We start from the raw sequence: 144,179 nt of genomic DNA, 5'->3' as shown, positions 1-144,179 counted from the left end.
TGCCCTAAGCGTGCAAAGAGAATCGCTAGTTCCGCTACCATCAGTACTGTACAACCTAAATTTCTGTTATCTGTGACCCTGATCTGCTCATTATCGTCATTTTCTGTCATGGCATTTGTGGATTCAGGCACCGCTTTAAATTTAATGGACTTAGAATTTGCCAGACGTTGTGGTTTTCCCTTACAGCCTTTGCAGAGTCCTATCCCTTTGAGGGGCATTGATGCTACACCATTGGCTAAAAATAAACCTCAGCTTTGGACACAGCTAACCATGTGCATGGTGCCAGCCCATCAGGAAGATTGTCGTTTTCTGGTGTTGCATCATTTGCATGATGCTATTGTGCTGGGGTTTCCATGGTTGCAGGTGCATAATCCGGTGTTGGATTGGAAATCTATGTCTGTGACTAGTTGGGGTTGTCAGGGGGTTCATGATGACGTTTCTTTGATGTCAATTTCCTCCTCCCCCTCTTCTGAAATTCCTGAGTTTTTGTAAGATTTCCAGGATGTTTTCGATGAGCCCAAATCCAGTTCCCTTCCACCGCATAGGGACTGTGATTGTGCTATTGACTTGATTCCAGGCTGTAAGTTCCATAAGGGCCGAATTTTTCACCTGTCTGTGCCAGAACATGCCGCCATGCGGAGTTATGTTAAGGAGTCTTTGGAGAAGGGGCATATTCGGCCATCTTCTTCTCCATTGGGAGCAGGGGTTTTTTTGTTGCCAAGAAGGATGGCTCCTTGAGACCCTGTATTGATTATTGCCTCTTGAATAAGATCACGGTCAAATTCCAATACACTTTGCCTTTGCTTTCTGATTTGTTTGCCAGGATTAAGGGGGTTAGTTGGTTTACTAAGATTGACCTTCGAGGGGCATATAATCTTGTTCGTATTAAGCAGGGTGACGAATGGAAAACTGCGTTTAATACGCCCGAGGGCCATTTTGAATATCTTGTGATGCCATTCGGACTCTCTAATGCTCCATCTGTGTTTCAGTCCTTCATGCATGATATACACTCACTGGCCACTTTATTAGGTACACCTGTCCAACTTCTTGTTAACACTTAATTTCTAATCAGCCAATCACATGGCGGCAACTCAGTGCATTTATGCATGTAGACATGGTCAAGACAATCTCCTGCAGTTCAAACCGAGCATCAGTATGGGGAAGAAAGGTGATTTGAGTGCCTTTGAACGTGGCATGGTTGTTGGTGCCAGAAGGGCTGGTCTGAGTATTTCAGAAACTGCTGATCTACTGGGATTTTCACGCACAACCATCTCTAGGGTTTACAGAGAATGGTCCGAAAAAGAAAAAAAATCCAGTGAGCGGCAGTTCTGTGGGCGGAAATGCCTTGTTGATGCCAGAGGTCAGAGGAGAATGGGCAGACTGGTTCGAGCTGATAGAAAGGCAACAGTGACTCAAATCGCCACCCGTTACAACCAAGGTAGGCCTAAGAGCATCTCTGAACGCACAGTGCGTCGAACTTTGAGGCAGATGGGCTACAGCAGCAGAAGACCACACCGGGTACCACTCCTTTCAGCTAAGAACAGGAAACTGAGGCTACAATTTGTACAAGCTCATCGAAATTGGACAGTAGAAGATTGGAAAAACGTTGCTTGGTCTGATGAGTCTCGATTTCTGCTGCGACATTCGGATGGTAGGGTCAGAATTTGGCGTAAACAACATGAAAGCATGGATCCATCCTGCCTTGTATGGAGCATCTTTGGGATGTGCAGCCGACAAATCTGCGGCAACTGTGTGATGCCATCATGTCAATATGGACCAAAATCTCTGAGGAATGCTTCCAGCACCTTGTTGAATCTATGCCACGAAGAATTGAGGCAGTTCTGAAGGCAAAAGGGGTCCAACCCGTTACTAGCATGGTGTACCTAATAAAGTGGACGGTGAGTGTATTTCGGAATTATCTTGATAAATTCATGATTGTATATTTGGATGATATTTTGATTTTTTCAGATGATTGGGAGTCTCATGTGAAGCAGGTCAGAATGGTATTTCAGATCCTTCGTGATAATGCCTTGTTTGTGAAGGGGTCTAAGTGCCTCTTTGGAGTACAGAAGGTTTCTTTTTTGGGCTTCATTTTTTCTCCCTCATCTATAGAAATGGATCCGGTTAAGGTTCAGGCCATTCATGATTGGATCCAGCCCACATCCGTGAAGAGCCTTTAGAAATTTTTGGGCTTTGCTAATTTTTATCGCCGTTTTATTGCCAACTTCTCCAGTGTGGTTAAACCCCTGACCGATTTGACGAAGAAAGGCGCTGATGTGACGAATTGGTCCTCTGCGGCTGTTTCTGCCTTTCAGGAGCTTAAACGCCGATTTACTTCTGCCCCTGTGTTGCGTCAGCCGGATGTTTCTCTTCCTTTTCAGGTTGAGGTTGACGCTTCTGAGATTGGGGCAGGGGCCGTTTTGTCTCAGAGGAATTCTGATGGTTCCTTGATGAAACCGTGTGCCTTCTTTTCTCGAAAGTTTTCGCCTGCGGAACGCAATTATGATGTCGGCAATCGTGAGTTGTTGGCTATGAAGTGGGCATTTGAGGAGTGGCAACATTGGCTTGAGGGGGCCAAGCACCGTATTGTGGTCTTGACCGATCATAAGAATCTGATTTACCTCGAGTCTGCCAAACGGCTGAATCCTAGACAGGCCCGATGGTCCCTGTTTTTCTCTCGTTTTGATTTTGTTGTCTCGTACCTTCCAGGTTCTAAGAATGTTAAGGCTGATGCCCTCTCTAGGAGTTTTTTGCCTGATTCCCCGGGGGTCCTTGAGCCGGTCGGCATTCTGAAGGAGGGGGTGATTCTTTCTGCCATCTCCCCTGATTTACGACGGGTTCTTCAGGAATTTCAGGCTGATAAACCTGACCGTTGTCCAGTGGGGAAACTGTTTGTTCCTGACAGATGGACTAGCAAAGTGATTTCTGAGGTTCATTGTTCTGTGTTGGCTGGCCATCCTGGGATATTTGGTACCAGAGATTTGGTTAGTAGGTCCTTTTGGTGGCCTTCTTTGTCACGGGATGTGCGTTCTTTTGTGCAGTCCTGTGGGACTTGTGCGCGGGCCAAGCCTTGCTGTTCCCGCGCTAGTGGGTTGCTCTTGCCTTTGCTGGTCCCTGAGAGGCCTTGGACGCATATTTCTATGGATTTTATTTCAGATCTTCCTGTTTCCCAGCGGATGTCGGTTATCTGGGTGATTTGTGACCGGTTTTCTAAGATGGTTCATTTGGTACCTTTGTCTAAATTGCCTTCCTCTTCTGATTTGGTTCCGTTGTTTTTTCAGCATGTGGTTCGTTTGCATGGCATTCCGGAGAATATTGTGTCCGATAGAGGTTCCCAGTTTGTTTCCAGGTTTTGGCGGGCCTTTTGTGCTAAGCTGGGCATTGATTTGTCTTTTTCTTCCGCATTTCATCCTCAGACAAATGGCCAAACCGAGCGAACTAACCAGACTTTGGAAACTTATTTGAGATGCTTTGTGTCTGCCGATCAGGATGATTCGGTGGCTTTCTTGCCATTGGCCGAGTTTGCCCTTAATAATCGGGCTAGTTCTGCTACCTTGGTTTCACCCTTCTTTTGTAATTCTGGGTTTCATCCTCGTTTTTCTTCAGGGCAGGTTGAGCCTTCTGATTGTCCTGGGGTGGACGCTGTGGTTGACAGGTTGCAGCAAATTTGGGCTCATGTTGTGGACAATTTGGTGTTGTCTCAGGAGGAGGCTCAGCGTTTTGCTAACCGTCGTCGGCATGTGGGTTCCCGGCTTCGGGTTGGGGATTTGGTCTGGTTGTCTTCCCGTCATGTTCCTATGAAGGTTTCTTCCCCTAAGTTCAAGCCTCGGTTTATTGGTCCTTATAGGATTTCTGAGATTATCAATCCAGTGTCTTTTCGTTTGGCCCTTCCAGCCTCTTTTTCCATCCATAATGTTTTTCATAGATCTTTGTTGCGGAAATATGTGGTGCCCGTTGTTCCCTCTGTTGATCCTCCTGCCCCGGTGTTGATTGATGGGGAGTTGGAGTATGTTTTTGAGAAGATCTTGGATTCTCATTTTTCAAGGCGGAGGCTTCAGTATCTTGTCAAGTGGAAGGGTTATGGCCAGGAGGATAATTCTTGGGTTGTTGCCTCCGATGTTCATGCTGACGATTTGGTTTGTGCCTTCCATTTGGCTCGTCCTGATTGACCTGGGGGCTCTGGTGAGGGTTCGCTGACCCCTCCTCAAGGGGGGGGTACTGTTGTGAATTCTGCTCTTGGGCTCCCTCCGGTGGTTATAAGTGGTAGCGCTGCTGTCTGTCCTTCACAGCAGTCATCAGGTGTTTCCACTTCGGACTGGGCTATTTAGTCTGGTTTCACCCTTTAGTCAGTGCCAGTTGTTCATTGTTTCTGGAGGATTCACATCCCTTCCTGGTCTCTCCTGCTTGCTGTTCATTTCAACAAAGATAAGTTCTGCTTGTTTTTGCAACCCACATGTTGTGGGCCTTATTGTTCAGTGCTTTTCATGTTTTTTCTTGTCCAGCTTAATCTGTGTAAGGATTTATGCAGCCAAGCTGGAATCTCTGAAGAGGCAGATATACCCTCCATGTCTTTAGTTAGATGTGGAGTTTTTGTATTTTCTGTGGTGGATATTTTCTAGTATTTTAATACTGACCGCATAGTTCTCTGTCCTATCCTTCCTATTTTAGCTAGATTGGCCTCCTTTGCTAAATCCTGTTTTCAGTCTGTGTATGTTTTTTCCTCTCCTCTCACAGTCAATATTTGTGGGGGGGGCTGTCTATCCTTTGGGGATTTTCTCTGAGGCAAGATAGTTTTCCCTTTTCTATCTATAGGGTTAATTAGTCCTCCGGCTGTGTCGAGCTGTCTTGGACTGGTAGGTACATCCCACGGCTACTTCTAGTTGCGGTGTTAAGTTCAGGGTCTGCGGTCAGTACAGATACCACCTTCTCCAGAGTACGTCCCATGCCGCTCCTAGGCCACCAGATCATAACAGATAACATATAGCAAACTCCATATGTCTGAGGGATTCGCCTGTTCAGACCACCATGTGTCTTCAGCTCCACCTGGAGCAACGTCTGGAGTCTCTCCTCTCCAAACCACAATGCAGACAAAAAAAACCCAGTGGCTGTACATTTCACATCCCTGCCACACACTTGAGGTGGTGAGTAGGTGTGCCACCCATCTCAGACCTACTCACCTACAAACCAGTCACAACATGGCTGATTGACTCCTTCAGCACATAGCATGAGGAAGAGAAACTTATGGGTTTCTAGATCATGGAAGAAAGCAATCTTCGTGACACATATCTCCCCTCATATACCGTGCCAGTGACCCTGTCACAACACATTTACTCACTATAAAGAGGTTTACCCCATAACATTTTTATAGTTTCGTAAACTCTTATTGTCAATAAATTGACTTTCATGTTATAGCTTCCATCTCGATGACAAGACAGAAAATTATGGACAGCAAAGACTTTTTTTGTGTGTGTAATTGACCTAGGTCATGAGTTTACTTATTGATAGGGAGTGATATTGATCCCTGTACAGCGCTGCAGAATATGTTGCCGCTATATAAGCAACAGAAATAAACAATTGTGTGTCTTATATAATGTAGCTGCCAGTTGTGATGAGAATATCATAGAAAATCAAAACAATTATTAGACATGAGATGATGAATTTGAATTTCAACACCTTTTTAGTACATAGCCTTAAGGCGTATTGGAGTCTTACATAAGAATTTCGTGTTATGCTGCTTTAAAAGGAAATCAAATTGTTAACATCACATTAATATTCACGCAAATATATGGAGATGGAAATGATAAGACACTCATCATTCTGGAGTTATGGCCTCCCCAACCACAGCTGTATACATGGAAAATGCATCATTAATAATCTAGATTTTCCAGTTATGTCAAGTTTTCATAGACAAAGGAAATAAAAGAAATTTTACTGAATCGTTTAGCCCAAAGGCTTCCGATGTTTAAAAATTATGTCATAGCTACAACCTGTAAACCAGGGGTGAGGAACCTCAGGCCTGAGGGCCATTTATGGCCCGTGATGACCTTTCCTCCGGCCCCTGAGCAGATGCCTGTAGACCACAGTGCTTGGGCTGGCAACTGTGTTTAGCTGGCCACCGGCCTTTAAATTTCTTCTTGTTCTGTGATCACACACGCAGCATTCACTACTGAACGATGAAAGGTTATGTCCTGACACCAGTGCCAGCGTCAAGACTCACTTTGTGGGCAGAGCTAATGCACAATTTGTACGGCCCCCGAAGAATATTATAAATGTGCAAATGACCCTTGGCAGATATAAGGTTCAGGACCGAGAAGTAAACTGCTGTTTGCTATTTTTAGCTCTTGGAAGTCTATGGACTAAAACAAAATTCTACGAAAAATCCCTTTAATCAATATATGGTGTCCATTGAATTCATTGTTGCATCTGTCTAGTGAAAGGACTTTATAGGACCTCCACAGAGAAAAAGACCTTCTTTGTAGCTTCTCCGGCTAATTAAAGAATGTCCCAAATGGGGGACCCTTTCTATTAACTGCAACACCCTCCTCTGTGGCCTCCCCGCTAACTCCCTTGCACCACTCCAGTCTGTCCTCAACTCTGCTGCTCGGCTAATCCACCTCTCTCCTCGCTACTCCCCTGCTTCACCCCTCTGCAAATCCCTCCACTGGTCTCAATTCCCCAACAAATCCAGTTCAAACTACCAACACTGATCTACCAAGCCATCCACAACCTGTCTCCTCCCTATATCTCTGAACTAATCTCCCACTATCTTCCCTCACGTAATCTTCGATCCTCCTAAGACCTCCCCCACTCTTCCACACTTATTCGTTCCTCACACAACCGCCTCCAAGATTACTCCCGAATATCCTCCATCCTCTGGAATTCCACGCCTCAACACGTCCGATTATCCACCACCCTCTGATCCTTCAGTCGGAACCTGAAAACTCATCTCTTCAGGAAAGCCTACAGCCTGCAATAACCATTCTGCCGCCTCACCAACCACCCAAGCAGCCTCCTCACCAACCACCCAAGCTGCTGCCTCACCAACCACCCGAGCTGCTGCCCCACCAACCACCCGAGCCGCTTTCATGTCACCAACCACCCGAGCTGTCGCGTCGCCACCGCCAGAGCTGCCGCCTCACCAACCACCCGAGCTGCCGCCTTACCAATCACCTGAGGTGCCGCCCCACCAACCACCCGAGCCGCTGCCACATCACCAACCACCTGAGCTGCTGCGTTGCCACCGCCAGAGCTGCCACCTCACCAACCACCCGAGCTGCCACCTCACCACCACCAGAGCTGCCGCCTCACCACCACCAGTGCTGCAGCTCACCGACCTCCTGTCTCTTCCCCATTATCCCGAAGAATGTAAGTCCGCAAGGACAGGGTCCTCTCCCCTCTGTACCAGTCTGTCATTGTAAATTTGTTTACTGTTAACAATATCTATAACCCTGTATGTAACCCTTTTCACATGTACAGCACCATGGAATTAATGGTGCTATATAAATAATAATAATAATATTAAATAGAATGTTTCATGGAAAATCTGCTAACCCCTTCCCAGCTGGGCATTTTTAAATTTTTCCACTTCCATTATTTCTTCCCACTCTTCCGAGAGGCATAACGTTTTTATTTATCCATCGACATAGGCGTATAAGGGCTTGTTTTCTTTGCGTAACGACCTGTAACTTTTAATGACAACGTTAATTTTGCCATATAATGTACTGGAAAACAGGAAAAAAGATTACAAAACAAAAATAACATACATTAATTTTTTAGGGGGATTTGTTTTTATGGTGTTCATTGTGCTGTAAAACATCATTCTCCAGGTCAGCAAAATTACAGTGATAGCAAACATGTGAAAAAAAGAATCATAAATTTGTGCAAAAAAACCCAAAACAACAGTTTTTAGCATCATTATCTGAGACCCATTTGTATTTTTATATGGCTGGTTGTAATGAGGGATCGTTTTTTGTTTGTGTGGCGAGCTGATGTTTATAGTTTATGGTAGATACAAAGTTTTGATTACTTCTTACTACATTTTTTACAGAGTTGCTGAGACCAAAACCCCACAATTTTGGCATTTAGATTTTGTTTCTCTTTACAGCATTTGCCGATCACATTAATTTTATATTTTGATAGATTAGACTGTTACAGATAATAATAATTTTATTTCTATAGCGCCAACATATTCTGCAGCACTTTACAATTGAGTGGGGTCATGTACAGACAATAAAGACATTGCAGAGTAACACACAGTTCAACAGTTACGGGAGGATTGAGGTTCCTGCTCACGAGCTTACAAACTAAAAGGAAATAGGGGGACACAATAGGTGACAGTACTTGTCATGTATGGTCCCACCATCATTATAATAAATGGGGCTTTTCAAATAATGCTGGAGGAATCAGTCACTAGCCAGTATGTGTCTAAGTACAGTTACTAAGTGCTATTGGGTGCATGAAGGATGTGGGGACAGATTAATAGATTCAAGTAAAATTTAGAAGGAGGGAACAGGGAGAGTTAGATTAGTGAAGTAAGGTGATAGGCTCATCTAAAGAGACGTCTTTTTAAAGCATTGAAAAATGTGGGGGCTAGGCATTAATCAGATCATCCGGGGTAGTGCATTCTAGAAAACTGAGGCAGCACGAAAGAAGCCTTGGAGACTGAATTGGAAGGTTCAGATTATGAAGGATGTTGGTCTTAAATTAGTTGCAGAATGGGCAGCATGGGTAGGGTGATAGACAGAGATGAAAGACGACATGTAGGGTGATGCAGAACTGTGGAGAACTTTGTGAGTGAGATAGATAAGTTTATATTGTATTCTGTAGCAGATCGGCAACCAGTGTAATGACTGGCACAAGGTGGTGGCGTCGGTGAATTGGCTGGACAGAACTGGCTGCCACAATCAGGATAGATTGAAAAAGAGAAAATATGGTAAGAGGGAGATCAACCAGTAGAGAGTTGAAGTAGTCAAGACTAGAAAGAATAAATTCATCAGTAAGAGTTTTTGCAGTTTCAAAGTTGATTCCAAAGATGTTTTTACGATGCAGGTGACATGAGCAAGTGAGTGATTGGATATAGGGAGTAAAGGAAAGTTCTGTGTCAAATATGACCAAAACACAGCGGTGTGTGCTGCTGCTTGGGAGTTTTGGTTGAACCACCCAAGGCAATTGCAATATCTGGTATAGGTAGGTTAGTAGAGGGGGGAAACATAACAAATTAAGTTTTTGAGAGATTCAGCTTCAGACAAAGGGAAGGATGTTAGAGACAGCAGACAGACAATCCCTCGCATTTTGTATTACAGTGGGGGTGATGTTTGGAGAAGACATACAGTAATTAATAGGGTGTCATCACTCAGGTACGGACTGGGACTAAAATTCAGCCCTGGCATTTGAAATCAGACAGGCCCATGCTGTCCTCATTCCCAAGCACCAGATGGGATACATTACTAATATTACCCTCACATAGAAAGGCAAGATTTACTACAAGACCGATATTTCTAATGATACCTCCGTTACAACTCTTAACAGTATGGGTGTCTTGAGAACACAGATACTGTTAACAACGAAGCAGACAAGGTGGCCCACAACCAGACAGGCCCTTCTGGCATTTGCCAGAATTGCCAGATGGCCAGTCCGGCCCTGTCATCACTATATAGATGGTACTGGAAACCAAATCTGCTGATGGTCTGTCCAATAGGGGCAGTGTATAGAGAGAAGTGGAGGGGGCCTAGGACTGAACCTTGAGGAATCCCGACCGTAAGGGGAAGATTAGAGGAAGAAAGGTCAGCAAATGATACAGTGAATGAGCAGTCAAAGAAGTAGGAGGAGAATCAGGAGAGCGCAGTGTTCTTCAGGCCAATAGAGAGGAGCATAGTGAGGAGGAGATGGTGATCCACCATGTCAAACGCTGCAAAGAGATATAGGAGAATCAGCACAGAGCGGTGACCATTAGATTTAGCTGTTAATAGATCGGTAAAGACTGTAGTGAGTGCAGTTTCAGTAGAGTAAAGAGGGGAAATTGGATTGTAAAGGGTAAAGAAGAGATAAGAGATTGCAGACTAGATGAGCATGGACCAAGTGATCCAGGAGTTTAGAAATGAATTGGAGATTAGAGACTAGTCAGCATAGTGGATTATTTAAGAGAAAACATATAAGGATTAGTGATGAGCGAGTATACTTGTTACTCGAGATTTCCAGAGCATGCTTGGGTGGTCTCCGAGTATTTCGGCGTGCTCGGAGATTTAGTTTTTGTCGACGTAGCTGCATGATTTGCGACTGCTAGACAGATTGAATACATGTGGGGGTTGTTTAACAAACGGGCAATCCTCACATGTATTCAAGCTGTCTAGCAGCCGCAAATCATGCAGCTACGTCGACAAAAACTAAATCTCCGAGCACGCCGAAATACTCGGAGACCACGCGAACATGCTCAGGAAATCTCGGGTAACGAGTATACTCGCTCATCACTAATAAGGATTACAGACCTTGACACCTGACAAGCTTACTGATATACTTTATTGTTAACTAAATTCTGCAGTCTGCTATGTACAGTGATACATAAAGGCTGTAGAAGTCACACTTTTAAAGCTGTTTTATGAAATTACAAAAACACTTTTAGCCAAAGTGTAAAAAATACTTATCCCTGAAGAAGACCTTATAAAATAAACTACAAGTTGTTAACTTTGAACCTGTATGACTACGAGCAAGCAGTTACATGATAATATAATCTACCACAACAATCAGTGTGAGAACTGCCAGCAATTGCTCGATTTCTCTGCAGCGCCACCACAGGGGAAGTAAAACATTACACAATGCTCATTAACATTAAACCGTTGAGCTTGATCTTTTGAAACAAGCAGTGATCGATGCAGCTGCTGAGGTTGCTGAACAATGCCCCCACCACACATTAATAGGAGTATTTAAACATGATATTTCTAAGCCAGACGTTCACTTTACCATTTCCAATGATTTTATTACAATGTGAAAAAAGTGATTTATCGATTTTTCTGCAAAAGAACACAAAATACATTCATGTGTCAATGTAATATCATCTGTACTTTACCTATATTGCTGAAAGGGTTGTGCAGCGATGTGCAGTGATGCCTGGAGGATTATTGGACCATGCCAGGAATCAATACACTTCGTACAAAGCTCTTCAGTGCTCATTGACTTTCTATGGATCAGACTGCTAGGATGAGCTGAGAAGTCCGGCTGGGTTTGTCGGACACTTTGTTTTACTTTATTCGTTTGTCACATTTAATATAACTTCAGTCTAGAGCCCCCAGAGTTACTGATACAAGCTGTTGCACCATTGATTATTTCAGTTAATGAACATTCAATCTTTCTCTGAGTATAAGGAATTGTATATACATCCCAAAGGGTACAATTATAAAATGTAAAATGGAAGGAAGAATTGGGTTTACTCAATATAAGAGATATCTACAGAAATGTATAATAGGAGTTGTCTACCTTCTAAATGTGTCATATGGGCTACCATTAAAAGTTATTTTACCAACTCATAAGGGTATGAGAAACCATCCAGGAGGGGCAGAGCAGAAAGCCATATCCAACAAACAAATGGCAGGAGAACATCCTCCCCCATTGTAGAATGTAGTTGGTGCGGCATTAATCATAAACGCACCAAAGCACCACAACCGATGCCATCATAGCAACCACAGGTGAGGAAAAGGGAAGGCAACCCGTATTGAGTCAAGGACCCCTTCCCAATATGGATTGTGGTCCCCTAGATCTTGGCAAGCAGGTCTCTAAAGTTTAGCTTCCCATATCCCCGTCACACAGTGGCATGAAGAATTCAGATGCTGACTTCAATTATATCTAAATTTGATTTATTTGTTTTCTGCTCCTAAAACATATAGGCACATTGACTCATAATCCGATATGTAAACCACCTGGGATAGGAGTAAAGATGCTGCCACAATCATATGCGTGTTCCCATTTTTCCCATTTTCTTTAACCCCCTAACACACAATGACGTGCAGTGTCCGTTATTGGGTGCCTCCACCTTTTCTGGAACATGACAGCTGATCTAATCAGACGATCTAATCTAATACAGACGATCTAATCAGCTGTCATGTGCCCCTAATAGCAGCGGGTGGAAATGCAATCCAACCACGGCTGTTATGTTAAATGCCGCTTTCAATCTGTGACAGTGACATTTAACATGAACGGGCCGGAAACGCGTGGCAAACAACGCCCATCGGTGCCTATGTCAGATGACTGCAGGTCGCTGATGGTTTGGCATGACAATCCAGGGTCTGCAGGAGACCCCTGTGGTTGTCATTGCCGGATTGCTATGAGCTCCGCCCAGCAATCGGCGCTCATAGCAAGTGAGCATTTCTGCTGCATAAAGCAGGCTGAAGCCCAGCTCTTTGTAGCACAAACAATCAGATGATCGCAGCTTCTAGCCTGCCATGGAGACTATTGAAGCTAGTATAAAGTGAATAAAAGATGTTTTTGAGAATATAAAAAAAAAGTTTAAAAAATACAAAAGTTCAAATCACCCCGCAATTCGCCCCATTCAAAATAAAACAATAAAATAAAAAATAGACATATTTGGTATCACCATGTTCAGAATTGTCCGATCTATCAATATATAAAAAGAATTAATCCGATCGGTAAACATAGTAACGAGAAAAAAATCTAAACACCAGAATTACGTTTTTTTGGTCACCACAACATTACATTAAAATGCAATAACGAGCAAACAAAAGATTGTATCTACACCAAAATGGTGTCAATAAAAATGTCAGCTCGGCATGCAAAAAATAAGCCCTCACCCGACCCCTGATCACAAAAAAATTGAGACACTACAGGTCTTGGAAAATGACAACTTTTCTTTTTCTTTTCTTTTGACAAACTTTTTGATTTGATTTTTTTTCACCACTTTAAAACAAAAAAGACCCTATAAGTGTTTTGTATCTACGAACTCATAATGACCTGGAGAATCATAATCACGGGTCAGTTTTAGCATTTAGTGAACGTGGTAAAAAAAATAATTGTGTAATTGCACTCTTTTTGCAATTTCAAAGCACTTTGAATTTTTTCCCATTTTCCCATACACTATAGGGCAAAACCAATAGAGTTATTTAAAAGGACAACTCGTCCCACAAAAAAACAAGCCCTCACGTGGCCATATTGACGGAAAAATAAAAAAATGATGGCTCTGGGAAGAAGGGGAGCGAAAAACGGAGGCGCATAAACGGAAATACCCCTGATTCTTAAAGGGTTAAATCAGAAAGAGGCAACGTATGAAAAGATGTTTCTGATTATATGGTTGCAATGTGAGAAATATCGTTCATTTCTATTGCCTCCATGTATTTTCTTGAATGATAGTAAACTAAACAACAGTACACATTTTGAAGCAGTCATCTAATATATAAAACTGAATGTGTGTATGTGTGTATGTCCGGGATTGGAATCTGCACCGTCGCAGCTACAGCCACAAAATTTTGCACAGTCACACGTCTGGACCCCGAGAGCGTCATAGGCTATGTTATGAAGCAAAATTTTAACCCCGCGTGTTCCAATTCACCAAACAATTTTGCCCCAATCTACATAATGGGGAAAAAGTGAAAGGAAAAGCGTTGGAGGCAAATTGACAGCCAGGAGGACATGACATACAGGTATATACTATATACAGGAGGAGATGACATACAGCTATATATTATATACAGGGGAGATGACATACACGTATATACTATATACAGGAGGAGATGACATACAGCTATATATTATATACAGGGGAGATGACATACACGTATATACTATATACAGGAGGAGATGACATGCAGCTATATATTATATACAGGAGGAGATGACATACAGGTATATACTATATACAGGGGAGATGACTTACAGGTATATCTAATATATAAAGCTGAATGTGTGTGTGTATGTCCGGGATTGGCATCTGTACCATCGCAGCTACAGCCACAAAATTTTGCACAGTCACACGTCTGGACCCCGAGAGCGTCATAGGCTATGTTGTGAGGCAAAATTTTAACCCCACGCGTTCCAATTCACCAAATAATTTTGCCCCTATCTATATAATGGGGAAAAAGTGAAAGGAAAAGTGTTTGAGGCAAATTGACAGCTGCCAGATGTGAACAAGGGGGACTTAAAGAATGAGAGCGATGGCGCCAAAGAGTATATACCGTACAGTTGCTAAGGTGGGGCCATGACATGGGATACTCACCACACACGGGGATATGGACACACACACAAAATGCGCCACACACTACCACGTGCTTGAACACATATCACCCTCAGCACACATTTCACCACACATACACCAACCTCGCCACATAAAAGTCGAATCACAAAAGTCGCTGCTCAAAACTCACCACGCGCAAAACTTGCCACATGCAAAACTAGGCTCACGCAAAACTCGCCACACGTGCAAAACTCACCTCATGGAAAACTCGCCACACGCAAAACTTGCACACGCGGAAAAATTGCCACATGCACAAAAGTTGCAACACATGCAAAAGTTGCCTCACACAAACTTGCACATACTCAAAACGCACCACACATAAAACTCGCCACGCGCAAAACTTGCCATGCGCAAAACTTGCTGCACACAACTTGCTACACTAACCTGTCACATGCAACTCGACACACAAAAAGTTGCTACACACATGTCGCCACACAAACTCATCTCACAAAAGTCGCTACATGCATGTCGCCACACGCAACTCAACACACACAACGTGACACATGAAACTCGCCCTAAAACACACACAAGTCTGGTATTATTCTTCAAAAATAAAAATCTGATTAATAAGCAGACAAACTACAAGAGCAACAACTGTACCATATAGGAAATACAGCAGCTGTCAGTCACATGACCTGTCTATTATGTGTATGTGTGAGCTAATATATACTGCCAGGGGGGGAGGGCTTCCTGTTGGCTGGGGATTTATCAGGCTGCCAATTTAGCTTACAAATACTGAGGTAAAAATACTGAGCAAATAACGTGTGAACGAGGTCTAATACAGGAGGAGATGACACACAGATATATACTATTTACAGGGGAGATGACACACAAGTATATACTGTATACAGGAGGAGATGACACACAGGTATATACTATATACAGGGGAGATGACACACACATATATACTATATACAGGGGAGATGATACACAGGTATATACTATATACAGGAAGAGATGACATACAGGTATATACTATACTAGATTGTGGCCAAATTCTAAAACATCGGGTATTCTAGAATATGCATGTCCCCGTAGTATATGGACAATGATGATTCCAGAATTCGCGGCAGACTGTGCCCGTCGCTGATTGGTCAAGGCAACCTTTATGACATCATCGTCGCCATGGCAACCATTATGACATCTACGCCGATACTGTGCCCGTCGCTGATTGGTCGAGGCCGCCTGGGCCTCGAATAATCAGAGGCGCGGGATTTCCAGGACAGACAGAAAAACCCTTAGACAATTATATATATAGATACAGGAGGAGATGACACACATATATACTATATACAGGGGAGATGACAAACAGGTAAATACTATATACAGGAGGAGATCACACACTAGTATATACTATATACAGGGGAGATGACATACAGGTACATACTATATACAGAGGAGATGGCACACAGGTATATACTATATACAGGGGAGATGACACACATATATACTATATACAGGGGAGATGACACACAGGTATATACTATATACAGGAGGAGATGACACACAGGTATATACTATATACAGGATGAGATGACATACAGGTACATACTATATACAGGAGGAGATGACATACAGGTACATACTATATACAGGGGAGATGACACACAGATATATACTATATACAGGAGGAGATGACACACAGGTATATAATATATACAGGAGGAGATGACACACAAGTATATACTATATACAGGGGAGATGACACACGTATATACTATATACAGGAGGAGATGACACACAGATATATACTATATACAGGAGCAGATGACACACAGGTATATACTATATACAAGAGGAGATGACACACAGGTATATACTATATACAGGAGGAGATGACATACAGGTACATACTATATACAGGAGGAGATGACACACAGGTATATACTATATACTGGAGCAGATAACACACAGGTATATACTATATACAGGAGGAGATGACTTACAGGTATATACTATATACAGGAGGAGATGACACAGGTATATACTATATACAGGAGATGACATACAGGTATATACTATATAACGAGATGACACATAGGTATATAGAGGAGGAGATGACATACAGCAGGTATATACTATATACAGGGGAGATGACATACAGGTATATACTATGTACAGGAGATGACATACAGGTATATACTATATATAGGAGATGACATACAGGTATATAGTATATACAGAAGAGATGACATACAGGTATATACAGATGGAGATGACACATAGGTATATACAATATACAGGAGGAGATGACATACAGCAGGTATATACTATTTACAGGGGAGATGACATACAGGTACATACTATATACAGGAGATGACATACAGGTGTATACTATATATAAGGGAGATGACAAACATGTATATACTGAGGGGAAAATGAGAGGTGTGAGGTGAAAATGAGGGGTGTGAGGTGAAAATGAAAAGGTGTGAGTGCAAAATGTGAGGAGTGAGGGAAAATAGTGGAGTGTTCGGAAAATGACAGATGTGAGGTCGAAATGACAAGTGTTAGGGGGGAATGGGAGGAGTGAGGGGGAATGAGAGGAGTAGGGGAAAATAAGAGGAGTGAGGGGGGAAATGAGAGATGTAAGAGAGAAAATGAGAGATGTGAGGGGGAAAATGAGAGGCGTGATGGGAAAATAAGAGAAGTGAGGTGCTATAACTAACCACAGATATTTACTATGCCCAGGCAACGCCGGGCTCTTCAGCTAGTGATCAATATAATTAATAACTGATCATTTTTTGCTTTAGCAGTTGAAACAATGATTAATTCAGAGGGTTTTCCGTGTAATTTTTGCTTCCACTCAACCTAACTAAATGGAAACACATCATAATATCTTTCCAAAAATGCCCGTTTTCTTGTTCTGCCAAGCATGTTACCCACTACTCTCCTCATTCCACAGTCCACTCATGCATAGTCATGATCAGTCATATAGCCAAGGTACTGTAAATATGCCTCTGCTTTTGCTTGGCTGAGCTGAGCATCATGTTTATGGCAGTATTGGTAGGAATAACCTGCTAGTTATCATCTGTCTATGGCCAGTTTAAGCAATTGCAGGAAACCTTTGTTGTTAATGCTGTGACTACAAACAGGAAATATGACTTTTAAGGTTTACATTGTCATTCCTTCCCTAGATGTCTAATGTGGTTACTACAAAATGCACACAATCCTGTTCTACTATTTGTTTTAAGCAACACATAAATACAATTAGTATATCTAGTCTCACACTGTGATCTTCAACATATAATCTAGTGCAATTAAGATGTTTTACTTATTAACAAATAGACTTGCACAACGGACCCCACAAGCTCTCCCTGATGCAGAATAGATTTATTTTATTTCCTTATACATAAACATTGACAATAAGAGATTGCCATAAAACATTATTATTTTGTTTATCAAGGTAAGTTCCCATGTAGTAAAAACACATCATATTTCACTTGCCAAAAATCCACTGCATATTACAGTACCAGTATAGTGCATGATATTTCAAGAAACGTCATACACATGCAGCAAAATATATCTGCAGCGTAAATTGTCAAAAACGGTGGTAGGTGACAATATCACCCATTGCAAAGGGTGAAATATGCACGTCCCCTGTGCTTTTTTCACAATCATATCCATAATGGTAAATACAGCAGTGAATATCGTTGTGGAATCTCCACTGTGGGAGGTTCATGGTGGAGAAGAAATGTGGGAAATTACCCTAAGGGCTCATACCCATATGTGAGAAAAACAAACGGTCCGATTTCTGGACCGAAAAAACGAACGAGTGCAATGCGATTGCTATCCGATTGCAATGAGATTTTAACATGAGCTTTTACATACAGCAGTTCTCTGTATGTAAATGCTCATGTTAAAATCGCATTGTAATACACAACTGTACACATCCTTTAAAAACCAAACATTGTTCAAAACATATATATACAGTATATATAAATATTACATAGATTAAGAGCCAGCAAATGATCTGCGACGTACAGTATAGAATAGAATAGGTTTTAATAGAATAGATAGAATAGATATATACACATAGAATAAGTGTATATATATATATATATATATATATATATATATATACACACACACAGTATATATAAATACACTGCATATATAATATACTGTATATACACTACCATTCAAGAGTTTAGGGTCACTTAGAAATTTCCTTATTTTTGAAAGAAAAGTGTTATGGCCAGACGAATCCAAGTTTGAGGTGTTTGGATCACACAGAAGAACATTTGTGAGACGCAGAACAACTGAAAAGATGCTGGAAGAGAGCCTGACTGTTATGACCCCAATGGCGAGGGTCTCAGAGATATCAGCAAGTCTGCAAGGTACAAAAATCCAGCTCATAGGGCAGTGGTAACTGGGTTGACCATATATCTACTCCTAACGCCAACCCTAGAAGTAGCCGGGGAACATGCCTACGTTGGTCGCTAGATGTCTCGCGCCAGCCGGAGAGCTAACTACCCCTAAAAGAGGAAAACAAAGACCTCTCTTGCCTCCAAGAGAAAGGACCCCAAAAGTAGGATACAAGCCCCCCACAAATAATAACGGTGAGGTAAGAGGAAATGACAAACACAGAGATGAACTAGGTTTAGCACAGAGAGGCCCACTTACTAATAGCAGAATATAGTAAGATAACTTATATGGTCAACAAAAACCCTATCAACATTCCACGCTGGAGATTCAAGAACCCCCGAACCGTCTAACGGCCCGGGGGGAGAACACCAGCCGCCCTAGAGCTTCCAGCAAGGTCAGGATACAGATAATATACAAGCTGGACAAAAAATGCAAATAATAACGAATTGCAAAAAGCAAAAAAGCAGACTTAGCTTAATCAAGCAGGAACCAGGATCAGTAGACAAGAGCACTACAGATTAGCTCTGATATCAACGTTGCCAGGCATTGAACTGAAGGTCCAGGGAGCTTATATAGCAACACCCCTGACCTAACGACCCAGGTGAGCATAAAAGGAATGACTGACAAACCCAGAGTCAAATCACTAGTAGCCACTAGAGGGAGCCAAAAAGTAAATTCACAACAGTACCCCCCCCTTAGTGAGGGGTCACCGAACCCTCACCAAGACCACCAGGGCAATCAGGATGAGCGGCGTGAAAGGCACGAACTAAATCGGCCGCATGCACATCAGAGGCGACCACCCAGGAATTATCCTCCTGACCATAGCCCTTCCACTTGACCAGGTACTGAAGCCTCCGCCTGGAGAGACGAGAATCTAAGATCTTCTCCACCACATACTCCAACTCGCCCTCAACCAACACCGGAGCAGGAGGCTCAGCAGAAGGAACCACAGGCACAACGTACCGCCGCAACAAGGACCTATGAAATACGTTGTGAATGGCAAACGACACCGGAAGATCCAGGCGAAAGGATACAGGATTAAGGATCTCCAATATCTTGTAAGGACCAATGAATCGAGGCTTAAATTTGGGAGAGGAGACCTTCATAGGAACAAATCGAGAAGACAGCCATACCAAATCCCCAACACGAAGTCGGGGACCCACACCGTGGCGGCGGTTGGCAAAACGCTGAGCCTTCTCCTGTGACAACTTCAAGTTGTCCACCACATGATTCCAGATCCGCTGCAACCTATCCACCACAGAATCCACCCCAGGACAGTCAGAAGGCTCCACATGTCCCGAGGAAAAACGAGGGTGGAAACCAGAGTTGCAGAAAAATGGCGAAACCAAGGTGGCAGAACTAGCCCGATTATTAAGGGCAAATTCAGCCAACGGCAAGAAGGTCACCCAATCATCCTGATCAGAAGAGACAAAACACCTCAAATACGCCTCCAGAGTCTGATTAGTTCGTTCCGTTTGTCCGTTAGTCTGTGGATGAAAAGCGGACGAAAACGACAAATCTATGCCCATCCTACCACAAGGATCGCCAGAACCTGGAAACAAACTGGGATCCTCTGTCCGACACAATATTCTCAGGAATGCCGTGCAAACGAACCACGTTCTGGAAGAACACAGGAACCAGATCAGAAGAGGAAGGCAGTTTGGGCAAAGGAACCAGATGGACCATCTTGGAGAAACGATCACATATCACCCAGATGACAGACATGCCCTGAGACACCGGAAGATCCGAAATGAAATCCATAGAGATGTGTGTCCAAGGTCTCTTCGGGACAGGCAAGGGCAAGAGCAACCCGCTGGCACGAGAACAGCAAGGCTTAGCTCGAGCACAAGTACCACAGGACTGCACAAATGACCGCACATCTCTTGACAAGGAAGGCCACCAAAAGGACCTGGCCACCAGATCTCTGGTGCCAAAAATTCCCGGGTGCCCTGCCAACACTGGGGAATGAACCTCGGAAATGACTCTCCTGGTCCATTTAGCAGGCACAAACAATCTGTCAGGTGGACAAGAGTCAGGACTACCAGCCTGAAATCTCTGCAACACACGTCGCAGATCTGGAGAAATAGCTGACAGGATAACTCCTTCCTTAAGAATACCCACAGGTTCAGCGACTCCAGGAGCATCAGGCACAAAGCTCCTAGACAGAGCATCGGCCTTCACATTCTTAGAACCTGGTAAATACGAAACCACAAAGTCAAAACGGGAGAAAAACAATGACCAGCGGGCCTGTCTAGGATTCAGGCGTTTAGCAGACTCGAGGTACATCAGATTTTTGTGATCAGTCAAGACCACCACACGATGCTTAGCACCATCGAGCCAATGACGCCACTCCTCAAATGCCCACTTCATGGCCAACAACTCCCGATTGCCCACATCATAATTTCGCTCTGCCGGCGAAAACTTCCTAGAGAAAAAGGCACAAGGTCTCATAGTAGAGCAACCAGGGCCTCTCTGCGACAAAACGGCCCCTGCCCCAATCTCCGAAGCATCCACTTCAACCTGAAAGGGAAGTGAGACATCAGGCTGGCACAAAACAGGCGCTGAAGTAAACCGGCGCTTCAACTCCTGGAAAGCCTCCACGGCAGCAGGAGCCCAGTTAGCCACATCAGAGCCTTTCTTGGTCATATCCGTCAACGGTTTAACAACGCTAGAAAAATTAGCGATAAAACGACGGTAGAAGTTAGCAAAACCCAAGAACTTCTGAAGACTCTTAACTGACGAGGGTTGAGTCCAATCATGAATAGCTCGAACCTTGACTGGGTCCATCTCCACAGCAGAAGGGGAAAAAATGAACCCTAAAAAGGGAACCTTCTGTACACCAAAGAGACACTTTGAGCCTTTAACAAACAAAGAATTTTCACGCAAAATCTTGAAAACCATCCTGACCTGTTCCACATGCGAGTCCCAATCATCAGAAAAAACCAGAATATCATCCAGATAAACGATCAAAAATTTATCCAGATACTTCCGGAAAATGTCATGCATAAAGGACTGAAAAACTGAAGGTGCATTAGAGAGCCCAAATGGCATCACCAAGTACTCAAAATGACCTTCGGGCGTATTGAATGCGGTTTTCCATTCATCTCCTTGCTTAATGCGCACAAGGTTGTACGCACCACGAAGGTCTATCTTGGTGAACCACTTGGCACCTTTTAATCCGGGCAAACAAGTCTGACAACAACGGCAAAGGATACTGAAATTTGACAGTGATCTTATTCAAAAGCCGATAGTCAATACAAGGCCTCAAAGATCCGTCCTTTTTAGCCACAAAAAAGAATCCCGCACCAAGAGGGGAAGAAGAAGGACGGATATGCCCCTTCTCCAGAGACTCCTTGATATATGAACGCATCGCGGTATGTTCAGGTACCGACAGATTAAACAGTCTTCCCTTAGGAAACTTACTGCCTGGAATCAAATCTATTGCACAGTCACATTCCCTATGAGGAGGCAATGCACTTGACCTAGACTCGCTGAAGACATCCTGATAATCAGACAAATACGCCGGAACTTCCGAAGGCATAGAAGTAGCAATAGACACGGGCAGGGAATCTCCATGAATTCCATGACAGCCCCAACTTGACACTGACATTGCCTTCCAGTCCAAGACTGGATTATGGGTCTGTAACCATGGCAACCCCAAAACAACCAAATCATGCATCTTATGCAGAACAAGAAAACGTATCACCTCCCGATGTTCTGGAGTCATGCACATGGTAACCTGTGTCCAAAACTGCGGCTTATTTTCTGCCAATGGCGTAGCGTCAATACCCCTAAGAGGGATAGGATTTTCTAATGGCTCAAGAACAAAACCGCAACGCTTGGCAAATGACAGATCCATAAGACTCAGGGCAGCACCTGAATCTACAAACGCCACGACAGGATACGATGACAGTGAGCAAATCAAAGTTACAGATAGAATGAACTTAGGTTGCAAATTACCAATGGCGACAGGACTAACAACCTTAGTAAGACGCTTAGAGCATGCTGAGATAACATGTGCAGAATCACCACAGTAGTAACACAAGCCATTCTGGCGTCTATGAATTTTCCGCTCATTTCTAGTCAGGATTCTATCACATTGCATTAAATCAGGTGCATGTTCAGATAACACCATGAGGGAATTTGCGGTTTCGCGCTCCCGCAACCGCCGGTCAATTTGAATCGCCAGGGCCATGGAATCATTCAGACCTGTGGGAATGGGAAAACCCACCATCACATTCTTAATGGCTTTTTCTGCCTGAATCTCAAGATTGGGTTCCTCATAAAGCAAACCGAGCGCCAGAAAAAACGCATCAATATCAGCCAATGCCGGATCTCCTGGCGCCAGCGAGAAAGCCCAATCCTGAGGGTCGCCCCGTAAAAAAGAAATAACAATTTTCACTTGCTGAGCGGAGTCTCCAGAGGAACAGGGTCTCAGGGACAAAAACAATTTACAATTATTCCTGAAATTTCTAAACTTAAATCGGTCTCCGGAAAACAGTTCAGGAATCGGTATCTTAGGTTCTGACATAGGATTTCTGGTAACATAATCTTGTATGCCCTGCACACGAGCAGCAAGCTGGTCCACACTTGTAATCAAGGTCTGGACATTCATGTCTGCAGCAATCACAAGCCACTCAAAGGTAAAGGGGAAAAGAAAAAAAAAATGAGAGAGAGAAAAAAAAACTCAGAACTTTCTTTCTTATAATCCCACTTCTGCAATGCATTTAACATTTAGTACTGGCCTGGCAAACTGTTATGACCCCAATGGCGAGGGTCTCAGAGATATCAGCAAGTCTGCAAGGTACAAAATTCCAGCTCATAGGGCAGTGGTAACTGGGTTGACCATATATCTACTCCTAACGCCAACCCTAGAAGTAGCCGGGGAACATGCCTACGTTGGTCGCTAGATGTCTCGCGCCAGCCGGAGAGCTAACTACCCCTAAAAGAGGAAAACAAAGACCTCTCTTGCCTCCAAGAGAAAGGACCCCAAAAGTAGGATACAAGCCCCCCACAAATAATAACGGTGAGGTAAGAGGAAATGACAAACACAGAGATGAACTAGGTTTAGCACAGAGAGGCCCACTTACTAATAGCAGAATATAGTAAGATAACTTATATGGTCAACAAAAACCCTATCAACATTCCACGCTGGAGATTCAAGAACCCCCGAACCGTCTAACGGCCCGGGGGGAGAACACCAGCCGCCCTAGAGCTTCCAGCAAGGTCAGGATACAGATAATATACAAGCTGGACAAAAAATGCAAATAATAACGAATTGCAAAAAGCAAAAAAGCAGACTTAGCTTAATCAAGCAGGAACCAGGATCAGTAGACAAGAGCACTACAGATTAGCTCTGATATCAACGTTGCCAGGCATTGAACTGAAGGTCCAGGGAGCTTATATAGCAACACCCCTGACCTAACGACCCAGGTGAGCATAAAAGGAATGACTGACAAACCCAGAGTCAAATCACTAGTAGCCACTAGAGGGAGCCAAAAAGTAAATTCACAACACCTGACACCATCTGTCAAGCATGGTGGAGGTAATGTGATGGTCTGGGGTTGCTTTGGTGCTGGTAAAGTGGGAGATTTGTACAAGGTAAAAGGGATTTTGAATAAGGAAGGCTATCACACATTTTGCAACGCCATGCCATACCCTGTGGACAGCACTTGATTGGAGCCAATTTCATCCTACAACCCAAAGCACGCCTCCAAATTATGCAAGAACTATTTAGGGAAGAAGCAGGCAGCAGGTATTCTATCTGTAATGGAGTGACCAGCGCAGTCACCAGATCTCAGCCCCATTGAGCTGTAGTGGGAGCAGCTTGACCGTATGGTGCAAAAAGTGCCCATCAAGCCAAACCAACTTGTGTGAGGGGCTTCTGGAAGCATGGGGTGAAATTTCTCCAGATTACCTCTGCAAATTAACTGCTAGAACGCCAAAGGTCTGCAATGCTGTAATTGCTGCAAAGGGAACATTCTTTGACGAAAGCAAAGTTTGAAGGAGAAAATTATTTCAAAGAAAAATCTTTTTTTCGAACCTTGTCAATGTCAGGACTAGATTTTCAATTAATTTGGGAACTCATTTGATTAATAAAAGTATGAATTTTCATGGAAAACACAAAATTGTCTGGGTGACCCTAAACTTTTGAAAGGTATTGTGTATATATATATATATATATATATATATATATATATATATATATACTGTATATACTTAACAAAAAAGTGTGACACAACTGAAAATATGTCTTATATTCTAGGTTCTTCAAAGTAGCCACCTTTTGCTTTGATGACTGCTCTGCACACTCTTGGCATTCTCTTGATGAGCTTCAAGAGGTAGTCACCGGGAATGGTTTTCACTTCACAGGTGTGCCCTGTCAGGCTTAATAAGTTGGATTTCTTGCCTTATAAATGGGGTTGGGACCATCAGTTGTGTTGTGCAGAAGTCTGGTGGATACACAGCTGATAGTCCTACTGAATAGACTGTTAGAATTTGTATTATGGCAAGAAAAAAGCAGCTAAGTAAAGAAAAATGAGTGGCCATCATTACTTTAAGAAATGAAAGTCAGTCAGTCCGAAAAAGTGGGAAAACTTTGAAAGTGTCCCCAAGTGCAGTGGCAAAAACCATCAAGCGCTACAAAGAAACTGGCTCACATGATGACCGCCCCAGGAAAGGAAGACCAAGAGTCACCTCTGCTTCTGAGGATAAGTTTATCCAAGTCACCAGCCTCAGAAATCGCAGGTTAACAGCAGCTCAGATTAGTGACCAGGTCAATGCCACACAGAGTTCTAGCAGCAGGCACATCTCTACAACAACTGTTAAGAGCAGACTTTGTGCAGCAGGCCTTCATGGTAAAATCGCTGCTAGGAAACCACTGCTAAGGACAGGCAACAAGCAGAAGAGACTTATTGGGGCTAAAGAACACAAGGAATGGACATTAGACCAGTGGAAATCTGTGCTTTGGTCTGATGAGTCCAAATTTGAGATCTTTGGTTCCAACCACCGTGTCTTTATGTGATGCAGAAAAGATGAACGGATAGACTCTACATGCCTGGTTCCCACCAAGAAGCATGGAGGAGGAGGTGGGATGGTGTGGGGGTGCCAAGAATGTGCAAAACAGTCATCAAAGCAAAAGGTGGCTACTTTGAAGAACCTAGAATATAAGACATATTTTCAGTTGTTTCACACTTTTTTGTTAAGTATATAATTCCACATGTGTTAATTCATAGTTTTGATGCCTTCAGTGTAAATGTACAATTTTCATAGTCATGAAAATACAGAAAGATCTTTAAATGAGAAGGTGTGTCCAAACGTTTGGTCTGTACTGTATATATATGTATTCTATGTGTATATCTCTATTCTATCTATGCTATTATAACCTGTCAGTGTGATTTTACAGTAGCCACATATGAATTGCCAGCTTTTCAAAGGACACCGGTGAGTAAAAAACGGACAGCACTAGCATGGTGTGAGTGCTGTGCTCTTTTTTCTCAAATCCATTGACTTGCATTGGTGAGTCTCGTCCAAGATACGCAGCAAATCGCAGCATACTGCGATTTTTTTCTCAGTCCGATTTCAGATGATAAAAAAAATCGCAGATGAGATGTCACCCATTGAAAAACATTGGTCAGAGTGAAATCCGTTTTTTTAATGAATTGCACTCGTCCGTTTTTCTCGCAAGTGAGTATGAGACCTAAAGGAAAAATCCAGCTTTTAGGAAAATTTTGAAACTACACCCACATGGGTCATAATTCAGCTTTATCATACTCCTACACTGTACAAGCCTGTCTAATTATATTTTTTATGGGCACGCCATGCATTAATAGTAACGATTTTCACACTCTAAAACTGCTGACTTCTCATAATACCGTAAATTCCCTTAATCCAAAGCTTTCAAAAAATTTCCTCCAGCATCAAGCTGGATAGGTTGTGCAAGTCAGCGGCGTAAGTTGAAGCTCATGGGCAGAAATGCAAAATCTTCAACATGACTGTCTGCAACTATCCTGACATGACCAATTTCCTCTTTTTTGTTCTCGTTTTTTCCTCCCCATCTTCCAAAAGTCATAAGTTTTTGTTTTTTTCTGTCCACACACATATGCGGGCTTATTTTTTGTGGGAAGAGTTGTACTTTTGAATGACACCATTCATTTTACCACATAGTGTACTATGTGCGGTGAAAATGTGGTGAAATTGTGAACAAAAAACCCTGCGATTCTTACAGTTTTTTGTAAATTGTTTTTATTGCGTACATTGTATGTTAAAAATCACTTGGTATCATGATTCTCATGATGCCAAACCTGTCAGTTTTTTAAATTATCTTAGTGGTGGAAAGAATAACTGATTTTTATTTTTTTTTAAATGTTTTTGATTGTGTCGGCATTTTACGAGATTCGTAACCTTTTTCATTTTTTGGTCAGTGGAGCTGTATGGGAGCTTATTTTTTTTTTTGCTTTTTTGCTTGTGTTTTACAGCATTTTTTGCAGTATTGCGGCGACCAAATAAAATGCAATTTTGGTGTTTTTAATTTTCTTCTGCTTACGGCGTTTACTGGATTATTTTCTATATTTTGATAAAAAGTGAGAAGAGGAGCAGAGAGATCCTGGAAACTGGGGAAGACGACAATATGTGAATATATTAGTGCACTTACACTACATTACGCAAACATTTACACAGATTTAGCTCATAAAAAAGTATTTGAAGTGCTTCTTTAAAGGAAATCTGTCAATAGGATCAACTCTCCTAAACTGTCTATATGGGCATGTGGGACATAGAAAGTTGAGTAAAATGATACCTTGATATCAGTGATATGATGTCTTATTCCCGAGAAATCCACATTTTTCTTAATATATAAATAAGCTGTTAAGATCTATGGGCCGGACCTAGATCTCCCTGAGAATCTGCCTCCAGAGCTTATTATAAATGAAAGGGGGCGTCACCAGTGTGAGACATGTAATGACTGACATGAGAGATAAACGTAGGCACTACTATTGTGGTGGTGCACAAGTAGGTGCCCAAACCGTATATACTTGTAAAGTAACTTGGCACACACGTGATCAAATGCTAGTGTGGTTTTAATGAAAAGAGAGTACATACAGACGTTTCGGTCATAGACCTTCTTCAATGTACCTCTCACAATTAGAATGTCTGATGAGCGGATTTTTGGGGGATAAACCCCTGGGTTGCTAATAGGTGTTGTAAGCAGTTTCTGCGTGATTAAGGCTCTAGTTGTCTCCTGTGCGGACGCGGTATCCACCGCTTGTCCCAGAGTTACATGTAATGACTGACAGTCTGCTCTGCTCATCTACATGTCTCATACTGAAAATGTATTTACCGTATTTTTTTAACCCAATACAGAAAATTTTAAAAATATATATTCATATAATGTAACAACATAAAAAGACCAGTCACTTGCAGGGGTGGTGCTGGTCTCTGAACGCTGGGTATTCTGACACTGCACTCTGACAGTGCGCTCTCCTGTGTTGCTGGCTCGTTACTATTGAACTGAGCGGACAACACAGAGCAAACTTTATAAGCAGCCTTGCTGAAGCTGACAGCTGAGGGTGCAGCCCCCAGCTGTGAGTTTTGCCTGGCTGGTTATCAAAAATACGGGGGTCCCACTCAGGGTTTTTTTTAATTATTTATTTACAGCGCAGGAGCCGGCTGATGAATACTCCCATCAGCCGCTCCTGCTCTCATGATTTTACCGCCAATCAGAAGCAGTGTTTGCCGCATTATGTTTGGCATGGCAAACACTGTATGTTCGAGCTCCCCATTCAAGTTAATGGAGTTCGGGTCCCCTGCTCAGTGTCTCTGCTCAATGACAAGCTCTATGGTCGCATCATGCAACCATGCAGCCTGCCATCTAGATGTAGCCGAGCCGAGTGTGAGGTCACATCCTGCTGTTCTTGACTTTTCTGCAGCAAGTGCAGCGCCCCAGAGTCCTGGTCGTTGCAGTACTGTGGCTCCGCCACTATGGGGAGCTATGGTACGTCTGATGGCACTGAAGGAGTTCATCTGATCAGGTATCACAGACACCAATACATTTCACAGCCGGGCCTCCGGGGGGAGCTAAGGGTTCTATTCACTAGGCCACTCCCCACCATAGTGGGTAAACTGGGGGTCAGGCAGGAAGTTAGTCAGAAGCTGACTGGGTTGGAGCCAGGCAACACCTTGTGGCAGAGGGTGTTGTGGGGGAAGATACAGTAGGGTCTCTGTCAGGGGTGGGATCCTGACAGAGGCTTGGCAACTTGAACGAACGTAACGGGACCGTGCCTGCTCAGGATAGCGGCGGTGCCCAAGGAAGGATCAGAAGCGAGATAGATTGTGCTGAGTGAGAAACGAGATCAAAGCACTAGGAGAACACCAGTAGGAGTCGTGCTGTAAGACTGAGGCAACATCCTACTGAGGCGCACAACCGGTGGCCGGAACGCCGAGAGAGTATCATAATATCCAGCTTCAAGCAATACTCTAAACAGCGGCAGGACAGTCAGTCTAAGGCGGGCTGTCTAACTTAAATCACCTATGCAGTCTTGGGGGGCAACTTGTGGAGAGGGGCGACTCTAGGGTCCCGGAAGAGCTCCGAGCCTACCCGTCAAACAGGTGCCGTCCCAACCAGAACATCAGGGAGGGACGGAGGATTAGCAGAACATCATCTAATCGAGTTGTGAGGGAACTTAAGAAACAGACACAACAGTTGTGGGGACTTTCTGTAAGCACAGCAGGGAAGGACCACAACACATAGCGCAAGCAGGAAGGCACAGATTTCCACCTGTGAAGAGAACTCTGGAAGTGCCATTGGACCGGCCGGACTTGCGCAGCCTGGTGAACCGTATTCCGGACTGAGGACCCAGAGATCTTCAGTAAAGAGGTAAAGAGACTGCAACCTGGTGTCCTCGTTATTTACCGCGACCTGCACCCCACAACTGCACCGCTACACCACCACTTATTGCACCGGATGTCCCCCACTGACAGACAGGGCCACGGACCGGGTCTAGCCACCGTGACAACCCCAGGACAGAGACCCAGAGGCCCGGCTCCGGGTACCCCTCGGCCCTGCGGCGGTGTGGGGGCGCTCCAACTTGGCGTCACGAACAGGATCTACTTAAGCCTGAAGAATCGGGTCATGTGTGCCTTGGAACTGTGATTTGTTGTGTTTGGACTGTACTTTATTGCAAGAACTGTGCTGCGCCATTTGCCGCCAAAATCCGCCGCCATTACAGCGCTGAGGAGAGCGCAGGAAGAGAAGAGGGGCGTGGAGTGGGCGTAGGCAAGCTGGAGAGCGTGAAAAACAATGGCCGCCCAGTCTAAATATTTCTGCACTGTGAGGACGTGTCCGTCAGCAGCAGAGATCCGCCTCTTAATCCTCAATGGAGGGCGGAGATCGAGAAAACGACACCGCCCACGAAGGAGAGAGCGGGAAAGAGACCAGGAAGCGACCCACGTGGAGGACGCCATGGCCAGCAGCTCTGAACCCGACAGTGGGGTTGAAGTGGAAATCTCCCCCAACTACCCGGATGAGCACAGCAGCCCGTTCTCCGTGGACAGCACCGAACTCCTATGGGTCGAGATGGAGAGCTTACTCGACCAGCTCCTTCAGCTGAACATAAAGGCCCAGGCTCCGCACCAGGCAATGCCGGAAGAAGGTCCTCGGGCGCCTGATCCTGCACCGTCACCGGAGCAGCCGCTGAGACCCTTGCTGACCCCGCCGGAGGAATCCGTTGCGGAAGAAGAATCTACGCTGGCTGGTGAGTCCGCCGACCCCGTCCCGCTGGCCGAGGGTTTACTGGTGGGTCCCGTAGCAGCACCCCCTCCCCCGGGAACCCATCGACTCCAGCGCCTGCTACCGTGGGAGGAAGCCACGGGCATGGAACACCGTATGCGAGCCCCGATCACCCCTACTCCCCTGCTGTGTGAGATCCACGCGGAGCGCACGGTGTGCCGCTGGGTGAACCCCGGGTCCGATCTTATGGGGTTCCCTGGGGTGGAGACCCAGGAGGGAGAGAGGGTGCAGGCCCTAAGCTGGGGAGAATATCAGGCCCAGCTACAGCAACAGTGGAAGGAACAAGACGACAAGTACCAGGCCGGGCTGGAGGCCTGCCATCGGAAAGACTTGGCGGTGAAGGACCGGGCCCGCAAGGACCCCACTGCCCACCAGGCCCTGCGCAGGCAGGGCATCGTTACCACCTTTAAGCTCCGTGGGGGCTGGGGCTTTATCAAGGAACCGGGTCTATATGCGGAGGTGTTTGTGAACCGGAGGGATGTTGAATCGCACCTCAGGGAGGGCCACCCAGGCACTTTGGGGAAAAAGGGGTGGTTTGCCCTGAATGTCTACAAGGAGCCAACCCCTGTGATGCCTCCAATCAGGGTGCCAGTAAAGCTGACCCCTGTAGCAAAGGTGTCCCCTTGTGGTCCGCCAGTGGTCGTGGCCAGAACCACCGAAGATACTCCCACGTGCACTATGGTCAAAACCACGACATGCAGCATTGTCACCTCCACCACCCTCGTAGCCAAGGAGACACCGCTTACGGAGGGTGGTGCCCGTACTGCTGCGGAGCTAAAGACCGTGGGTACACAGACCCCCAGTTGGGACGACAGACCCCTTTATGCAGTACCAGGTGGATCGCAATACCCAAAGGGGTTGCCTCCGCCGGTGCTGCCCCCTGAGTGGTTTAAGTAAGCATGAATGCTTTGACAATGTAAATAGTTCTTCCTTTAACTGTTTGTTTACTGTTTGCTGCTAAACCCGTCCAGGGTTAATTCTTTATGGATCCCTTTGTTGACCCGGGATCCCTGTTGTTGTTTTGTTTATTTTTTCTGAGTTTTTGCACGAGTTTTAAAAACTGCCGCAATCATGAACAGTGCATGATACAAACTTCTTGTATATAGTTTGCACCTTATTAAAGGCGCTCCCTACTGGTTTTACTCCAAAAAGGACTCTTTGTGAAGATACCACACTGGAACCTTTGCTGAGTATGGACTGGTAGCTTAAGAAGATATGCTACCTCATAAAGACTTGGTCCCCTCTTAAAGGGGATGTTCCCTTGTGCGTCTAAAGAATGGTATTGCTTTAATTAATGTCTTGACCGAAAAGAAAGTGATAATAATGTTTACATGAGTAAGTTATATGTATTTAACTGGTTAATTGTGAGAAAATGCTGATGATGTTCCCTGAAAAGAAAAAAAAAATGAAAAATAGCAGAAAGATGCAGTGGGCCCGTAGAGGTAGACATGGTGTCCAGCATGCATGGGAAAGAGAAAGATAATGAGAAGGCTTAATGTTTAATAGAAAATGTTTAATAATGTTGATAGGTAATGAGGATAGAAGGTAAACCCTGAGTCCTCATAGGAGCCATATAGAGATGGCTCAGTGCCCTTCAATTGAAAGTAATGTTATGTTCTATACTGTGTATAGTAGTTGAGAGACAGAAGGCTCGGGCTGAAAGGAGCGGTCCTGTAAGAAAGGAGAGGCAGTAGGTCTGGTGCCGATAGGACAGGCGGTCCTGCAGATTTAAAGTAGGAGAATGAAAAAGTTAAAAACTGCCTTATAATGTGATTATAAGAAGGTCTTTAGTGGATTCCGAGTGTAAGTCCTTAAAGGCAAAGTTAAATTATTGTTCAACAATGTTGCACTAAGTAGAATACCCGGTTGGGTAAGAAGAGTTGTTTATAGCATGTTGCTATGATATTTAACCATGTTTGTAACGTTCAAGTGTCCTTACCTCCCATAAAGGGAAGCCTGTTCAAGTATACTTACTGTTATTGCACTCAACAAAACTGTATGTCTTTTTGCTAACTTGTATTGTTGTTTTCTTCCCAGTCCCGAAGTACTGTGTTTAACCAGGGGGGAGTGCAGCGCCCCAGAGTCCTGGTCGTTGCAGCACTGTGGCTCCGCCACTATGGGGAGCTATGGTACGTCTGATGGCACTGAAGGAGTTCATCTGATCAGGTATCACAGACACCAATACATTTCACAGCCGGGCCTCCGGGGGGAGCTAAGGGTTCTATTCACTAGGCCACTCCCCACCATAGTGGGTAAACTGGGGGTCAGGCAGGAAGTTAGTCAGAAGCTGACTGGGTTGGAACCAGGCAACACCTTGTGGCAGAGGGTGTTGTGGGGGAAGATACAGTAGGGTCTCTGTCAGGGGTGGGATCCTGACAGAGGCTTGGCAACTTGAACGAACGTAACGGGACCATGCCTGCTCAGGATAGCGGCGGTGCCCAAGGAAGGATCAGAAGCGAGATAGATTGTGCTGAGTGAGAAACGAGATCAAAGCACTAGGAGAACACCAGTAGGAGTCGTGCTGTAAGACCGAGGCAACATCCTACTGAGGCGCGTTACCGGTGGCCGGAACGCCGAGGGAGTATCATAATATCCAGCTTCAAGCAATACTCTAAACAGCGGCAGGACAGTCAGTCTAAGGCGGGCTGTCTAACTTAAATCACCTATGCAGTCTTGGGGGGCAACTTGTGGAGAGGGGCGACTCTAGGGTCCCGGAAGAGCTCCGAGCCTACCCGTCAAACGGGTGCCGTCCCAACCAGAACATCAGGGAGGGACAGAGGATTAGCAGAACATCATCTAATCGAGTTGTGAGGGAACTTAAGAAACAGACACAACAGTTGTGGGGACTTTCTGTAAGCACAGCAGGGAAGGACCACAACACCTAGCGCTAGGGGGAAGGCGCAGATTTCCACCTGTGAAGAGAACTCTGGAGGTGCCATTGGACCGGCCGGACTTGCGCAGCCTGGTGAACCGTATTCCGGACTGAGGACCCAGAGATCTTCAGTAAAGAGGTAAAGAGACTGCAACCTGGTGTCCTCGTTATTTACCGCGACCTGCACCCCACAACTGCACCGCTACACCACCACTTATTGCACCGGACGTCCCCCACTGACAGAAAGGGCCACGGACCGGGTCTAGCCACCGTGACAACCCCAGGACAGAGACCCAGAGGCCTGGCTCCGGGTACCCCTCGGCCCTGCGGCGGTGTGGGGGCGCTCCACAAATACACTGCAAAAAAGTCAACCTGCGTTTTCGCAGTGGTTTTTCACCATCCATTCAAGTCAATGGGTGAAAAACGCTGCAAAAACGCTGAAAGAAGAGACATGCTCTATGTAAACAAAACGCAGCAAAATCCCGATGACAAAAAAACAAATGTATGTGCATGAGATTTCTGGACTCTCATAAGCTTTGCTGGTACTGTAAAAAGCAGCTGAAAAATTAGCATAAAAAAGCAGCAAAAACTCCCAGCGTGAACATAGCCTAAGCCCTAAAGCATCAAATATGTAGTGATTAAGGTTAAAATTTCTTTGACCTCCAGACCACCCCTTTAAGAAACATCCCATTGTAGATATGAAAATATTATTGGGCCCAATCAGACATCTTTTTTTTGTGTACGAGTGCTACCCTTGTATTTCATGGACCTATTATACCTCATATCTACAATAGTGAATAGGGCTGATCACGTGTCCGTGACTTCTCACAGACCTAGAGGTCAGCGCAAAATCGTAGAGACATATGTGATAAAAACGGTCAGCACTTTGATGCCATCCGAGTGTGGATCGATTTTCACAGATTGTTTGATTGAAGGAATTGTTTTGGTTTTTTTACGAATACAAGAAAAACTGATGAAAATTGGACTAAACTCTGATAAGATCACATATGGAAGTCCGTCTGTTTTCCTCACGTGTGAAAAAACTGAGGTGTGAATGATGAGTGTTTAAAATCTACCTAAATTGTTGCCAAAGGAGAAGCTGAGGAGGGCGGCCATGCCAAACATGTGCCCTGTTTGCTTGGTAAATGTAAGACGTGGGCAAAGTTTTGAAGTTTTGCCCATGAGAAGAAAAAATAAATAAATCTTTTAATTTATGTATATCAGAAAAACTGATCTAAATGTAATTCCCCCAAAGGCAGCACAGGAGTTTCATCTCTCTGATATGTGAACTTTGTGTGGCCAGCTGTGATAGCTTTTGGATATGCGCACAGTCATATGTGACATAAGGTGTTTGCAGTCTGATTAGCATCTGGGCCTTATCTAGAAACTGCTGTTTCCTTCATGTGGGCACAGCATTTACATGGAGTATGTGAAGGGAGTCGAATTCTGAGCCAGGACATTGAACCCAAACATAATTCCCTGTGAAGGAGGTGACAGGAGCCTCCTACATCTCACGAGGACGCGAAAAACGAACGACAGCAAAAGAAACGAGTGCAGGTTACCATAGAAACAAGGAGGCCATACACACTGCCGGCATTACACAGTACATAGCAATGCGTAAGGCTAGGTTCACATTGCGTTAGGGCAATCCGTTAACTACTGCAAGAAGATGACCAGCAAATACCACACAACCCGCACCGAGGACACTACCAGGTCCTGTCATAGGAAGGGACAGAAAGGGCATGAAATATGAATGTGCAAACTACAGGCTGCTCCTTCCTCCACAATGTCTCTATAGAAGCCCTGTCAGCCATTGCAACATCCCATGTGCGGTGTCAGGCAGCAGCCACACAGCGAGGATGAAGTCATCGACAGGCGGTTTCTTCTCAGAGCTCATTTGCATTAATCCAGGTTGCATGAGGAAAGCTCATATGTAAAACTCTATCCAAACCCTTGGGCTTTTTTTCGCTGTCAAGTTTTCCTCCTCGTCGCCTTTGCAAGAGTTTTAACATTTCTGTTTTCTTTGTACCATAGAGTTGAATCAGAGCTGTAGTTTTTATCGGTACCATTTTGGGCTTCATACGACTTTCTGATTGCTTTTTATTCACTTTCTGGTAGGCGAATAAATAAACAACAAATAAACAGGTTCAGCCATTTTGATTTTTTATTTTTTTTGCTTCACTTCAATATTAACCATATGGGATAAATATTATCATAGTATAATAGTTTGGACAATTACAATTGCAGCAATTAAAATGTAATATTGTTAGATTTAATTTACGTTGTGAACAAAATAGGGCAATATGAAATTTTATATACGGTATATTTTTTAAAACAATATTTTTCATTTTTTTATGGTTTACTTGATCGCTTGTACAATACATTGCAGTAGTGTAATATTGCAGTGTATAATAATCTCCCATGCTATGAGCTTCACAGGTATATAAACATGGCAGATACAGGGACCTTCATAAAGACCCTCGGCTGCCATGACAGTTCCGCTGGCACCCAACAATCATGTTGTTGGATGGGGTGGTGATGGTCGTGGTGGTGGTGAGGTTGATCAGCGTCAGAAAGGACACCTTCCCCCATTTCCAGCCCAAATGTTGCTGTTTTGATTGACAGCAGCATCCAAGTGTATAAACTGCCGCGATCGGAGCTAGCTCAGTTTGCAGCTATTAGGCTCTTTGATACAAACTATACAACACATCCAATGTACATATGTGGGAAATGTACAGTTTGAAATTTGGGTAGAGTGGCCACTTGGCCTGGGTTCACCGGGCCTGATGCCGACCGTATCTGTATGTGTTGGAGCTAGACAATTGATTCACAGGACTACAATTCATTGGCCAGGTCAGTACTCTGTCACTGATGGACGGGAGGCCCGCAGATCTCCTTACAGCATAAGGTACAGATCCTAGTCATTTTTTTAACCGTCTTTATGTAGTGCTTACGGTATATATTCTGCAGCGCTGTACACAGACAGTTATAAAGAACCAGTCACCAGGTTTTCCCAATATAAAGTGGGGCCGGCACCTCTAAGCCCTATGTTTCAGCATTCTATGATGCTGCGTATCTGTCCCCAATCACATATACAAGTCACAAAAAAAGGTCTTTCATTACACTCACAAACGGCGTGGTCTGCTCCGATTGGCGTCACTGGTCTTGATCTGACACCTCCCTTCCTCAAATCGCAATCCTCCTTCCCTGCTTTGTGTGGCTGACATATCCTACGTCATCACAAAGTGTCCCCCATCGCGCTCCTGCTCAGCGCACTTCTCTCTGCCCTACCGAGGGCAGAGCAAAGCACTGTAGGCTTTACCTACGGGTTATCGGCGCTCCTTGGTCTTTTCTTGCGTATGCCCATTACAGTACTTTGCCCTTCCCTTGGCAGCACAGAAAGAAATGGGCATATGCAGAAGCGTAATGCGGATGACATAGGATGCAACATCCACATGAAGCAGGGAAGCAGGATGGCAATCGTAAAAAGAGACTAGGCACCGGATCAGGACCAGAGATGCCCATCATACAGGACCGCACCTTCTGTGACTACAATAAAAGTTGTTTTTTGTGTCCTGCATGGGGAATTGGGTTCCTACATACAGCATACTAGAATGCAGAAAAAGAGGGCTGGCTGTACTTTATATTGGGAAAACCTGTTGACATCTCGTTTCAATTTGCATTAGACTAGGGCAGTGGCTGTATAACTGCTACTATTAGAGTTGGCTCAGATTGCAGCATTTTCGCTCTTAGATGCCGCTGGGCCTATCTACCATATTTGTACACCTGTGAAGGCTGCTTTTTCAAAGGAAATGGATAATTTTACAGTATTGCAGTGTATTGTATAAGCAATCAACTGATGGGGGTTCAAAAATGTAAAACAATAAAAAAGTACCGTAAGAATATTAAAAAAACAGATGACATTCAGATGATAACTTGTATGTTTTTTTTTTCACTTGCACACCCATTTACTTACAATTGGAGAGTCTCATCCTGAATCGGGATCAAACTAGTGCATCAGTCCACGTGTAAATGCGCTCATGTGAGACAACACATTGACTTGCATTGGTCAGTGTGCTTTCTGTATGCTAGCCATTTGCATACTGATGTGCAGAGCCCCAGGGTTCTGGTCGTTGCACTAATGTCATTTTCCTCTAGGGGGAGTGATATTACGTTTGGAGGCAAAGAAGGACAACTGAATCCAGGTATCACAAACATGCAACACATTTCGCACTCCAGGCCACCAGGGGGAGCTCTGCTCCTATTTATTAGGGCACTCCTCACACTTAGGTAAAACTGGGTGCCTGGGGAGGAAGTTAGTCAGTTGCTGGCTGAGCTTCGCTCAGTTAGTTGGTCCCTGACAGGGGTGGAATCCTGTCAGAGATCGAGACAGAAGGACATGGAGCTGTGCCTGCCCTAAGTGCAGCAGCTTCTAGAAAGAGACACTGAAGGAGGACTGTATTGTAGAGAGGGTGAAGAAGTCGTAGCAAATGAGTGGATATCAGAGGAGTTCTGCCCTACACAGGCTGCCTCCTTCTGAGGCACAGGATCCCGGTAGCCGGAACATCGAGGGAGCAATGATTCTTTATGCCTTGCTCCAGAGACTGGCAGGACAGCTAATTTCACGTTACCTGTCCGCCCCTACACCCAGGAGGCAAGATGGCACTCCTTAGAGGCTGGGGCATGATAGAGTCCCTGTAAAACGCCTCAAGCCACCGGTCATACGGGTTTGTCCAATCCATCTGGGGGACAGAGAGAGATACATAACATCTACAACATTTGTGAGGACCTTATGAGAAGCTTAGCAGTAAGGTACTACAACACCACGGCACTAGAGGAAGGCTACTGATTTCTACCTGGACAAGGGGACTCTGGATTTGCCTCCAAACCAGCCGGACTCTGCCTGCCCTGTGGTCTGGTACCCTGGACTGTGGATGCCGAAGCCTTCAGTAAAAGGTAAAGAGACTGCCACCTTGTGTCCTCGTTCTGCGCCTCTCACCATCTACACACTGGGAAGCCCTGGGGACATACTTCACCTGTGGGAAGGTATACCATCTAGCTGCCATAACATCACCCCAACGGACCCCTTAAAGCAGCGTTGGTCATCCTGACTGAATACCACAGGTGGCGTCACAAACACAAACTTTATCCCATTAAAGACCTTTCCCCTTTAACACGAACATCCCAAGGGCCACGGACTGGGTCAGCCACCGTGACATCCCCCTGTGAACCGAAGGACCCGGTACCGAGTACCCTGCTGCCCTTGGGGTCGCTCCAGATGTTCAATACATTCATTTGAATGAGCCATGAGATATCTTAACCAACTCAACTATTAAAAAACATTTCATTTGGCAGAAGGGTCATGTTTTTTTGAGACAGGCAGAATTGAGCCCCAGATAAAGCTCTGTTCATTTGTAGCTTGTAGCATTTTTACACTATTTTTGGAGCATGCATAACATGCCATAGCACTTCAAAAATACCCAAAGGATGCCAAGAGGGGTTACTGTTTTGCACCCACCTGCAAGTGTGCATCACTACACCATTTTTACACTGAATAGTAAAGCAAAGTCTGCTACGCTTACCTACAGAGGAACACATATTGCACAAAATAATTTTTTTACCATGGTAGCCTATGAGCAGCATATGTGACTGTATTTCTTAGCTGAAGTAGAGTGGCTTGCATTTTTCGTGTTTTGCTACCTCACAAACTGGAATTTCACTTCTTTTCTTGAGGGTTTGAATCAGTTCATGTAAAGAACATGTCTACATTACAACTATGAACATTTGGTTTTCTTTTTATTGTGAATCAAGCAACAAATAGGACAAAATAACTGAAAAATTCAGTGTGCTAACTATTCTCCCCACTAAAGTCAGTACTTTGTAGAGCCTTGTTTTGCTGCAATTACAGCTGCAAATCGCTTTTAATAGGTCTCTATAAGACTCAAGGTAAAACTGCTCCACCTCCTTCAAGTTAGATGGTTTCCTTTGTTGGACAACAATCTTCAAGTCTGACCACAGATTCTCAATTGGATTAAGGTCTAGGTTTTTACTAGGCCACTCCAAAACATTTACATATTTCCTCTTAAACCACTCGAGTGTTGCTTTAGTAGTATGCTTTGGATCATTGTCTTGTTGGAAGGTGAACCTCCATCCCAGTTTCAAATCACTGACAAACTGAAATAGGTTTTGCTTAGAAATACTGTATCTATGTATTTTACACCATCCACCTTCCCCTCGAGTCGGACCATTTTACCTGTCCTTGCTGCCGAAAAACATCCCCACAGCACGATGCTGCCACTATCATGTTTCACTGTGGGTATGGTGTAATTGGGAAGATGAGCTGTGTTGATTTGGTGCCAGACAAAGTTTTTACCTTGGTAGCCAAACAGTTTAATTTTGGTCTCATCTCACCACAGCACCTTCCTCCGTACATTTGGGGAGTTTCCCACGTCTTTTGGCAAACTCAGACGAACAGCCTTAGGCTAGGTTCACATTGCGCTAGGGCAGTCCGTCTAACGGACACGTTTTTAAGTTGGCAAAATGCAATGTAACGGACATTGTAATGCTTCCATAGACTTGCATTAGTATGACGCATCTTAACGCATGTAAAATTTGGCATGCGTTTGCAACATTCCGTGTTTTTCTGATGTACCTTCCAACGCGGCCTGCAGCGTTTTCGGGTCCAGTAAAGCTAACGCACGGGTAACAGAAGCGTTAATTCTGCCATTGAAGTCTATTGCAAACGGAGCCAGACGCAAATCAAGCAAAATGTCCAAATGAAACCATGCGTTGGAAAGGCGTTTCCATGTGGTCATATGACAGGAAATAAGATTTCAGCCATTTTGGAGCATATACGCTACAAACACACTCTGAAATGTTGTTCCGCACAAATACTTTCACGGAAAGTGCTGCTCTGATGATGTATCTCATCCTTCACATGTGAGAGCAGAATATCAAAGGTTTCGATGGACATCCGCAGATAACGTTGAAATTTAAAGGGATGATCCCGAAGCTGAACATGCAGGGTGTGAAAGGCACCAGATGTATTCCATAAAAAATTCACTTCATGGATCCAATATCTCCTTTGGGAAATACGCCTTCTCTGCTGAAGTCGCATCTGCATCAAGCAAAATCTAACAAGCTCAGACACAAACATCTTGCTTGCAGCAGAAGTTCACTTAATGCTTTCAAAATGGAGAATGTTTATCCACACACACCCGACGCTGACAAAAGAAAAAAAAAAAAGAGAACAACTTTATTGACAGTACCTGAAGGCAGACAAACCGATGCTTCACGAACGGATATCAAAATGACATAAACCCAGTCAAGTGCCTTAACGCAAGCGTTAACGTGAGGCCAAATTTACACCAAATTTGGCTCATTTCAGTACATGCTTTTAACGGATCCGTTAAACGGATTGTACTAAACACAATGTGAACCTAGCCTTACAATTGTTTTGTATAAGTGAAGGCTTTTCTTCTGCCCACTCTTCCATAAAGGCTACTTTTATGGAGTGTACGGCCTATTGTGGTTGTTTGGACAGATACTCCAGTCTCTGCTTGGGAATGCTGTAGCTCCTTCAGGGTTACTTTTGGTCTCTGAGCTGACTCTCTGACTAATGCCCTCCTTGCCCGGGCTGACAGCTTTTGTGGGAGATCCTCTCTTGGCAGGTTTGTTGTGGTACCATGTTCTATCCATTTGATGATTATGGATTTGATGGTGCTCCAGGTAAACAGCAGAGTTTGGAATATTTTTTTCATAAGCCAACCCTGACTTGTACTTCTCAACAACTTTGTCCCTGACTTTTGTGGAGGTTTCTTTGGTCTTCATGGTGCTGTTTGGTTAGTGGTGTCTCTTGCTTAATGGTGTTGCAACCTCTGTGGCCTTTCAGATAAGCTGTGTATACTCACAGACATGTGACACTTAGGGTACCGTCACACAGTACCATTTTGATCGCTACGACGGTACGATTCGTGACGTTCTAGCGATATCGTTACGATATCGCAGTGTCTGACACGCAGCAGCGATCAGGGATCCTGCTGAGAATCGTACGTCGTAGCAGATCGTATGGAACTTTCTTTCGTCGCTTGATCACCCGCTGACATCGCTGGATCGTTGTGTGTGACAGCGATCCAGCGATGTGTTCGCTTGTAACCAGGGTAAACATCGGGTAACTAAGCGCAGGGCTGCGCTTAGTAACCCGATGTTTACCATGGTTACCAGCGTAAACGTAAAAAAAACAAACAGTACATACTTACATTCCGGTGTCTGTCCCCGGCGTCTCAGCTTCTCTCCACTGTGTGAGCGTCTGCCAGCCGGAAAGCGAGCACAGCGGTGACGTCTGACGTCACCGCTGTGCTTTCCGGCTATGGCGCTGTGGAGAGAAGCAGAACGCCGGGGACAGACACCGGAATGTAAGTATGTACTGTTTGTTTTTTTTACGTTTACACTGGTAACCACGGTAAACATCGGGTTACTAAGCGCGGCCCTGCGCTTAGTTACCCGATGTTTACCCTGGTTACCGGGGACTTCGGCATCGCTCCAGCGCCGTGATTGCAACGTGTGACTGCAGTCTACGACGCTGGAGCGATAATCATACGATCGCTGCGACGTCACGGATCGTGCCGTCGTAGCGATTAAAATGGTACTGTGTGACGGTACCCTTAGATTGTACACAGGTGGACTTCCTGTCACTAAGCATATGACTTATGAAGGTACAGTGGAGGAAATAAGTATTTGATCCCTTGCTGATTTTGTAAGTGTGCCCACTGACAAAGACATGAACAGTCTATAATTTTAACCTCTTCATGACCTTGGGATTTTTCGTTTTTCCGTGTTCGTTTTTCACTTCCCTCCTTCCCAGAGCCATAACTTTTTTATTTTTTCGTCAATTTGGCCATGTGAGGGCTTATTTTTTGCGGGACGAGTTGTACTTTTGAACGACATCATTGGTTTTACCATGTCGTGTACTAGAAAACGGGAAAAAAATTTCAAGTGCGATGAAATTGCAAAAAAAGTGCAATCCCACACTTGTTTTTTGCTTGGCTTTTTTGCTAGGTTCACTAAATGCTAAAACTGACCTGCCATTATGATTCTCCAGGTCACTACGAGTTCATAGACACCTAACATGACTAGGTTATTTTTTACCTAAGTGGTGAAAAAAAATTCCAAACTTTGCTAAAAGAAAAAAATAAATTGCGCCATTTTCCGATACTCGTAGCGTCTCCATTTTTCATGATCTGGGGTCGGTTGAGGGCTTATTTTTTGCGAGCCGAGCTGGCATTTTTAATCACTCTGATTCAGTGCAGATACGTTCTTTTGATCGCCCGTTATTGCGTTTTAATGCAATGTCGCGGCGACCAAAAAAACGTAATTCTGGCATTTCGATTTTTTTCTCGTTACGCCGTTTAGCGATCAGGTTAATGCTTTTTTCTTATTGATATATCGGGCGATTCTGAACGTGGCGATACCAAATATGTGTAGGTTTGATTTTTTTTTTTATTGATTTATTTTGATTGGGGCGAAAGGGGGGTGATTTAAACTTTTATATTTTTTTTATTTTTTTCACTTTTTTTAAACTTTTTTTTTTAACTTTTGCCATGCTTCAATAGGAGGCTAGAAGCAGGCACAGCACGATCGCCTCTGCTACATAGCAGCGATCTGCTGTTCGCTGCTATGTAGCAGAAATGCAGGTGTGCTGTGAGCGCCGACCACAGGGTGGCGCTCACAGCTGCCGGGGATCAGTAACCATAGAGGTCTCAAGGACCTCTATGGTTACAATACTGAAGCATCACCGACCTCCGATCATGTGACGGGGGTCGGCAATGACGTCATTTCCGGCTGCCCAGCCGGATGCGGTAGTTAAATGCCGCTGTCTGTGTTTGACAGCGGCATTTATCTAGTTAATAGCGGCGGGTGAATCACGATTTCACCCGCCGCTATTGCGGGCACATGTCAGCTGTTCAAAACAGCTGACATGTCCCGGCTTTGATGCGGGCTCACCGCGGAGCCCTGCATCAAAGCAGGGGAGCTGACCTCGGACGTACTATCCCGTCCGAGGTCAGTAAGGGGTTAAGGGTAGGTTAATTTTAACATTGAGAGATAGAATATCAAAAATCAAATCTAGAAAATCACAGTGTATAAATTATATAAATTTATTTGCATTTTGCATTGAGAAATAAGTGTTTGATCCCTTACCAACCATTAAGAGTTCTGGCTCCTACAGACCAGTTAGATGCTCCTAATCAACTCGTTACCTGTTTTATGGACAGCTGTCTTACATAATCACCTTTATAAAAGACTCCTGTCCACAGACTCAATTAATCAGTCAGACTCTAACCACTACAACATTTGCAAGACCAATGATCTTTATAAGGATGTCAGAGACAAGATCATAGACCTGCACAAAGCTGGAATGGGCTACAAAACCATAAGTAAGATGCTAGGTGAGAAGGAGACATCTGTTGCTGCAATAGTAAGAAGAAATACAAAATGACTGTCAATCGACATCGATTTGGGGCACCGTGCAAAATCTCACCTCGTGCGGTATCCTTGATCATGAAGAAGGTGAGAGATCAGACTAAAGCTACACGGGGGAACCTGTTAATGATCTCAAGGCAGCTGGGACCACAATCACAAAAAAAACATTGGTAGCACATTACGCTGTAAAGGTTTAACATCCTGCAATGCCCGCAAGGTCCCCCTGTTCAAGAAGGCACATGTATAGGCCCATCTGAAGTTTGCCAGTGAACACCTGGATGATTCTGTGAGTGATTGGGAGAAAGTGCTGTGTTCACATGAGACAAAAATTGAGCTCTTTGGCATTAACTCTTCTCGCCGTGTTCGGAGGAAGAGAAATGCTGCCTTTGACCCAAAGAACACCATCCCCACTGTCAAGCATGCAGGTGGAAACATTATGTTTTGGGGGTGTTTCTCTGCTAAGGGCACAGGACTACTTCACCGCATCAATGGGAGAATGGATGGAACCATGTACCATAAAATCCTGAGTGACAACCTCAAGCCAGTTGAAGCTCCGAGTTGCCAGGCGACAGTCCCAAAATCTTAATGATTTAAAGATGATCTGCAAAGAGGAGTGGACCAAAATTTCTCCTGACATGTGTGCAAACCTCATCATCAACTACAAAAAACATCTGACTGCTGTGTTTGCCAACAAGGTTTTTGCCAAGTATTAAGTCTTGTTTGCTAGAGAGATCAAATACTTGTTTCTCAGTACAAAAAGCAAATAAATTTATATAGTTTACACAATGTGATTTTCTGGATTTTATTTTTGATATTGATCTCTCAATGTTAAAACTAACCTACCCTTAAAATTATAAATTGTTCATGTCTTTGTCAGTGGGTAAACTTACAAAATCAGCAAGGGATCAAATACTTATTTCCCCCACTGTAATTGCTTACACCAAAATTTTTTAGGGGGCTTCATCTCAAAAGGGTTGAATAAATATGGACATGCCAATTTTTAGTTATTTGATCCCACAAATTTTATTTATGCCTATATTTTTCTCACTTCACCAACTTAGATTACTTGGTACTGATGCATCACAGACAACTCAAAGAGTATGGTGGCTCTCTTATAGAGAAACGAGGAACGCTTGTTTAGATATTAATTATATGTAGTTGTATCCTGAGGAAGAAGTGTGTTATGCTTCGAAACACATCGATACTGAAACAGCAAAATTGCAGCTCTTTGTATACTGGATCCTTATCATTTCTCCAGTACCGCGGAATAATCCACAAATTTTTCCTTTCTACTCGGATCTGGTCTGGTGACCTGTGAATCGGCAGCAGCCGATTGCTCATAAAATGTTGTGATACACAACTTAATCAGGTTAGCATATCCTGTTTTAAACTATTCATTTATTGTCAGATAAGACCCTATTTGTGCTTGTTTGCTGCCCAGCTCTCCCACAGAGGAGCATGGTGGGTCTCTTCTAGAGAAACCAAGTCTTAAGTATGGGACACTCGGGACTCGTTCAGTCTACAGCTAACTATTGTGTCTGGGGGCTTAACACTAGGACTACTGGACTCGTGACCCCGCCTAGAACTACTGAAAGGAGTCATTTTGACTCCTTGCTTGTTTTCGTTTATTTTTAGAGTTTCATTTGTGGTTATTTATTAATAATTATATTTTTTGTAATGTATTATTATTGTGAGATCCAACAGTAATGCTTTTGATTGTTTTTTTTCTGCTTTTCTTATTTTTCTACAGAAAATAACAATAATTATAATAGACGTTTTTCAAACATTTTTTTTTATTCAAGTGCACACATATAAACAACAACTGAAGAACAAAAAGCAGAGAAAATGTAGGTGGAGGAGCATAAAAATGAAAATATGGCGCAGAATTCACCTTCTAAACATTTGGTGTTTCGCATTTTAGGCATTGCCTTTGATTTATGGCAGTACATTGCCCACACAAAGACTTACCACAAGTCTTACAATTGCCGACAGATCTATTTTTCTTGCACTTTTCTTTGATCTGGCAAAATTTTGTTTGAACCATCACTTCTGAACATGTAGAAACTTGGGACGTGGAACCCTTTTCCCTATCTGTGACATAAGGACCACTCAACTCTCTCACAAGCGTTTGCAAAAATGCCTTGCGTGACATTTTTTGGTGGGTAATCTCCTTGAATATTATACATGCATTTATACCCGCAAAGTCTAAGGCTACGTTCACATTTGCGTTGTGCGCCGCAGCGTCGGCGCCGCAGCGCACAATGCAAACAAAAACGCGGCAAAACGCACGCTAAAACGCTGCGTTTTGCGCCGCATGCGTCGTTTTTGCCCGCAAGTTGGACGCAAAAAAAATGCAACTTGAAGCGTTTCTTGCGTCCAACGCTTGCGGCCATGCGGCGCAAAATGCAGCACAACGCATGTCCATGCGCCCCCATGTTAAGTATAGGGGCGCATGACGCATGCGGCGCCGCTGCGGCGCCCGACGCTGCGGCGCTGACCGCAAATGTGAACGTAGCCTTAGGCATTTTCAAATGCATGAACAGGCCATCTCCTTGTGGATGTTCGTGTGGTATATTTTCGTGCCATCTGATCCACTACATCTACTCCATATTTTGTTTCATTGTAAAACTTTACCGTTTCTGGAGTTTTTTTAGCGGAATCAGACGCAACAACAACATCTGGATGGACGGAACTCAAAATGACAACATTTTTGTTGGGCTTTCCTTGATATACTGTAAGTGTAAAATTGTCTTCATTTCTAAACACTTTAGTGTTGTACAATTCCTCTTTCATGGATTTTATTTCTTTAGGCACTTCTCGCCTTATCTTATTCAGTGTTCCCACGATGGTTGTTCCTTTGCTTTTTAGCTGTTTAGCTAATTTTACTGAAGTAAAATAATTATCAGTTGTAACATTGCGACCTTTATTCAAAAACGGGTCCAATAACTTCATTACCACATGGTCAGCTAAATGGTCCTCAGCACGGCGTGTGTCATCTTTGCCTAGATAAGGGAAGCCATTTGCCCGATATTTGCTCTCCTTATCAACAGCTAGCCAATATTTGTGGCCATATTTATCTGGTTTGGAAGGCATGTACTGCGTGAATGGACACCTAATTTTGCTTGGGAAAAGTTGCTCATCCACCGTTATGTATGGGCCAGGTTTGTAACACGCAATACAATTTTCAATAAACCTGTCCCACACAGTAGAAAATAGAGCAAACTTGTCCGTTTCCAGTCTCTCCGATCGAGTAGATTTCTCATCAAATCTGAGAAACCTCATAATTTCAACAAAGCGGTCCCTAGACATTGTCGCTTTGCAAAACGGTATTCCCCAGTCATTACACCAAATACTGCTAATCGAGTGACGGTTCGTGCCAGATATTCCACGAGCATAGAATATCGCAATGAATGCATCTAGCTCCTCATCAGATAGAGTAAACTGTAAATTATTGTTCCTGCATGCTTCTGCAAGCGTACAGTTCTTTATATGTGTCAATATATATGAATCAAAAAATAAACACCATGCGCTCAAAGGACTATCGATAATGATATTTCTTCTGGCGTATCCTGTAGGGCCAGGTGCTTCTCGAAGAATATTTTGGCTGTCACGCCTACCAGGCAAGTGTTGTCCAATTTCAACAGGTTTCCATTGAATACCATCCGCTGAAACTAGTATTCCTTCAGATTCGCCTTCTCTGGTGTTTGTTGTTGCATTACCTTCGCCGCCATCGTTATCTGTTGTTCTTTCATTTCTGGGACGTTTTGCTGATTTTTTCTGTCCACGACCAGGAGGATGGTCACGAGGCAACATAACTGCATGAGCCCGATCCCCAGTTGATGTGCTTGGAATATCTGGAAAAAAGTTGATGAATATTTAGAATTTTTGTTTTGTAAGGGTCCGTGCACACTGGCTGGATTAGCGGCGGAATATCCGACCGGATATTCTCACCACAATCCGCCCCGTACCTGCCCGCTCAGGTACAGAGCGGAGTTTCATACCTGAAGCTCCGCTCCAAACCCCGGGCTGGAGCCGCTGTCTGGGACGGAGCCGTGCTCGCGCGTAAGCAAGTGCTGCTCTGTCCCTGACAGCGGCTCCAGCCCGGGGTTCGGAGCGGAGCTTCAGGCATGAGCGGGCAGGTACGGCCTGTATTGCGGCAAGAATATCCAGATGGCTATCCAGCCAGAATTCTGCTAGTGTGCACAGGCCCTAACTCAGTGTGTGGAAGAACAAATAAATACACATAACTACTTACCTTCTGGATTTGTTCCTTCTGAGTCTTCAGATTCACTTGATATGTTCTGAGGAATGAAATCTTCATCACTGTCAGAATCAAATACATGTTCCTGCAATTCGGATTCCGATTCATCCTCCGGTATGGATTGCAAAGTAGCCAGAATATCCTGAGGCTTTATCAAACGTCTTCTCTCCATATTCCTCACAAATTCCATAATTCTATATAGTTCCCTGCTGAAAAATAGAAATGAAATGAAAACTAAAAGAAATAATAACTGTTCTGCCACCTTCAAAAGTAGGTGGGCTGAATCATTTGACAGACAGCTAAACTATTTCATAACAATTCATACCTGTATGAGTCTTCAGAGCTCGTATGTCTGCGTCTGTTCTCTTTGTCTCTTCAGCTGAACTGAAAGTAAAGTTACTATCCAGAATACTGTCTCCTGCTAGGACCTTAGAAAAACACCACCCTTCATTAGCATAAGATAAGAGCCTAGAGTAAACAAGCTATTTTGTTCAGCATTACACAGTAATACAAGCAGGTAAAACACAAGGAAAATGTGAAAAGTTGACATGTAAATTGAACTACATCTATATGAACATCAGGGTAAATAAGACAGAGTGAAAAAATTATGCACAAAACTTTATAGCAACATTTAGTGACAAAAGGACCTCAAAATATAGTAGGGAGTCAAAATGACTCCCTTCAGTAGTTCTTGGTAAATTTTGAAAAAAACGCGCAAATTTCTAGTGTTAAGAGATGTCATGGTACAATCATTGCAAATAAAGAAGCTGCTATATATCCAGGATACTGCTGGAGGTTTGCGGCATGGACCTCTGAAGCCATATTAGTGCAGGCTGTATGGCAGTACAATTAGTAAAATGATATGGGTGGCACAAAAAACTCATATGTGTTCACACAGAGCTTCTGCAGCAAGTAATGCCCACTGTACAGAGTCTTTGCTGGTATTTTACTATATGTTTGCCGGAGGCGATTCATATAAATGCACAGTAAAAGAAATTCATTAAGAAGATGATCAACTTCTAAATAAAACAGCATCCTGTAACTGTATCCCGCTGCTCTATATTTCACCGTGTCCTGGCCTGGATCTCCCACAGTTTAGGATGTCAGCAGAGCAGCAGGTTAAGTTACAAGTGTCATTGTTTAACACAGGTTAATCTATTATCCCAAGAAGAACAGAAGGGTGTAACAAGCGAAACACGGTGCCCATAACCCTGTCCGGTATGATCCCCAGCAGCTGCCAGGAGCAAACAATGCAATTTCTACAGTGAAAACCATAGCAAAATCATTGTGTGACTCACAGCATTTTGGCCATGGTAATGCATGAACGACAGTCACCCCGAAGGGATGTAAATAGCGGGAACTTGTAGGCATATGGCCCAGATACTGGGTGTTATCAGAGTTACAACTAAGCTACAGTGTCTTAAGGTACCGTCACACTAAGCGACGCTGCAGCGATAGCGACAGCAATGCCGATCGCTGCAGCGTCGCTGTGTGGTCGCTGGAGAGCTGTCACACAGACCGCTCTCCAGCGACCAGCGATGCCGAGGTCCCCGGGTAACCAGGGTAAACATCGGGTTGCTAAGCGCAGGGCCGCGCTTAGTAACCCGATGTTTACCCTGGTTACCAGCGTAAAAGTTAAAAAAACAAACAGTACATGCTCACCTGCGCGTCCCCCAGCCTCTGCATCCTGACGCTGACTGAGCTCCGGCCCTAACAGCAGAGTGGTGACGTCACCGCTGTTGCTTTCACTTTCAGTTTAGGGCCGGCGCTTTAGTGTCAGGAAGCAGAGGCTGGGGGACGCGCAGGTGAGTATGTACTGTTTGTTTTTTTAACTTTTACGCTGGTAACCAGGGTAAACATCGGGTTACTAAGCGCGGCCCTGCGCTTAGTAACCCGATGTTTACCCTGGTTACCAGTGTAAAATATCGCTGGTATCGTCGCTTTTGCTGTCAAACACGGCGATACACGGCGACCTAGCGACCAAATAATGTGCAGACCTTCTAGCAGCGACCAGCAATTTCACAGCGGGATCCAGATCGCTGCTGCGTGTCAAATTCAGCGATATCGCCATCCAGGTCGCTGCAACGTCACGGATTGCTGGCGATATCGCCTAGTGTGACGGTACCTTTAGCCTGGGTATGTGGCTAAAGGTGTAAGGCAGAAGAATACATTGTTTGCCTCTTCAGGCTGAGTTCACACGTAGCAGAATTGCCGTGGAAATATCCGCGGCAATTCTGCGCCTCCTGCCGCGGGTATATCGCATGCAGAATTTGCATGCATATACCCGCAGAAAACTAGCGTTTTGCAAGCATAATTAGCTTGCAGAATGCTAGAGTTTTCCAAGCGATCTGTAGCATCGCTTGGAAAACTGTTTGACAGGTTGGTCACACTTGTCAAACATAGTGTTTGACAAGTGTGACCAACTTTTTACTATAGATGCAGCCTATGCAGCATCTATAGTAAAAGATAGAATGTTAAAAATAATAAAAAAAAATTAAAAAAAGGCTATACTCACCTCAGCGGCTTCCGTTCCTAATGCTGTGTGTTCAGGACCTTCCATTGACGTAGCGGTCATGTGACCGCGACGTCATCGCAGGTCCTTCACACACACCTCGGAAGCTGCTGAGAAGGTCGGGCCGCCAGAAGGTGAGTATATCGCCATTTTTTATTTTAATTCTTTTTTTTTTAACCACTTATATGGTGTCCAGTCCGTGGAGGAGAGTCTCCTCTCCTCCACCCTGGGTACCAACCGCACATGATCTGCTTGTTTCCCGCATGGTGTGCACAGCCCCGTGCGGGAAGTAAGCAGATCAATGCACTCCTATGTGTGCAGAATCGCCGCGATTCCACAATTTTAATGAACATGCTGCGTTTTTTTCTGGATTGCGATTCCGCTCAGGAAAAAAATGCAGCATGTGCACAAAAAATGCGGATTGCATTGTTACATAGGATGCTTAATGTTAGCGTTTTTTTCGCGGTTTTATAGCGTTTTTATAGCGAAAAACCGCGAAAAAAACACAAAAAATCTGCTACGTGTGCACACAGCCTCATCCTGTTCTATTGAGCAGTATAAACAAGACTCAAGGATTTTTTAATCTTTGCCCCCAAGTGAAGGATTGTCCTGTCTCCCGTAACCAATGACCTTCCACATCCCATCAGATTTATTGATAGCACATCAAGGCCACTCATCTTGGGGCAACTTCATATATTACAATTTGCAGGTATAAATTTCAGGTCAAAGACTTGTATTTGGGCCTTGATGGAATGCCTGCCAGGGCCATGGGGTACTCGGTACTGGGCCGGTACTTAAAGTGATGTGTCACGGTGGCAGTGTTCCGGTCTGTGGCCTTGGGTGACCAAGTTAAAGAGGATGGTCTTTAAAGAGGTATTTGAATAAAGTTTGTTCGTGACGCCACCTTTGGTATTCGGTCAGGGATGACTGATGCTGCTTAAAGGGGTCCTCTGGGGTGATGTTGTGGCAGCAGGGATGGTATGGCTTCCCACAGGTGAAGCTGGGTCCCCAGGGCTTCCGGTGTATAGATAAAGATGGTAGGTAGTGTAGCAAGAAACGGAGGACACAGGGTTGCAGTCTCTTTACCTTTTTACTGTAGAATTCAGGCAGCCACCGTCCAGGGTACCAGATCACGGGTGCTGGTGTGGTCTGGATGGCTTGGAAGCGAGTTGGGAATCCCCCTAACCAGGTGGGGTTGGAATCCTTCCTTCTAGCGCTGTGTTGTAGTCCCTTGCTGCCTTAGGCCTCACACAAGGTCCTCACATTTTCTCTCTGTCCTCCTTGCAGGTAAGACACTAACCCGCATGACAGGTAGCTCGAGGCTTTTTACAGGGTCTCTATCATGACCCGTGCTCTCTGTGCTACTGTGTCTTCAGGTGTGATGGTGGACATGTGACTTGAAATCCAGCTGTTTGCTGGTTTCTGCTGTAAGACATAATGTACTGCACAACTTCGGTCTTCCGGCTACCAGTATTTGCGCTTCAGCTCTCCTCCAGCTCCTTACTCTTCTTTGCTTCTTTTCCTCCTTCACGCGCTCTACAACTTATTCTGCTTTCCTTTCTCTCTTTCCAGGAGCTGCAGCACCTCACGTGGCTGCACGGCGCCTCACTTTTTCTCTGCTCTGTTCCTCTGACAGACTGCTCCAGACTCCTGTCTGGCACCAACTAACTTACTCCTCCTCCAGACCAGAATATATATCTATATCTAGGGAAGCTCCCCTGAAACCGGATTCAGAGCTCCCCCTTCTGGCCTGGAGTAAGAACATATTGCATGTTTGTGATTACCTGCCAAAAGAGATCCTTCCTCGCTTGACATCACTCTCCCCGTGAGGAAAGCAATGTCACTGTAACAACCAGGAACCTGGGGTGTTACAATGACATGGAGTGCCATTGAGGGTAGAGGCATTATTTACAGATTAGAAAAATTCCGATAATGGTGTACATATGATATACAGCCATGAGAAAAAGTAAGTACACCCTTATTGAATTATATGGTTTTACATACTTTCTGGCAAATACAAATAACGCACAATTACATACTTCCCATCCTAATTCCATAAAAATTAAAAGGGTAAGTAGCAGCCAGGTGCTGATAATCAAATGTCATGATTAATTGGTCATAAGAAACTCTTACCTCTTCTATAAAAGCAGAAGTTTAGGCAGATTGCTGGTCTGAAGCATTTTCAGTTGTTTCACACTTTTTTGTTAAGTATATAATTCCACATGTGTTAATTCATAGTTTTGATGCCTTCAGTGTGAATGTACAATTTTCATAGTCATGAAAATACAGAAAAATGTTTAAATGAGAAGGTGTGTCCTAATTTTTGGTCTGTACTGTACTTCTCTCTGTACTTGCTCCAGTCTTTTTTAAAATGTAGTATCCAGAACTAAACAGTATTCCAGATGAGGTCTTCTCTTAATACATCCCAGAACTGTGTTTGCCTCTTTTGCTGCTGCATCACACTGTTGACTCATGTGCAGTCTGTGATCTGTTAATATATCCAAGTCTTTTTTCGCATGTGCTGTTGCTTAGTCCTATTCCTCCCATTCTGTAGATGTAATTTTTTGTGTTTCTTGCCTTGATGTAGAATCTTGCATTCCTCTCTGTTAATTACCATTCGATTAGTCGCTGCCCATTGTTCAAGGTTATCTAGATCCTTCTGAATCTTAGCTTTATATCGTCTGCAAATTTGATTTGTTTACCTTCAGTTTCCTTATCTAGATCATTTATAAAAATGTTGAACAACACTGGCCCAGGATAGAGCCTTGTGGTGCTTCACTTGAAACACTATTTCAACTGGATGTGCAAGCATTTATTACCACTCTTTGAGTACAACCACTTAGCCAGTTATAAATCCTCCTAACTGTAGCCTTGTCAATCCCATACTTGTTCACTTTTTCCAATAAAGATAGTATGAGATACTTTATCAAATGCTTTGCTGAAGTCAAGATATATTATATCTACAGCATTTTCCTGATACACCCAGTTAGTGATTCCATCATAGAAGGAAATTAGATTAGTCTGGCATGACTTGTTTGCTAGAAACCCATGCTGTCTTTGGTTAATTACTGTATTCTTATCCAAGTACTTACATACATGCTGTTTAATAATTTGTTCAAATATAGAGGTATAGAGGTAAGGCTCACTGGCCTGTAATTTCCTGGCTCCATTTCCTTTCCTTTTTTGGAGATAGGGACAACATTTGCCCTTCTCTAATCTTTTGGGACTTCTCCTGTTCTCCAGGAATTTTCAAAGATTGTAGCTAGTGGTTCTGCAATTTCCTCTGCTAACTCTTTCAGTATCCTAGGATGTAATTCATCTGGGCCAGGATATTTTAATTAATTTAAATTAGCTAAGTGTTCTTTCACCATCTCTCTGTTTATAGAAAGTGCAGATTATTTTATTCCTTGCGTGGCACCATGAAGATCATTTGATGTTACAATTGCTTTCTTAGAAAACACAGATGCAAAATAGGAATTTAAAAGTTCAGCCCACTCAACACCATTTTTGACCACTTCCCACTTTTCATCCTGTAAAAATCCTATAGCATCTTTTACTTTTCTTTTGCTTGACATACCCAAAAACCTTTTTTATTGCTTTTGGTCTCCCTTGAAAGCCTCACTTCATTACTGGCTTTAGCTCTTCTAACGCTTGCCCTGCATTCCCTGCAGACAGCATTATATTTTTCTTTAGATATGCCCCCCCTTTCTATTTGATATTTATTTTTATTTATTTATTTTACTCACTTATATAGTGTCATGAATTCCACAGCGCTTTACAGACATTATCAGCACTGTTCCCATGCTGGCTCATTATCTAAATTCCCAATCAGTATGTCTTTGGAGTGTGGAAAGAAGCTGGAGAAAACCAACGAAAACACAGGGAGCATATATAAACTCCTTGCAGATGTTGTCCTTTGTTGGAGTTGAACCCAGAACCCCAGAGCTGCAAAGCAACAGTGCTAACCACTGAGTCAATGTGCTGCCCAGATTCATTTCTTTTTTCATTTTTAGGAAGTGTTTAAGTTCTTGTTCTTCCATCCTGGTCTCTTTAAATGCTTCCAATTCTTCCTTCTTTTTGGTATTGTTACTGATTGTGCCTTGAGAATTTTGTTTATCAAAATCTCCCATCCTTCTCGGACATTTCTGTCCTTTAGAACATCCAGCCATTGGACCTTTCCTACCCTCTTTCTGAGTCCATTAAAATCTGCCTTTCTGAACTCCAACCTAAAAATCTGAGTCCTCACAGGTCTTCCTCCTCTTGTAATCCAAAACTTGAGGATAGCATGATCATGATAAATTCCCAGCCACTTTTAGGGTATGTGCACATGTCCGGATTTCTTGCAGAAATTTCCTGAAGAAAACCGGAAATTTTCTGCAAGAAATCCACCTTTTTTTTTTTTGCGTTTTTTTTTCTTTTTTTTTCGCGGTTTTTTTAGCATTCTGCAAGCGTAATTAGCTTGCAGAATGCTAAAGTTTTCCAAGTGATCTGTAGCATCGCTTGGAAAACTGACTGACAAGTTGGTCACACTTGTCAAACATACTGTTTGACAAGTGTGACCAACTTTTTACTATAGATGCTGCTTATGCAGCATCTATAGTAAAAGATAGAATGTTTAAAAATAATAAAAAAAATAAAGAAATGCTTATACTCACCTGCAGACAGCTGATCTCAGCGGCGTCCGTTCCTATAGCTGGTGTGTGTGCGCAGAACCTTCCATGATGTCGCGGTCACGTGAGCGGTCACATGACCGGTCTCGCGACCAATCACAGGACCGCGACGTCATCGCAGGTCCTTCACCGCACACCAGCTATAGGAACCGAAGCGGCAGCATGCACCTGAGAGGCGGGAAGACATCGAAGGTGAGTATATCACTATTTTTTATTTGAATTCTTTTTTTTTGACCAATTATATGGTGCCCAGTCCGTGGAGGAGAGTCTCCTCTCCTCCACCCTGGGTACCAACCGCACATAATCTGCTTACTTCCCGCATGGTGTGCACAGCCCCGTGCTGGAAGTAAGCAGATCAATGCACTCCTAGGTGTGCGGAATCCCCGCAATCCGCATTTTTTAATGAACATGTTGCTTTTTTTTCCGCTATGCGATTTTTTTCGCGGAAAAAATCGCAACATTTGCACAAAAAATGCGGAATACCCTCTAAATAATAGGAGGCATATGTAAGCGTTTTTTTCGCGTTTTTATCACGTTTTTATAGCGAAAAAAACGCGAAAAATCCTGAACGTGTGCACATGGCCTTACTTTCTCAACCATTTCCTCCCTGTTGGTAAGAAGATGGCAGAATCTCTTGTTCTATCTTCTACCTTTTGAAAGATAAAGTTATCAGCGAGAGAAGATAAGAATTTTCTGGCCCCATTACCTTCGCTGTGCTGCTGCCCTGCAATCTGTGATCCCCACTATGCTCCCAAATCTCACTCCTGTGTAGACGTACTTCACTCCATACGCCCGAGTCATCGGCAATTTTTGGCCTCGCCTCGTACATACCCATAACAGTATTTTACTCTGTGCTCAGAATAGGCCATGAGTCTCACAGACAGAATATAGGAACTTGTTTTTAAAACTGTTGTGTATATGGCTCAATTAAACTATGTGTCAGTGTGCTGTCCGAGAAAAAACGAACAGGACTAGGATGTGTCACATGGATGCTTGCATGTAGTAGAAAAGTTTTCAAGCTGGACACACAATTTAGGAAACTGACATTTTTTTCCTGAATCATCTTTTGTATAGCTTTTTCACTAATTTCTTGTTTTATCCAACAGTTTTGGCCTAATGTTTTTCTTCTAATGCTTTTCCCATGGTTTTTGTGACATCTTTTTTACTGTCATTTTTCGGACTTTTTTTTCACTCACCTGAATATCGAAGAAACCACTAGCAGGAAAAACTATGGCAAAACGCTTTAAAAGACGTCTGGGCATCTTGTGAGGTTTCCCATTGACTTGTATTGCAATATAAAGTCATTTTTCCATAGAAATCTATATGGGCATTCTTTTGAGCATTTTATGATACATTTTTCAGTCAGTTTCCGCTGCGCAGTCCATCTGAAAAAAGACGTTGTGTGCACGTTTCTTAACTCTGTATAAAATTCCTTAGTCTTCCAGCTCAAGTGTCTTTGAACTGAAGGTATTCATTAAGTGGCTTTCATGTTCATTGTATTAAGACATTACATCCATGATGACACTTCTGTCTTGTACTTGACTATTTCACTGTGATCACTAATTATTACATCTCCATAGAGAAGATGCACATTACTAAGCAATCAATAACTAAGGAATCAATAGCAAATGTCAAAAGGACAGTATTTATCCTATTTAACCTAATTCACAAAAAACACCCAACTGCTGCACGTAGCAGAGGAGATCACTGAAAATACTCTAGTGAACAGGTAAAATAGATGTTCAAAAGCAGAACTCAATGTACAAAAATGGCAATATTGTTTCTTTACATATCACAATTTTTTACTAAAAATAAAAAATTAGAAATTTTGCAATTTTCACACTGGCCACTGGGGTTTTTTAGACTCTTACTTCCTGTTCTTTCAGGAAATGCACATTTATATTAGGAGCAATATACAAACCCCAACCCCATCTATTGTTTTGACACATGTAATGAGTGTGTGAAAAGGTAATTGTGAAGGGATGGGGAGCACAGTCAGCTGTCATTGTAATGGTTCCTTTATGGCCAGTGTAAAAATTGGAATATTACTCATTTTGTTTTTTTAATACAGATCATGATCTAAAAAAAAAATTGGCAAATTTTAAAAAATATGTAATTTTCCTTTTACACATTTCCTTTAATGTGCATTTACAATAACCGATAATTAAAAATGAGCATTCCTAGGTCTCCGATCACTCAATGAATGAGCAAAACAGTTGATCTTTAAGTGACTTGACTTTTAAACCAGCTTGAAAACCATTATTCTTGACAGCACGTCATCCCATGTCACCCCATGCTGGAGACAACAATGATATTGTATGTGCACAGAATGATCATATTAACAATCATTCTGTGAGCATGGAAGTGCGGTCGGCCTATCTAAACAGGCTATTATACCACCACTAATCAGCTTACATGTAGACGATCGGGGTTCGTTTAACACCAACGATCAGCCACTGGAAATGTTCCCTTATACTTAGCTGTTCTGGAGACTATTTTTCTTTTTTTCATTCTTATGGTTAAAAACAGCATTTTGCACGACTGCCTACTCATAGTCCAGACCACCTGCTGAGAACATATGTTGCATAATATTATGTTTGGAAATGTTACAAAAGTTTACAGATTGGAGCCTACCACAGATCACAGGCTTTGGTCATGTCTACAGGAAAGCTGACTCCCATGGGCAACAAAAAGGTGCAGAAGTAGCTGTTGCAACCATGGCTTGGTGCTTCGATGACCCCCTCTACCAAATTAGAAAACTCTAGTATAAATGGTATTTGGTAGGTAGTGACATTGTAACATTGGGAACCAAAAGTTTAATGTTAAGGGAACTTTCCAAGTCTTTAACACTAATAACCTTTCTCCATAGGACTCTCGGTACACCCAAAGATCAGCTGATTGAAGGGGCACCAGACATTGAAAGTGGCATAAGATGTGAATGGTACTGCAAGCTCTCTCCTGTTTCCTGGTATGGGTAAGATCTACACAATGTACACAGCTTTCGATTCACATTTAATCAGCTGATCTGTAGAGGTGCTGGAAGTCGGCACCCACGCAGATCAGCTATTATAGTCCTAAGGATAGATCATTAATATTAAAGCCTCCAAAATCCATTAAAGCACCTGTTAAATAGTCGTACTCTAACAATGAAATCGGCTGACCAGCGCCACTCAATTCCGTATGATGTGTCTCCTACACATACCTGCTGAAGTAGATGATGGTCAAGCTGGCTAACTAAATAAAATTCGGTCAATTAGCCTGAGAGTTTTTGTTTTTGGATTACTCTGGATAATACATTATGGGACGGACTCCAAAATTGCTATTACAGGCCCTATTAATTTTAACCCCATATCTGTAATCATATATCTGAATGCTTTCGCTTAAAAGACATTGAAAGTGGTGGACCACCAGTAGGGATTCAGTAAGAAAAACAACAATGTAATAACTGCACCTGTTTCCGAACCTGTCGCTCAAGCTTTGCTGTAAATCACAGTGCTGCACCTAGAATGGACTGAGATAACACTATATGGCTGACTGATGTCTCATCCAACAGGTTGTGTAGCAGCTGTGGGAAGATGGACAATAATTTATGAAACCATTCATTTAAAATGTCCATTTCACCTAAAAATACTACCCAACAGTGCACCTCCTGATGACAGCTGGTTGTGGGATCCCCAACAGCCAGACCACTCCAGGCATAATTTTTTCTCATCGGGACTGGTTATCTGAGCTGGAGAAGGGCAATCCTCAATATTATGATCTTTATTAGTACAGAGGTGTATGCAAAAACTCCTAGGACCACCACCCACCATGCATCATTTATATAACCAGAGTCTTCTTAAGGTGCAGACAAGGGGTAGTGCTTCTCCTCAGTGAACAGCATCCTGGTAAAATTCTACTTCTGTCCCCACTTATAGCTACTGCCTTGTCCAATGGAGCATACACACTAATAAATATATATGGAAAAAAGCATTAACCAGCATGCAAGAGGGAAGGAAAAAAGATACACTTGCACTTGTTCAACACAGCCCTGTGTCTTTAGGGGACCCTCAGGGTCCATGTCATATGCTGCAGGATTTGAAGGAGGACTAGCAACAGCAGGTGGAATTGGAGGAGGACGTAGACTTGGCGCAGGTAGGGGATGAGGCAGTCAGAATGAAAATGTTGATGACCACATCACTGGCCATGACAACCAGCGTCGCAGTGGAATTGATAGTGAAACAATGGGACCTTTGGTCATGCTGGAGGGAATGGCAAGCTGTATGTTGCAATGCTTGTGGAGGACAGGTATATTGTTAACATGAAGCAAAATGATCACTATTGGATAGCCACTTTTAGACTCTCACTATAAAAGCAAAAGGGGGGATTTTTTTTCAGGGTAGGAAAGGGAATCTGAAATGACTTCCTTCCAGTATAACCTTGATTGCCTGCTTTCACCAAGCAAACTCCTGCTGTCTGCACAATGATCCAGCAGACCCCACTCTTATCCATGCAGGCACAACGGTAAGGATAGCCAGGTTCAGTCGTATCTAGACTGTGTTGTTTCTCAGGCAGATACAATGAGCCCTGATACCATGGATTTCTGGGTCGTCATATTAGACTAGTGGCATAAACTAGCCCAATTTGCTTTGGGAGAACTGTCATGTCCAGCCTTCAGAGTCATGTCAGAGAGGGTTTTCAGTGCGATAGGAGGATTTGTCACATCAAAGCGGACCAGATTATTTGCCACAAGTGGGGACAATTTAACATTTGTCAGATTGATGACAATGATTAAATCAGCCATACCATCTGTCTGCCTACCTCATTGTCTGATGACTGTCGACTACACTTTTCTGCTGTCACCAGCACCAATGGACCAAGCTTAGCTGGGAATCTACTTCTTGTCCATCTTGTTAACTAAACTGTAGTGCTGCTGAGGCTGCCATTGCTGGCCCAAAACCTCCAACATCTCATAGCCTGCCTCATCCTAACCCTCTGCTGTGTGTCACGATTCCTCCAATGTGTCTGGGCACAGTGATTGACAGCTCTGCCGTCCATTTTAGGGCAAGGTGTGCTGAGTTCTGAGCATGGTGATGGACAGCTGAGCCATCCAATTGAATGATGAGACGTGCTGAGCTGTATCTTGACTGACAGTTTAGCCACCCAATCAGGACCAGTGCATACTGGGGCTTCATCCATGTGTGTTCTGTTCTGAGTAATTGCCTGGCTATTTAGCCAGCTCTGTGCCTTCATTGCTGCCAATGGCAGATTTGCGCAAAGGTGTGTGTATGTGCTCTGTACGCCTAGTCTTCTATTTTGATCTTTGTTACTCGACCTTGGATTAGTCTTTGACCTTGCGTTTGCCAAGCCCTTTTGTTGTGATCCACTACCTTCTTGGAATTCTGACCCCAGACTATGACCTAACTACAACTTTGTTTCACCCCTCAGTCTATAATGTCCTGTCCTGGCTGTTGACCTTGGACCTCTTGAATACCCAGCCTTGTGGCTTGTCTGTGAATAATGAATAGCGTCACATTGTGCTGCTCCTGCCACAGCCACTATACAGCTATGCCAGCCACATACCTCCTGACTTCCCACTTTGTGTCATAGTGCTAGACTGTACTGCTGCTGTTGGGGCTGCCAATATCTCCTTGACTGTCCTAACTTTCTACCATGCTGCTTTTGCCACAGCCACTGTACAGTCATGCCAGTCACACATCTGGCTTACCACTATTTTATAGTGCTACAGTACTTCTGATGCTGGGAAATGTACTCATGTTTTTGCATCTTCAAGAAATAGCTCCCAGAATAGGGCTAATGGCTCCTACTCACTTGCGCGAGACTCGGATGAGTCTCGTATGTTAATACCCGGAGCTGCTGCTGGCAATCAGATCGGAGGGTGCGGCCGCATAGGAATACATGCAGCCGCACGCTCCGCTCCAGAGAGCGGGGTGCAGTGCCAGGTATTGCCATGCGAGACTCATCCGAGTCTCGCGCAAGCGAGTAGGAGCCCTTATTGTTGAAAAAGTGCAGTGACCACAAGCGTTCAAAAATACTCCTGTTGTGTTCCAGAGAAAATAGATAATTTTTTAACCTTCTAGTTTAGACGTCATCACTTCTTCACATTCAATACAGTACAGTATACCTGTGCTGTTTATTGGAAATTCTGGGAATAAAACATTTGTTGAACTACATTCTAATTTTTACAGCTATTTAAAGCTTTTCTGACCCTCAGGGTATGTGTCCACGGTCAGTAAACGCTGCTTGTTTGACGCTGCGCAGAGCTGCAGCGTCAAACACGCAGCGTCCAGATGTTCCAGCATAGTGGAGGGGATTTTATGAAATCCCGTGTCCACTATGCGTGGAAACACGCATACGACTTCCCTGCGACTCTGGACATGCTGCGTGTCTTTTCAGATCGCAGCATGTCCGTGCTACCTGCGGCGACGCTGCGTCGCCGCAAGTAATATCACAGGGCGCTATGCGAGGGTGCGATGATCCCGGATGTGTACAGTTAACACATCCGGCATCATCGCGTCCCAGAAAGGGGGCGGGGCTTAGCGCCGAGCGGCTTAGCCGCTCCGGCGATACCGCCGGCCATCCTGACCGTGGACACGTACCCTCATACTCAGGGCCAGCGTCACCACCTGACGCATCCAGGCAAGTTTCCCGGGGCCCTGGACAAACGGCAGGGCCCACTCGCCGTCGAGACACTGACACACCATGGGGCCCGTGAGTCAGCTGGCAGGATTATGTGGTGTCCATAATACTGTATGGAGGATTATGTGGTGCCTATAATACTGTATGGAGGACTATGTGGTGCCTACAATACTGTATGGAGGACCATGTGGTGCCCATAACACTGTATGGAAGACTATGTGGTGCCCATAATACTGTATGGAGGACTATTTGGTGCCCATAACACTGTATTGAGGACTATGTGGTGCCCATAACACTGTATGGAAGACTCTGTGGTGTCCAAAATACTGTATGGAGGACTTTAAGGTGCCCATAATACTGTATGGAGGACTATGTGGTGTCCATAACACTGTATGGAGGACTATAATGTCCGGTCTAATATGATAAGTCTGCAGTCACTCTGTGCGCTGAGAGCATTCGTCAGATTCTGAGCTATTGTAGAATTTACAGTAGATATCACTCATGTAATGTAAGAAGTGAAATCTTTGGCATTGTATTATACCTATATTTCTCTGCCATATCTTTGCATCATAAATCGTGGTATATGATAGATGGGCGCACTGAGACGTTATCGACCGGGGCCCATGGAAACCTGGAGTCATCCTTACTATTACTAAAGAGCAGTAGGTAGTAATTTCACACTATTGTCAGTGTCCTATTAGGGTATGTGCACACTTTGAGCATTTGCAGCAGATTTTTCTGTAGCAAAAAAACTCAACGTTGATGCATTTTTACCTGCGTGTTTTCCTCAGTCATTTGAATGGGTGAAAAATGTTGCAAGAACATTGAAAGAATTGACATACTGCAGACACTTTGATTATTCAAATCTGCAATAAAAAAAATAATCAGCATGTGCCTGAGATTTCAGCAAAAACGTGTCAAAAATGCAGTGTGTGAACAAGCTCATATTGCCCATGAAGGCATAGAGTTGTATTTTGTGTTACAAGTTCCATGTGACTTTACCCCCATAGACTCCAACTCACGATTCTGCGGCTGGTTTTCGGATCGACGCTGTACGACTGTCTGACGACACCAAGCTGGGCGACTGTTCTTGGTGGCACAACTTGCCTGAGAACTTCTGTTGTCATTGATGGCTGGGAAGAAGGGGTTCACAGTCTACTTTGAGGCTAATGTGCCCACGTTCCGGATTTTTAGCTTTTGTGCATCGGTTTTACGCTAAAAAAAACGCTTACATTAAGCATCCCATGATTTTAATGCATTTCTCAATTTTTGTGCCCATGCTGCGTTTTTTTTTCCACAGCAGAAAAACATTGCGGAAAAAATGCAGCATGTTCATTCATTTTGCGGAAAGTCAGTGGTTTTCCCACAATAGATTTGTATTGGGACAATTGTAAAAAAAACCAAAACCAAAAATCAGAGAAAAAAAACGCGCAAAAAACGCAATAAAAATGCTAAAAAACACAAGCGGATTTCCTGCGAAGGGAGTCCGGATTTTATCAGGAAAATTCTGCATACTTTCTGCACGTGGGCACATAGCCTGACGCTTAAAAAAAAACAAACAAGTGACACAGGTGAGGTCCCTGGTAGAAATGTTGCATTGGGGTCCAGCAGCTCCAAATTACACCTCTATATAGAACTATATCAGTGCTCCATCATTGGCGAGGAACAGGCTGGAAACAGCAGACGTTATACATGCCGCATCTTGATGAGCACATGCTAGAGATGATGTCTGGATCTGGCCCTGCATACAGGAGCAGACGGAAGCCAAGCTATCCCAGTAGCTGTGGGGTATTTAACTGTCTCCTATGTAATCTTCTATAATAACCAATTAAAGTGCATGGTGTATGACACAACAGCTAAATGATGAATAATCCTACTGGCATGACAGACATGCCTGGCAGCTCTGGAGCAGCAGCTTTACCCAAGTGATGAGTGAATCACATCACTGACATGTAGAACACATGGGGGATACAGAGGCTGGCCTCCAATCCTAGCTGCCCTCCTTCCTCCCATTCAATACAACACATCAGACTGCTCTGATGGAATGAGTGCAGCTCCCCCCAGCATGACACCACAGCCATAGTCTGCCCAGAGGAGGACCAGGCGTGTGTGGGAAGAGTTGGGAATAAGACACCCCCTTCTTCCAGCTTCTCCTCCCTCTGTCTCCAAGCCTACACCTTCCCCTCCTCCCCAGCTGCACTCCCTGCTGCTGGCTGCACTATTGTACTGCTAGCCTGGCTCTCAGCTCCAGCTGCACATCACTCTGCTGCTCCCTTGGACTTTTCTTGGGCTCATTCAAGCACCGATGGCCACCTTGACTTCTCCATAGCCATAAGGATTACACATCACCTATGGCTACAAATGACATGCCCTGGAGAGACAGACAAGACAGAGGAGCTGCCTCCTACAGTGGAGACCACCAGACAGGCTGCCTGTAGGCACCTTGCATCAATGTAACAGGTAGGCTTCCCCAGACTGCCATGTAGCCCCTACTGATCACTCATATCCAGCTTCTTACTGACTCCTCTAAAACAGAATTTACCTGAAATTTCAGATTTGGATGACCAATTTACTTTGTAACCTAAATTATATAGTACCTGTCTGCACAGAGCTCCACAGTAGGGTGCAGCTTCAATCTGAGGGATTATGTTTACCTTTTCCTTGTAATACATATATGCAATCTGAATTAATTCACTTAATAAAGAGGTCCTGGCAGTGATCTGCTTGCTGTCACCTCCCATGGGGAGGTGTAGATGTGAGCTGGCAATGCACCTGTTACCTGGAGGTGAAATATAGACCCAACCTGCTTGATTGATTTGCTCCATATTTACCCCAAATAAAAGCTTTCTAATAACTGAAACTGCAATTCCCAGCATGTGCTAGAATCTAAATGCATCACCCCAGATATTATCAATCTTTATCTTCCCCAGCCCTCCTGAATTCTATTCCTAATGGTCTGGTTTGCATTGTTACTTTGTATCTCGTTAATGATAATATTGTAAACTATTGTTACATTGTTTGTAAACACTGTTCAGTCTGCAGAGGAGATGATGATACATCCTCCTATGAGACATCTTAGCTTGTTATCTAGACCAGTGAAGTGTAGCCCTCCTGCTGGTTTTGGTGACTTTTTTTTTTGTTTTGTTGCTAAGGGGGCTTTATTTCCTGTTTATCTTGTCCCAGCCCTGAATGTTCACATGGATGATCCCTTGTTAGCACTTGATCATCACTGAGCTGTAAACTCTGCAGGCTTTCACTAACTTCAGATCCATATCCATAGGGGTAGCGGCTTTGCCTCTTGTCCCACCAGCGCTCTACCAACTTGTGACTTTTAGTGTAGCCATCTTTGGGATTTGTATATTTTATGAAGCATTGATTTATGACTTAAAAACGACTTACTGTATTGTAGAAGTAAAAACTCCCTGACCGCACTAGCAGCTAATTCTGGATTAAGTGTATCACCCAGCAACCAGTCAGTAATGAATAACTGGCTTGTAAATAAATCAAGTAGTGTGCCTTTTCACCCTGTCCCCTCCCGTGTCATTATACTTCGGGCTAGTTTGCTCTGGCATGATTTTGGCATTTTTGAGTAACCAAGTAAATATCCGTCTGAGGTCTGAGAGTTTATTTAACATTTTATTAGAGATGGTATTGAAATTCACTGGCCGGTGTAGGCGGCTTGCAAACAGAGGGCTTGTTCATCCTGAAGATGATGGAAGTCTTGGATCCTGAAATCTAAACACCGTTTTTCCAGTTGATGTGTGTCTCTTCAGAGTCCACCCGACCTAAAATTATCCTGACAGTCATAATATTTCCTGATGAAAAGTCAGATGGTATTTCCTTTAGTAATTGCCCTTTTTCACTTGGTTAAGAACCACATACTGTAGCCTTCAGTTGATCGCTATATATATATATATATATATATGTATAGTATGACTGACATAAAAGATTTTCCAGCTTTTGTTTCTCCCTTAAGAATCGCCCCACAATGTAGAACTTGTCACATGGTGCCACTCAACAGTGAGATGAAAGCCCATTTTCTGAGTTCACATTCATTAGGAAGTTGCTGCTCAACTATCTTTCTGCTCTACTGCAACTTTAACTTTCCAAGGTCCCATGGGATGGGGCTTTCTGCAATTAATAGTTCTCTTTCGCATTCCCCTGCCCCCCACACCATCTCCACTTGGGTAGAATTGTGTAAAAAGAGCCTTTTTCTAAATGCTGGCTTTGTTATTTGTTTGTTTTGTTTTTTTTTAGGGCAAGCAGAGGGCTGCAGTTGGCAACCTCCATGCAGACAATAGACGAGGGAAAGCAAGACACAAAAGACGTTCAGCAGATGACACTTTCCATCTCGAGACAAGCTTATGTTCTAACTTCGTGGCTGAGCTCCTTAGATTGAATTTATCCTGATGCTCACATGGTTGAGAGTATGACGTCACCCTCCAAGGGCTGTGGGAACAGTCCAATAGTAACCTCTCAAGGTATAGACAAAAGTGTCTCAAGAACTCTCTCAGATGGCAGCTGTCACAATGGGACATGCAGCAATAAAGGGGACTCCCAGGATGATCAGGGCGCCTTCAAATCCTCAAACTTCTTCAGTAGCCCAAAACAACGACTGAGTCCTAATAATGAAAGGCCCCGTTCCATGGTCGGTGTGGGAAACTCCTCAACCTGGAATGCATTGTCTTCTCTGAGGAAGATGGGATCTTTTAAAAAACTTAAGTCATCCGTTTTGCAAGGAATTCAAGCGAAGGAAAACTCTAACATCATAAGTGAACATAGAAGTGATGTGCAGAAGTGCTTGTCTTCGGAGTGTTTGAGTTCTCAGACCACTTGTCGGTTGCCTATGTCCAAATCTTCTCCTGATCATTGTAATTCAGTGGATGGACTCCAGTCTGATGGATCTGACATGGAGGAGCCAGACAACTCCTTCTTGAGAAGCACTCATAGATCTCGCAGCATTAGACGTGCCTATGGAGCTGGCCGAATCAACTTATTGGACAATGACCAAATGCGAGCAGCTCATAGTCCTCTCAGCATGTCACCTGTTGGAAAGGGCCAAAATGTGTGCGAAATTATAGTGAAGGACCTGGAAAGCAACAAAGTCATCTACAGACGAAGTAAAAGCACAGACAACTTGAACTTTCTCAAAAAAAGCTCATTCAAACGGAAATCTACCTCAAATCTAACAGATGTAAAATCCAACAGCGAAAAGGAGATCCTCCAAAAAAGTGCTCTAAACCCCTATGCGGATGCTGATAATCTTGGAGGGACTCCTGAAAGAAGATCAAAGCGATGGAGAAGTCCAATCAGAGCAAAGGACTTTGACAGAGTATTAAAGATAATGAGCAATGTTACAGATGGACAGTGGAAAAAAGATGGCAGCAAATGCAGCTCTCCAACTTCTGGAGAATGCCACCAAAATAGACCAAACAGTCGTCTACACGATGACTATTCCAGGAGAGTTTCTAGCACTGCTGACTCTGAAAGGAAGAGGTGTATATATAATCCATATTCCCCATCTTTTGACACAAAGATGCTGCATAATTCCTCTAGGACCCATATGAACAATCTTGAAATACATGCGCTGCCTACCAATATAACCATGTCCACTTCCGAAGGCTTTCCAGAGACGTGTAGTCCATCTCCTACTAGCAGTAGCTTGAGTCAGTTGGCCAGTGATGTTTTCTATTCAGACTTTGAGGAACATAAACCGATCCCCCATTCTGCTTCGGATTTAGGAATTCCTGGGACGCCCATGAGACCGACCGCTCCCAAACCGCAGAGCCCCAGCACTTCTATCGTTTGTACTAACCGCAACAGCACTTTATCGTTGAGCTCTATGGAAAGTGATGAAAGGGCTGAATTATGTGCCATAAAAGTAGACCGAAGTCCTCACTCCTTTAAGGATACCATTAAGCTCGCCTATTACGATGATGGTAATGAGGATAGTGGGATCAGCAGCCACTCGCAACTGAGCCTCAATGTGGTCAATGAAGAAAAACATGAGGAGGTAAGGACAAATACTTACAGCAATAACTTCTGTTCACGCCAACAGATGTGACAGTGTCAAATCTAATTCTTGAAAACTTGTGTATAGAGCCTTATTGGAAGTCTACACATCTGCTCCTAGTATTAGGGAAGAGTCGGCCGTATAACTCGGGTGAGGATCGCAACGCAATGCACGGACTGTCTGCCGGCTCTCCCGACCTCAATCTAATGGGCTGTCACACTTGGGTCGCGAGAGCTGCTGGCCAGTCCGAGCATTGCGTTGCCTCCTCGTCTGAGTTCTATGGCCGTCTGACTTTACTAATGCACTTTTGTACTGTTTGAAGACTTTTGCAGCATTTTCCGTTCTGTTCTGTCTAGGGACTAACGGACTGTCTATTCCCCCATACACGGCGGTTAGCTGTCAGCCAATAGATCAGGCGACCGACGGCTACCTCTCCTGACTTCCCGATACAAGAGGGACGTTCCTGTGCTCTCTGAGAGAGCCGCTGACAGACTCTTCTTGTAGTGTCTTGCCTCCCAGAGGACACCTCTGTCTTCGGAAATCCAATGTGCCGAATCCTTCTCTCCTCTGCCATTGTCTGTTGACGTAGGTCCGCAGACCGCATACATATTAGACTGTTTTCTGATCCCACCAATATCGGCGTGTTTGGCTGATGTTAATCTAATGTGTATGGGAACCTTTAGGAAAACATGGCTGCTGTCTACCCAAGACATCACACCTGACCACAGGTTGTGTGTGGTATTACAGCTCAGTCCAATTCATTACAATAGAGCCTGGCTGCAGTACCCGCCACAGGCCATTGACAAGTGTGGTGTTATATAAGGGGGAAAAAACACCAGTGCAGCCCCATTAAACTCCTGACATAATATTAGACACTCCACCCCGAATTTTGTCTGCTCAGACGCTATGTATGGTACGTTGACTTTTTCCGGTATGTTTTGGCCGATGGGTTAACTACATGTTGGGACTTTCCATATAATCTGTACAATTTTTTGTGGTAAATGAGAAGGTTCCATCCTGACTTCTGCAAACATGGACTCTGCTCCATAGCTGATGTAGACCTCAGACTGTGGTGCACAGGTGGCACAAAGATCAGCCACAAGTCTCAAGAGGCGTAATGAGGCTGGAGTCTGGATGAAATGACCCCTAATGTTTTCAGCTCCACCATGTGGAGCCATAGAAACTCTGAGCGTCACATCCCTGTACACACAGTCTGCATTGTGTATGAGGCTTGGAAGGGAGTCTATCAGCACAGAATGACTGTTCAAACCAAGCACAGGCGCTCAGTGCACCCTCAGTGTTACAAATTTAGTGCACCTTCCCACCTGGCTGTTTTGGTTTTTTTTTATCTCCACCCTTCTCTAGCTCTATAAAGCCAGCACTGTCCAATCAAAGAAGAGTAGGAGGGACGGAGATGGAGGGAAAACTTAGTTTGGAAGGTGCACACTGAGGGTGCACCAAGCTCCTGTGCTGGCATCCTTCCTTTAAGACCATTTCAGATGTCCGTATACAGACTATGATTCATGGACTGGCCGAGGATCCCGAGACCCGAACTTGGCAATGGGCTGTCACGTTCGGATCAGTAGACCCGCCGGCTGACCGTACATCACGGTCCGTGCTCTGACATGATACAAGGTCATTAGGATGCATTCATGTGTCTGTGTACGGACCATGATTTCTGGATCGTCTGCGGGTGTCCGGACCCAAACTCAACTACTTCATAGGTGTATGAGACTGGAGTTTGGATCAGGAGACCTGCAGCCAGAAATCCCAGTCCATACATGGACGGTGACACATGGACATATGAATGCATCCTTGGTCATACCATATCGGACGTTCTTAAAGGGAATCTGTCACCTCCGGGATGTTTTTAAGCTTTTATTATGGGCAAACAGGAGATGGAATGGTTAAACTAGTCCTACCTGAATGCCTATATCTGCGGTCTTGTTGTTGAAAATTCATCTTTTATTTCTTTATGCTAATAGGCTCTGAGCAGGGCTGTGGAGTCAGTAAGCCAAACCTCTGACCCAACTCTGACTCCTCAATTTCCATGACTCCAACCCCACCAAAATGGGCTCCTACTGCACTGCCCTGACAGGGTTATGGAGTCGGTAAACCAAACCTCCGACTCCTCAATTTCCAAGACACCGACTCTGACTCCACCAAAATGGATTCTGACTCTGACTCCACAGCCCTGGCTCCTAGGCATGCGGTGCCTGGAAGAAAACTCTTCGTTTGCGAACCATCACCCCCTCTCATTGGCATCACAGCGCCCTGTGACGTCGCACCTGCACTTGTGCAATTATACAGAACCTTTTCCGCCATTCTATGGGCATTGGCTTCATCCTTCCTCTGCGCCGACACCTGTATTGCCATTATTGCATTATCCTCCTATTTGGGGCTGTATAACTATTCACTTGTACTGATTATTGGAAAAATTGTATATGTGCTCTAAAAGTGATGACCTGAGAATGATAATCTTAGGCCACGTTCAGTATTTTACATCAGTATTTATAAGCCAAAACCAGGAGCGGAACAATCAGAGGAAAAGTATAATAGAAACTTCTGCATTTATCACCTATTCCTGGTTTTGGCTTACAAATACCGATGTAAAGTACTGACCAAATGATCAACATGTGAACGTGGTCTTATGGGGTGTAATTCTTTGCCAATATCTCACCGCCTCACAATCAAGATGTTGGATCTTTTATTTGAATCTATAGGATGATCACAAAAACCAGTCTTCTGTTTCTGTGTTGATATCCTCTTCCCTTGACATGAAGAGCCTCTTTGGTCTACAGGGAAGCAATGCAACTTGTTTAGATCCTTATCTAATCTCTTGTCTCCTACACCATTGTGTAGTCAAAGTTCAGATTGTTTCCTGTTCTGTTTGATTTACAGCTTTACTTATTTACAAATAATGAGAACAAGTAACAAGTCTCCTTATTTCAGCAGCTGATGCAGATTTTTGCTTTACTCACGTCATTTAGAATGAATTACCTGGTGCACTGCATTAATGTCACATCTAGTTATTCTATAGCTGTAGCTCCCTCTTGTGGACACAGAGCAGAATTACACTAAACTATAATCAATTAATTTGCTTTTTTTTTTTTTACAGAAAAAGTTTAAACTTTCCTTGTAACTGTTTAACTGAAAACATATGATGAAATCAGTTTAAGACTTAGACCGTGGTCACACTTGCGAGTGCAACGCGAGAAACTCGCATCAATACCCGGCACTGCTGCCGGCACTCAGGACCGGAGTGTGCGGCTGCATGTATTACTATGCAGATGCAGCTGAACGCTCCGGTCCCGAGTGCCGGCGGCAGTGCCGGGTATTGATGCGAGCGGCTAGCGCGAGTTTCTCGCATTGCACTCGCAAGTGTGACCCCGGCCTTACTAACATTTTCAATAGTTACTGAATTAATGTCTTAGTTCTATATCAATGTTAGAGCAGAAGAATAAGTAAAAAAAGAGAAGTGTATAAATTTCATTTCACTCATCATGTGTGTGTATATATAACATATAATCAGTGGCATGTAAAAGTTTGGACACCCCCGGTAAAAAAATTACTGTTATTGTGAAGAGTTAAGCAAGATGAAATGATCTCTAAAAGGCCTAAAGTTAAAGATGACACATTTCCTTTGTATTTTAGACAAAAAAAAATTATATAGCCATTTTTTACATTTAAACAAGTACAAAAAAAGAAAATGGTCAGATGCAAAAGTTTGGGCACCCTTGATTTTTGTGTGCTCTGATAATTTTGACCAAGGTTTCACACCTTAATTAGCCTGTTAGGGTTATGTGTTGTGAAATTGGATTTTGGGCTCCCCCGGTGGCCACTGGTGGAATTGAACTGGTGTGCATCATCCCCTCTGTTCACCTGTTTCCATCAGGATGTGGGAGTCGCTATTTAACCTTGCTCCTCTGTCACTTCCATGCCGGTCAACATTGTAATCAGAAGCCTTTCTGTGCATGTTCCTGCTGCTAGACAACTCCCAGCTAAGTTGGACTTTAGTCCTCGTTTGTTTTTGCATTTTGTTCCAGTTCACAGCTGTAGTTTCGTTTCTGTGTCTGGAAAGCTCTTGTGATCTGAAATTGCCACTCTGATGTTATGAGTTAATACTAGAGTCTTAAAGTAATTTCAGGATGGTATTTTGATAGGGTTTTCAGCTGACCATGAAAGTGCCCTTTCTGTCTTCCTGCTATCTAGTAAGCGGACCTCAATTTTGCTAAACCTATTTTCATACTACGTTTGTCATTTCATCTAAAATCACCGCCAATATATGTGGGGGCCTCTGTCTGCCTATCGGGGAAATTTCTCTAGAGGTGAGCCAGGACTATATTTTCCTCTGCCAGGATTAGTTAGTCCTCCGGCCGGCGCTGGGCGTCTAGGGATAAAAAACGTAGGCAACGCTACCCGGCTACTGTTAGTTGTGCGGCAGGTTTAGTTCATGGTCAGTTTAGTTTCCATCCTTCCAAGAGCTAGTACTTATGTTTGCTGGGCTATGTTCTCTTGCCATTGAGAACCATAACAGTTATGACTAATGATGAGCGAGTATACTCGTTGCTCGGGTGTCCTCCCGAGTATTTTGGTGTGCTTGGAGATTTGGTTTCTGTCGCCTCAGTTGCATGATTTGCGGCTGCTAGACAGGCTGAATACATGTGGGGATTCCCTAACATACAGGCAACCCCCACATGTATTCAGTCTGTCTAGCAATCGCAAATTATGCAGCTACGGTGACAGAAACTAAATCTCCGAGCACGCCAAAATACTCGGAGGAAACCCAAGCATGCTCGGGAAAACCCTAGCAATAAGTATACTCGCTCATCACTAGTTATGACTTGTTCACTGTCATCGTTAGAAAAGGCCAGGTGACGCAAATTTCCCAGCTTTATAAAACCCAGCCTCCTCTGTCCTTGTAACAAAAACGGCAGCCATAGGTTCTTCTATGCAGCTACTCAGCACTCTGAAAATGGTGGACACCCACAAAGCAGGAGAAAGCTATAAGAAGATGGAAAAGTGTTTTCAAGTTGCCTTTTCCCCAGTTCGAAATGTAATTAAGAAATGGCGGTTAACAGGAACAGTAGAGGTCAAGATAAGATCTGGAAAATCAAGCAAAGTTTCAGTGAGAGCTGCTCGTAGGATTGCTAGAGGCAAATCAGAACCCCCTTTTTGACTGCAAAAGACCTTCAGAAAGATTTAGCAGACTTTGGAGTTGTGGAACATTGCTCTACTGTTCAGAGACACCTGCACAAATATGACGTTCATGGAAGAGTCATCAGAAGAAAACCTCTCCTGCGTCCTCACCATAAAATTCAGTATCAGAAGTATGCAAAAGAACAAGCCTTATTCAATTTGGAAACAAGTCCTGTGGACCTTTTGAGGGTAAAATAGAACTCTTTGGCCACAATGATCAAATGTATGTGTGGAGAAAAAAGCGCACAGAATTTCAGGAAAAGAACATCTTGCTAACCATTAAGCATGGCATGGGGTGGATCAATCATGTTTTGGGGCTGTGTTGCAGCCAATGGCAGAAGGAACATTTCATGGGTAGAGGGAAGAATGGATTCAATGAAATTTCAACAAATTCTTGATGCAAACATAACACCGTCTGTAAAAAAAAAAAAAAAAAAAAAAAGGCTGAAGTTGAAATGGAGCATGGCTTCTACAAATGGATAATGCTCCTAAGCACACGTGTAAAACTCTACAATAGGCTACCTCATAAGGTGCAAGCTGAAAGTTTTACAATGACCTCACAGTCCCCTGATCTGAACATCCCTGAAAATCTGCAGCTAGACCTCAACATGGCAGTGCATGCAAGACAACCCAGGAATCTCACAGAACTGGAAGAATTTTCCAAGGAATAATGGATGAGAATCCCTGATACAAGAATTGAAATACTCGTGGCTGGCTAGAAAAAACATTTACAAGCTGTGATACCTGCAAAAGGTCATGTTGCTAGGTACTAACCATGCAGGGTGCCCAACCTTTTGCATTAGCCCATTTTCCTTTTTGTAATTTTTAAAATGTAAAAAATGACACTTTTTGTGTCTAAAACACAAAGTAAGGCCGGGATCACACATATGCGAGATACGGCAGAGTCTCGCAGGTGAAAACCCAGCTCTGGCGCCGGCACTCCGGAGCGGAGCGTGCAGCCGCACTGCAATACATGGAGCTGCACGCTCCGCTCCGGAGTGCCGGCACCAGAGCTGGGTTTTCACCTGTGAGACTCGGCCGTATCTCGCGTATGTGTGATCCCGGCCTTAATGTCATCTTTTTAAATGTAGGCCTTTTAGAGATTATTTAATCACAATAACAATAGTTTTGACCAGGGGTACCCAAACGTTTGCATGCCACTGTGTATGTATATAATATATACAATGCTCAATATAAGTGATTTCCCCCATTTGAAAAGTAAGATTTTAATCAATATCTCATTGAATACAAGAACAATTTCCAAAATTTTGACAAGACTGAGTTTCATAGAACATTTTTTTTTTTTTACCAATAACATGAACGTAAGGTTAGTAATATAACTTTCATTACCAAATCTTCAGATTTACTCAAATTTATTGTTGCAAACATGAGTACATCCCACATCAAAAACTACACCATCTACTATTTTGTATGACCTCCATGAATTTTAAGGACAGCGCCAAGTCATCTTTTTCCATTCTTCAAAACTGACCTTGGTTAGAGGGTGTATGGAGAGTGATGACAACTTGTGTCTTCAGAATTCCCTGTGGGAGTTTCGGTTGGATTCAGATCAGGAGACACTTGGCCACTGAATCACTTTCACCCTGTTCGTCTTCAGAAATGTAACAGTGGCCTTAGATGTGTGTTTTGGATCATTGTCATGTTGGAAAGGTGCATGTCTACGAAGGACTCGGGGTGATGGTAGCATCTTCTCTTTCAATATAGAGCAGTACATCTGTGAATTCATGATACCATCAATGAAATGTAGCTCCCCGACACCAGCAGCGCTCATGCCACCACCATGTTTCACTGTAGGCACCATAAGTGTATCCTATGTGTGCTTTACATATGTTACTCCATTAAGACCCACCCAGTTTATATGTCATATTAGAGCATATTTACCACTTCTTGATGAACCAGAGCAAGGAGCTGTGTCAACCAAAGAGGTCGCATGTGTAAAACCAGCAGGTGTTCTAAGAGAAATATGCTGTTTTCCAGTTTTCCTCAGTCATACATGTTCCCATCTTGCTGGGAGTTTTTATGGCATCTCACAGCAATCACTTGAATAATCAATAGAGTTGCTATCAAAATGATTCTACCATTGCAAATAAGGTTTATTAGTAGTGATGAGTGAATATTCTCGTTACTCGGGATTTCCCGAGCACGCTCGGATGACCGAGTATTTTTTAGTGCTCGGAGGTTTAGTTTTCATCGCCTCAGCTGAATGATTTACAGCTATTAGCCAGCCTGAGTACATGTGGGGGTTGCCTGGTTGTTAGGGAATCCCCACAGGTTATCAAGCAGGCTAGTAGCTGTAAATCATCCAGCTGCGGCAAAAAAAATTAAATCTCCTAGCACTAAAACATACTTGGAGGACACCCGAGCGTGCTCGGGAAATCTCGAGTAACGAGTATATTCGCTCATCACTATTTATTAGCAAAACGTACAAACTTTCTCCTGTTTGCATTATACCAATCTAACAAGATAAATGTAAATGACTCAATGCAACTAATATAACTGGTTTGTCCAAATTCAGCACCATATGCCTTTTATTGACTACTGTAGTCTCAGAATTCTGGATGTTACTGTATAACTTGCTGCAAACATGATGCGTTGACAATGGTCTCACGGTCACTAATATTCTTGGGTTTCCGTGATGCAACCTCTTTTCCTCAAATTCGATCAAACAACCACGCTTCACTGTAGGCATGACCAAGCCACCACTATGCTTTCTTGTAGGGATTACCGAGCTACCGCCATGCTTTGCTGTAGGCAGGGTATTCTCTTCAGTGTTTGCTTCCTTTTCCCCCCTCCAGACATATTGCTGTGCTCCAATTTTGTTTGATCACTCCACAGAACAGAGTCACAAAACTTCAGTTGATTATTTATATGGCTGCCTATTAAAGCAATTCATATGAAGCCTCCCTAAATCTTGCCACATGTCTTTTGCAGCTACTAAAGGTTTGGCGTTTTTTTTTTTTATCACATCCTCAGGAATCTGGTGGCAGCTTCGTCTTTCTGCCACGTCCAGGTAGTGTAGTCAGTGTTCCTGTTACCTTGAACTTGTAAATCTGCTTCCTACTGGAGCTCTAGTGACATTCAATGCATTGTATATATTTTTATCTTTTTTCCTTGTTTGTACAAAGCAATGAGCTCTTAACTTTTTGGATCCCTCTCTAACCAGTCCAGGTATGTGATGTGTTTTATCCCACCAACACCTGATGCAAGAAATAAGGTGTGCAAGAGGCAACGTGTGATTTGCAATATTCCGAGGGGGTTGAATAATCTGGAGATTGCGCTACTCAGAAAAAGTGGCATTTGTGCTGAATTTAGAGAACCCACTTATTGTATCAGTTGTACTGAGCTATATAAAGTGTTCTTATTTGGTTTATTGCAGAAAGTTTGTACATTTTGCTAATAAATTTGCAATGGGGGTAGAATAATTTTGTAATTGTATCTATTTGGGGTAATAGTTGCTTTGTCCAAGTGCTTCTTAATGGAGCTGCCACAGAAACCTTACTGTGCAGGGAATGGAGGATGTGAGCGCTGTACTAAAGAAATGGAGCATGAAAAGTTGATTGCGGGTATTGAGAAAGCTCTGCACTGCTGCTTTCTGTATAATGGGAAGTACATTTCAATTTCCTTTGCTTTGCAGGCTATTTTTGGATTGCTCCAGCTTTTAAAGGATATTTCCATTAAAGGACGCTAGAAAATGCCTTGACTTCTCTTGATTTTTGGTTTGGAGCCTGACTGCTTAGAACCTCCCTCCCCCGATAGAACAGAAATGTTGGTGCTGCCTGTCACCTTTTGTGCAGGGAATAGCAACTATTCCGTTCAAGTGAACGGGGCCATATTGTACTTCCCTACAAAGATGGTACCTGGTATTACTGAAATTTGTTGTGCTGCTACTTCATTGCCCCCACACACTCAGGTATTATGGTGCTGATTGCTGAACATTTTTCTGCACAGAACAGAAAGCTTAAGTTTAGTATTAAAGAATATAATAATATATCATATTATAGAGCACTGCGTTCTTACACTTGCTCATTTTGCCTTTCTACCCAGTTAATTCGCTTGTATGTAGCAGAAATGCTCACTTACTATGAGCGCCGACCACCATTGTTCACTACCACGTTCACTAAATGCTAAAACTGATCTGCAATTATGATTTTCAAGGGCGTTACGAGTTCGTAGATACCAAACATGTTTAAGTTCTTTTTTTATTTAAGTGATGAAAGAAAATCCAAAATTTCTATAAAAAAAAAAAAAAAAAGTTGCCTTTTTCTGAGACGCCTAGTGTTTCCGTTTTTCATAATTTTGGGCTTCATTGAGGGCTTATTTTTTGCGCGCCAAACTGATATTTTTTATTGATGCCATTCTGGTGTAGATACGATCTTTTGATCACCCAATATTGCATATTAATGCATTGTTGCAGCGACCAAAAAACTTAATTCTGGCGTTTTGATTTTTTTTTTTCCTTGTTACACCATTTGTCGATCGGATTATTATTATTTTTTTTTTTTAGATCTTGATTGGGCGTTTCTGAACGCGGGGGATACCAAATTACCAAATATGTGATTTGTTTTTTGTTTGTTTTGTTTTATTTTGAATGGGGCGAATGGTATATGATTTAAACTTTTATATATTTTTTTTTTATTTTTTATAATCATTTTTTTTAACTTTACACTTGCTTCAATAATCTCCGTGAGAGACTACTAGAAGCTGCTGTCATCTGATCGCTTGTCGCCGCAAGAGAAATTTTAATTTAATAGAAATGTATTGAACGTGGTTAATCCGCATGGTTCAGTGATCACATGTGGATTCACCTGCGTTCTGTAGACGGCAGCGAACATTTGCTGCATCCAAAGCGCTGCTACATCCGGATCATGGGCACCCGGCCTGAATGTTTCGGCAGTCCTTCCTCTGCCTCCTGCTTGCTGCCTAAATCCAGCAAATGTGCGGATCCAGCAGTGACGTGGGAATGGAACGTGGAATTTCTGCCTATATGCCACTGTCCTGGCATCAACCTGTGCATGACCGAAGTCTGACAGACCGAGCTTATTTCCTGTGCGAGCTCACAGCAGACGCGTTGCTGTGTTATAGTGCTGAGCCAGCAACATTGCAGAAGTTCTCTGTATAGTACATGCACAAAGTACGTGCCAGTAGTGGACAGTGTTATGTAGGTATATACAGTATTAGATCTGTAGTAATCTGGAAATTTGAAAATGGCATTATCAAAATGGTTAAGAAAACTTCAACATAAAAATCTGATTTTAAAGCAATTGTCATTTTATATTAAATATGTATTTTTCTTATTTTCTGGCAATATTTTTCTTTTTTTTTTTTTTAAACAAGTCACGATCTATTAAAAATGAAGAAAAAAAATCTTGAAACTTTCACACTGGCCACAGGGGAACTTTTAGACACCTGCTTCCTATTGTTTCAGGAAACAACCCATGTACAAAGGCGCAAAGGTGGGATACTGACTCTATCTTTTGTATTGAAGTGACATGTCAAATGAGTGTGCAAAGGTCATTGTGAAAGGAATGGGAATAGGATAAGCTGTGACATCACTTATTGTGATTTGGATCCTGTGTTATCTGTCATTGTATTTCTGCCTTTTATATCTCAAATTGATGTAAACTCTTCTTTAAAAAAAAAAAAAAAGAAACAAAAAAAAGGCAGGAAGTAGGAGTCTAAAAAGAGCCCCAGCGACCAATGTAAAAATTGCAGGAGTACTAATTTTTTTTTTTCTGAAATAAAGATTGTAATTTGAAAAAAAAAAAAAAAAAAGACATTAACCTGATTTTAAACAGGTGATAACTTCTTTTTAAATGGGCCATTTTCTAATTATGCATTCTTGTTAAACAGAATTCGAAAATTTTACATATAGAACCAGTGTATATCAAAAGTTGAAAAGCTTTATACAGTCGCTTGCGAAAGTATTCACCCCCTTGGCATTTTTTTTCGCTACATCACAACCTGGAATTTCACTTTTTTTTTTTTTTTTTTTTGAGTGTTTGCATCAGTTCATGTAAAGAACATGCCAACAATTGTGAACACTTTGGTTTTCTTTTATTGTGAAGCAAATAACAAATGGGATAAAAGAAATAAAAACTTCAGTGTGCATAACTATTCACCTCCCCTAAATTCAATACTTTTTTAGAGCCTCCTTTTGCAGCAATTACAGCTGCAAGTCGGTTTGGACAAGTCTCTATGAGCTTTCCACATCTTGTCGCTGGGATTTTTGTCCATTTCTCAAGGCAAAACTGCTCCAGATCCTTCAAGTTGGATGGTTTCCTCTGGAGAACAGCAATCTTCAAGTCTGACCACAGATTGTCAATTGGATTAAAGGCCCCGTCTCACATAGCGAGATCGCTAGCGAGATCGCTGCTGAGTCACTAGTTTTGTGACGCAACAGCGACCTCAGTAGCGATCTCGCTATGTGTGACACGTACCAGCGATCAGGCCCCTGCTGAGAGATCACTGGTCGTGTCGGAATGGCCTGGACCTTTTTTTGGTCGTTGAGGTCCCGCTGACATCGCTGAATCGGTGTGTGTGACACCGATCTAGCGATGTCTTCACTGGTAACCAGGGTAAACATCGGGTTACTAAGCGCAGGGCCGTGCTTAGTAACCCGATGTTTACACCCTGGTTACCAGCGTAAATGTAAAAAAAAACAAACAGTACATACTCGCCATCTGATGTCCATCAGGTCCCTTGCCGTCTGCTTCCTGCTCTGACTGACTGCCGGCCGGAAAGTGAGAGCAGATCACAGCAGTGACGTCACCGCTGCGCTCTGCTCTCACTGTACGGCGGCTCAGTCAGAGCAGGAAGCAGACGGCAAGGGACACCGAAAGGCGAGTATGTACTGTTTGTTTTTTTTTGGTAACCAGGGTAAACATCGGGTTACTAAGCGCGGCCCTGCGCTTAGTAACCCGATGTTTACCCTGGTTACCCGGGTGCTGCAGGGGGACTTCGGCATCGTTGAAGACAGTTTCAACGATGCCGAAGTCGTTCCCCTGATCGTTGGTCGCTGGAGAGAGCTGTCTGTGTGACAGCTCCCCAGCGACCACACAACGACTTACCAACGATCACGGCCAGGTCGTATCGCTGGTCGTGATCGTTGGTAAATCGCTATGTGAGACGGGGCCTTAAGGTCTGGGCTTTTAGTAGACCACTCCAAAACTTGTGTGTTGCTTTAGTAGTATGTTTTGGGTCATTATCTTGTTGTAAGGTGAACCTCAGTCCCAGTCTCAAATCATTGATAAACTGAAACAGGTTTTCTCAAGAATATCCCTGTATTTTCCACCATCCATCTTCTCCTCAACTTGGACAATTTTCCCTGTCCCTCTTGCCGAAAACATCCCCACAGCATGATGCTGCCACCACCATGTTTCACTGAGGGGATGATGTTCTTGGGGTGATTAGCTGTGTAGATTTGGCACCATGCATAGCGTTTTACCTTGGTGGCCAAAAAAAATGTTGGTCTCCTCTGACCACAGCACCTTCCTCCATACATTTGCGGAGTCTCCCACATGTCCTTTGTCAAACTCCAGAACGAGCTTTACAATTTTTGTGTGTAAGTAAAGTTTTGTTTTCTGCTCACTCTTCCATAAAGTCCACCTCTATGGAGTGTATGACTTATTGTAGTCATATGGACAGATTTTGCAGTCTCTGCTTGGGAACTCTGCAGCTCCTTCAGGGTTACCTTTGGTCTCTGTGCTGCCTCTCTAATTAATGCCCTCCTTGCCCGGGCTGAGGATTTTGGTGTGCGGCCTTCTCTTGGCAGCTTAATAGTGGTAACATGTTCTTTGCTTTTAATGATAATGGATTTCATGGTGCTTCGAGGGTTCATCATAGATTAGGATTTTTTTTTTTAATTACCCAACCTTGACTTGTACTTCTCAACAACTTTGTCCCTGACTTGTTTGGAGATCTCCTTAGTCTCCATGGTGTTTGGTTAATGAGTGGTGCCTCTTGCTTAATGGTGTTGCCGCCTCTGTGGCCTTTCAGAATAGGTAAAGTGTATAATCTGACAGACATGTGGCACATAAATTGCACACAGGTGGACTTCCTCTTACTAAGCATGTGACTTATGAAGGGAATTGCTTACACCAGAAATTTTTCCTCCTCGCAAAAGGGGTGAATGCATATGTGCATGCCAATTTTTACTTATTTGATCCCATACATTTAATTTATACCTATATTTTATGCTGATTGTACATCATACACAAATTGGATTACAAAATTATTTAAGCACAGGCTGTAATGTAAAAAAAAGCCAAGGGGGGGTTGATTACTTTAAGAAGCCACTGTAAGTACATTACGGTACATTGCCTGGTATTACAACCTGTTGTATAATTCAGAGCTGTATTCACAGTTTTGCTAACTTCACAGTTTACACTTTCCAGCATCTTTCGTGTGGCATTTTTATTCTTTGGCGTGTTACTAACCACTGCTGCCTTCGCGGAGCTAACCTGTGTCCGTCAAACAGCTTGTGGAATCTCGTTGAAACCAGTAGATTTGTGAATGTTGCTCTGGACTATTGTGGTCAAGCATAATTTACAAAGTTGCACAATTTTTCTATGTAAATTATAATAATTGTTAAATCATGTTTTTATGGTGAACAGACACTACAACTTATAGTTCCTGTTCTGCTTGTGGAAGTTTCAGCTCTTTGGTACGAATGACCTAGTGAGAAACGTCTGCGCTGGGTAGGAAGGAAGTCTTATTACACATTAAACACTAGTTTCAAAACTTCTGGCAGAACATTCACTCGACACATGTTCTGTGGGAGGAATCTGTTTGGTTTTGTGTCACATCCTTATGCCATCTGCGTGAACGCTCTACCGGGTGCTGCACCACTGGTATACTTCTGGGTGGTGGCCACATATCGGACCCCAGTAATCTGGGTGATGATGGCCCAACATCTAACGCCTGGAAGAAGGAAAATCCCCACACATTTGGTGAGTTGAGATTACAATAATCTACAAAACCTGATCAGTCTAAAAGGGAGACCTTTCCACCAAGTTTCCCTAAGATTTCAGATTTTCTCATATAACCCTTCTTATGTAATCTACTTTTGGGCAAGTTTACCGATATGTTGCTGCACCCAACAACTCTTGTTGCGTGTCGTGTGTTTGAACTATGAAATTGTCCATGTCTCCGATTTAAGGCCTAATTCAGACGTTCATGATTTTTCTTATGTGTAAAGATCTGGATCTAAAACCCTGAACAACAGTCCAAGTTTCATCAATGTTGGGTCATAGTCAGTTTTTAGCATCAGTTTTTCGTCAGTGATTTTCATGTATGAAAAAAATAAACAAATTGCAAACTTATCATCTCCATTACAGCGTTAAGACGGATTGCACACTGATGCCGTGGTTTTTTTTTGTTTGTTTGTTTTTACACACCTCTAGACATGTATGGGTAATTGTGATCCATCCAATCACATCTGTGATTTTTTTTTTTTTTTTGTTGCAATCACAGAACACTTACGGGCTCATGGATATTTGCATAAGGCCTAAAAAATGGTGCAGTTTTGTGCCACCTTTTTAGGGCACTGCTGGCAATAAGTTGATGGAAAATCACTGGACCTGCACGTATAGTCCTACTGCCATGAATAGCAAATGTGAATAGCAAAAAAAATAAATAAAATAAAAAACATAATTTTTATTTTTGCTAAGCAGTAATAGGGAAAGTCTGTTTTATTTCTTTACTGGCATGATCACATAGCACAGCAGGTAAAGCTTGTGTAGGACACAGTGGTTGTAAAGTCTCCCGAGTAACCTACAAGGGGGAATGTTTGTCAGTCATTGGTTCCCTTCAGTCAAAGTACACTCCTCAACAAAAAAAGGCTTGGAGTTACGAAAATCACAGGATGGAAAGATGTTTTTGATAAATACATGATGGAAAAAATGTACCGTAAATAGAATTCCTTGATTTATTCAGTATCGTGTGAGCGCAACGTGCAAAAATCCACTTACAGATAAATCCAAATCTACTCCAAAATTCATACAATTTAGTGTGAATTTGCCGTTGAGGATGTCCCTTTCATTTGTATCAGAAATTGTTTTCAGAAATTTTTACTTTATCTAGTTTTGGTTAATTACCGAATAATATAAGCTCATGCAATAGTCCAGAAAAACTCACCTTGTGGCTCTTAACAACCACACAGAACTCTGCTTTCATTTTTATAGATTCAGCTTAAAGGCAGGGCCGTATTTGCCACTAGGCACTCGAGGGCACGTGCCTAGGGCTGCGACATTGCGGGGGGGCGGCACCTGAGCAAGGTTTTTTGTTTTTTTTTAGTCCCGGGTCACAAACGCGACCGCCCGCCCCGCCCGCCTCCGAGTCCGACCCACCCTCCTTGAAGACGATACTCACCCTGCTCCAGCGATGCCTGGTCTCAGCGTCTGTAGCGCGTCCTGAGTGAGCGGTCACGTGGTACCGCTCATTAAGGTCATGAATATGCGCATATTCATGACCTTGATCAGCGGTACCACATGACCGCTCACTCAGGAAGAAGGCGCTGCGGCGGGACAGAGCCAGAGGGAGGATGTCGGCACAGCCGCGCGATGTGTGGGACAGCTGACAGGTGAGTATGAGGGATGGGGGGATGAAGGAGGAAGGTAAGCCTCCCGAGCCATGCAAGATGGGAGAAAGAGCGGGGGAGGGGGTGGAGAGATGAGCCATTCATACCGGGGAGTATGAGCCATCAGCCATGCATATGGGGGGGGGGGGAATTATGAGCCATGCATACAGGGGAATATGAGCCATCAGCCATGCATACGGGGGGGGGGGGAATTATGAGCCATCAGCCATGCATACAGGGGGGGGGAATTATGAGCCATGCATACAGGGGAATATGAGCCATGAGCCATGCATACAGGGGAATATGAGCCATCAGCCATGCATATAGGGGGGGGAATTATGAGCCATCAGCCATGCATACAGGGAGGGGGAGGGAATTATGAGCCATGCATACAGGGGAATATGAGCCATCAGCCATGCATACAGGGGGGGGGGGGGAATTATGAGCCATCAGCCATGCATACAGGGGGGGGGGAATTATGAGCCATGCATAGAGGGGAATATGAGCCATCAGCCATGCATATGGGGGGGGGGAATTATGAGCCATGCATACAGGGGAATATGAGCCATCAGCCACGCATACAGGGGGAGGGGAATTATGAGCCATCAGCCATGCATACAGGGGGGGGGAATTATGAGCCATGCATACAGGGGAATATGGGCCATCAGCCATACATACAGGGGGGGGAATTATGAGCCATGCATACGGGGGAATATGAGCCATCAGCCATACATATGGGGGGGGGGGAATTATGAGCCATGCATACAGGGGAATATGAGCCATCAGCCATGCATACAGGGGGGGGAATTATGAGCCATCAGCCATGCATACAGGGGGGGGGAATTATGAGCCATCAGCCTTGCATACAGGGGGGGGAATTATGAGCCATGCATACGGTGGAATATGAGCCATCAGCCATACATACAGGGGGGGGGAATTATGAGCCATGCATACGGGGGGGTGGAGAGATGAGCCATGCATACGGGGGGGGGGGTGGAGAGATGAGCCATGCATACAGGGGGGTGGAGAGATGAGCCATGCATACAGGGGGGGTGGAGAGATGAGCCATGCATACAGGGGGGTGGAGAGATGAGCCATGCATACAGGGGGGGTGGAGAGATGAGCCATGCATACAGGGGGGGAGGTGGAATATGAGCCATGCATACAGGGGGGAGGTGGAATATGAGCCATGCATACAGGGGGGAGGTGGAATATGAGCCATGCATACAGGGGGGGTGAATATGAGCCATGCATACAGGGGGGGGGGGGGGGAGTATGATCCATGCATACGGGGGGGAATATGAGCCATGCATACAGGAGGGGGGGTCATTATACAGTATGGAGAACTGTGTGTGGCCATTATACAGTATGGAGAATCATGTGTGGCCGTTATACAGTATTGAGCATCATGTGTGGCCATTATACAGTATTGAGCATCATGTGTGGCCATTATACAGTATGGAGCATCATGTGTGGCCATTATACAGTATGGAGCATCATGTGTGGCCGTTATACAGTATTGAGCATCATGTGTGGCCGTTATACAGTATGGAGCATCATGTGTGGCCATTATACAGTATTGAGCATCATGTGTGGCCGTTATACAGTATGGAGCATCATGTGTGGCCGTTATACAGTATGGAGCATCATGTGTGGCCATTATACAGTATGGAGCACTGTGGCCATATTGTTTCGTTTATAATTATTGTATATAAAACAGTGTGATCAGCAGTGCTAAATGGCTGTGGTTGGGACGTGGATATGGGTGTGACTAGTTGTGAAATGGGTGTGGTCAGAGGTGTGGCCTAAAATTTGCCGCGGCGCGCTACGCACACCGCACACTTTATGCCTCCTTCCCTTCTTCAAAAGTTGGGAGGTATGGTACCGCATTTGCCAGATCATGGCAAGTGCCGCAAATCCCATAGGGAATGAATGAGGCCGAACGCAGTGTTGCTGTAAGTGATCCGTTACGCGGCACATGCAGAAAAACTGCCCAATCTGCTGCAAAAGGCGACTTTCACATCAGCGGTTCTTGCTAAAGTCACTGCCGATAGTGTCATACTCACCAAAGGGGGAGGCAGCACTAAAAGTACCTAGGGCAGCAGAAACCCTAAATACGGCCATGCTTAAAGGGTTTGTCCAGGCTTGGGACAAATATCTGCAGACTTGTAAATCATGACAGCGGACATACCAGTATTCCTAGTGTGAGCAGGCAGTCATGTATCAACATGTATACGATTCACAAATTGGTGGTCGCATGTCAACTAGACTCTCAAAATAGAAGTAAATTGAGATAAGTCAGATGAGTTTAATTGTCACGTGACCGGAAGTATGCAAATCGTATACAAGTGACCACTGACCATGTCAGGGAATACTGGAGCATCATAACACATGGAGTCTGTCATGCGTCTGGATTCGAACCCTTGAACCTGTGCTTAGTTGTTTGCTTCTCTGTTTTCTCCGGGTGTTTAGTTTGTTATCCTTGCTTCAGTCTTTTTACGGTAACAGGTGATTTAATTTACTGATTTGTCTGCCCTATCACCTTTCGGGTGCGGATTTATATACATTCCCCCTGCTACTATTTCCTGCTGGTGATTGTCTCATTTGTATGTCCAGTCATAGTGCTTTAGTTTAACCCCTTTCTGACCTAATATGCAGTCCAGCTGACTGCGCCTGTGCGGCCGCTCTGCCTGTGATTCACAGCCCCACAGTGTCTTCTGATTTATTCATATTGTGTGGGCTGGGATTCACAGGCAGGGCGGCCGCACAGGCGCAGTCAGCTGGACTGCATATGAGGACAGACGGGCAGCGCTCACTGCGCCTGCACCAGGCAGGAGAAAAGAGCGCAGGCGCCGGCACATTGAAAACAGCGGTGAGGAGGCGGCTCCCGGCACCAAGAAGATTTGAGTTTGCTGTGTGGCGTCTGCAGCAGAGGGGAAAGGCCTGCCTCCTTGTCTGAATACAAGGTATTTATAACAAATTACAAAACTGATTATTTCGGCAGTTACAGCACCCAGAACTAAAAGAGCCAGCTTGTCAGAATGCAGCATTAGTGCTGCACAAGATGGCTCTTTTAGTTAAAAACGCCTGGGGGGGTGACAGGTTCCCTTTAAAGACAAAATAAAAAAAAGGCAAACCTGTGATTTGACATTGTCTTTATACAAGTTTTTACTGTAGAAGCCAAGTGAAAGTAAAACTTGGCCAGCTGAGATGGGTAAATTACAGAAGTGGGAAGTGAAGAGCTGGAGGTGTTACCAGTATTATATAGAGAGAGCAGGAAGTCTGTGGGGCATCACGTCACATCACAGGCCAGTGCCTTTGACTGTTATCTTATAATCTGTGGTATTTAGTTTACTCACTTATATAGCGCCATTAATTCCGCAGCGCTTTACAGTTTGCACACATTATCATCGCTGTCCCCACTGGGACTTGCAATCTACGTTCCCTATCACTATGGTCTTTCGAGTGTGGGAGGTAACAGGAGAACCCGGAGGAAACACAGCAAACATGGGGAGAACATACAAACTACTTGCTGATGTTGTCCTGTTATTATAGTGTTATTTCCAAGATAGTATGTAAATGACTGAGCACTGGGGGGTCCGACAACTGGGAACCAAAGCAATCATTAGAACGTGGCTTAGGGAACCCGGCTCTCCACTGTTAAGCTTTTTACGACCGTCCCAAACACAGTGAATGGAATAGAGAATATGTACAGCATGTGCACCGACACTTGATTGATGATCATGCTCTGGAGAGCCTGGTTCCCAGATTACAGAGCCCCATTCTTGGGATGGCTATGAGTCAAAGTTGTCGGATAAGGGATTGGAGCGCCCCCACACCGCCGCAGGGCCGAGGGGATACCCGGAGCCGGGCCTCTAGTTCTCAGTCTCGGGGTTGTCACGGTGGCTAGACCCGGTCCGTGGCCCTGTCCGTCAGTGGGGGACGTCCGGTGTAATAGGTGGTAGTAATGATAGCGGTGGAGCGGTGCAGTTGTGGGGTGTAAGTCGCGGTAAATAACGAGGACACCAGGTTGCAGTCTCTTTACCTCTTTACTGGAGATCTCTGAGTCCTCAGTCCGGAACACGGTTCACCAGGCTACGCAAGTCCGGCCGGTCCAATGGCACCTCCAGAGTTCTCCTCTCAGGTGGAAATCTGTGCCTTCCTTCTAGCGCTATGTGTTGTAGTCCTTCCCTGCTGTGCTTACGGAAAGTAACCCCACAACGGTTGTGTCTGTTTCTTAAGTTCCCTCACAACTCGATTTGATGTTCCTCTGCAATCCACCCCTTCCCTGTATTCAGGTTGGAATGGCACCCGTTTGTCAGGTAGGCCTGTAGTTCTTCCGGGACCCTAGAGTCGCCCCTCTCCCGCAATTGCCCCCCAAGACTTCATAGGTGATATGTGGTAGACAGCCCGCCTGAGACCGACTGTCCTGCCGCTGTTTGGAGTATGGCTTGAAGCTGTATTCTAATCCACTCCCTCGGCGTTCCGGCCACCGGTATTGCGCCTCAGCAGGGTGCTGCCTCTTTCAACAAAACCCCTGCTGGTATTCTCCTTCTGCTTGATCTCGTTTCTCACTCAGCACAATCTGTCTCGCTTCTAGTCCTTTCCTTGAGTCCCGCCGCTTCCAGGAGCCTGCGCGGACCCGTTACGTTCTTTCAATGCCAAGCCTCTGCCAGGATCCCACCCCTGGCAGAGACCCTACAGTCTCTCCCTTCACAACACCCCCTGCCACAGGGTGTTGCTCCGTTCAATCCCGTCAGCGTTCTCCTCTAACTTCCTGCCTGACCCCCAGTTTACCCACTATGGTGGGGAGTGGCCTAATGAATAGCACCCTTAGCTCCCCCCGGAGGCCCAGCTGTGAAACATATTGGTGTCTGTGATACCTGATTGGAGGAACTCCTTCGGTGCCATCGAACGTACCATGGCTCCCCTTAGCGGCGAAGCCACAGTACTGCAACGACCAGAACTCTGGGGCGCTGCAGGATACCTTAGGGTACCGTCTCACATAACGATTTACCAACGATCACGACCAGCGATACGACCTGGCTGTGATCGTTGGTAAGTGGTTGTGTGGTCGCTGGGGAGCTGTCACACAGTCAGCTCTTCAGCGACCAACGATGCCGAAGGCCCCGGGTAACCAGGGTAAACATCGGGTTACTAAGCGCAGGGCCGCGCTTAGTAACCCGATGTTTACCCTGGTTACCAGCGTAAAAGTAAAAAAAAAAAAAACGTACATACTCACATTCCGGTGTCTGTCCCCCGGCGTTCTGCTTCTCTCCACTGTGTCTGTGCCAGCCGGAAAGCACAGCGGTGACGTCACCGCTGTGCTCGCTTTCCGGCCGGCCGGCGCTCACAGTGCAGAGAAGCAGAACGCCGGGGGACAGACACCGGAATGTAAGTATGTACTGTTTGTTTTTTTTTTACTTTTACGCTGGTAACCAGGGTAAACATCGGGTTACTAAGCGCGGCCCTGCGCTTAGTAACCCGATGTTTACCCTGGTTACAAGCGAACGCATCGCTGGATCGCTGTCACACACAACGATCCAGCGATGACAGCGGGAGATCCAGCGACGAAAGAAAGTTCCAAACGATCTGCTACGACGTACGATTCTCAGCAGGGTCCCTGATCGCAGTAGCGTGTCAGACACAGCGATATCGTATGGATATCGCTGGAACGTCACGGATCGTACCGTCGTAGCGACAAAAGTGCCACTGTGAGACGGTACCCTTACTGTCTTGAAAATGACCCCTTTTAAAAACCTTGTGTGCCCAGAACACAAAACAGTGGAGCTCTTGTTCACTGGCTATTTCTGGAAGTGCAGGTATAAAGTGTTCTCGTGTATGGGGCCAAAGAGCAGTATCCGACACAGCTCATATATAGGAACTTTACTGTTTATAAAATTTAAATTATATCTAAATATATATTCCCAGTTATGAAGGTAGAGCGTAACTGCTAAAAACAAGAAAAAATGGTAAGTGATAATATATATCTGGAAATGTAAATATTTATTTAACTTCCCTTGCACAGCCTATAAGTCTCCCAACACTGGCTTAGTGCCATCAACAAGGAGAAAATTACTCCTTAGGCCTCCTATCAGAGGGCTCTCACCCAACCAAACCAGTTCTTTCCTGCATTGCACTGATGAGGTTCCAACACCACAAAAGACACGTGTCTGCAAATGGAGATTCTGTTTTGGCTTTCTATCCTAAGGGTACCGTCACACATTGAAATTTCCATCGCTACGACGTTACGATTCGTGACGTTCTAGCGATATCGTTAAGATATCGCTGTGTCTGACACGCTACTGCGATCAGACACCCTGCTGAGAATCGTACGTCGTAGCAGATCGTTTGGAACTTTCTTTCATCGCTTGATCACCCGCTGACATCGCTGGATCGTTGTGTGTGACAGCGATCCAGCGATGTCTTCGCTTGTAACCAGGGTAAACATCGGGTAACTAAGCGCAGGGCCGCGCTTAGTAACCCGATGTTTACAATGGTTACAAGCGTAAACGTAAAAAAACAAACCGTACATACTCACCCGTCGGTGTCCTTCAGGTCCCTTGCCGTCTGCTTCCTGCTCTGAGTGCCGGCCGGAAAGTGAGAGCAGAGCGCAGCGGTGCTGCGCTCTGCTCTCACTGTACGGCTGCACTCAGAGCAGGAAGCAGACGGCAAGGGACCTGAAGGACACCGACGGGTGAGTATGTACTGTTTGTTTTTTTACGTTTACGCTGGTAACCAGGGTAAACATCGGGTTACTAAGCGCGGCCCTGCGCTTAGTTACCCGATGTTTACCCTGGTTACCCGGGGACTTCGGCATCGCTCCAGCGCCGTGATTGCAACGTGTGACCGCAGTCTACGACGCTGGAGCGATGATCATACGACGCTGCGACGTCACGAATCGTGCCGTCACAGCGATGAAAATTTCAATGTGTGACGTTACCCTAAGTCATTGGCCACGGCCCTTTTAGGGGTCGATATTGACTTTTAAGATTAGTGCCACTTATTGCAAGTACCAGAGTTCCAGTTCTCTTCTTCTACTTAGAAACTATTTGCATGTTTACATTAACAGGACATGTTTCCCTATGCCTGTTCCCTCAACAAGGGAAACTTTACTCCTTAGGGTACTGTCACACAGTGGCACTTTGATCGCTACGACGGTACGATCCGTGACGTTCCAGCGATATCCATACGATATCGCAGTGTCTGACACGCAGCAGCGATCAGGGACCCTGCTGAGAATCGTATGTCGTAGCAGATCGTTTGGAACTTTATTTCGTCGCTGGATCTCCCGCTGTCATCGCTGGATTGTTGTGTGTGACAGCGATCCAGCGATGCGTTCGCTTGTAACCAGGGTAAACATCGGGTTACTAAGCGCAGGGCCGTGCTTAGTAACCCGATGTTTACCCTGGTTACCAGCGTAAAAGTAAAAAAAAAAAAAAACGTACATACTCACATTCCGGTGTCATTCAGGTCCCCGGGCGTCCGCTTCCCGCTCTTACTGACTCCCGGCCGTAAGGCAGTACAGAGCACAGCGGTGACGTCACCGCTGTGATCTGCTTTCACTTTACGGCGGCACTCAGTCAGAGCGGGAAGCAGACGGCAAGGGACCTGAAGGACACCGGAATGTGAGTATGTACGGTTTGTTTGTTTTTTACTTTTACGCTGGTAACCACGGTAAACATCGGGTTACTAAGCGCGGCCCTGCGCTTAGTAACCCGATGTTTACCCTGGTTACCCGGGGCCTTTGGCATCGTTGGTCGCTGGAGAGCGGTCTGTGTGACAGCTCTCCAGCGACCACACAACGACTTTCCAACGATCACGGCCAGGTCGTATCGCTGGTCGTGATCGTTGGAAAGTTGCAGAGTGTGACAGTACCCTTAGACATGACCCTGGTATTGTCGAAGTTCCTGTGGGGATAACCCTTACAATCACACCTATTGACCATACCACCCCTTAATTACTACCCCTTAAAATAAACAGTGACAACAAAATTCTTTGGATAATTATGGCCACAGCAGCCTTTATTAAAACAAACAACAATAAAACATTAAAGTATAAATATCATTCACGCTCTAGGAGGAGTCCTTGAAGCTCCCGAAATCTGGAGATTACCAATATAAAGTGAACATGAAATGTACCAACAATTACTCCCAGCCGTTACCCCACTGGCTCGGGAGCACCATAACCACAAGGGTTGAACTTCCTGGGGATCCGACAACCCTTGCCGAAACTCCCCTCCACATTCCACCAGATCCAAAACATGTTAAATTCCAAAAGGAGGAAGCCATATACCAATGGATCCCCCAAACCAATTTTTTACCAACTTCAAGGACCTCCCCCAACCGCCAAAAGCCACCATGACCCAAAAATTGCCTTGAAACACACCAAGCACATAGTCAAGAACTAAGGGCGGGCGGGCGAGAACAGACTCAACCCCAGAGAAGCGGGCCCACCCCTAACCCTGCCGTATAAATGACCCCACCAACGCCCTCCCACTAATTAATGCTCCGCACCTACTCCAACCCATTGTCATGCCGGCCTCCGCCCACGCCGGGGGAGGGGGGTCGGCTCTACTCCTGAGTTTCCTATATATCTGGAGTCATTTGGGGATTATTATTATTTATCTGGTTCATTTAATAAAGGCAGCTGTGGCCAATGTAATCCATCTTCGTGTATGTCCTCGATATTTTGGGAGGGATCGAGAAGGGATAGTGATTCGCCAATACCCTTCGTCATGCATTGTAATACATTTATGACAGTATTATGACTGGTTAAGCGGTACGTATTACCACGGTGTAATTGTCTGGTATGCGCTAGATAAAACTACAGCAAAAATCTGTTATGTCCATTTGCATTAGTACTGAGTGATAAGTCTCGCCTGTATGTGACCTTGGAAAAATAGGATACTTGCGGAAACGATGCCTTGGTATGACGGCTAGGACCGAAATCAAAAGTTAAATATTATATGCGTATAACTTATACGACATAACAATATAACGCAGCGACTAATGTTTTACTGAAAAATGTGAAATGTCGGTGATTAGTGAGTCCGGTAGACAGTGACCTGCTGTAGTGCTAAGTGCCTATTATTAGGGGCTGCTTCTTCTCCTCTTAGGATCCATTATTCCGTGCTTACAGGAGGTTTTTCTCAATCAGTCACAATTTTCAAATGCCTTAACATGGATTAAATAGAGAGGGACCCTCACTGACCAGTCTGCACAGAAAGTGGCTACAAAGAGTACCTTGCACTCATGAGGACATGATCCTTTGCCACCTTGTTTTTTTGTGTGTGATATCTCCTATTCTGCTTGGTGTACCCTGAGTTGTCCGGTGTGTGTAGAGGTGTTACCTGTCATTGATTGTAATCCTGCCTTTGATGATAAGGAGCCTGCTGAAAACTCTTCCTGAAAGAAAAGGAAGTTGAAGCCTAAAAAAACCTCAGTGGCCAGTGTGAAAATTGCAGAATAACCAACTATACTTTTTTTTTTTTCTTCTTTTAAAGATCATGATATGAAAAAATAAAATTTGCCAACATTAAAAAAAAAAAATAAAGGAAACACAAATCCTTAGCTTAAACAGGCCATTTTGTGATTATATATTCCCTTTAAATTACCTTCATGTGAGCTGATTGGCATTTGTTTAATCACCTTTTTAAATTGGCTAGTCCTTAAAGGGATGATCTGAAACCATTTATTTTAATCCTATCTATATCAAATGTAGTAATCTAATCTTTTTTTCTAATATACTTTCAATTTAAAATTCCCTACAATTCCTTCACTATGCTATCTAACTTCTTTATTTTTCTATTCTATTCTATTACCTACTTCCGGTTTGATCACATTTTGTTTGAGAATCCCCAGTGCATGCTGGGATATTCAAATGAGACATCATCAGGTCACTGCTGCAGCCTCTTAGTCCCTGCTTATACTGAGCATGCGTTGGTTGTGAATTCCAACTTACTCCATAGGATCGTGTCACTGCAATATTCTTTTTAATGTACAATGACAGTGCGCTCCCTCACTCGCTCTCATGATGAGTGACAAGCCGGTATGAGTGCACTGTCAGTGCACATTGGAATGTGAGAACCCGGAGAGCAGAAGCCTACCACAGCCCCTGAAACAGACGTCACTGATGACTTTTTCTTTCAGGGAAGTAGCAGAGGCTCTGACATTGAGGGCGAGCATCTCAGCATTCACTGGGAGTTCTCAAACAAAGCTTCATCAAACCGTCTAAAGGAGCCTCTAGGCTTTTCTCCAGTGCTCACAGTTGAGGAACCGAATAGTATCTCAATGACATTTTTATCCTGTCGGCACAAACCCTTTTTACAATATTTTAAAAACTCTTAAATTACGTGGCATTTTTTTTTACTTTTTCTAACTTTCAATATTTTATATGTGCTATACCTAAAGCCACTGATGCCATAACTTTCACCTACTTATGTAACCTCTACCAGAATCCATAGAACTGCATCTATGCACTTACCTTACAATAAACTTTAGCGGGTGTTTACACCTCCTTGAATGTCGGATTTATGAAACTGACCTTTAAATTTTATTTTAATCGATGTTTTAGAATGGTTTAAAAGAACCAATACACAATCCATTTGATTCTCTGCTAAATTCATTCAGCCTGGGTCCCACACTGATATCTACTTTTTGGTTCTAACCTTTAACCCCTCTTGGGTGCCAGGGTCAGAGTGTGACCTGACTTGCTCTTGTGAAATCGGAACTTACTGTATGTGTGGATTAGCATAGTGGGAAATATTAGTTTTGCAATGGTTAGCAGTTCCTTCAAAAGAAAAAAATAAATTCTTGGAAGACTTGTAGAGCAGAGATTACCCAACAGTCTGTAGCTTCAGTCACATTCAATGATGTTTGGTGATGGTAAAACACATTAGATATAAAAGGAAAAAAAATAATGAAAGGTGTATTCTATAGCAGGAACTTATTACCTAATCCACAGCATACGGGACTCTTATTTCAGTCTAAAATCTATTAAAGGGGAAATTGTAGTTTAAAGGGAATCTGTCATGTTCCCAAATGCTACTAACCTGCAGATATGGGGTTAATATGCAGGTTAATAGCGCTCTAAATCGGTGGTGGCCGCCACACTGAGAGCCCGGCTGCTGGGAGCAAATGGACTTTTATTCCTCCCGACACCCTCCGGCTTTCAGTCATAGGCGTGGCCAGCACGGTTCTAGTTCCCACACAGTGCACAGTCTTTGGCAGCTCTAACCACGTACTGGCTCTGACTGATAGCCGGCTCTGATGCACTGTGTAGCCAGCTGTCAGTGCCAGGGCATGGTTTCAGACTACACTCCCTATACACTGACAGGTGACTGAAGCCACGCCGGCCTACTCCTATGACTGAAAGCCGGAGGCTGCCGAGGGGAGGGATAACATTCTGGGAGGAATAAAATAGCATTCAGTGCAACTAACGCATTGATTTAGAATGCAATTCCCTGCAGATTAACCTTATATCTGCAGGTTAATAGCTTTGTGGACATGACGGGTCCTTTTTAAGTTTTGAGTAAGCCTTGTACATTATACCATCCAGAAAAGTGTTCTAATATGTATTTGTACTCCACCCTACAGTACATTCTCCATATTTACCCCTTCTATGAATTACATAACGTCTGAAATAAAATTCTCCGAGTATGAAATTAATGAGTTAAGAAAAGCTTTGGTAAAGGTGCTGCCCTGTGAGAGGTACAAGGTTCACTTGCAAATATACACAGCAAATAAAAGGCAAACTCTGTGTTGTATGGAACAACTTGGCACTAAGTGATCGGAGGTCGGGATGCCGACAGTTACTTGTCACTTGTTGCATTGCTTCTGTGGACCCCCAGTGTCTGTTACAGATACAAAGGTATTCTCATCCCTTTCTCTGTTTTTAGATGTTTTTTTATGTGATTTTTTTTTTAATCATATTGGCATTTATATTATATTTTAGATATTTGTGTTTGCAGGTGCCATAGTTTGCTAAATAAGATTGCAAAGTGTTATAGTTGTGGAAATATGAGCGATATATAGGCCTACAAAATTGCAGTCCGAGGAGAATTATAGGTGCAGGATTTAATTTGGATGTTTTTATGTAGATCACAGCGATGGCGGAAATGTGCTTCAAGTATTCGGTGATATGAATGAAAAAATCCATTAGAAATCTCTGGATAAACAGTTTATCAAACAAAGGGGAAAAAAATCACTGGACTTAAAGGAGTTATGTAGGATTGGAAAAATATGTCTGCTTTCTTTTAGAAACTGCGCCACCCCTGACCATTGGTTATGTCTGGTATAACAACCTGGCCTCATTGAAATTAATGGAGCTGAGCTGGAATATTACATACAACCCATGGTCTGAGGTGGCGCTGTTGCTGAAAGTAGTCATGTTCTTCTAATCCTGGACAGCCCCATTAACGAAAATGTATAATCGGAAAATGACTTATTGCTTAAATCAGGATTTTATGTGAAATGTATTTTTTTGGTAATGGTTTTTTTTTTTCATATCGTAATCTTTCTAAAAAAAATTTTTTTTACAAATCGTGCAATTTTCACATTCAACACTAGGGTTATTCTAGACTTGTACTTTCTGCACTTTCTGTACATTAGACTGACTTGCACACTATCTTTTTTACTGAAGTGTCTAATCAGAGGTGCAAAGGTCATTGGGAAGGGACATCTTCTATTGTGATTGGTAGATCCTGTGTTATCGGCCTTGTATAGAGGTGTTACCTGTCACTGTAATCCTGCCTCTGATGATAATGAGGCTGCTGAAAAGTGTTTCTGTAAGAATAGGAAGTATGACTCATAAGATCGCTTCAGTGGTCAGTTATATAGATGGTGATGTGAACTATGTCAAAATGCCTTTAAAATACATTTGATACAAAAAAATGAGTTAAACAACAGTTAATTTTCAGATGATGCATTCCCCTTAATTTGTATGATATCATTATTAGCCATTTTAATATTTAATTGTAGTGAAAAGTGGGTAATGACCAATATGGCTTCCTAGCAGTTGCCGTGGGCTTTGTTTTCAAGCTTTCCTAAAGTCCTGAATTAAAAAATGTCTTGTTCCAAAGCAGTAACAGAAGAAAGATAGATGAACATATGTGGGAAAACTGATGACCACACATAATATTGAGCTTTCTTGCATAGAGGTTGTCCATGCTGTTGTTATTGGTCTTCTGGTGAGATGAAGATCAGGTTTTGCTGGTCCCATTCCTTTTTTTTTTGTTAGGTGGAAAGACTCTGTGCAGGATTCCCCTCTCCAGAGGAACAGCGTTGTTGGCAATTTAGAGGTAGGGAATTGGACAAATCAAGAGGAAGATGTGTAAGGTTTCCAGAAAGTGAAGAGTGCTCCTTGTAGAGTTTTTAAGTCTCCTGTGTCCAAGAGAAGCCTCCAGAAAGCAATGCATCACCTAACTTTTCCACTGCACTACCCTTGCATGTAGACTATCTTCAGGGTGTCAGGGCATGGATAGAACGTGACCTATCAGAAAGTCATGTGGGCATGCAAATAAAAATGTTCCTATCTTCTGAAAACCACTATGGAAAGTTGGCAAGCAGGGGGTATTGGGTATGAATGGGGAAACAAATACCAGGCAACTATGCCACTGTTGACAAAATGAAGAACCATGACTGGACCCTTTTTTTGACCATTAAAAGCAAGGAAGTGCACTTAAGTACTAAGTAAATATTCTAACTTAAAGCAACAAGTAGAATATTACAAATAAAATAGATTTATTACAGGAATCCATTCTGTCATGAAAATTTAGTGATCAATACCCCCCTACACGTTAGACCAGTGGTCCCCAACTCCAGTCTTCAAGAGCCACCATCAAGTCATATTTTCAGGAAGTCTTGAAAACCTGATCTGTTGGTGGCTTTTGAGGATTGCAGTTGGGGAACACTGCGTTAGACTATAGTCAGCAGAATCTGCTGATATTGGCAGGATTGGCCGACAGTCTAATGGGTGTGTGGGGGCCTCCCAATAGTCCTCCCAACAGATGTCTTGGGAGAATACGGTCTGGCATATCTGAATTTAAACTGCCGATTCTTTTGTTCTCTGAGATATAAGCCACCGCTAGATGAGTCTGGCAGGAGGTCTCTCATGGAGAACACAGGAGCATTTGGCATAACTGAGCGTTTCTGTGTATGGGGCACAACTGCTGTCGTCCAAATGTTCGGCTGACCACTATCTATTCTCTATGGGGGGCTTTAATGGCATTAGTTCATCTATGGAATCAAGTAGTATATCTGACCGTTGTATATCTTCTCCAGTTGTTCTTTAATGATTATTTTTCGTTGTAATTGGTTAACATCGTTTTTTTACTTTTGTTGTGCTCAATTCTAACAGTCAAAAATGAGCAGCACAGTGTGCACTATTAGGCCTCACATGTACAGACACAAGTCATTGTCATTGTCTTCCTTCTTTTTATTGTAAGTTTTGTTAATTGGGCTAACATTCATCCGGTTACCTCACTTGCATTGTTCACATTTTAAAAAAGGTTACGACAGAAGATTCCTGGACCAAATCAACATCAACATCTCAAGATGAGGAAAAGGCAGAATCTCAAAAAGTTTCAGCTCAGAAATGGGTCACAGGAAAAAGCCGGTGTAGGCCGAGACCTCTTTCGGATTATGGTCAGATGGCCATTCGCAGTTTCTCCATCCCAGAAGATTCGGTTCCTATGGATTGCCAAAATGCAGATGGTGGGAACTGTACATTTTCTTCACAGTCGGTTAGTGAGGAAACAAAAGTTTGCAAACCTGGCATGGAGTTCCAAGGGAATTATAAAAGAAGACCAATTTCTGTAATAGGAGGTGTCAACCTTTATGCGACAAGCGAGGATGAAGAGAATGGAGATATGCTTCAAAAAGTAAGCTTTGGAGCATGACCTCTCTGCAAAATGAAAGACCTTCTGAATCTTCTCTTGAATGGTGTCCTAACATTCCTCTTATCATAATTTCTTTCCTTAAGAATGAAGCATGCATCCTCTTCGACTAACTCCAGTTTCTTGATTTCCTTACTAATTGTATTCAAACATCAATAAAATTGATAGTACGTTGTGTTGTTTGGGGCTGTTGAGATACTGCATGCTACTGAACATTAATCATTTATTACAAGATCTGTGAGCTAATCATTTAATCATATTTAGTTCTGTGCCCTTATCTGACCTGTTTAAAACAAGTATGTTGAAAAGTAATGTTGGTTAAAGAAGCACTCCCAGGAAATTTTTATTCTCTGTCTTAACCTGTCTAGATATGTTTTTGTTTTTTTAGTGAAAAAACAATAAAATACTTACTGGTCATTGTCTTTACCAGGTTCCGGTGCCGTTTCGGTCCTCCTTATGCTTGCTTGACTGAAATTCCGACTTGCCGACTTACACTGGGCTTGGTGTGAAATGGAAGTTGCTTTTACACTGCAAAGTTGGCCACACACGAGATGGCAGTCGAGCAAACCAGTCATTTGACCGGCAGCTATCTCAGCTGACTCTCCGATACACAGGAGCTCTCATTCAGCTGAGTGCTCCTGGGTTCTCTATGAAAAAGCTGCCGATTTTCCCATAAAGTCAGCCGGCACCCCCATAGACATTAGACTGTTGACCGAACCTGTCATTATTGGCAGGATTGGCTGACATTAGTCTAATGTCACAAAGTCCTATGGAGGCTCCATAGTCTTATATTATAAGGCTACATTCACATGTTCAGTATTCAATCAGTATTTTACACCAGTACTTGTAAGTCAAAACGAGAAATGGGTGAAAAATGCAGAAGTAGTGAAGTGTTCTATTATACTTTTCCTCTGATTGTTCCTCTCCTGGTTTTGGCTTACCAATACTGAGGTAAAATACTGATTGTGTGAGCGTGACCTAAAAGAAACATCCGGCTCACACACAAACCCCGGTGTGATCCAGTGAGTCGAAATTTCAGCCACATGAACAAGAAGAGGACCAGAGATGCTATAACCTGGACAAGATGGTAATCGGCAGGTTTATTATTCCACTTACAATACACATGTAGACAGGTTTAGCAAATAAAAAAATTCTTGGGGGTATTTTTTTAACATATTGGTAGTCTTAAGTGGATTATTGAAATAACCTTTTCTCATATTAGATTTTCTAGGGCCATCCATGGTCTTGTGCCGTCCATGGCCTCGTGCCACCACACCCTCCAGGAATTCTATACAGTGACCCCAACCGTAGTGTAATAGTGACAAAACCCATAGATGGCCCACTGGAACCATACCCCCTGATGAAACTTTACGACCATACTTTTCCTACTGTCATGGAGGCAGCTCTTGCTATTTATGTCCTCCAGAGAACACCACCCCAAGAAACACCACTATAGAGTATTTGAGCTGTGAGCAACATGGTCCCCTAAAAGGCTTGTTATCATTATGTTCACATAAAAAAAAAAATCTGTGTTAAAAAAGCCACAAGTATTTCAACTGGAAATTTGTTTCAGGCAAACTTCCATTTTTGGTGGAGGTTTTTTGGCTAAAGAATTTCAGTGGTTTTAAGTGTTTTTTTTTTTTTTTTTTTTTTTCTTTCTGAACCATTTTTGCGGCCTTTTGTTTGAACAGTGCCCAGTTTGGTGTGGATTCCGTCAAAGAAGTGAAGCACATTTTTTTTTTTTTCATCAGGCATTTTTGAAAACCTCTTTAGGAAGCAAAAACTCAAAACAATCATTTTATGAACAGCAAAATCTATTTCCTATAGAAATCAATATTAAGATATTTTCAAGTGATTTTTGAGGATTTTTAGAGCAGATCCACAATTAAAAACTAAACAAAAATCTAAAAAAAATGCCATGTTTACAAGCAGATTTCCAACATATTGGGGAAATTCTTGATATCGAACAGTGTGCACTGTCAGGATTCTCTCGCATCGGGAGTGGGCAGTCAGGTAACTGCAAGTTTTGAATTTCCATACTTCCAACCACATTCCAACTAGACGTGTCTGGCCTTACTCAATTCACTTTTATGGAGGGAGTTCGCACACGTCTAGTCGACACGTGACTGCATGTATGCAAATCGCATGCTTGTGCCAGAATGCTCCCTGCGCCGGCATAGGAGAACCCTGGCACAAGTCTGCAGTCATATAGAGTAACTGCAGACTTGAACCCCAACCCTGGACAACCCCTTTAATGAATCCCGTTGACTTAAAAAGGTTACCAATAAGTTCAGTCATGGTATCCGCCCTTTCACCAGAAAATTACCACTGCCTGCTGCACTTTTTTTTTCTGGCAAATTTGGCAAAATCTGACTCCAAAATGGAAATAAGATCCTGGGCAATGCTAGGGGTGACTGGAATCCCCTTCTGCCCCATGTCCGTGGTAGTAAACATGCACGCTAGATCGACCTGAACATGCATGTTTTCTGGGGTAGTTGGACAGTTAGCAGGTGGATAATGGCACCTAGTAAACATGCAGGCTATAACCACTTGTCACAAATGTGTACAATACATGAGCGCTAAAAAGTAGTAAAGCTTTAAATAAATATCTATATATTTTTTATATATATATTAGTACTGATATTTTTTCCTGTGTAAGCGATGATTGTTGCCTTCTCATGGTAGAATTGATTGCACGGAAAATTTTGAATGTCACTTTTATAGGATGTAAATAAAGTTAAAATGGCGTGAAATTAAAAATGCCGTCCCTCTCGGCCTGGTGTCGCCAATTGGAAAGGTCAGAAAAAAAATTCATGTACAGTATAGTCAATTATCATCGTAGACGGGGAGGGGAAGTAATGTTCCACTTTAGGTTACAGGAACTACAGCTCCCTTGTATAATTCTGCCATTACTGCCTCTAGAAAGAGAACAGGAAAGTGGCAAGAGAAGTTCCCCTCCATATAAAAATCGTCCAATTTTCATCACCAAATAAAAACATGTTTTTCATCTGTATGGCAATCCATTTTTATACATCAGCAGTGAATAAAACTGACAAAACAAAAAAATGTTTCCTATATATAAAAAATATGCGGGGACCAATCCTGATGAAAGAAGTATAATACAGAATTAACGTGAATGTAGTTCCCTGATATGGAGGTATTTTCGATGCACCCTTGGACTTAAGGGGGTTTTCCAGAACTATTTTTTTTTTTTTTACTATTGGTCTAAGAACTACCAGGCAGGTAGTTGCTCACTACCTTCCTGTTCCACCCGGCGCCAGCTCAGAGTGGTCACTAAACACTCCTGCCAGCGATTCTACTGCTCCACATCTACAGAGCAGCTCTTCTTCTTCCAGGCTGCTCTGTCGACAAGGTGTGACTGCTGATTGTCAGTTGGCTCCCCACAGTTAGGCTGCGGGGAGCCGGCTGTCAGTCATCACTGCATTGGCAGTCACACCTCGTCAACAGAGCAGAGCAGAAGGGAAGCAGCTGCTCTGTCAACATGCCGCAGAATCGCCAGTAGGAGTGGTCTGTGACTGCTCTCAGCCGGCAGAGATCGGCGGCGGGTAGAACAGGCAGGTAGTAAGAAACATAAGGCCCATAGAAAAAGAGTCCCGAATAATCCCTTTAATTGCTGATTATGTAACTTTCTATATAGAGATACTTGGATCATTTCAATAAAACAATCCTCTTTCTTGTAACTGCATGCAATCTTTACATAAGAATAACTAATTCTATGTCAGGTTTTTTTAATGATATTTTTGTATGAGTGTTATTATGTATAGATTTGTACATCATCCCCCTAAGAACAATGCCATTCTTCTTTCTTGTCTCACACACTCACAGGACAATTTATTGCATGCAACCCTGTCCTCAGTAGCATGAAGGCAGTACTGGTCACTTTCTCCTACAGGATCGGTACATTCCTTTCCTGCTGTTCCCTTGGTCCCCGCTGATCTTTGTTTTCTCCGATGCAGAAATGATGTACCGTCGCAGCATTGTCGTGTTAGCTTTACTGGCACCGCTGCAGCCAATGATTCGCTACCATTGTCATGTGCTTCAACTAAACAAAAAAGTAAAGTTTCATAGAACATATAGACCCTTGATTCACTTTGTACGCCAGTCTTGATGAAGTGTCCACTTAATGAATTTTGTGCATTTTTCAGCCGCTACATGCCATGGCAAGGAATTTACGCCAGTCAGTAACTAGAGTATACTTCTGTAGTCATTTCCGCCGCACTTTGGGCATAAACGATGATGATTTTTCGTCTCTCTCTCTCATGCCACGCTCCTCGTGACTAAGTTCAAGCCTCTCTTTCAAAGGTGGATGGGCCTGGCCGGGCACGACTGACATAAGAAAATGCTAAAAATCTCAACATTTCTGCACAATTACAAGTTGTGAAAATTTTTGCAATGTTTCGTGTAGTTTTACATCTGAAAACTTCTTGATTGGGGTCAACATTGTGGAGATTTGGTTGAGGTTTACGTATTTTGTTTAATGTTTCTACTAACCATATACATTTTGATCTTTGTCCCATTTGTAGCCGATCCCTCGTCCTCCTGTTCCCTCACACAAAGTGCCTCCATACAAAGCTGTCTCTGCTCGCTTACGGCCCTTTGCCTTCTCACAAAGCACACCCATTGGCCTTGACAGAGTTGGACGTAAGCGGACTGTACGGATTTCTAAAAGTAAGTTTTTACTCTTCATTTTTGTCCTTTTTTTATTTTTAAAGGGGTTTTTGGAAGTTTTGTTTTAATCACACTACATCCGAACATTTTGTATTTTTGTAAATATAGTTTTTTAAATAAGCCCTCCTCTTCCTCCCATTAAAGTTATTCTTTTAATATATTGCAGTCATCATATTATATCGCACTGTGTCCTTACAATTGCTCATTTTACCTTTCTACACTGCTTATTCCTCTCTCGTCTCTGCTCTATGTAGAAACAGGAAGTCTCTTGTCCCGAAATTTATCTTTCCCCTCTTCAACTCATGACCCAGCTGTTCCCCTCCCCTCTTCCCCTGCCAGGGACTTTTGCAGTGACTCATCACTCGTACAGGGAAAATTGACCTCCTGTGTCTACATAGAGCTTAGAAGGATTCAGCAAGTCAGTTATTAATCACGTGATGTCATAGACCTAATGGAAAAGAGAAGAATACGCTGGGTAGAAAGGCAGAATGAGCAATTGTAAGTACACAGTGCTGTATAATATGGTGACTGCAATATATTAAGAGGATAAAAACATTGATGGAGGAGGGCTTCTTTAATCATGTACCGATCCACTGCTCTCACTATAAGTCACATAATGCTTGGTCCCCTCTACACGCAATGTGCCCAATCACATGGACTTACGGTAATTTTCTGTTGCTCAAGCCTTCTCCCAACATATGTGTTGTCATAATTAATGTCACATATATGTGTAGGCGGAAGCTTTTTTACCGCACTAGTGCAGTTCAAAAAATACAAATGTACTGTGAGAAAGTAATGGTAAAATGCCACTAGAATATAAAATTATTACCAAAAATACCAGATTAACTTATTCTAATCATAATTCCTAGCATGAGTTGTTGTCTGAAGCTGAACTGCATAAATATGGAAGTTGTATGTTTAGTCAGCGTTAACACAATTTTTTGGGTTTCTTCAAGAGGTGCCAACAACTACTACCCTCCCACCTTGTGAGATCTACCCACCACATATTGAAATGGCATTGGTAGGACTTCTCCACCCTTGTAAGACACGAGTGCATTCCGTATGTGCCGGCCATGCTGCTAGTATGGGGTCTCGGAAGAGTGAAGTAGTTGTGGGTTTTCCAGAACTCTTTAGCTCCATCTCCTTTGCTATTGTGTAGACAGAACAAATGCAGTTTCTCCCAACAAACTACAGTGCAGGCAATTAAGACGCTGGAGGTTTGGATCAAGTGTCATGTAAAAAAAGGTTAAAGGGCATCTGTCCGTAGGATCAACCATTCTAAGCCGTGAACATTGACATGTAGGTCATAGGAAGCTGGATCAAATGAATCCTTGACAATGTAAACCACTGAATGGTTCCTGAGAAATCTATGTTTTTCAAATATGTAAATGAGCTGAAAAGATCTGTGTCAGAGTAAAGGTACCTTCACACGAAGCGACGCTGCAGCGATAGCGACAACGATGCCGATCGCTGCAGCGTCGCTGTTTGATCGCTGGAGAGCTGTCACACAGACCGCTCTCCAGCGACCAACGACGCCGAGGTCCCCGGGTAACCAGGGTAAACATCGGGTTGCTAAGTGCAGGGCCGCGCTTAGTAACCCGATGTTTATCCTGGTTACCAGCGTAAAAGTAAAAAAAAACAAACAGCACATACTTACGTGCGTCCCCCAGCGTCTGCTTCCTGACACTGACTGAGCTCCGGCCCTAACAGCACAGCGGTGACGTCACCGCTGTGCTTTCACTTTCACTTTTAGGGCCGGGAAGCAGACGCTGGGGGACGCATGTAAGTATGTGCTGTTTGTTTTTTTTACTTTTACGCTGGTAACCAGGGTAAACATCGGGTTACTAAGCGCGGCCCTGCGCTTGGTAACCCGATGTTTACCCTGGTTACCAGTGTAAAACATCGCTGGTATCGTTGCTTTTGCTTTCAAACACAACGATACACGGCGATCGGACGACCAAATAAAGTTCTGGACTTTATTCAGCGACCAGCGACATCACAGCAGGATCCTGATCGCTGCTGCGTGTCAAACGAAACGATATCGCTAGCCAGGACGCTGCAACGTCACGGATCGCTAGCGATATCGTTTCGTGTGAAGGTACCTTAAGATCTTCTTTACAGATCTTTTCCGCTCATTTACATATTTGAAAAACCTAGATTTCTCAGGAAACATTCAACGGATTACAGATATTAAGGTACCATTTGACTCCACTTTCTATGACTTACGTGCCCATGTAGATGGCATGGGGAGGTTGGTCCTATTGACATGTTCCCTTTAAGGGAAAGTAAAAATACATTGGCCTTCCATCCTGAGTGGTACAAGTTGGAGCACAATATTAAATATTAAGGGGAACAGTATTTTAGTTGTGGAGCCCCACTTGTGACAGTGGAGCAAGGGAGAAAAAAAACATTTTATATATCTATATATATAATTGTCTAAGGGTTTTTCCGTCTGTCTGTCTGTCTGTCTGTCTGTCTGTCTGTCTGTCTGTCTGTCTTTCTGTCTGTCCTGGAAATCCCGCGTCTCTGATTGGTCGAGGCCGCCAGGCCTCGACCAATCAGAGACGGGCACAGCACGGCGACGATGATGTCATAAAGGTTGCCTTGACCAATCAGTGACGGGCACAGTCTGCCGTGAATTCGCCTCGACCAATCAGCGACGGGCACAGTATCGACGTAGATGTCATAATGGTTGCCATGGCGACGATGATGTCATAAAGGTTGCCTCGACCAATCAGCGACGGGCACAGTCTGCCGTGAATTCTGGAATCATCATTGTCCATATACTACGGGGACATGCATATTCTAGAATACCCGATGCATTAGAATCGGGCCACAGTCTAGTATATATATAATTGTCTAAGGGTTTTTCCGTCTGTCTGTCTGTCCTGCAAATCCCGCGTCTTTGATTGGTCGAGGCCGCCAGGCCTCGACCAATCAGCGACGGGCACAGCATGGCGACGATGATGTCGTAATGGAAATCCCGCGTCTCTGATTGGTCGAGGCCTGGCAGCCTCGACCAATCAGCGACGGGCACAGTATCGACGTAGATGTTATAATGGTTGCCATGGCGACGATGATGTCATAAAGGTTGCCTCGACCAATCCGTGACGGGCACAGTCTGCCGCGAATTCTGGAATCATCATTGTCCATATACTACGGGGACATGCATATTCTAGAATACCCGATGCGTTAGAATCGGGCCACAGTCTAATATATATATATATATATACTAAGCTATACAGTTTTAAGTCTCGTCGTCTATCAGTCAATGCTTTTTGCCAGGCGTCTATTGGGTTCACTGTAAAAGAAATAATGTTTGCAGATTAGTTATTAAGCAATGTGCTCCTGGTCTATAGCAATTCTGAGTAAATTGTATTTTGTACATCTGCTTTGTGGTTGAAATCTTCATTGTCAGACTTTCTTTCACTTCCAAACCTATGTCTGAGTTAAAGGGGGAGTCTTCCAACCCTTATTGAATACAGAAATCCCTGGCAAACTGCCCCCGTCACCAGAGGGCGCTGCAGCCAGCCATTTGCTGGCTTTGGAGTTGCTGATTCAGGGGAAATGTAATTTTACATGTCGGTGATGTATTAGCCTGGAGTCCTTGAGTGCAAAAGCTTCTCTTTATGACGGAGGGGAGAACCCTCTGAAAATGTTTAAATAGGTTCTATCTGATGACAGTTATATAGCATGTGCATCACCTAGTGGAGTAGAAATCCACTTTAGAAGCTATATGCAAATGAGGCTTGAAGTGCTCTTGGCGGGAGGGAGCACTTATTGCCACAGTTCTCTGCTCCATACTGAGTCTAAGGCTACGACCACACTATCAGTATTTTACATCAGTATCTGTAAGCCAAAACCAGGAGAGGAACACATGAAAAATATAATAGAAACACGTCACCACTTCTGTATTTATCAACCACTCCTGGTTTTGGCTTACAGATGCTGAGGTAAAATACTGATAGTGTGACCACAGCCTAACTCTGCCCAACATGCTGCACCAGTGATAACTGTCAATCACTTAATGGAGGGCGGAATTAGGCTGAGAATGGAGCAGAGAGTCGAGGCAGTGGAAGTGCTCCCTCCTGCCCACAGCACTTCCAGTCTCATTTGCATATAATTCCTAAAGTGGATGTCTCTGCAACGGAGCAGCGTTTTCGTTTACTAAAGGCATGGATTCATTAGATTTTATTTTAAGGGTAATTAGATAAATGATTTGGGTTTAAGGGTATGTGCTTATGTCTGTTCATCTTTTCAGGTGGATTCTGCCTAGAACCTGCCTGAAAAAGCAATAAAGAATGAACATATGCACAGCAAGCTGTATTGACATGTCTTTGCATATGTTCAGTCTATTTAAACTTCGTTTAAAGAAAAGAAAAACACTCAAGCTTTTTTTTTTTTTTATTATTATTATTCTGGCGCTGGAGTGGTGCTTCTAATGAAAGGTCCCTACATCCAATCTTATACTCGCCCTCTGGCGTCTTCATTTTTTTTTTCTGGCACCACTCTGGTTCTGCGGTGACATCTGGTGACCGCAACTTCTGACTGTCCGGACGTCAGAAATTACATCACAACCTCCCAATGCAAGTCCATGAGAACCAGAACGAGGCCAGGATGAGGCCAGAACAAGGCTAGAACGATGCCAGGACGAGGCTAGAACGATGCCAGGACGAGGCTAGAACGATGGCAGGACGAGGCTAGAACGATGGCAGGACGAGGCTAGAACGATGGCAGGACGAGGCTAGAACGATGGCAGGACGAGGCTAGAACGATGGCAGGACGAGGCTAGAACGATGGCAGGACGAGGCTAGAACGATGGCAGGACGAGGCTAGAACGATGGCAGGACGAGGCTAGAACGATGGCAGGACGAGGCTAGAACGATGGCAGGACGAGGCTAGAACGATGGCAGGACGAGGCTAGAACGATGGCAGGACGAGGCTAGAACGATGGCAGGACGAGGCTAGAACGATGGCAGGACGAGGCTAGAACGATGGCAGGACGAGGCTAGAACGATGGCAGGACGAGGCTAGAACGATGCCAGGACGAGGCTAGAATGATCCCAGGGCGAGGCCAGAACAAGGCTAGAACAATAGAACAATGCCAGGGCGAGGCCAGGACGAGGCTCTCGTGGACTTATATAGTTGTGAGCTACGGCTCACTCCATGAAACACTGGAACGATCTGGTAGGTGACAAACTACTGGAGACTGATGGGAGCGGCGGTGATAAAGCGTGAAGACTGCGGCAGTTGAATATAAGAGTAAGGTCAGGGAGCAGCCGCGAGACATGCAGGTTGGGGAACTCGAGCATATTTTTCGAGCACGCCGAACTCACCCGGTTAGCACCGAGCATGCTCCGGTAACACCTTATCAGAGCACGTTCGCTCATCACTACGGTTTTGGCACTGCGTGCGCTTCTTTCTTTCAATATCCTACCTATGAAATGCAAAATATCTCTTTGAAGGCATAAAAATAACAAAAACCCTTAAAACCAATTAAAAAATCTAAACTTTAAAATATATCTTGAAGTGGATGCCGATGATGCTAGGAGTTCATCTCCGGCTCCTTACGCTTTATAGTTCGGTTGGCAGCAGAGCCGGCTCGTAGACTGCATTCATATTGATGTTTAGTGTTTTCGCTTCCTCCCTAAGGGTACCCCACGGTGTCGTCATTTTAGCAGCCAAATTTGCAGCAGCACATAATGTTGATCTGTCAGTTCCCTCCTAGTGTCTGGCCTGAGCTGCAGGCGTGGAGGATGGAGGCAATGAATAAGCTCTTTCCACAGCCGGCTTGTGGCAGCAGCCTCTCATGTTGACTGAGCGTCTTTCCCCTTTTTTTGTACCTGCTGTATATTTGTTTTTAGCTTAGTTTTGTGCATTTTTTTACTACTTTTCCTATAAAAGCATGGTGGCCAGAGGGGAAATGGCACGATTCTGGAGCCTGGAAAGTCTTCATACGGGTAGGTGTGCGGATGCTGGTGTCTGTCTGCCTTTTGGGAAGTAGTTGGGGTAGACGGGAATTCGGGTACTTGGGATGTGGGCTCTGCTGATATGTGCTGCACATGGAGGCACTGCAGACAGCCGGCGGGAGCCAGAAACCGGGATTAGGATTTGAGCTTTGCGTTACTGCAGGGAACAGCTCGCTCTACAGAAAGGGAAGAGGAGAATCCATTACTGTTCTAATTCCAGATTTCATATCCACATTATTCAGGAAAGTCCAGATGTCTGCACGCTTTTAAGTCTTTCCCTGGTGCATTATTGGGAATCTGAAGAATTGTAAGCGTATGATAAATTGTGAAGTAACCGGCTCCTTGGCCAGAATATTGCAGAGCCCAAAAATGAATGAATATTTATTTATTTTACTCATATAGCACCACAAATTCCCCAGCGCTTTACAGACATTATCATCACTGTCCTCATTGGGGCTCACAGTCTAAATTCCCTGTCAGTATGTCTTTTGGATGTGGAGGAAACCGGAGAACCCAGAGGAAACCCAGCAGACACGGGGAGAGCATACAAACTCCTTGGAGATGCTGTCCTTGGTGGGATTTGAACCCAGGGCCCCAGCACTGCCAGGCTGCATTGCTATCCACAGGAGCTAGCCGCAGATACATTTTACTATATTTCTCAAACCTTTAAAGAATTATAAAGTGCTGCACAATATGTTTGCACTATATAAGTAAAATTATTATTTTTTATTTTATAAAGAATATGTTTGGAAATTCCTAAAATTAAGATGAACTTTATCCCCTAGCCATCCAATAATGATGATGTACAAGGCGGTGGGGGATGTCTAATTCATCATCTATCATACATCAGGCTCCTGTTTTACTGCAGTCTGTATTCTGTCAGCAGCACTGATAGACTCAAGTGATGGGTATTCAGCCTGTGAAATTGTCAGCCGCTTTGTATGCAATTATTGCACTTAAAGAGGCGCTGTCACGTGTCATGAATGTTATTTTTTTTTTACTTGGTCTAAATGTCGCTGTTCTCCCGAATCTTATATTGTTTTTCCTTTCTTCCTGCGCCTCTCCGTTCCTGAGATATGGTCCTTATGTATATAAATCTGGTCTTGTTAGTCAAGTGGGTGTGGACTCAATGCAACTCCCACAGTGAAGTTGATGACCATGCCCCTTTGTCTAACAAGACTAGATTTATATACTGGGAAGGGAGAGGCACAGAAATGAAAGGAAAATAACTCCAGACTCAGGAGAACAGTGACATATATACAGCAGGTGACATAAGTATTGAACATATCACCAACTTTATAAGTAATTATATTTCTAAAGGTGCTATTGACATGAAAATATATGTATGCGTACTGTGTGTGTATGTGTGTGTGTGTATATATATGTATATATGTGTGTATGTGTATATATATATATATATATATATATATATATATATATATATATATATATATATATATATATATATATATAATTTTTTTTTTTTTTTTTTTGTATTGATAGACAACCCCTTAAAATAATATAACAACATATACGTCATCCACTACTGTTAATATACTGTTAATCCACTACTATTTTAATTTTACACTAGTTAAAGGGAACCTGTCACCACGTTTTTGGAAGATGGGATAAAAATAGCGTTAAATAGGGGCAGAGGTGGGCGTTACATTAGTGTGTGTGTTATGCGTTTATTACCCACCTAAGTTGCCGAAATAACTTTGCAAAGTCTCCGTTTTCGCCTGTCAATCAGGCTGGTCAGGTCACATGGGCGTGGTGTCTTCACCCAGATTTGGCGTAGTTTTCCGTTGGTGGCGTAGTGGTGTGCGCATGCCCAAAGTCCGGAATCCTCTTCCAGGGGATTTAAAATAGCGCGGTGTTCGTTATTGCATTGGTGATCGGTGGGCGCGGCCATCTTCCTTTGGCCGCGCGTGCGCAGAAGCGGCGCTCTGCTGGCCGCGGCTTCAGGAAAATGGCCGCGGGATGCCGCGCGTGCGCAGATGGATATCGCGGCGGCCATTTTCCTGAAGCCGCGGCCAGCAGAGCGCCGCTTCTGCGCACGCGCGGCCAAAGGAAGATGGCCGCGCCCACCGATCACCAATGCAATAACGAACACCGCGCTATTTTAAATCCCCTGGAAGAGGATTCCGGACTTTGGGCATGCGCACACCACTACGCCACCAACGGAAAACTACGCCAAATCTGGGGGAAGACAACGCCCATGCGACCTGACCAGCCTGATTGACAGGCGAAAACGGAGACTTTGCAAAGTTATTTCGGCAACTTAGGTGGGTAATAAACGCATAACACACACACTAATGTAACGCCCACCTCTGCCCCTATTTAACGCTATTTTTATCCCATCTTCCAAAAACGTGGTGACAGGTTCCCTTTAATAAATTAATAAAATACAGCATTTTAGGCATTGTAATATTGAGAATGTGGGGATCATGAGCTTCCTGACAGATGTGCTCCATAGAGAATTAGGAAGCAATCCATAATCCCGGGTGCGGTGCGCCGAGCGCTCATTACTGAGCTACTGCCAGACTGGGTCTCGTATCTCCACAAATGATCCCCGGTGGCATCTTTTCTGCAGGTAGAAATGAAGTGGAACAAATGGTTTTCACGGCATCTGCTCTACGAGGCACGTGCGAGGCATTTGGCTTCACACCTCTCATGGCTGATATTACAGCTGCAGGTGGCACATTGCACTTAGTCATGCAGTGAGAAGTCTTTGTCGGGGGTCCGTTTTGAAGGTTACATAGAAACTTTTGAACTATTGAGAATAGTCAAATTTCAGGCCGAAGATCTATTGCTCTGTTGCTACCCAGGGTTGGACTGGCACACAGGAGAACAGGAGAATCCTCCGGTGGGCCCCTGTGCATGAGTGGACCACCCACCAGTACTTGGCACAATATACTTGAATCACTATGTACAAATTCAGCATCTTATTCATTTACCAATCTACCCAGTTCATTGATCTATAAATTTGTGATTGAGGACAATGTCACATTTGCATGTAGGTAAAAACTGGAGCCCTGGAGTTGGTTACTGATGGGCCCCTGTCTGACATTGTTGCTGCCTGTCCATTAGCTTGGAGCTAATCCAATTGTCTCCTCGCACCTCAGTCTTGTCATTAACCCCTAATGAATGAATGGGCTGTATTCCCCTGATTAGGACGCTGTCAAAATCCAATCTGCCTGAATTTCTGGAGGGAAGGCTTTTTTTGGATACACACCATTGATCAACAGCAGGAAACGGTTAGTTGGTTATTTGGACATCAAAGTTGATTCACAATAGAAAGTAATAGTGATTCTTTCAAGCTTTTTTTTGTGGACCAAGTAAAAGGGATAGTCTTTAAAGGGGATGTGAAAATAATAAAAGTTTGTGACACCACCTGTGTTACTCTGTTAGGGTGACCGACGCTGCTTAAAAGGGGTCCTCTGGGGGCGAGGGTGCTGAAGCAAAGATGGTGTCGCTTCCCACAGGTAAAGCGGGGTCCCCAGGGCTCCCGATGTATTTGGCCAGAGTGGTGTAGTGCCAGAATAAACAGAGGACACAGGGATGCAATGTTTTTACCTGGTTTACTGTTGGCAGTCAGTTTCAGTCTAGGGTACTGGCAACAGGTGACGGAGTCCAGGCAGCCGAGAAATGGATTGAACCCCCTTGGTCATGTCAGATTGGTAGCCTTCCACTGTGCGCTGACTGATAGTCCCTTGCTGCCTGTGGCTTCCCTACAAGGTCCTCATTCCTCACTGTCCTGGGACAGTACCTGCACAGTAGGCAACTTGAGCCATTTCCTTGGGGTCTTTATTCACGGGGACTCCGGGCTCTGGATGTTGCTGTACCTCAGGTATAATGTGGACAAGTCACTTTCAGTTTCCTGCCCTCTGGTTCTGCCGTGGAACTTGTAGTTCCTCATGACCTCGGGCTCCCAGTGCCCGGTTTCTGCGCTCTAGCTTAGAAGAGAGCCCACTCGCAGCTCTCCTCCAGCTCCTGATCTCTCCTGTGCTCCTTCACTGTCTCTTGTCTGCTACAGACTAACTAACTCCTCCTCCAGACAAGAATGTATATAGGGAAGTTCCTTTAAACTGGGTTCAGAGCTCCCCCTTCTGGCCTGGAGTTAGAACGTGTTGAATGTAAAGCTTACCTGCCAAAGGGATTCTCCTCGTTTCCAGGCATGGCATCACCCTAGATCACCACCCGAGAGGAAGGCAATACCACTGTGGTACCTGAACTCCTGGGGTGCCACACATACATTGTCCATACATTACAAGCAGGTGTATTTCTTCATTGGCTCCAGTTTCTAAATCTATGTTAACATTAAAGAAGATCTGTCACTTGCTAAAAAAAAAAAAAATGAGCTAAATACTTTCGAAAAATTCCTGAGGTCAACTGATTCTTTTCCGCTTTTGTGCTGCGTCACTCCATTGCAGAAATACTCACATTTGTTTCTTTAGGACTTGAAGCGCACCATGTGAAATCTCTGCTTGCAGTTCAACTGGCAATTTCTTTGGAGTCTTCGCTGGGGGCGTGCACTTTTACCCATTCCGTACAGATGCTGCCAATCACAGTTCAGCAGTGTCTCAGACTGCTATATCTGCTGTTGCTGTGATCAATAATGTCTGGGAAGGAGTGGTAAAAGCGCACGCCCCCAGAGAAGATTCTGAAGAAACCTCCAGTTGAGCTGCAAATAGAGATTTCACATACAGTATATCAGAAAAAAACAAATGTGAATATCTCTGCAATGAAGTGGTGTAGGAAAAAACGTGAAAGAGTTGGAGAATCGGGGAATCTCAGGGATTCATCCAAGGTATTGAACTTTTTCTATTTGCGCAACTTACAGGTCCTCTTTAAGGTCTTATGGATGGATCTTAAGGCTCCCATACACAATAAATTAAAACCAAAATTGTTCTACAGGATCGGCCATCTTATGTGTGTAGTGGATTCCGACTTTGCCCCTCAAGACACTCTCCCAAGTGTATGTTCTAACTGGAAATAGGCTTCCATCAGAGGTCTGACAGGGATTTGCTCCTAAAACACATGCACACTCCGCCAAAGTGAGCGTGCCTGTGTATCGATGGTCAGTAAGAATACTGATAATAATAATAATAATAATAAGAATAGCTGTAAATGGAACGGGATTGTCAGGTCAAAATTAGTAAAGGTATTTTTGTCTTGTCCTTTTAAATGTGTTGAGATTTTTTAAAAAACAAGCTTAAAGGGACTGTCTGGGACTTTATACATTGATGGCTTATTCTTGGAATAAGTCCTCAATATCTGATCAGTGGGGGGGGCGTGACACCCGGTACACCCGCAGATCAACTGTTCCCGGTGCCGGTGGTGGTTGGAAGTGCCCAGCTCCATCATCTTATCAGCAGCCACGTTCTCCCGCTAGTTGAATCAATAGAGGGCGGACGTGATATGCAGTACCGGGCCGCGACCGCTATGAAGCAGATCGAAGTGTGTGTGCAATAATACATTATTATTACGGTGAGTTCTGTAAGAAGGTATTAAAGGGGCTGGTTAGAAAAAACTCATGGTAATAACTGCACCTTCAGCGATCAGTTGTGATCTGTAAGGAATTACAGCAAGTGTTCAGTTTTCCTGTAGCGCCATCACAGGAGAGGAGAAGTACTGCACAGGATAACGCAGGATTGCACAGGACAGGAAAATAGAATATTATACGGAACATATTATCTTTTTAATGACTTCCGATTATTTTGCTATTTTTAATGTGGTTTCTGAGAATGTCAAGCTAGACATGAAGCAATCAAGGATCAATCAAAAATGACGCATTTCTCCTATTTACCATAATAATTACTGCAACCAACATTTTCATTGTGTGCTCTTGTCTCTCCTTCTGTGTGCACAGATCAACAGATTCCTCTGACATAGTGGGTGAATATTAGCCTAGTGCAGGCTTTGATCATCATATTCATGTATCCTCACGACACAGACAAAAAGCGTCCTCCGGTATCTTATGGTAGTAATAAAAGGATCCCACCAAGCAGATGCTGAAGATATTTGCATCATGCACTAATATATGAATGCTGACGTGACCAAAGTACGGTCACTTCTTCTAAATCCCCATGTGCCATGGACAGAAATTGTTTTATACCTTGTGATGTAGATGGAACTGTTTAGGGTGTGTTCACACTAGATATTTTTTCAGCAATTTTTTTTCTTCAGCAAAACCTGATCTCTTGGCAGGAAAGACGCTGCAGAAAAAAGCATGTTTTTCTTGGGTTTTGCTGCATTTTTTGCTGCGGTTTTTGCATGCTGATAAAGTTTAGTGTTGGGAAAAAAAAGTCCTATTCTATAGAATCAGGTTTTGGCACAAAAAAGCAGCAAAACCTGATACCTGCGTTTTTGGTGCATTTTTTTTCAGCAATTTTTCACCACCCATTCATTTCAATGGGTGAAAAATGCTGAAAAAAACGCTGTAAGAAACAGCATGCTCCATTGTGCAACAAACCATGCAAAGCGCAAAATACTGAAAAGCAAAAAACCAAGCTGTGTGCGGGAGATTTCTGAAATCTCATAGACTTTGCTGGTTCTGTAAAACGCAGCTGAATATTTGCATAAAAAAACGCCCGGTGTGAACTTAAACTCCAGAAAACTGATCTCTTGTCGGTCTGAGCTGGAGATTGGTTCATAGATGTGTGTGGACATAAGTAACATCAGGAGTGGTTCACAAAAAGTTGGACATAGATTTTAGACAGCTGTTGGCCAACCTTTATTCTGTGGACATCTTTTCTCGCACAACCCCCATACACATCCATGCACATTTTAGCCAAGTGTGCACGTTTTTAATGGATAAAGGGTGTAAAGGCTCGTACAAATGTTTGACTAACATCGGCTGCATCTGACAATCCAATGTATATGGGGACATCCAGTCAATGCTTTAGCGTTCCCGACTGTTGATCTTTGTGTGCTCCAGGAGAAAAGCCACCGCCAGAAGATTTTGTCATCTGCTCTTTCACAGAGAATATAGGAGGATTTGGCCGAGTGTTCCTGTGTATGGTAGAGTTGGGGAGAGGGCTGTTGGCCAAACGATCCATTCTGTATTACATCTCTTGCAGTGGCTTATTTCCCGTCAACACAAAAGGATCATCTGTGTAGAGGCCCTCATACACATAAGATAGTAGGCTGCTCACCAAAATCTTTGCTCTCAAACTTGGCTTAAACTACCTAATCTGACAGCAGCATAATGTAGGGGTAGAGACCCTGATTCCAGAGATGTCACTGGGCTGCTTCCTGTAGTTTTAATAAAATCGTTGTGTTATGAGCAAGTTATTACCACTAGAGGATTAGTAGGATTAGTAAACCTGCTGCCATGAAGGCCAGCCATGCCCCCCACCACTGACTGGCAGCTTTCTGCCTATGCATATTGTAGAAAGCAGCCAATCAGTGGTGTGGGAGGGGTTATACAGAGCTCCACATTCAGAGAATCGGGAGATGTGCAACAGATAAAACCAAGTTGATCAAAACTGCCAAAGCGAATCAAGTAAGTTATACAAAACTGGAATCAGAGTTTCTGCCTCATACATCATGCTACTCTCCAGATGGGGGAGCAAAAACCTACTGACAGATTCCCTTTAAGGCCCCCTTCCACTTAGATCAGTGTTTCTCAACTCTAGTCCTCAAAACCCCACAACAGGTCATGTTTTCAGGATTTCCTTAGTATTGCAGGTGATGGAATTCTCACCTGTGCAATACTAAGGAAATCCTGAAAACATGACCTGTTGTGGGGTCTTGAGGACTGGAGTTGAGAAACACTGACTTAGATAATCTTAGATATGTTCATGTTTTAGTTTCCGTCTTGTGGCTCTTACACTAAATTAAATCCCCAGAGAACTTTATACTAATGGCTCACTTAGATGGGTGAATTTCAACCTGTTCTTGAACGCAATCCACTATATACAAGTCAATCGGTGGTTGTTTACTGACTGGTTTACACAGGCTGATTGGACCAGAAAAGCCCCTTTTACTATCATTCTGCCCCTATACAGCAGCATGTTATCGACTGCCGTTAACTCTGATTTTCATGTTGACATAGAAGGTCTAATCTCCCAAAGAAAGTTCTTTGCTCCATTGTTGGGTGATGGCCAGCATATACACAACTGCCAATAATCAGGAATGAACGTCCCATGAACACTCGCTTGTCTAAATGGACCTCGAGGCGGATTATAAATTAGAAGATGGCAGCAGCTTCTGTTTTCTGATTAATGTGTATGGAAGTCCTCAGGGTCTATTGTAAACCAGGCTTTGTAGATTTGATATTTATTTAGGCCGCCCCCTTCCTCCTCCATAAACATTAAGATGCATGTTTTCCTGAGCCGAATGTGCATTAATGTGATTTAGAATACTGAATAGTCGTAGTTGAATCTCCAAGTTAGGATTATCTTGTCGATTATAATAAAAATCTGATTGCGATTTAATGAATACGTAAACTCCACTATTGCTGTAAACGTTTATAATGTAAGGTAATTATTTTGCATTTTTTGATCAAAGAGCATAAAAGCCATCCAACCACATCAAGGTGTACCGAATTATGGATGGTCCCTATCACTAGTGTCCTGCCTCTCCATGTGCCGAACCAGGCCTCATCTGAATGGGGTAAACCAGGCATAGCTTGTAATTTAAAACCTTGTCTGGCGAGGATCTCTACTTAAGGGTGCTGAGCCCTGGAGGCCCACTTTCGCATGGGGCCCTGGTGCAACTTCTATGTTTGGATGCCCTTCAAGAAATATCCAGTAAAGTACTGTAGTAGGGAGTAGTTTCTTTTTCGGCCTTAATGGTTGGTCCAAATCCTATGTACTTTATCATGGAGAACTTTACTTAGAGAAGGTATTTAATACAGATATGTAGACCATACAATACACAGGGCTTTGTTTTATATAAAAGTGTTGAAAGTCTTTAGATAGCTAAATTAGACCATACACACTTTAGGTGGTTGTCAGAAGATCGCTTGGCCGACAGCCATCAAGTGCTCCTGTATTTTCTATGAGAAGGCCATCATCAGACCTCACTCGCGACAGCTTATCTCAAGGAGAACAAAGTGATCGGCAATCTGATATCTGACACGATCAACATCTCCTGCAATTATCAGTTGTCCAGGGCCCTCATACACATTAAACTGTCGCTTAATCCATCTAAAGTATATTGTCGGGTTTGGGCCAACATTTGTCTAACATGAATGGGGCCTTCATGCTCTGCCATCATTTTTTTAACAAAATTACAGTCAACAATTTGACTATTTGAGATCACCATTGTATTCTTAAAGTTGATTATTTCTTAACCTACAGAAAGCACACCATAGAGAATTAATCTAGACAGCCCTCCTATCTGTATGTATGTGTCCGGGACTTCATGGTGCAGTTTCGGCTGTTATACAGGATCACCAGTGTGAAGGTGCTTGACTAGAAAGTCAATGTGATCAAGTCTTGCCTCTCTTCATAACTGTGCTGACTTTTAGGAATTATCCGTGAGCCTCACATATGCCAAGTGAACAGAACTTGAAGCCAGATTGGAAACCTTTTCCACGATAGTCACTTATTTATTGTATGGTTCTTCTGTAGTCTCTACTGATGGAGGAGCAGAGTCTACGACTTTGGTCGATGACAATGGCAGCGAGGAGGAGTACAGCTTTGATGATCGCTACCAAGCCAGTCCAAGATATCTACAGCCAGGAGGGGAGCAGCTGGCCATCAATGAGGTAGATAATAGTGTATTGTGATAGAAGATTGTAACGGGATGTTTTTGTTTGATACTCTTGGGCACCAATCCAAAACTTCTACTGTGTGTCATTTATAAAACTAGTAAAGAAAGGAGTATTTAAAATTGGATTTGCTTTTATGAGTTTAATAGTATGGTTGCATCGAATGTAGTATAATCTGCAGCCATAATGATTTTCTTGATACAGTGGGGAAAATAAGTATTTGATACACTGCCGATTTTGCAAGTTTTCCCACCAACAAAGAATGGAGAGGTTTTTATCGTACATACACTTCAACTGTCAGAGACAGAAACTTTAAAAAAATCCAAAAATCACATTGTATGGTTTTTAGATAATAAATTTGCATTTTATTGCATTAAATAAGTATGTAATACAGTAGAAAACAAAACTTAATATTTGGTATTGAAACCTTTTATTTTCAATTACAGAGGTCAGACGTTTCCTCTAGTTTTTGACCAAGTTTGCACACAATGCAGCAGGGATATTGGCACACTCTTCATACAGATCTTCTCCAGATCTTTCAGGTTTCAGGGCTGTCACTGGGCAACGTTTGAGGTTCAACTCTCTCCAAATATTTTCTATTGGGTTCAGGGCTGGAGACTCGCTAGGCCACTTCAGGACCTTGAAATGCTTCTAACAGAGCCACTCCTTAGTTGTCTTGACTGTGTGCTTAGGTCATTGTCATGCTGGAAGATCCAGTCACGACCCATCTTCAATACTCTTACTGAGGGAAGGAGGTTGTAGGCCAAAATCTCGCGATGCATGACCCCATCCATCCTCCCTTCAATACAGTGCAGTCACCCTTTCCTCTTTGCAGAAAAGCACCCCCAAAATATGTTTCCCCCACCATGCTTCACGGGGCAGTGTTCTTGGGAATGTACTCATCCTCTTTCTCTTTCTTTTTCTCTTTCCTCTTTCTCAAAACACGGCAAGTGGAGTTCATACCAAAAAGTTCTATTTTCGTCTCATCTGACCACATGACCTCCTCCAATGCCTCCTCTGGATCATGTAGATGAGTGTTTAACAAACTCCAGTCCTCACGGACCCCACAGGTCATGTTTTCAGGATTTCCATAGTGTTGCACAGGTGAGAGAATTCCTGAGGGCTTGATGAAACTTCCACCACCTGTGCAATACTAAGGAAATCCTGAAAACATGACCAGTGGGGTCCGTGAGGCCTGGAGTTTGGGAAACACTGATGTAGATGGTCATTGGGGAACTTCAAATGGGCCTGAACATTTGCTGGCATGAGCAGAGGGACTATGCGTTCCCTGCAGGATTTTAGTCCACGTCGGCATAGTGTGTTACTAACGATAGTGTTTTGAGACTGGTCACAGGTCATTGACCAGGTCGTCCCTTGTAGTTCTGGGCAGATTCCTGACCTTTCTTAGAATCATCCTTACCCCACGAAGCGAGATCTTGCATGAAGCCCCAGACTGAGAAAAATTGACAGTCATCTTGTGTTTCTTCCATTTTCTAATATTTGTGCCAACAGTTGTTGCCTTCTCACCAATTTGCTTGCCTATTGTCCTGTAGCCCATGCCAGCTTTGTGCAGGTCTACAATTTTGTTCCTGGTGTCCTTAGACAGCTCTTAGGTCTTGGTCATGGTAAAGAGGTTGGAGTGTGATTGAGTGTGTGGACAGTTCTTTTATACAGGTAACAAGTTCAAACAGGTTCAATTAACACAAGTAATGAGTGCAAAGTAGGAGGGTGTCTAAAAGAAAAACTAACAGGTCTGTGAGAGCCAGAATTCTTACTGGTTAGTAGGTAATCAAATACTTATTTCATGCAATAAAATGGAATTTATTTAAAAAATCATACAACGTGATTTCTGGTATTTATTTTTAGATGCTCTCTCTGTCACAGTTGAAGTGTACCTACGATAAAAATTACACACCTCTCCATTCTTTGTAGGTGGGAAAACTTGCAAAATCGAATTGAACAGTTTGAAAAATAAGCTAATGAGTAAAGACCACGAGCACCCCATAGAGTGTAGATAACTGTGTGCTGAACAATGGTTTAAATAATGATTTGGCCAACAGCTATCTTGCCCACCCCTGCCTAAAATAGGAACACTCACTCTGCTGGGCACTCCTGTGTTCTGTATAAGAGAGCCGCTGTCCGACATCTCTAGTGCTGGGGTATCTCTTAGAACTAAAGGATCGGCAATCTGAAATTGGACATGCTGGATCCCTGTCCCCTCTGACATCATCTGTTGGGAGCCCCCATAGACATCAGACTGTCTTCAGGATCCTCTGCTATTGGCAAGTTTGACCGTCGTTAGTCTGATGTGTATGGTAAACTTGCATCACACATCTCGGGGTGTCTTGAGCAAGAATATATTTGTACATTACCTCTAAAGTGTATGCTGTAAGCTCCCCTTAATTACCACACAAAAAAGAATCCTCCTTCCATTCAGGGACTTCAAAATGTTTTGTGTTAGACTAGACGCCTGCTCACTGCTTTAATTGGGACATTAGTCATTTATTCTTGATGTATTTTCTTTCAGCTGATAAGTGATGGTAGCACAGTTTATGCAGAAGCATTATGGGATCATGTTACCATGGATGATCAGGAGTTGGCCTTCAAAGCTGGAGATGTCATACGAGTTCTTGAAGCTTCAAATAAGGACTGGTGGTGGGGACGAATTGGAGATGCCGAAGCCTGGTTTCCAGCAAGTTTTGTAAGGGTAAGGAATCAACTGGCCACATAAATAAGATAGTGTCCAAGATGTCAACCTCAAAACCATAAACCTCGAGTTCAGTAATAAAAAATTGTTATATATTTCTAGTTACGAGTCAATCAAGAAGATATCTCTGAAAACTCAGGTAGCCTTCACGATGAAGATCAAGACCCCGATATTGCTAAATATCGTCACAAGAGCACTGAAAACAAGGAGCAAATGCGAACAAATGTAATTCAAGAGATAATGAACACAGAACGGGTCTACATTAAACATTTGAAGGACATCTGCGAGGTAAAGTGCAGGCTTCTCTCTCCCCACCCCTAAACATACATCATACTTAGTCACTTAGTTTTATATGCTGGTTCCATTTTTTTCTGAGTTTGTAGTGGAGGAGGAAATAATTTATTGTTTTTACAAGGCTCATGCAAAGTAACACATGTGCAATACAGGAATTTTAGAATTGCCTCAAGCAGATAGAGTTTGGGGTGAGGCTTTCAATTAAAAATGCTCGATTCCGAAAATATCAATGAAGTCTCGGGTCTGTTCTTTGGCTCTGAGTGGTAAGGGGGATGTTTAGCTATTTAAACGATCAAGTAGGCAAACCCCCTACATACACATCATTGATTAGCTGTCAACACAGAAAACCTAATCTGGTGTGGAAATGGAAGTGCCAAGATTGTGCTTATGTCTTCAGATCTTAGTACCTTTTAAAGTATGTTAATAAGTCCTACTATTTGAAGAACATTCAAACGCAGAGATGGGAGAATCAATCCACAGGTGCGCTAGTCCATTGTCCAGGTCAGTAATCTGTGACCACTTTACGGGAGGTCTGCGAATCTCCTCACTGCCCGGCATTCCTGACTTTGTATTTTGATTAGCGGGGCTGGTGCGACATTGTGTATGTATCACTCTGCAAAGATGATGTCACGCAAACCCTTTAAATTAAATTAGGAGTCAAGAGTGCTGGGAGCTAAGAAGTTTTGGAGGTCTCCCACCAGCAGTCACAGAGTACTGACTTGGTCGATGGACCAGAGTTCGGCAAATCGGTCCTCTCATTTCTAATAAAATACATTTATTTTCAGCTGACCAACACTTATAGTATAAAATAAGTGTGCTTATATGCCAGGTTCCATGCCCATCCTTCCCATATTGATTCCAATAAAATAAAAAGTTACAAAATCTTTTTTTTTTTCTTTTTTTTTCAATCTCAGGGCTACATCAAGCAGTGTCGAAAGCACACAAGCATGTTCACTGAAGCACAACTCAAAACCATCTTTGGAAATATTGAAGAGGTCTATAGGTTCCAGAAAACATTTTATAAAAACCTGGAGAAGCAATACAACAAAGAAGAGCCTCATCTGAGTGAAATCGGGGGTTGCTTTCTTGAAAATGTGAGTTGCGTATGTGTGAGTTTAAAAAATACTATGTACTGGGTTGGGCAACAAGTTCCTAGTATGTACCCAGATTTAAAGTGGTTTTGTGGTTTTGGCATATAACATGGCCATTGACCCACCATTATTCTCTGTACCTTCCCATAGACAGTCATGCTTGGCTTGGAAAAGCTTCATATGCTCTCAATAAGAAGAGAGGAATAAGCCATTGCCAGTCACTACTGGTGGTAGCTTCTCCTGTAGAAACAAAAGGATTGCACATGTAGAAATAAAGTATACCCAAGCCTTCTTTTCCCCACATTTGCCATTGTGCATGAGTACGGATAGCACCAGGGCACCCGTTTGACTGAAATTGGCAGGTTTGGTTAATAATCCTCTAATGTGTATAGCTACCTTATAGCTGGTCCACCATATATGTGGCCAGAGGAATGTCACCTGTTACTACTGAGAGGGGTACCACTATCCCTAATGGCATGGCCTCCTTGATACCGATCTCATGGAAAGGCACATTCAGGGGACCTGGTGTAATTAAATGAATCGTGTTATTTAGGCTACTTTTTTTCGAAACCTTATGGCAATGGTAATTGAGAATTTTGTGTTGGTATTATTTAAGCACATTCATGTACATCATAAGGTGGAGTTGTCTATAGAAGAACTTCAAAGGGTATCAACTAACCTAAGGCCAGAACTGCATGTATTGCTTCACACCGTGTCAGACCGGAGTGGCAAGGGACCAACAGTGACACGGACCCTGGTGGCCCACTCTACAGCTACATGCAAAGGTTCTATTATCCTAATTTAAAAAATGTTGCTTTGCTTTTATAAAATGATAAACTGGGTAGTTTGTTGATTAAACGATGAGATGATCGATTGGTCTGTACATAGCGAATCAGGTGTACTGCTCAAATAGTGATGTAGGTGACCCACTGCTGCAGAGGGGCCCACCGGAGGATTTTCCTGCGCCACTGTGGGCCAGTCCAAGCCTGGCATAAAACCTTTTATCATACACTTTTGGTTTAGCAATTTGACTTTCAACTTAGCCAAAAGACTCACAGGGTTTGTAAACTCTCACTGTAACATCTAAAAAAAAAAAAAAAAAAAATTAAACATCATGATAAAGATTATATCACCAAGGTCAAACGCTTTGTGAATGATCTCGACAATTAGTAAATACATGGAAGATAATGGAATACATTGTGATGCTTCCTTTTTGTTTTTGCACACACATGTAGCATGAAGGATTTTCAATCTACTCCGAGTACTGTAACAACCACCCCAACGCCTGCCTGGAGCTTTCCAACCTGATGAAGCACGGCAGATACCGTCACTTCTTTGAGGCCTGTCGGCTACTGCAGCAGATGATCGATATAGCTATTGATGGCTTCCTGCTGACTCCAGTCCAGAAGATCTGCAAGTATCCTCTGCAGCTAGCTGAGCTACTCAAGTACACGACCCAGGACCACAGGTGGGAACTTTGCCGCTAAATGACTTATTTGTTTCTTCACATTTTTTTAGTTGGAACTATTACACATAGTATTTTTTTTTTTTATTTTTTTTTTAAGTTTGTCTGAAATATTAGTGCAAATTTATTACCATAAATGTATCTTATGGTTTACTATATATTTGCATTACTGAATATTCTTTTACCACTCAACACTTGTAAACTATCTAGATGAAATAATAAATATTGATAAAAAATAAATTAAAATAAAAAAACAATTCTATTATAGCTTTTTTAGAATCTTCTACTCCTTTCCTATAACCAGTTTCTTCTGATTCAATTGTATGCATTGATTCAAACATAAACTAATGTCTCGTTTTACTTGTAGTCTGAGCTCCCGGCATCGTGATATATACAGTATACAGGAAGAGCAGATTAATATAAAGAAAAGGATTGGGGGGAAAAATCAGTATAACTTTTTTTTTTTTTATTCCTTTTTAGTATTTGGGAGTCCAGTGGGAGGAGTTATCCCTGACCATCTTCCCTATATGACAGTCATTGACTAGGAACACCACCCACTGGACTCCTAAGCATAGTAAGAGCATGGATTTAGATAAATAAATGACAGTTTATATAAATTACTTTCCCATTAAATTAAATATCAATCTTTTCAGCTCCTCCTGCAGAATAGTGATAGTTTTACATTATATCAATGTTTGCAAATGTAAAATGTTTTAGGGTAAGATCACACTAGGCGGTTTTTAGTGTTTTTTTTTTTCTGCCACAAAACCTTATCTCTTGGCAGAAAAAAAGCAGGTTTTCCTTGCGTTTTTGGGCATTTTTTTGCTGAGATTTTGGCATGCTACATTTGTCTCTTGTGCATGCCGATAAAGTTTAGTGTTGGGGAAGAAAAATGTCCTAGTGCATAGAATGAGGATTTGGCACAAAAAAAACGCAGCAAAACCTGATACCTGCGTTTTTGGTGCAGTTTTTTCACCACCCATTCAAGTCAATGGGTGAAAAATGCTGAAAGAATTGACATGCTCTATGTCCAAAAAAACATGCAAAGCACAAAATACTGATGAATAAAAAAAAAAACAAAGTGTGTGCATGAGATTTCTGAAATCCCATAGGCTTTGCCGGTAGTGTAAAAAGCTGGTGAAAATTAGCATAAAAAATGCTGCAAAAACGCCCAGTGTGAACTTAGCCTTACTCTATTTTTCAGCAACGATGACGGAACAGAAATATATCAAGCAAAATCTTATTTTTGAGACTCTTCTACTTCAGATGGATTTAATTCTATAAATATAGTAAAAAAAAAAAATGCTTTTATCAAACGACTCTACTGTGTTCTCTTTCCCTGCTGAATGTAACTGAGGTGCCATAGTTTTGTTTTTTTCTGCACTGTCCCTAGTGTGTAAACTCTTTTGCATGTTTTATTTGCATGATTTATAGCGCTTGAATATAAGAAAAGTGTGAAAACCTACTGATAAGGAGCAATGATGGGAAGGCGGGAGGTTATTGAGCCAGAAGACTTCTCATTTACATTCTAAGGAAAGGGAGATATATGTATCCAGCACACAGGCTTTGTTGTCTATCTCCTCTGGAACAATTCCCAAGCCATTTCTCAGCCCTCAGTACAAACTGTCACTGTTCGCTCCTGAATTGACACATTCATCTCACTTGGCTTTTAACGTTGTTTTGATGTCTCTCGTTGCTGCAGTTCCCTGGCCTCCCAATGATATTCTTAATTTCTCTTCCTCTTATCACTCCATACTTCTTGGTGTATCGTGTGACCGCAGACCTCCCTCTATCTGGGCTAACGGATGGTCCTCTCGGGAACACAATGAGAGCAGTGTCGGGCTTTGCTAGAGCACAGGAGGGGAAAGTGGAGAAGGTCTGCAATGTGATGGCTGAAAATATTCCATTCTTTCCATCCCGGGAAAGAGAGAGTGCACAGCTTTCCTGACCCTAATATTTAGGAATTTATTTATGGGAGAACATGAATATTTTAGAAGTTCAGATCCATGGTTTAAATACCAAATGGAACAGAGGGTTCCAGTCACCACTATGGCATGGACATCTCATTCATTACTTGCAGTATACAGCTCCTCACTGCTACATTGTCTATTCTTCTTGGTTCATTTTTGAGGTTGGAATCTAAAGATTTTGTGTTATAATTCCATATCTGTGTGGGGCCTAACCATAACTCCCAAGTAATATGCCCACTGTTTTGGGGTTATATTTCACTCAGATCATGTCACCTACACATCAAAAACATCTCCAGAATCCAGTCTTTTCTCATATTCCTAATGGCAAAACCTCTGTTGCTCTGATTCATTCTCATCTTGATCATTGCCACCCAGTACTAATAGGTCTTTCTCTCTTTAAACTCTCCCTTCTCCAGACTATGCTGAATGCAGCAGTTAGGCTCATATTTCTGTCCACCTGCTACACTGATGCCCCTACTCTGTGCCAGCCATTGCACTGGTTGTGTATCCACTACAGATTATAACATTAACTTATAACATTCACCTACAAAGTTCTTCACAGTACTGCAACACCCTATATCTCTACCATCCTACCTGTCCTCTCCACAGTACTACAGCACTCCACATCTTCTACATCTGTCTTCTACCACTACCATTTTAATAATGATCTATGACGAACATACTCCATAATCCGAACCTCTCACTCTCGTCTCCAAGACTTTTTTCACGCTGCACCAGTTACTGGAATGCACTACCCCAGACAATCCGGATAATTCTCAAGGTCCACAGTTTTAAACGTGCCATAAAAAAAGCACATCTTTTAAGGCATGCCTCTCTCATCACTTCACTACTCTAACTTCATGCAGTTCTCACTTCCTGCATTTTTCTAAGAATTTGGTCCTTTCTACCATCTGTTCCCACCCCCTCCACGCACTCAGTAGCACGTTATATATAGATATAGACAGTTACTGGCTGGTGAGCGGTCCATGCAGCTTTACATGAATACTCGTATTTATTACAATGATGGCTGGACGGTATACTACTAGCACTTTCTACCTTTTGTGTCCCTCCTACTTCCTTATTGATTGTAGGCTCTTGTGATCAGGGCCTGCACTCTTCTTGTTTGAATTGTTAAACTATACGTTACTCATTGAGGTTTAATATTGTTTGTACATCTCCCCTCTGAATTCTAAGGTGCTATGGATTATGTTAGCACTATATAAATAACAATAATTATTTCTTAATAAATCACAACTGCCACATCACTAGTTGGTGTTTGCCTTCTTTACACATCGGGTTCTTCCCATGAAGCTGGGATGTTGTAATATATCAGCAAAGAATGTACACAGAACAACGCTTCTTTCTGCCATTGACTGACTGTGAATTGGTTAAAAATGAGTTGAAAGCGATTCCTCAGGATTTGGGGGACCACACCGAGTGTGCCGTTGACCACTAATAACAGTTACTGGTTTGTGCCAGTCTTCGAATTTCGATTTTGATATTTTTCATCTATTTATTTATTAATTTATTTTTTTATCAACCCTGCTTTCTCCAGGTATTGATATATCGACAATATACTCCCTCTATTTCTCGATAGTTAAGTTGGGTGTGAGCCAAATGCATTGTCCCACAATATTTTCACATGTTGATTTTCGACTACAATTTCGACTCTGTGCTTGCACCAACTCTTCTTAGTAGGCAGCTGGTAATTTTCACAAATGTTTCTATGAATCAAATTATTATTATTATTTTGCCCAAACAGAATTTGAAAAATAACGGGGTCTTGCCTATTATAAGTTAGTGGGATCCATGGGGCGCTGCAGCACTGCATTAGGGTTTCTATGTAGGATTGAATCCACAATGTAGATGTGAGCAGAGCCTGAAGAAGTTGTATTTTGTGTTGTTTTTTTTTGTTTTTTGTTTTTTTTTTTATGATTATCGTCTCGGTTTGGTTATAAATTTCCATTCTTTTGTTTGGTTATGGGTTTTCCTTGCCCTGGTACTCGGCAAACTATCCTGCTCACTATGGTCGTATTGGGGAAAAAATGTCGGTATCCTTCATTTTTTGAACTGGTCAACACCTTTTCATTCCTTTCGATGTGTTCTAGAATATGCTCTGATATGTTTAACACCTGATTTGTTGACATTGCAGGGATTACAACAAAATAAGAGAAGCCTATGAAGCCATGAAAAATGTTGCCTGCTTAATTAATGAGCGGAAACGGCGCCTGGAGAGCATTGACAAAATTGCCTGCTGGCAGGTCTCTATAGTTGGGTGGGAGGTGAGTTCTTGGATTTGTACTGCAGATATTGAACATCAGCATGCTAGGAAATGAAAAAATCCTAAAGTGATGGTTTTGGGGATTGTGAAACAATTGTGCAATAATAATCTGTGACTGGAACTGTGCCGTTATTTTCTTCAAAGAGAGCATTCCTTGAATTACTCTAAACCATAGTCTCCTAAAAAAGGGTTGTAATACTCAATAACAGCATTTCTGTTCAGGAATGTAGAAAAGGTGGGTGTTGACCCCTTTAAGGTTTCATGACCGCCATATTACTTGACATTCAGATTTAACAGAAATTATAGGACTACTTTGCATCCAAGCGTGTATTACAGGACTTACTTGGCCTAATAGAATTGTTGCCAAGCTTTTCTTGACTGCGGAATTGTAAATCTACTTCTGGAGTGATCACCTGATCCTATGCTTTAGGCAAGTGTGATCAAGTGATCTGGGAAAACTCGGTGACTATGGCTAAGAAATGGCTGTGTACAATTATCAGGGTTGTCGCATAAACAACACATTTATCCAACAAGAGGGATGGTTGCTGGGAGTCAGACCACTGGGACCCTCCCCGATCGTGATAATAGGTGTCCCAAAGTGCGCATGCGTGAATAGCATGGTAGTGCACATGCGCGACCGCCACTCCATTCATTCTCCATGGATGTGGTATTGCCAATCTGGGACCACCGCCGTTCCCATAGAAGTGATGGTCATGCCTGCTCACTACAGTACCATTCACACAGGAGACTTTGGACACCCATTTTATAATCGGTATGGCTTCCAATGGATGGACTGACAACTATCACCCTTTTAACACAGGGGCAAACCAGATCTTTGCTTCTCCATTTTATAGTTTGTATAGGGATATTTTAGAAATCTGTGTCCCATTCCTGATTACTGGAAGATTGCAAGCAAATTACTGGAAGATTTCAGGTCTGACGATTACAGAATTGTAAATACAGCTCAGCTACAGTTTGTAATCCAGTTTCCTCTCTCCCCAATCCCAATGTTTTTGTGCCACATTTGTTCTAAAGCCCCCGTCTCACTAAGCGAGATCGCTAGCGAGATCGCTGCTGAGTCACAAGTTTTGTGACGCAACAGCGACCTCAGTAGCGATCTCGCTATGTGTGACACGTAGCAGCGACTAGGCCCCTGCTGTGAGATCGCTGGTCGTGTCGGAATGGCCTGGACCTTTTTTTGATCGTTGAGGTCCCGCTGGGTAGCACACATCGCTGTGTTTGACACCTTACCAACGACCTCGTTGACGACTCAGACACTGAATCGTCATAATAGCTCCCATGTGACATCGTTGTACAGGTCGCTACAGGTCGCTGGTGAGATGTCAAACAGTGAGATCGTAGCTGCGATCGTTGGAACATCTCACTGTTTGACATCTCACCAGCGACCACATAGCGACGCAGCAACGATCCCTGACAGGTCGTATCGTTGTCGGGATCGCTTTAGCGTCGCTAAGTGAGACGGGGCCTTAAGTCTAAATACCAAAAGTTTGGACCCTCCCAGATTGCACATTGTTAAGAATGAAAGGCCTTAAAATGTCAATATACTTATATTTTTTAGGGACAAGACATCTTAGCCCGGAGTTCTGAGTTGATCCATTCAGGGGAACTAACAAAGCTCTTGAAACAAGGCAAGAGCCAACAAAGGACTTTCTTCCTCTTTGACCACCAGCTGGTTTTCTGCAAGAAGGACTTGTTGCGGAGGGACATATTGTATTATAAGGGCCGAATAGACATGGACGAGAAGGAATTTACTGACGTAGAAGATGGAAAAGACAGGGACTTCAATCTAAACATTAAGAATGCTTTTAAGATGGTGAATAGGCAAGCTGACGAAGTGCATTTATTTTGTGCCAAAAAACTAGAGGACAAGCAGAGATGGCTCCAAGCATTCTTAGATGAAAGAAAGAGAGTCCAGGAAGACAAAGATATGGGTAAGTTTGATATGTAGTTTTAGTTTTTTACCCCGGAGCTACAACAAAAGTATAACATTCTGCACTCTGCACACAAAAGTGTTTTCTGAGTTGCTGTTGCAAGTATGCTCCACAAAAAAGAGCCCCTGACCTATCTACTACCATTTGAACCCTGCAAGAGTTAAAGACAAATTACCTTCCTTCATGCAAGAACTGTCTATGATCTGTCTTCTTTCATGTCTACCATATAAGCCTTCTCCAATGCTAAAAGCACTAGGTTTAGCTCCCCTAGGAAGCAGGCAGGGGCGTAAGGATCGAGGTCTCGACCGGGCTGGTGCGGGTGAGGGGCCTGCTGACGTTAGCACAAACCGATGGATGCACATTAAGCTGAAGTGTATTGCGGGGCTGGGGTCCGTGTGCTGCAATACATGCTGCTGGCCAATCAGAGGCCAGCACCTGACGCTGACGTGCAAATGACTTGGGGCGCATGGCAGTAACGTCATGAGTTCCCATCGCTAGAAAAACTGAAGTTAGCTGTTGGCTTCAGAAAAAGACCCTGCCTATAGATAAAGGTCATTGATTTCACTTACCACTATGTATGGTCTCCCACCCAATATTTTCCCAAGAGACTTTCACCAAAGAGGATCCGGCCCTAAACATTGTGATGGTTGTTAGTTGCTATGATGGTAGCGTTCTCCTTTTTTAGTATATTTTTTCCTTTATTTTTAACATGACTATCTGAGTGATTCCCAAAATATTGGACATGCCTGAGTAAACCTCAGCGGTTGCATAAGATATAACCACGTAACTATGTATAAGCCGTAGATCATCTGTTGAATGAATAGCAATGGAAAGCGTTGCTTGGAAATGCTGGACTTTCACAAGTGCGATAAGGCTGAGTCACGGCCAACTTTAGCAGGAAGGTATTGCCGTGTGGAGGGGGGGATCTCTTCCTGGAATGTTCTGACAGTCGGAATTTTCCCAAAGAAGCAATTCTATAATATGGCATAATCTCCTCCCCCTGTAATCTCTATATAAACTGATATCCCATGCTAGAAGGCATCACTTTACCTGGATTCTTCACATTCCGCTCGCCAGCAAGTATGAGACATCACTTCGCAATTCCTTATATTCTCATCACCACTGGTAACTATACCATTCTGCTTTATGGGCTGTGATGCTGCCTCTGATGTACTTGGATACCTTCATTGTTTGCAGCAGGCTTCAAGGGATGTTCCAGTTTTCTTTTCTTTATTTTTAAAATGCATCTAACTGTAATTTATATAGTATACTACAGTTCAGGTCTGAAATATGCCGTGACCGTCAGGTACAAGTTCAGTTTTTGCACCCTGGTGGGTCCTTTACTAGTGTTTGTCCAACACAGGACAGCGTTTCCTGACTATGAGCGGAGCAGTGTGTGAAGGGGGCTGACTATATCATTAGATTATCAGCCCCCTTTTCTTTTGCATGATGCATGTAATGATGAACTGTGAGCCTTAAGGAACAGGGTCCTCTGTGCTTTTGTTTTTTTACTAGATGTTCTCCTTATTCCTAAATGTTTGGCTTTACGTATCAACCATATGATTATAAAGTTCTGTGGATTGTATCAATCCGGTATAAATACAGGATTTTATTGTATTATCACCTGTTCATGCGTCATTTGGCCCACATCATGGTAGCTTTGTCTGAAACCCCTAAATATTGGATGTGGACACGCTCCTGGTGGAGCCATTCACTATAATGAGGCAGACAGAATCACTATTCGTCTATCTGGTTTCTGTACAGGCAGTGTCCGTCTTCTTTTCGATGGACACTATAGCATCGTACACTTCACTATTGTGCCTTCCTAAAAAGACTGTCACAAACAGAACTGAGGCCAGATGGAGAAGAAAGTGACCAGCTCTGTCCAAATCCCAGTTTTGGGAGATTTAGAGGGAATTCCCAGTGAAGTCATGAACATGTGGATCAGTCATGATGGAACAGGCCCTTGCTTGCGTATCTCGCTTGTTCTGAATCTGTAAATTATTGTGCTACAACTTTGGTATGGCATACATTTTGGACAGATTCATTGGTATCTACTTATAATAATGTCATATATAAGTATGGAAGGAATGTATTCCCGAAGGCTTTATGGTAAAATTAAAATTGGATTCCACTTCTGGAGCTAGTCAAGCCTTTGGTCTTGGCATTGGCAGCGTTACCTTCTACAATTTTGGCACGAAGGCTTTAAGTGGAATACGGGCACCAAGCAATCCTTTCTGCCATTCATTGAAAACTTCTCAGTGAAGGCATACAAATCCGATACGTAACCCTATATAGGAGAACGCAGCAATGTGACCCGTGTGCCACCAGGATGCCATACAGTGCTAGGTATCCACATTATCAACATAACAAGTTTTGATTTTGTCTTTTTATTAGGAATGGAAATATCAGAAGACCAAAAGAAAAAAGCCATGAACAATGCAAAAAAATCTCGTCAGGGCAAGATGAAAGGTGGGTGTTTTTTTCTTTTTTAAATAGTTATATGTAGTCTATTGTTCCCTGATTTCTGTTCTTTCAGGCCTATAAGCAGATGACTTTCATGACTGTCAAGATACCGATCTCTAAGAATGTTACTTGCATGCATATCTCCAAAGATCATACATACGTGTGATATTAGTAGTATGGCCTACTTTTTCTAAGCTTGCCCACTGAGTTTAGTGATGCTTTTCCCCGTGGAAGGAACCCCACTCAACTATAGGAGTTAACCTGCTCTTATTCTAACGGTTCACATACGCGACATGCCACAAACGCACCAGACCTTGATAAATGTAATACTACTACTGGACAGACGTAAATCAATACATGATTGGAGACTGCTCCTAATTATGTTTGTACTGTCAGGGACTGATTTCCAGCATAGCCAAGGCCTCAGGCTGGATCTAACCCCAATACGGTGACATTCAGCAGTCATTGGTAACTGGCTTCCCCGGCACCACCGCTGTCTGTGTATGGGGTATCTTATGGGTCATTGACAATATCCCTGTATTCTGCTGTTGTTGAGCAACAGATCAACATGACTGAATAAATTAAGGGCTGGATGTGGACATTCTTAATTCTGTCATTACCAATATTAGATCAGTGAGGCTGCTGTCGCGGCTTCATGGTCTAGATTACATCGAGCTACACTAATTCAGACCTCAAAAAGTGATATGGGATCAAATATGAGACCTGAGCGTAGGCCACAAAATCTACACCCGGCCCTAGTAAAGCTTTTTCTTTTTTATAATTTTATCCTCGACCTACACACCCATGCAAAATTCTTCCCATAAGCAGCCTAGGTTGATATTTGAAAACCCCTTTTTCCATGAGCATGACACAAACTGTATGAGGATGAATAATCATTGATGTGATAATTTACGCCCTCAAAAACTAATGAAGTTGCTCGTTAGTTAGCTGATCACTGCCATGTTTCTGTTGGAGTATACAACAGCTGCAGGCTTATGCTGAGGACAATCCTAAGCGGCAGCATATGGCAAAGTTTACTGTTTGGACTCGATGTTTCTCTCTTCCAAGAGAATTGGATTAATTATGGTTATGACACTTTGATCCAAGTTTCCGTTTACTGTGACCCAATGTTCTCGGATGAGAGAATCGTATCACAGGTGTGGAGGAGACGGGGAACTTTAATTTCTCCACCTTCTCTATTGTCTGTGTCCACATAACTATAACTATAAGTAGTTCCTGGCATTTGTCAAGTTGTGAGAAGACTTGTACTTTGCAAAATCTCATTGAGAATAGTTGGTGGTTATCCATGTAGGGTAAATAATGACTTTTTATCTGTCTTCTGCCACAGGTGTCACTTACAATGGAATTCCTGCCGTCCCTCCTCATCAGAACTTGCACCCGATCCACCAGCGTCACATCACGGTTCCCACCAGCATTCCACAACAGCAGGTGTTTTCCCTGGCAGAGCCCAAGAGAAAAACCTCTCCATTCTGGACCACAATCACTAAGCTCACGCCCTTCAAGAAATGAAGGCATCGGACATGAAAGAGAACTGCTGTATTTATGTGAAGGACACTTTCCGTATCTCAAGATTTGACGTTATTTCTAAGTAACTCAACTAGTGTTTTTCCTAGAAGGTGGGGAAGAAAACACAATAATGTGAAATTGGTGATCTGAAACTACGGGGAGGACTGGCTGTTGATGAATATTTTATTTATTCCTGGACTTATGATGTTATGGAACACTTTTAATATGTAAATATATAATTTTTTTTAATTTTTGTCTGGTTCTAGTGAAATTATGAGCTTTTATAAGCTTCTTACAGCCAGTTGCAAATACATCAGGAAAAAATAAATTATGGCTGGTTTAGATTATAGTGTTGACTGGTGGCCATTTTCTTCTTATTGAGGAAGTGATGTTAATGAAGGAACCCACATAAGTGCCCTCAGTAGATGGTGCCCGCCAAGGACAGTTGCATTTTCCAAGGTTGGTAAAGTGGCTTGCAGTGCTCCATATTATTCATGTAAGGTTGACATGGTTGTGTTCTTCATGGACAGTGCTGTACCTATCTGTAGTTTGGTTCTGCTCAGTTGAAGAAAATAGGAAAAAAGCCAAGTTTTTCATATTTTAGCAGCAACAACTTTAAAGGAACCCGTTACACTGAATTCAGTTCAAGATGTAATCACCATGTTAAGGAGCAAAATTAGCTGAGCTGATTGATATACGTCTTTATGGAAAATTATTTAATAGAAATTAGTAATTTAGCTTCTGCTCATTCTGTACTCTGACATCTATTTGCAAAGAGAGTGGAGCTGAGCAATGAAGGCCAACAAATTTAGAGTAATTTACGCTAATTTAGGTTAAATTATGACATGACTGGAGTACATTTGCAAATTGCCTCTTCAGAGAGGAATAGGACTGGAATGCTAGAGCTACCTACTGGAAGTAACAGTCCTAAAAGTCAATATCCACTCTTCAGTGAGCCTTGCAATATGACTTAGAATAAAATCCAAACCAGAATCTCAGTTTGCAGACCTGCAGCCTATATGGCCTATAAGTCTCCTTACACTGGCATGTCAGGCACGTCCCACTCCACAAGGAGAGACGTTACCCCTTAGACCTGGAGTACATTTATTAAACTGGTCCAAAGCGATATTCATAAAGAAGAGCACGATTCTTCATGAATTTGGAGCATCTTATTCCAGCAGACAACTCAACACTAATGTATAAAACGCCATTCTTGATGAGCTAGTCCCAAAGTGTTGGAGAACCTTCTACGTGAGATATGGACTACTCTGGATAAACAGAAGCATTTATATTTTTTTAAGACCCATTTAGAGAGGAAGACAATTCTAAGTTAATCCAGTAAATATTCTGCAATATTTTTTGATCATTCAATATGCACTTTGTCCTTTGTATTTTACTTAATCCGAGCTCTAGTCAAAATTTGGCATTTTTTAAATACAGTTCTAACTTTTTTTTTTTTTTAATTATCTTTTTTTTTTCCAAACTAAAAAATTGCTACTATGCAAGGTCAGTGTACCAGTGTACTCTTGGGAATGTGCTACTGCTCTTTAATTTTAGATGGATTCCCATTATAATAAAACATTAAGAAGAATAGTTTGAGCACCTTTCCTGCACGTGTATCTTGTGAAAGGGAACACCTACCTTTTGGAATATTGTACACATGAATAAAGGGTTGTGTATATTTTTTGTTAAACCTATACGTTCCAGGGGTGAAATAACTATTTTATTCACGGTCTTTTAGGGCCATGCAGGGAATGTAGTATACTTTTTTTTTTTTTTTAATCAAATCCTCTATGGAAGAGACTAAGGCTGTGGTCACACAAGCATTATGGCGTTTATTACAATAACCATGCTTGTTCTGATTCCATTGAAGAGAGGGAATCACAGCTGTGAAACCGGATTAGGAGCCTCCTTGAGATGTGGACTTGCCAGAAATAAAATATGCCTTCAATCTATTAGAATTTCACAAACCCAAGGAGCCATTGACAATGCTTCCCTAAATGTTCTAATGCCACTATTTTTGTGTAGTATTCTAATAATGATCATCTAAATACTTCTAGATGGGTCCTCAATGACAAGGAGACTCATGTAGTGGTCTACATGGCAACTGAGTCTCGAAATGTTCTAGAGTTTTCTTGAATTCAAAGAACAGTTCCCTTCAACACAAACTGAAATTGGGGTGTGTTCATTTTTGGGTGCAAGTAAAAAGAAAAGAAGCTGTAATATCTCAGGCTTGTAGTATTCGGATTTCCACACATTTTAGCCATCATGTTGACCTTTAGGCCACTGTAACATGAGCACGAGTTCCTTCCTTCCACAGTTTTATGTCAAACTGGGTTTGAGGTGAAATTAGATGGGATGAGAATCAGTGAGGGTTTCATTCCCAATTATCAGAACATGTCAACATGCCAGTGATCACCCAACAAGCAATCAAAGTGCTTGTTCATTGGGTAAACAGATTTTTGTCGGCAGCACATCCTTGTAAATGGGGAATACGCTGCCAACAACATGATGCTTTATGAGGACAAAATGAGAATTTTGTTCCCATAAGTTTGTGTAAAAAGGCGAGTAAACGAGTGCTAATTGACTTGTGTAATCTCGATTGTTGCTAATTACCAGGCTGAGACCACCCATCTAAATGTTGCTTACTATGGCTGAACAGATTAAATACATTATCGAACGATCTTATGTTTATGGGTGGCTCCTGACTGCAGATATTGGGAAAGAGAAGGACTGGTCATGTTGCTTGCCACCATGATTGATCCTTTTTTTTTTCTTAATGAGGAATGCCACTGTTAGGCTATGTGCTCACAGAGTTTAAGGAGTATTTGGAGCAGAAACTGATCAGAAAATCTCTAAATCTCAAAACTTCTCCAAAACTATGGGCCCAATTCATCAAAGCTTTCTGGCTTAAGAGCTTTGAAAAGTTGCAAAATTTAGGCGTGACTTTTGGTATTTTCACACCAAAATGTACAGAGCTGGGGCGGTGGTGCCACAACTTGTCAAATTGATGATGAGACATTGCTTTCCCTACCTCAGAAATCTCAGTCCAGTACCTGTCTGGAGTAAGATTTCTAGTTTGTGTTGTGCATGGAGGCGCATGACATTTGTCAGACGCTTCAAAATCCGGAAGAGGCTGGCACCTCTTCATGAATTCGATATGTCTGACTCCATCATGAGTGGCATAAGCAAAGGTGGCCTCGATGAATTGGGCTCTTTGTGTTCCTTCTCATTTTTTTCTCTAAAAACGCACCAGAACGCTCCATGTGCACATAGCCTTAGAAAGATCTGGCAATGGCTTTTTCTGAGATCCCCACTGAAATAATGTGTATGTATATGGGGAAGTTGGGTGGGAACGGCTACATGACGGCTAGATTATGTGGTGATGATCAAGCCGTCATGTAGATTATGTGGTGATCTACTGTAGAAGATCCTAAAGTTGAAACGTCTGTACACCTCGTAGAAAATAGATCATAGGAATTTCCATATACTTTGACACATGATCTTTCTCGAAGAAAAAAATGGCCATCTTGCTAAAATGATTGTATATTTCCAGATATTCCACTGAAAGTGTGTGTATCTCTGGTCACTAGACTTTGGTATTTATTTTGTATAGCTAACCATACAGTTTTATTATTCTGTTGTGTCTATTTTTCATAATGAAAAAGTCATTTTTCCCAAACCAGTAATGCGAGGACCAGCTTGTAATGATCTGGAGGAGGAACCTTCTCACTTGGTTCCAGGATTTCGTTCACGTCTCTTAGCACTGGAATGTGTTATTTTCAGTTCAGTGTTAATATGAAACCATGAACCAATTTTTACCTTGTTTGTAATGAACTGTAGTTTTCGTGACTTTTATGATGGACTTTTATTTTACTGTTACATTTCACTGAACTTTTGATGAAGTTTTGGTTGGAATATTTCAAAGATGTTAAGAAATGGCTTGTTATTTTAGCAAGCAAACCTCCAAAGACTTGAGATGTGTGTGATTTTATTTATACATTTTATTCTAAAATTTACAAATATTTAAGTTTTTGCCGCAATATTGAAGATACAACCAGCATGAAAGAGATTATATATCTTCCCGGCTAGTGTATATAGACCATGTATGACTGAATACAGCATATATAGACTAGTATGCACAAAGAGTGGTACAGTTTGGGGTCATGGCAAGCTGAGCAGCCATGCACATGGTGATTTAAAGGGATTATCCTAGTTTAGGAAATAAAATCTACCTTTTTACCCCCAGAAATGGTTTTACTCTATTCCATAGGTTCTATGATTCAATATAGCCATTATTAAAACCAGATGGAGCAGCATTTCCAAAGTAAAACACAAGGTGTAATTTTAAGGTAATTGATAGCTAAGGTTGCAGGAGAGAAGGTGCTTAGAAATATGATGCCATTGTAGTATGAACTACAAATTACATTAAAGTGCTAATATGAGAATAGTAAAACAGCGCCTCACTTATCCATGTGCTGTGACTGGTACTGCAGCTCAGCTCTATTCATATGATGGGTCGGGGCTGCAATACCAGACACAGTTAATGGAAAAAGAAAAATGGTTTGTTTTTGTTTTTATTGTTAACACTGAAATTAGATGTCAATTTAGATGATTCTCAACACAACCTCTAGACTTTCTATGGTTCTAGTTAACCCTTTCAACCTGCTAGATTTAGATATCTCCATATGTTTGTCAATAGAGCAGTTTTGTGAGACCTCTTTTAGATATTGGGCCCATTGACTAGCAGATTATTGGGAAACTACTTTCATTAAAAGACTCAATTGCAGAATAATGGCTTATGTAAATATTAGATGAGTAAATAAATGTAATTTTATGAACCATGAAGGTCCATCAAAAGGTTGAAAAAAATCCTTATACTCCTCGTGAAGGCACCAACTGTAGTGTCTCATTCACATATTAAAGTGTAGTTCTTGTACTCCTACATTCATAAAGGTTCTGAACACAGTGCAAAGCCAGAAAGAAATTATAAAGAGGGTCATTCATAGACTCTTGAAGGCAACAACTAGAGGGCCTCATTAAGATACTAAGAAAGTATAGTTGTAGTACTTCTACACTCATATAGGCTCTGCACACAGGGCAAAGCCAGAAAACAATGAGTGTCATCCATACACCCTTGAAGGCAACAACTCAAGGGCCTCATTCAAATATTAAGAAAATTTACTTGTGGTACTTCTACACTCCTAAAAGCTCTCCACACAGTGCAAAGCCAGGAAAAAAAATATAAGGAGGGTCATCCATAGACATTTGAAGGCAACAACTGGAGCGTCTCATTCAAATATTAAGTAAGTGTTGTTGCAGTACTTGTACACTCATAAGTACAAAGAGAGAAAAAAAAATATAGAGGGTCATCCATAGACCCTGGAAGGCAACTGGAGAGCCGCATTCAAATATTGAAGATTAAAAACACTTTATGTGCTGCTGTCATCTGGTGGTGTGGAAAAGTCAGGGCTAATCCAGGCTTTGTTCATTTTTATCAGAGTGAGCCTGTCAGAATTCTCTGCTGAAAGGCCATTGCGCCTCTCTATTATGACCCCCCGGTGGCACTAAAAAGTTGCTCAGACAAGATGCTAGTGGAAGGGCAGCACAACAATTCCAAGGCACAGAGAAACAGCTTAGGCCAAGTGTCCAGCTTTGAGACCCAATAGTTGAAGGTCACAGAGGAATTAAGGTACCGTCACACTAAACGATATCGCTAGCGATCCGTGACGTTGCAGCGTCCTCGCTAGCGATATCGTTTAGTTTGACACGCAGCAGCGATCAGGATCCTGCTGTGATGTCGCTGAATAAAGTCCAGAACTTTATTTGGTCGTCCGATCGCCGTGTATCGTTGTGTTTGACACCAAAAGCAACGATACCAGCGATGTTTTACACTGGTAACCAGGGTAAACATCGGGTTACTAAGCGCAGGGCCGCGCTTAGTAACCCGATGTTTACCCTGGTTACCAGCGTAAAAGTAAAAAAAACAAACAGTACATGCTCACCTGCACGTCCCCCAGCGTCTGCTTCCTGCTCTGACTGAGATCCGGCCCTAAAGTGAAAGTGAAAGCACAGCGGTGACGTCACCGCTCTGCTGTTAGGGCCGGAGCTCAGTCAGTGTCAGGAAGCAGACGCTGGGGGACGCGCAGGTGAGCATGTACTGTTTGTTTTTTTTACTTTTACGCTGGTAACCAGGGTAAACATCGGGTTACTAAGCGCGGCCCTGCGCTTCGCAACCCGATGTTTACCCTGGTTACCCGGGGACCTCGGCATCGTTGGTCGCTGGAGAGCGGTCTGTGTGACAGCTCTCCAGCGATCAAACAGCGACGCTGCAGCGATCGGCATCGTTGTCGCTATCGCTGCAGCGTCGCTTAATGTGACGGTACCTTTAGGGAGTATGCTGGCTTGGTCGGTCAGGTATTGCTTGATTATCTTTAAAAACTTTTCTCTCCTTGTCAAAAATACCAGGTCATGAGGATCTGGACACTAGGAGAGTGTCAAGAAATTGGCCCAGGCCTTCGACAGTGTACCCCTGCCTCTGTTGTACTTAGATATGCACGTCACTGGGTATACAGTGTGCTCGTCACATGGGCCATCTCCATTCTCTGAAGCACGGCCCCTGCCCACACCCTGTACCATACGTCTATGTTGGTAATGGCCCACACGAATGGTCATCTGCTACAGAAGGATCGTCTCCAGAGCTTGGTTTGGTTCTGGTCATGGGCTTCTACTGGCGATGCTTACAGATCTTCTACTGGCGCTGCTTATGTACCTCCACTGGCACTGGTTATGGACTTCTACTGCAAGTGGTTACATACTTCTACTGGCGCTGATCACACACTTTTACTGGCCCTGCTTTTGGACTCCTACTGATGCTGGGCACTGACTTCTACTGACACTGATCTCAGACTACTGCTGGCACTGCTTTTGGACTTCTACTGTGGCTGGGCACAGATTTCTACTGAAGCAAGGCATAGATCTTCCACACACCTCAGGCCTTCTCTAGCAGCTGACCGCTCTAGGACCATTATATGGCCGTGGTGGCTATAAGTCCACCTAACAGCCAGAGGACTTGTCTTTGCTTCTGGTGCCAACTGCCTCTTCTCCGCCCAGCTAGGCTTTTATAATTAGCAACTGCAATACAGGTGTCAAATCACCTGGTGTTCTCTTTAAACTCTTCTTGTAGGATCAGAAACATCAAGTTCATACTACTGTAATTCTTTCTTTACTTTTGCCTTTGACCAGCAGATGGCGGTGTGCACTTGCAAGTACTCAGCTAAGCCTCAACTTCAACTATACTCTTCTCTCTTGTGTCCACTTCCTCTGGTCCAGATGGAGAAAATCAGTGATAATGAATGATCATGATCAGAGACAGTGTTTATGTCTTATGAGTCACTGAATTTATCTTACAAAAAGACAAATATGTTTGGTGCAGAGAGCACATGTGTAAAACTCATATCTACAACGTCTCTTTCTCAAATTGGTTTTGCTAGTGTTTTTTTTCTTGGTAATAATCAGTATAGAGGTACTATTCTGTTGCTATATGTTTGTAATATGTGGTCATGGTGTGGTGATATTATGTGTTTCTTATATAGTGTGTAGCAATGCCAAGTAGGCTAGGGTGAAATCCTAGCTCTGCAGGCTTTGATTAGTGCACCTGGCTAGCTGTGCATATAAAGAGGCTAAGGGTTCAGGGAAGCTGACCAAACTGGATGTGTCTTGAAGCTGAAAAGAGAGACAGGAGAGAATCCCTCTCTGAGAAGAGTATGCACAGGTCATGAGCAGAGAACCGCAAGTATCAGTGGTTGCTTTGGACAATAGCTGATTTGTTTGACCGATCAGAGGCTACCTCAGCCGTGTATTAGCAGCCAGGGTCTGTTCTGTTTAGTTAGCGCCTGGTCAAGGCTAGCAAATTAGGATTAGGAGTTTGTTTTAGTGCTGTGCAACCTGTGGAAAGCAATAAAAACTGCATGTATTTGGACCAAAACTGCATTGCCTGTGTGAACACTACCTAATGCCTAATGCGTACCAAAGAGAGTGAAACCCTACAAGTGGTATTGTTAAAATTAATTTTATCAAATGTCCAGTAAAGGTGTGTTGCCCACCTCAACACAATCATATTAAACATAATCCCTTGTAAATGTCCCAGGGATAGAAAGGCATAAGCAATGAAAAAGTCTAATAAAATGTCATTTATTTCAACAATAGTAAAAAAAAGTGATATTGTTGGTAGTATTGGCGTTAGTACACTGGGTTTTGTTCAGTAACATTATGGCGGTATTTTGCCGTCTGTGTTGTTGATCTATATTTCTCATTTCTATATTTATTTTGCAAAAAGAGAACATAAAGTGGCATATCCGGAGAGCGGGGACACAGCAGGTGGAGCATTCGCCCTGGAAGGAGTCAGTAAGGGGACAGTGTCAGATAGCCTAACACAATGGTCCTATGTTTATCGCAGGAGGTAGAACTTAGCCACCTCCTAGGAGTGGGATTCAACTATTCTCTGAGCTTCTTGTCAAACAATCAGCTTGGAAAATGTGTAAACACTCCCTCTTTGAATTAATTTCCACTTGTGTTTTTCAGGCGCAATTACAGTAGAATCCCTGAACACAAGGACTTCTGGGTCAGTGCTATGTAAGCAGCATGATCAGGTCAGCTGATCACACTGCCTATATCACACCTACACAACATAGGAGATTGTCAGTGGCAAGGTAAGTGCTAAAATGAATCCAAAGAAACCGGAAGTTTTTTGGTGGAGGGTGGGGAGGGAGGAGGAAGTGTAATAACATGGCAGTGCGGGGGAGGGGAGCAATGTGTTAGACTGTATGGGGAATATTTGTGACCAGAAAATATGTAGTGGGAATGTGAGAGGAGACAGGGTGTTAAGGAGGAGAAGAAATGTGTGAGGAGACCGTATGGAGAGGTGGAATGTGAGGGAACAGTATGGGGTGAGAAAAGTGTGAGGGCACAGTTTAGAGCAGGGGTCTCAAATATGCAGCCTGCGGGCCACATGCAGCCCCCGTGGCTTATTGTGCAGCCCCCTGAGCTCCCAAGATGATCGTATCCAGGAAGTCAGGGGGCCACCAATACCGGTTCTTCTTTTCAGATGAATGTGCGTCCCCGAATGCACATTTAGTTGAATGATATCACGGTGCAGACCAGTTCCCTTCTCTGCAATACTTATATCATCCACTGGCCAATCAGAGACTAACAGTTGATGTCTGTGTTCCCGTCCCGGAGGCGGAGAAGGAAGAGGACGGTGCCATTGGTGTGTCCATCTCCTCAGGCCACCCTGGCTGTGGAGGAGGAAGAGGCCACTGATGCAGGAGCAAGGTCAAATGAGAAGATTTTTTCTTAAATTTATTTATGTGAAAAAACGGAACAATAGGTGACATTGTTACAGGAAAGGGACCGGAATGGGGGACATTACTACAAGATGGTACCAGAATGGGAGACATTACTACAAAATGAGGACATTAATCTACGATAAAGACCAGGATGGGGGACATTAGTACAAAATGGGGAC

General features: G+C 43.2%; 1 protein-coding gene and 1 long non-coding RNA gene across 4 annotated transcripts; one reads left to right on the top strand and one right to left on the bottom strand.

Annotated features, from left to right (window-relative positions):
* Positions 1-47,050: 47,050 nt before the first annotated feature.
* LOC143818556 (uncharacterized) lies at positions 47,051-48,637 on the bottom strand. The gene is made up of 3 exons (XR_013224605.1): positions 48,321-48,637; positions 47,990-48,204; positions 47,051-47,588 (listed from the first exon to the last, which is right to left on the bottom strand). It is a non-coding gene; the product is annotated as an uncharacterized LOC143818556 (long non-coding RNA).
* A 14,882-nt stretch (positions 48,638-63,519) lies between these two features.
* On the top strand, positions 63,520-138,916 carry SPATA13 (spermatogenesis associated 13). Of its 3 annotated transcripts, XM_077298321.1 has the most exons (13): positions 63,520-64,276; positions 66,074-67,829; positions 98,135-98,506; positions 103,066-103,210; positions 118,761-118,897; positions 121,428-121,607; positions 121,710-121,895; positions 122,816-122,995; positions 124,228-124,460; positions 128,580-128,709; positions 130,288-130,660; positions 133,058-133,132; positions 134,475-138,916. In XM_077298321.1, exons 2-13 carry the CDS (start codon positions 66,234-66,236, stop codon positions 134,654-134,656), a joined length of 3,789 nt encoding a protein of 1,262 aa, XP_077154436.1. In that variant the 5' UTR covers positions 63,520-64,276; positions 66,074-66,233; the 3' UTR covers positions 134,657-138,916. The 3 variants fall into 3 exon arrangements, with proteins under 3 accessions (XP_077154436.1, XP_077154437.1, XP_077154438.1); XM_077298322.1 differs by lacking the exon at positions 98,135-98,506 and having other exon boundaries at positions 63,652-64,276; positions 134,475-138,915; XM_077298323.1 differs by lacking the exons at positions 63,520-64,276; positions 66,074-67,829; positions 98,135-98,506; positions 103,066-103,210 and adding an exon at positions 108,960-109,170 and having other exon boundaries at positions 134,475-138,914.
* The last annotated feature ends 5,263 nt before the right edge of the window (positions 138,917-144,179 follow it).

The sequence above is a fragment of the Ranitomeya variabilis genome, chromosome 3, assembly GCF_051348905.1.
Source record: "Ranitomeya variabilis isolate aRanVar5 chromosome 3, aRanVar5.hap1, whole genome shotgun sequence".
Lineage (NCBI taxonomy): Eukaryota > Metazoa > Chordata > Amphibia > Anura > Dendrobatidae > Ranitomeya > Ranitomeya variabilis.
This window is presented reverse-complemented; position numbering and strand designations above follow the sequence as displayed.

Excerpts from the sequence above, each read along its gene's own strand:
- SPATA13 (XM_077298321.1), top strand. The coding sequence starts at position 66,234 with ATGGTTGAGAGTATGACGTCACCCTCCAAGGGCTGTGGGAACAGTCCA. Across the intron at positions 103,211-118,760 it reads GACTGTACGGATTTCTAAAA|TCTCTACTGATGGAGGAGCA; the intron begins GTAAGTTTTTAC and ends GTTCTTCTGTAG. Across the intron at positions 124,461-128,579 it reads TACACGACCCAGGACCACAG|GGATTACAACAAAATAAGAG; the intron begins GTGGGAACTTTG and ends TTGACATTGCAG.